This window comes from Dendrobates tinctorius, unplaced genomic scaffold (genome assembly GCF_039654945.1).
Source record: "Dendrobates tinctorius isolate UK_male_01 unplaced genomic scaffold, ASM3965494v1 ptg000079l, whole genome shotgun sequence".
NCBI classification, from domain to species: Eukaryota; Metazoa; Chordata; class Amphibia; order Anura; family Dendrobatidae; genus Dendrobates; species Dendrobates tinctorius.
Window position 1 is genome coordinate 18,995,212 of NW_027361747.1, and position 144,179 is coordinate 19,139,390.

Here is a 144,179-nt window from a genome sequence, read left to right on the forward strand (position 1 = left end):
GCTGTTTCTGGGCCTTCGATAGTGTCTCCGCTATGGTAATGGATCCAACCTCCCCTTCTACATTGCCCAGCAGGCACGGAGTTACCGCTGGCTCTCTATCTTGCCACGGCTTGATGAGGTTGACATGGTAAACCTGGTATGGCTTCCGTCTTCTGGGTTGGTGGATCTTGTAGATTACGTCTCCAAGCTTCTCCACCACCTCATATGGCCCTTGCCACTTGGCCAAGAACTTACTCTCCACCGTCGGGATTAGCACGAGAACTCTGTCTCCCGGATTGAACTGCCTCACTCTGGCTGACCGGTTGTAGACCCTGGCCTGAGCTTCTTGTGCCTGGCGGAGATGTTCTTTAACAATGGGCATCACCTTCGCAATCCGCTGTTGCATCAGTGCCACATGCTCAATGACGCTTCTGTGGGGCGTGACTTCGGCTTCCCAGGTTTCCTTAGCTATATCTAGGAGACCTCGCGGATGTCGGCCGTACAGAAGCTCGAAGGGCGAGAACCCTGTAGAGGCCTGGGGGACTTCACGGATACAAAACAGCAGATACGGTAAGAGACAATCCCAGTCTCTAGCATCTTTCTCTATGACTTTTCTTAGCATGCTCTTCAGTGTCTTGTTAAACCTCTCAACAAGGCCATCTGACTGCGGATGGTACACTGAAGTCCTCAACTGGGAGATTTGCAGGACTCTGCACAATTCCCTCATCACCTTGCTCATAAAAGGTGTCCCCTGGTCGGTCAGGATCTCCTTCGGCAGACCTGTCCGGGAAAACACATGGACCAGCTCGCAGGCTATACTCTTCGCAGAGGAGTTTCTCAGGGGAATTGCCTCAGGATAGCGTGTGGCATAGTCCAGGATGACTAATATATACTGATGGCCCCAAGCTGATTTAACTAAGGGACCGACCATGTCCATGGCAATTCTCTCAAATGGCACCTCAATAATGGGCAGTGGCACAAGGGGGTTCCGAAAATGAGATGTGGGAGCAGTTAACTGACATGTCGGGCAGGAGCTGCAATAGTTAGCTATTTCCTGGTGACACCCAGGCCAATAGAACCTCTGTACAATCCGTTCCTGCGTTTTTCTCACCCCCAGGTGTCCCCCCAAGATGTGTGAATGGGCCATGTCCAACACTTTCCGTCTATAGGGGCCTGGTACTATGTACTGCTCCACCACCTCCTCCCTTATTTTTGTGATCCGGTATAACAATTCCCCATCAACATAAAATAGGGAAACCTTGTGTCTGCTCCCGGCTCTTGTGCAACCCCATTAATGACGGTGACATTGTTGAAGGCCTCCCTCAGCATGGGGTCCCTATGTTGGGCCATCCCAAAATTCTCACCGGCCACCCCTAACTCCGGAATGTCAGGTACAGGGGACCCTTCCTCCTTATTCCTAACAAGGACACATAAAGGAAACCAGTCTGCCTCTGTTGGGGGTGATACCTTATTAGGGTTCATGGGTTCCCTGCTCGTTAGCAATCTCAGAACCCTTACCCCACAGATCCCAAAACAGACAGAAATCCCAGCCTATAATTATCGGATGCAACAAGTCCCGAACGACGCCAACTTCATGGGACTCTGTGCCATGCGCCGTTTCAATGTTCACCCTGGCCATAGGGTAGTCTTTTGCATCGCCTTGTATGCACCGAACGTCAACCCTTTTCCCCGGGAGCAGGTTGAGAGGAAAAATGGCCCTTACAAGGGTCACCAAGCTCCCGGAGTCCAGAAGCGCCATTGCTGCTCGACTGTTCACCTTTACGGGATAGGCTTGTGGCCCCTCGTTAGGTGGCGAGTTCACACTGCAACCTGGATATGCATAGTATAAACTACGGCGTCCCATGCTGCAGTCCATATGCTCGGTGGTCTGGGGACAACGGGCAGCTATATGTCTTGGCCTGTGGCACTTCCAGCAAATAATATCACCCGTGGGGACCTTGGGCACCGCCTCCCCTGCCCCTTTTGACCTTGGACGCACCACCTCTTTTTGGGACTCCGCCCCCTGCTGGGACCCCCAATACGGAATGGGCTGCTTCCCCCAAGGAACCTTCCATCCCCTGGTATCTCTCGACCAGCCCAACCAGTTAATCTGAATTTTGGGGATCACCCTGGGCAACCAAAGTCTGTAGGGGTCTCGGCAGAGAATGCACAAACCGATCCATGACCACTCGCTCTACCATCTGTGCCGGGGAAGACGACTCTGGCTGCAGCCATTTCTAGACCAGGTGCAACAGGACGAACATTTTGGAGCGCGGCGGTTTGTCCCGGTGATAGGCCCAGTGATGAACTCGCTGTGCCCTGGTAGTCATTGTCACCCCCAAACGTGCGAGAATTTCCGCTTTTAGTTTGGGATACTCCTTGGCGTCTTGTACAGTTAAGTCATCGTACGCCTTCTGGGGCTCCCCTGTCAGGTATGGGGCCAGTACATCTGCCCACTGCTCTGGCTGAAGTTTTTCCCTCTCAGCCACCCTCTCAAACACCGTCAGGAAGGCCTCAACATCATCCTCAGGGGTCATTTTTTGTAATGCGCGTCTTACCGTCTTCTCAACGGGGGTGGCATCAGCCAGACCTGGGGTTGGGGCACTCGTCCTGCCCTCCTGGATGGCGGTTGCCAGAAGCTGCATCTGCTGCTGTTGCTCCTGCTGGCTCTGCTGGAACTGCTGCAATTGCTCCTGCTGGCCCTGTTGGATCTGCTGTAATAACAGCCTGTTGGTCTCCTGTTTCTGTGCCTGGACCAGGTGTTTCAGCAGGTCCTCCATTTTCCCAGGCAATGCTTGCTGGCTTGTTGCAAACTTGACCCAGGACATGCAGTAACAGTTTCACGGCTCTGCCGGGAACGCTGCCCGCACGTCTAGCACCAATTGTAGGGATTCTACTCGCTCAGGTGTGGCAGGAGACAGTCAGGAGGCAGGTTCCTTTTAAAGTTCATGTGGTTTATTACATCATAAACCCTTCAGGTAGCAAGTAACAAAGCAAATAGCCTTCAGCGTAGGCAAAAACAAACAAAACGTCCGTTAACTCAGGCTCAGTCCTGGAGCTTCAGTACACATGGGAGGCTTAGCCCTCCCCACCTCTAGCCCCTGGTTCAGGAGCAGGCCACATTATAAGGGTAATTAAAAAGGAGATATAGTGGGAGACCAATCAAGATTGTAAAGTTGGTACATACACCACCCCAGACTATATTATAGCAAAAAAAGGACAGTCATAAACCTAATCTGACATAACACGAAAACACATGACCATAGTCCAATCAGTAAAAATGTATATATTTTATTAGATAATACAATAAATACAAGGTCAATTCAAAAATAGGCAAAGCATCAAGTATACATAATCATCTGGTTAGAAATTGAGGGGTCAGCTAACCATAATCTTGAAAGGAGGTTACGTATATGTGTAGGATCCCATACAACAAAAAATTATTAAAAATAATTAGTTTTTGTGACCACTAAAAATTAGTGTACAGAATCATGATATGCTCATGAAACAATGATATTGCATAAAAAATAATATATATATTAGTGTCGGGAAAAAAAGTGTGTTACCACAACAACATAACAATAAACACAAAAATAGTAATAATAATGATAATATAGTGCAATATGTGTACAACCAAAGAAGACAATAAAATAAAAATAACTAAAGTGCAGAGTGCAGTGATGTCCAGCAGGGGTTGCTACACATAGAAAAAATTATGATCTTGTGGCCATGACCATATACTCCTTATCAAGTGAGAGCATAAAAAGGCGTAATTAAGAGATAACACTACCACAGTACATGATAAAACAATCAGAAAACAACAAGGTTGCTGCCAACAACCCAACTATACTATTGAATAATAATACCTGTGGATGGTAAATGCTCCTACACGCCAGAGGTAGCTGCCCTTCCCCAACGCGCGTTTCGGCCAATTGCCTTCGTCAGGGGGTGGATACTGGCAGGAACCAATAGGTATTTATGTACCAACCAACCAATAATAGCTCATAGAGCAAGATTCGGACCAATCAAAGTCAAGAAGGCGTGGTGCTTCAGTTACCATCAAAGTGTGTGCATATAATTACACACAACCTGTGTTTATTGAAAAACTGCCACATCTAAAAAAAGGGGGGAAAAAAAGGGGGAGGGGGGGCTTCAGAACCGTCATGACATGAACCGCTGCACAGATCGCAATTTATATGATAGCGGTATTATACATCAAAGCTGCCAATCATAGCCCTTAAAACAGAAATTGGGCCAATCAACACCAAAGAGGCGTGGCGCTTCAGACAGTCACACAGTTTGTACAAAATTGCACCTATACCTGTTATCATACTAGGCACCCAATCATAGCCCTTAAAACAAAAAATGGGCCAATCATAGTCAAGAAGGCGTGGTGTATCCGTTATTATTAAAGTGTATGTGTATATTGCACATACCTATATTTAATGAAACTGCCACATCTGGCAGTAAAAAACTGCAACACCGTCATGACATAAAAAGCTGTACAGACCGCCGTTTATAAGATAGCTGACATTGTCTTATCAAAAATAGCCAATCATTGCCCTTAGAACAGAAATTGGGCCAATCAACGTCTGGGGGGCGTGTTGCTTAGACAGTCACACAATTTGTGCAAGATTGCACCTATAACTGGTATCATACCAGACACCCAATCATAGCCTTTAAGACAAAAAATGGGCCAATCATAGTCTAGAAGGCGTAGAACTTCGAACAATATCTCCATTTAGGTACAAGTGCGGATGCATACATCAATTAACATTGGTAATTGCAATGTACATATGACTAATGCGCATTTGTAGAAAACCGCACTGTCTGAATATTGCCAACCCAACTATATATTCAGCCACCTCATATACAAATATTAGTACCATAGTCCTTGATACACAAAAGGTAGTCAAAGAATATATATGGGCTGAAATACTGCGATACACAGCAGATGGCAGTAGTCGACGCACATGCCGCAAAGGACAGCGGGGCACTACACCGAGCCGCGTCAGTCTCCCCACTGAAAACATGTTGCAGAAGGGAGATGTGAGACGCGACACAGTGGAGGCCCACACATGCCCAATTGCAGCACGCGCGTACCTGACACAACTGATGTGTATACAGACAGAATTGTTGAAGATGCTCAGAAAACGGCGAAAAAAAAAAAAAAAAAAATTGGAAAAATAAAAAGTATAAATAATAAATAATTAATTTCATTCATCTTAATTTCATTCATCTTGAAAAACTTCAGGGATTGTTCAAAAGGTCCATGTTGACAGTTGTAGATATTCAGATCATATACAGTTCTTCTTATTGGATAGCATATATATAGTTCCAGCCTTCAGGCAAATATTTCATATCGAAACAACCACGTGCTAAAAGACTGTTAAAATAAAATAAAAAATGATAAAATGAAGAGAAAAACATATCATATATAATGTTGGTACAATAAAAAATATATAAAAGAAAAGAATAATTATTGTAAAAAATTACTGAACATAATAAATTCAGAGAAATGGAGCAAAACTGTTATACTCATTGAGACCAAATGGCTGGACTGTGTTAAGTGTCCATATCCATTTGGTCTCACACTGTGCAAGTCTTTGACTAATCTTCGAACCCCTGATGTTGGTAATCAGGGTATCTATACCACGAACTCTTAATTGTGTACTATCACAGTTGTGGTATACTTTAAAGTGTCGAGGAATGGTTTTTAAATTGTCCAAATTATCCTCCTTCTCAGCTGCCTTAATGCCAAGAACATGTTCTCGAACTCTGACTTTAAGCTGTCTCGTTGTCATCCCTACATATATTTTTTGACATGGACATACAGCAAAGTACACCACCGCTTTGGATGTACAGGTAATATGATGTCTAATCTTGAATATATGATCCCCCGCCTGATTAAAGAACCTATCTGTACGTTCAATATTGGTGCAGGCCACACATTCCCCACACGGAAAGCAACCAGTATTGTTTCTGGAGAAATTATCCAAAAATGTTTTCTTGGGAACAGGTACATAGTGGCTCTTAACCAATATATCACGTAAATTATCAGAGCGTCTAAATGTAATCTGTGGTTTTTCTTGTAAATAATTAGCTAAAATTGGATCAGCACACAGAATTGGCCATGACTTCTCCAAACACCTTCTAATTGCTTCATACTGGGCATTGAATTTTGTGAAGAATCTTACTTTGTTAGATGTATTCTCCTTTTTTTTTCCCCCCTTTTTTTAGATGTGGCAGTTTTTCAATAAACACAGGTTGTGTGTAATTATATGCACACACTTTGATGGTAACTGAAGCACCACGCCTTCTTGACTTTGATTGGTCCGAATCTTGCTCTATGAGCTATTATTGGTTGGTTGGTACATAAATACCTATTGGTTCCTGCCAGTATCCACCCCCTGACGAAGGCAATTGGCCGAAACGCGCGTTGGGGAAGGGCAGCTACCTCTGGCGTGTAGGAGCATTTACCATCCACAGGTATTATTATTCAATAGTATAGTTGGGTTGTTGGCAGCAACCTTGTTGTTTTCTGATTGTTTTATCATGTACTGTGGTAGTGTTATCTCTTAATTACGCCTTTTTATGCTCTCACTTGATAAGGAGTATATGGTCATGGCCAAAAGATCATAATTTTTTCTATGTGTAGCAACCCCTGCTGGACATCACTGCACTCTGCACTTTAGTTATTTTTATTTTATTGTCTTCTTTGGTTGTACACATATTGCACTATATTATCATTATTATTACTATTTTTGTGTTTATTGTTATGTTGTTGTGGTAACACACTTTTTTTCACGACACTAATATATATATTATTTTTTATGCAATATCATTGTTTCATGAGCATATCATGATTCTGTACACTAATTTTTAGTGGTCACAAAAACTAATTATTTTTAATAATTTTTTGTTGTATGGGATCCTACACATATACGTAACCTCCTTTCAAGATTATGGTTAGCTGACCCCTCAATTTCTAACCAGATGATTATGTATACTTGATGCTTTGCCTATTTTTGAATTGACCTTGTATTTATTGTATTATCTAATAAAATATATACATTTTTACTGATTGGACTATGGTCATGTGTTTTCGTGTTATGTCACATTATAAGGGTGTAGCCACACCCAAGAACCCAGCAGCTGACTGGTCACGTGACTGTGACCTCTCCACAGGTCCTTGCAAAACAGCAATAAAGCAATATCTATTATGCCTTACATTATGGAGACAAGCCATCTCTGAGACACATATCTCCCATCGATTACACAACCCTTTGCCACGCCACAAGAGGATGACTGACCATGTTGTCCTTCTGCTCCTCCTCCCCCCTGCCTTCAGGCCATCCACGCTGAATAGACGGTATGACAGTTGTGCTTGTAGTACCGTCTATAGCGCATGAAAGTAGCTCCTGTTCTTCCCCCTCCTCTTTCTCATTGTCAGCCAATCCACGCTGGGATGACATGAGACTGGGCTGTGTGCAATCACCCTGTATGGAACCTTGCTCCATCTCATCGTGCTACGCCTGCAATGCATCTTCTTTCATTGTGAGCAGAGAGCTTTTCAGAATGCAGAGAAGCAGGATGGTGACGCTAATTATGGCGTCATCGCCACTCACCATCTTGGTGGAGTACTCAAAGTATTGTAGGACGGTACATATCTCTGAAATCCATGTCCTCTCCTGAGGTCTTATGTGTGGGGTCTAAACTGAATACCGACGGCCTTGTTGATGCTGGTAGTCAACAACTGCCCTCCTCTGCTCATAAATCCTTTTCAACATCTGAAATGTAGAGTTTCAATGCGTGGGGACATCACACACCAGTTGGTGAGCCGGAAGATGCAAATGCTTCTGAAGCACGGCAAGGGCAGCTGAAGCTGTAGCTGACTTTCTAAAATGGGCACACAGGCGGCGTACTTTCACAAGCAGATCCGGCAGCTCCGTGTAGCTTTTGAGAAACCGTTGAACCACCAGGTTAAGCACATGGGCCAGGCATGGTACGTGTGTGCGCTCGCCTCGCCTCAGAGACGCCACCAGGTTCCGGTCATTGTCACACACCACCATGACTGGCTGTAGGTTCAGCGGTGTCAGCCACAGATCTGGCTGCTCTTTCAGAGCTGTCCACAACTCTTCAGCATTGTGCGGTTTGTAACCTAAGCATATTAGCTTCAGCACAGCCTGTTGCCGCTTTGCTGAGACAGTGCTGCAGTGTTTCCAGCTTGTGACTGATGTGCTCATTTTGGAGATTGAGGCTGAAGAGGAGGAGGAGGTGCAGGAGCTGTACACTGTGGGAGCAACCCTGATTGACGTATGGCCAGCAATCCTCGGCGTTGGGAGGACGTGTTCCATCCCAATGTCCGACTGGGTCCCGGCTTCCGCTACGTTAACCCAGTGTGCCGTCAGTGAGATGTACCGTCTCTTCCCACAAGCACTTGTCCACGTGTCTGTGGTTAGGTGGACTTTCCCAGTAACAGCATTGTTGCGGGCTCGGGTAATGTTGTGGGACATGTGCTTGTGAGCACACCAGGAGAAATAGTGGCGGCTGGGGAACAAGTACCTTGGGACAGTTGCCGCCATCAGGTTGCGGAAAGCTTCCATCTCCACGAGCCTAAAAGGCAACATTTGAAGTGCAATCAGATGAGAAATGTGTGAATTTAGTACTGTGGCCTGTGGGGCATTGGCTGCATATTTCCACTTGCGTTCCAATGGCTGGGTTATGGACAACTGAAGGCTGCGCTGGAACAAGGATGTGGACGTACTTGATGATGGTGCTAGTTGTGGGGAATGACAGGTGCAGGGCAGGAGGCATCTTCGCATGCACCGTGGACAGGGGAATGGCTTGCACGCACAACAGTGGAAGAAGCAGTGTTGTCACCTGCAGACAGTGTTCCTGGAGCCTGGTGTTTGGCCCAAAAAGTCGGGTGCTTTGCTGCCATGTGCCTAATCATGCTGGTGGGGGTCAGGCTGGTAGTTTTGCTACCCCTGCTGATGCGGGCATGGCAAGTGCTGCATATGGCCTGTTTGGGGTTATCAGCAGAGTCCTTAAAAAATAACCAGACTCTGGAAGATCTAACAGAAGGAATGGCAACTTCCGTCCTGATGGTGTTATGGAGAAAGGATGCACGCCTTCTGTCTGCGGCCACAACACTGCTTCTTCCTGCCTGCTGGGTTGATATGCCTCCTTCCCCTTGTGTGCTGCTTTGCTCACTCTGCATGTCCTCCTGCCAGAGCTGCCACTAGGAATTTTGGGGCCCCATACTGGCAAAATTTACGGGGCCCCCCTTATGCCCTTTCTTGGAAAAACTCCACTTCTGCACCATGCCCTCAGAAATCACACATTAACCATATCACATACATAGCCATCAGCTTTACTTTATTCCAAAAGATTTTTTGAATTCCCTTTATTTATATCACAAAACAAGTGACCTCCATACATATCACAATCCACTATACCAAGACCAATAATATGACATACAAGGAAAAATACCACCACACCATGACCAGATCACATATTACCACCACAGTGACCAAATAATACCACATACAAGGAATAAATACCACCACTTCATGAACAGATCATATATTACCACCACATAATACCACATTAAAGGGAGAGATATCACCATACCATGATCAAATCACATATTCCCACCACATAGTGGCCGAAAAATACCACATACAAGGGACAAATGCCATCACACCATGACTACACCAGATAGATAAATACCGTAACACCATGACCAGATCTAATCTATGAGAACATTGTTGAAACTCTCATATACTTGCATTGAGAGCTTATGACTAGAGATGAGCAAATTTGTTCAGGTCCCCACTTATTAGTCAAGCTATAGCGCTTACCGAATAAGCTACAGCCGGAACCTGGATACATGGAGCATGCTGGCTGATCGGCACAGCAGCTGCATGTGTCACGGCTGTGTCAGAGTCACAGCACATGCATGGAGAGAGAGCCCAACACACAGGCTCTCCATGCATGTGTTGTGACTGTCACACAGCCGCGACACATACAGCTGCGGCGCCAAACAGCTGATCATCGGGAGCGCTCCAGGTATCCGTGTTACCACTGTAGCTTAATCAGTAAGCGCTACAGCTTTCCGAATAAGCAGGGACCCGAAGAAATTCGCTTAACTCTACTTATGACATAGCTTCTGACTTCCAGCCAGTCAGAAGCTCCGCTTACAAGATGGCACCGAAATACCAGAGTGGTGCTGAAAATTGATGAATATGTCAGATGGTATGAGAGGGAACTTAGGTTTAAAGGGAATCTGTCAGCATAGAGGGACTGTTCAAAAAAAGTCCCTCCATTCTATTTCACATCGGGGTCAATCATTGAAATTCACCTTGCCACCTGCTTGTTTTCTCTCTATGTCCATCCCCTCTCCTTCAATAGACAGCTCTGGCTTCATATCAACAGAGAAGGTTGGAGATAGAGGGAAACCAAGCAGGTGGGAAGATGAATTTCAATGATTGCCCACTGTGAAGCACCAAGCACCTGGACTTAAAGCCCCGTCACACATAGCGAGATCACTGATGAGTCACCGATTTTGTGACGCAACAGCGATCTCTCCAGCGATCTCGCTGTGTGCGGCACGTATCAGCGACCGGGCCCCCCGCCGGGTATCGCTGATCGTGCAGGAATGTCCTGGGCCATTCTTTGATCGATGGTCTCCCGCTGGCCAGCACGCATCGCTGCGTGTGGCAGCGGGAGACCAACGATCAGCGCGCTCCAAGTGCTGTAAGCAGACGCTGGGAGCTGGTATCCAAGGTAAATATCGGGTAACGAAGCGCACGCGTTGCTTAATTCCCCGCTGTGTACCTTGGATACCAGCGTGCTCGCTAGGCATTAAGGCCACTGCTCTCTCCTGGTTCTCTTCCTATCTCTCTGATGGCTCCTTCAGTGTTTTGTTCTCTGGCTCCATGTCATCTCCTCTTCCTCTCGCTGTCGGGGTACCTCAGGGCTCAGTCCTTGGCCCCCTTCTTTTCTCTCTCTACAGGGCCCCAATTGGACAGACCATCAGCAGATTTGGCTTTCAGTACCATCTTTATGCTGATGACACACAACTATATACGTCTTCCCCCGACCTTACCCCCGCTGTACTACAGAATGCCAGTGACTGTCCGCAGTCTCCAACATCATGTCCGCTCTCTATCTGAAACTCAACCTCTCCAAAACTGAACTACTTCTGCTCCTGCCGTCTACTAACCTCCCTAAATCTGACATTTCCCTCTCCGTGGGTGGCACCACAATAAACCCCGGCAGCAGGCACGCTGTCTGGGTGTTATGTTTGACACCAATCTCTCCTTCACATTCCATATACAATTTCTTGCCCGCTCTTGCCGCTTACACCTAAAGAACATCTTTAGAATCCGCCTTTTCTCACCATGGAAACTACAAAAACCCTCACTGTAGCATTGATCCACTCCCGCCTGGATTACTGTAACGCTCTATTAATTGGCCTCCCCGTCACTCGACTATCCCCTCTCCAGTCCATACTTAATGCAGCAGCCAGGGTCATCTATCTGACTAATCGATACTCGGACATGTCTGCTCTTCGCCAGTCCTTACATTGGCTGCCCATTCATTATAGGATCCAATTCAAAGTACTTGTTCTCACCCACAAAGCGCTCCACAGTGCAGCACCCCCCTACATCTCCTCCCTCATTTCTGTCCATCGGCCTAACCGACCGCTGCGCTTTGCATATGACTTTAGACTAACCTCTGCACTAATCCGTACCTCCCACTCCAGACTCCAAGACTTCTCCCGTGCTGCGCCTATCCTCTGGAATGCTCTACCCCAAGAAATAAGGACTATCCACAATTTGCATAGTTTCAGGCGCTCCCTCAAAACACATTTGTTCAGAGCGGCATAACGTTCACTAATCAAAGTCATTCTATGTGTATTACCGCCCCACGATACTTACCGGTCCGCTCCCGCGACGCAGCCTGGTCTCTCCCGGCAGTCGCGGCGTCCTGTGACCCGGCCCGTGACCTGCGACGTCCCTGCATCCTCTGCGCATGCGCCGTAGGCCGCGGCCCTCTCTCTGTTCTTATGCTCCGGCGGTGCCCTGAACCGGAAGCACCGCCGGACCAATGGGGGCTGCGTCCTGGGTATTTCAGGCCACCCTCCTGTAACGGAGGCGCCTGATCATTGTTCTATCCGCACGTTAGTTCTCCGTGCCTCTGCCATGTGCACTGCGCCGGTTCTCATATCTTCCTCTGCTTCCATTGCAGTCCTACTCCAGTCCTGTGTGTTCCTGCTCCGTCCTGCCTGCCAGTGTCCTACTCCTACAGTCCTTCTCCGGTCCTGTGTGCTCCTGCTCCGTCCTGCCTGACCATGTCCTAATCCTGCAGTCCTACTCTGGTCCTGCCTGCCCGTGTCTTATTCCTGCAGGACTACTCCGGTCCTGCCTGCCCTTGTCTCACTCCTGCAGTTCTACTCCGGTCCTGTGTGTTCTTGCTCCATCCTGCCTGTTCCCTTTTGTCTCCTGCTGTCCTACTCCAGTCTCTCCACCCGAGCCCTACGCCGTCTCTGAGCTCGTGGTACCGGGTCTTCTGTCTTGCTCCAGTCCATTCCGAGCTGCCCCTCTTAGTACCGGCTGCCGTGGCATTAGAACCCCTGGGCCTGCTCCTAATGGTCCCTGTATAGGGGTCGGCTCCACCTAGTTGCCACGGTCCAGAGGGTCCACTCCTGGAATTCTGCCTTGCTTAGCGAAACTCTAGCAGTACGATCAGGCCATGGATTCTGCCGGTACTTCTTCCCCCGCTCAAAAGGAGTTGCTCTTTTTGTGGGAGAACCAGGGGCGCATCATGTCCATAATGAAATCCATGGAATCGCGTTTGTCAGCTCTTCAGGCCGCCAATTCGGGAAATGCCACTCAGCTGGCCAGTCTCCAACAGGAGCTGGGCCAGCAGCGTGACGCCCAGTCCCATATCTTGACTTATATGGCCTCTGTAGACAATCGCTTGGTGGCTCTCCAGTCCGCAGCTGCAGCATCTGCCTCTCCCCCCGGTCTTGTTTCCTTACCTTCTCCTCGCCTTGCCAAACCACCCCAGTTCAATGGCGACCCCAAACATTGCAGAGGGTTCTTAAACCAATGTAGCCTTCACTTTGAGCTACTACCTCACCAGTATCCCTCCGATAGGGCCAAAGTGGCCTTTATCATGTCCCATCTGGAGGGGGAGGCCCTGTCTTGGCTAAATCCTCTCTGGGAGAGGGACGATCCCATGGTCTCAAATCTTCCGGTCTTTTTGGATACATTCAGGAGGGTCTTTGACGAGCCAGGTCGGCTAGCCTCTCTTACGGAGCCCCTTTTCAACCTCCACCAGGGCGCTCTCACCGTCGGACAGTATGCTATCCGGTTCCGCACACTTTCCTCTGAGTTGGGATGGAATAATGCGGCACTGGTAGGGGCATTCTGGTGTGGCCTCTCGGGCAGGATAAAGGATGAGTTGGCAGGTCGAGATACCACCACTCTTGAGGACCTGATTTCCCTGGCTACCCGCATAGATCTCCGGTTTCAGGAGCGCACCCGGGAATCGGCTAGAGACAGGAGACTCACGAGACCAGCCCTTTCCTCCAACCAGTCCTCTAGTCCTTGTCCGGCCGGGGTTCCCCATATTCCCCAGTCTGAACCGATGCAGGTTGACCGCGTCAAGTTGGCCGAGGTCCGACAAAGAGAGAGACTGGCACAAGGTCTGTCTCTATTGTGATGGAGCGTTGCATTTAATCCGTTCCTATCCTGAGAGACCGGGAAACTCGTCCGCCTAGGCAAGGTAAGAGAGGCCTCCCTAGGTGTCTATGATTCCTCTCAACCACTTACAATCTCCGTTCTTTTGTTTTCGGGGCAGAGGCGTGGCTCCGAGGTGGCTTACGTGGATTCGGGTGCAGCAGGTAACTTCATACGGCGTGAAGAGGTGGAGAAGTACCAGATTCCCGTGGTCAGTCTGACGAATCCTCGGCTAATTGCGTCGGTGGACGGCTGACCGCTACCGGAATCCATCACCATGGTCACCGAGGAAGTTGGCTTGCAAGTCGGCGCCCTACACCATGAAAGAATAGCCTTCTATGTGCTCCCTGGCCTTTCCCACGCGATCCTCCTGGGACTTCCGTGGCTACGGACACATCAGCCAGTTCTCGACTGGTCATCTGGAGAGGTTCTTCGCTGGGGACACTCATGCCATGGTCGGTGCCTGAATCCTATTCGGCCGGCTGCTTCTTCACGTCCACCCTCTCCTGCAGAGACCTTGGCCATGGCCAAATACGTCTGGGAGAATCTCGCCAGGGGTTTCATTCGGAAATCCTCCTCTCCCGCAGGAGCCGGCTTCTTCGTCAAAAAGGAGGACGGCTCTCTGCATCCGTGCATTGATTATAGGGGCCTGAACAACATTACCATCAAGAACAGGTACCCCCTTCCTCTCATTCCGGAGCTGTTTGATCGCCTCAGAGGAGCACGAGTTTTCTCCAAGTTAGATCTCAGAGGAGCCTACAATATGATCCGCATCCGCGTGGGTGATGAATGGAAGACCGCTTTTAACACTCGAAACGGTCACTATGAGTACCTTGTCATGCCCTTTGGTCTGTGCAATGCTCCCGCTGTTTCAAGAATTCGTCAATGAGATCTTCCGGGAACTCTTGTACTCCTGTGTTGTAGTGTACTGGGACGACATTCTTCTTTTCTCGCCAGACCTTTCGTCTCATAGGAGGAGTGTCCGCGTGGTTCTCCAGCGCCTTCGAGAGAATCGCCTGTACGCTAAGATGGAGAAATGTGTCTTTGAGCAGACCTCGTTACCGTTTCTGGGCTACATAATCTCTGAAGCTGGGGTGAAGATGGATCCGGAGAAACTGTCTCCCATTCTTAAGTGGCCTCGTCCCGTCGACATAAAAGCTATCCAATGGTTTCTCGGATTTGCCAGCTATTACCGGCAATTTATTCCTCATTTTTCTTCAATTACCAAACCCATTTCCGCCCTCACCCGAAAGAGGACGAGCTCAAACTCTTGGACCACGGAGGCTGAAGAGGCCTTTCTGACATTAAAACGGGCATTCTCTACAGCTCCAGTCTTGTCCCGTCCCGAGAGCAGCAAACCCTTTGTGCAAGAGGTGGATGCCTCTTCAACAGGAGCCGGGGCTGTACTATCTCAGAAGACCATCTCTGGTCGCCTACACCCCTGTGGATTCTTCTCCAAGGTCTTTTCTCCGTCCGAGTGCAATTACTCAATTAGCGACCATGAACTCTTGGCCATAAAATTGGCCTTGGAGGAATGGCGTCCCCTTCTGGAGGGGGCGGTCCACCCTTTTGTGATTTACTCAGACCACAAGAACCTGGCCTATCTTCACTCCGCCCAGAGACTCAATCCTCGACAGGCTAGGTGGTCCTTGTTTTTTGCTCGCTTCAATTTTGAGCTCCATTTTCGCCCGGGTGACAAGAACACCAAAGCTGACGCCTTATCCAGTCTTCCAGCCGTCCGAGGATGGAGATGAACCCACTCACATTATTGAGCCCTCAAAGATAATCACCGGTTCCTCCGGTGAATCTGCTTTCTCCACCCCCAGGCAAGACTCTCATGCCCGAGGATGCCACGACAATCTCCATCCGGCTTGCTCCTCCCCCTGCCCGTCCCTACAGTACCTTGGGAACACATCGCCACTGATTTTGTCATCGACTTGCCCCACTCATCTGGCTGTATGGTGGTCCTAGTGGTGGTAGATAATTTTTCCAAGATGGCACATTTTATCCCGTTGACCGGACTTCCCTCTACGCCTGAACTAGCCAAGATCTTCATCCACCAGATTTTCAGGCTCCATGGTCTACCTCGACGCATTGTGTCCGACCGGGGGGTCCAGTTTACTTCCAAGTTCTGGAGGGCACTTTGCAAACGATTGGATATATCTTTAGATTTTTCCTCCGCCTACCATCCGCAGACTAACAGGCAAGTGGAGCGAACCAACCAGACGATGACCGGATATCTACGTCATTTTTCCAACGTCCACCAAAATGACTGGGTTGACCTGCTTCCCTGGGCGGAGTTTGCCTACAACAACCACACCGGCGAATCCTCGACCAAATCTCCGTTTTTTGTGGTGTTTGGCAGACATCCCGGTCTTCCTCTTTCAGTAGGTCCAGCTACCGAAGTACCTGCGGCCGACTCTGTGAACCTGGAATTCCCTGTGATCTGGGCCAAGACCAACACAGCCCTCAAGAAATCCAGCGAACAGATGAAGAATCACGCCGACAAAAGGAGATTGGATCCTCCGCCGTTCCATATCGGGGATAAAGTCTGGCTCTTATCCAAATATATCCGGCTAAAAGTACCCTTGTACAAGTTGGGTCCCCGATACATCGGTCCCTTTGAAATTCTTGATCAAGTCAATGAAGTCGCCTACAAGTTGAAGTTGCCTGCTTCGCTTCGAGTCCCGAACACCTTCCACGTTTCTCTCTTGAAACCTGTGGTACTAAGTCGGTTTCACTCATCACCTTGTTCCGTTCCTTGGCCGGTTGGTACCGACGACACCTTTGAGGTAAGAGATATCCTCGCCATGAAAAGAATCATGGGTAGGCGCTTTTTTCTTATTGAATGGAAGGGTTTTGGCCCTGAGGAAAGGTCCTGGGAGACCCGGGAGAACATCAACGCTCCCCGCCTTCTCAGGAGATTTTTTGCCAATCGCAGGAGGGGGCGGCTTAAGGAGGGGGGTACTGTTACCGCCCCCGTCGCCCGCCACGATACCGGTCCGCTCCGGCACCGCAGCCTGGTCTCTCCCGGCAGTCGCGGCATCCTGTGACCGGCTCGCGGCCTGCGACGTCCTTGCATGCTCTGCGCATGCGCCGTAGGCCCCGTCCCTCTCTCTGTTCTTATGCTCTGGTGGTGCCCTCAACCGGAAGCACCGCCGGACCAATGCATCCTGGGTATTTCAGGCCGCCCTCCTGTAATGGAGGCGCCTGATCGTTGTTCTATCTGGACGTTAGGTCCCCGTGCCTGTCCTGTGCACTGCGCCGGTTCTCATATCTTCCTCTGCTTCCATTGCAGTCCTACCCCGGTCCTGTGTGTTCCTGCTCTGTCCTGCCTGACCGTGTCTTGCTCCTGCAGTCCTACTCCGCTCCTGTGTGTTCCTGCTCCGTCCTGCCTGCCCGTGTCTTATTCCTGCAGTCCTACTCCGGTCCTGCCTGCCCTTGTCTCACTCCTGCAGTTCTACTCCGGTCCTGTGTGTTCTTGCTCCATCCTGCCTGTTCCCCTTTGTCTCCTGCTGTCCTACTCCAGTCTCTCCACCCGAGCCCTACGCCTTCTCTGAGCTCGTGGTACCGGGTCCTCTGTCTCGCTCCAGTCCATTCCGAGCCGTCCCTCTTGGTACCGGCTGCCGTGGCATTCGAACCCCTGGGCCTGCTCCTAACGGTCCCTGTATAGGGGTCGGCTCCACCTGGTTGCTCGCCCGGGGCCACTCGATGCCACGGTCCAGAGGGTCCACTCCTGGAATCCTGCCTTGCTTAGCAAAACCCTAACAATGTGTAAGTGTGCGTGAGTAGCCCATTCACTATCTCCATCCATTATAGGATCCAATTCAAAGTACTTGTTATCACCCACAAAGCTCTCCACAGTGCAGCACCCCCCTACATCTCCTCGCTCATTTCTGTCCATCAGCCTAACCGACCGCTGCGCTCTGCAAATGACTTTCAACTAACCTCTGCCCTAATCTGTACCTCCCACTCCCGACTCCAAGACTTCTCCCGTGCTGCGCCTATCCTCTGGAATGCTCTACCCCAAGAAATCAGGACTATCCACAATTTGCATAGTTTCAGGTGCTCCCTCAAAACACATTTGTTCAGAGCGGCCTATCACGTTCACTAATCAAAGTCATTCTATGTGCAAGTGTGCGAGAGTAGCCCATTCACTATCTCCATCCATCCCTCACTCCCTCAAGATGGCTGGACCATCATTGTAAATACGCCATTGTAAATACACCCCTGTACTTTGTATCTCCCTCACCTCATTGTAGATGGTAAGCTCTCACGAGCAGGGTCGTCTTATTTTGCTTTAATTGTATTGTTGTTACTTATGACTTGTGTTTTGAAACTGTTAAACTGTAAAGCGCTGCGGAATATGTTGGCGCTATATAAAGATTACTATTATTTTTATTACCTTGGATACCAGCGTCCTCGCTGGTCCTGATCGCTGGTTATATCTGCCTGTTTGACAGCTCACCAGCGATCATGTAGCGACGTACCAGCAATCCTGACCAGTTTGTATCGTTGTCGGGATCGCTGGTGCGTCGTTTAGTGTTACGGTACCCTTAGTTGAACAGTCTTTTTTTGCTGACAGAGTCCTTTTAAATCAACACTCCGGTGATGGAGAAAAAAAAGGAAGCATAGAGACACCGGCTCTAAACAAAATGTGTGCACCTTGATGGATCCACTGCAGGCTGGCAGCGCTTTGGCTTCACGGATACAGGTGCACCGCCCCAGACATGTAGTGTCTCTATGCAGCTCCCCAGACATGCAGACTAGAAGAATCATTGGTGAATATCGGTCTGCACTTGGCCCGCAGTGCATGGACTGGCCGCGGGTCTCCTGACCTGAACTTCCCAGCCTCACAGCATGTATGAGGATGCTGGTCAGGAGATTGGCGCCCAGTCCATGCACTGCTGTGTGAGCACAGACCGATTTCCCCCTTTCAAAAATTACATTGCCATAATGAAGATTTTTCCCAATCATATATACTCACTTGCATCAATAATTCCCCCACCCCCCTTGCAAACCACAAACAAAACTTATAAGCTATTGGATTATCCAGAGCACTGCTGCCTGATGTTCTTGGCCATTTGGTTTTCCAGCAGGTCAGGCTCATCCAGTAGCTTATATACACATTGCTTTTGGGGAGTCGAAGGGGGAGGGGGAAGGAATAATTATGCAATCATTCCTTCCCCCTCCCCTTTCAACTCCCCAATAGCAATGTATATTTAAGTACAATCACGTACTGCAATGGTAAACAAATGAATACATGGACTTGTTATTTACTCACACAGCCGATTTTGCCGCCACGCCCACCACCCAGTCAAGAAGAGTCTAATGGTCGTCTCAACCTGCCCACAGCTGCCGCCTCAGCCTGCCCACCAAATAAATAGAAAGTGTATATTATTGCATATATAATCACGGATTACACACTACAAAAAACTATCTTTATTGGTATTTATTAAAATCCGATAAATTATAGAACATGAATACACCTCGAAACCTAACTCTAAGTTATTATGTAAAAAAACAAAACTAAATAAAATAGGAGTCAAGAGTAAAGGGCTGATCACCCTATTTACTTACTTAGTTTACTAACTTTTATACAGTAATAATTACAAAACTCTTTAGGGTATGTTCCCACGGTTTGTAAATGCTACGGTAAAGAAGACCCCTTAAGGAACTTATTTAGATGTGTGGTGAGCACTTTGAACCCCCAAGTGCTTGACAGAAGTTTATAATGTAGAGCCATAAAAACTCTTATTATTTTCACAAAAATGACCTTTTCACTCCTAATCTTTATTTACCCAAGTGTAAAATGAGAAATTGGACCCTAACAGCTGTTGTACAATTTGTCCTGAGTAGGCTGATACCCCATATGTGGGGGTAAACCACTGTTTGGGCGCATAGCAGAGCTTGGAAGGGATGAAGTACCGTTTGACTTTTTCAACGCAGAATTGGCTGGAATTGAGATCAGACGCCATGTCATGTTTGGAGAGCTCCTGATGTGCCTAAACAGTGGAAACCCCCAATTCTAACTCCAACCCTAACCCCAACACAGTCAGCAGCATGCTGGTACTGGTCAGCACAGTCTGTGCTGACTGAAAGGATAGGACTACGGGCTGAGCTGCAGGTGGAGACAGTCAGCATGCTGGTACTGGTCAGCACAGTCTGTGCTCACTAAAAGGATAGGACTACGGGCTGAGCTGCAGGTGGAGACTGTGGAGTCAACAATGTGCCTAGTAATCATGGACGCTGGAGATTTGTCCCCTTGGCTCTCCCCTTCATTGATCAGCCCCCTGGCTCACCTTATCATCCATCAGCCCCCTGGCTCATCCCATCATACATCAGCCCCCTGGCTCACCCCATCATCCATCAGCCCCCTGGCTCACCCCATCATCCATCAGCCCCCTGGCTCACCTTATCATCCATCAGCCCCCTGGCTCAGCCCATCATACATCAGCCCCCTGGCTCACCCCATCATCCCTCTGGCTCACCCCATCATCCATCAGCCCCCTGGCTCACCCCATCATCAGCCAGGCTCCCTGGCTCACCCCATCATCAGCCGGGCCCCCTGGCTCACCCCATCATCAGCCGGGCCCCCTGGCTCACCCCATCAATAGCCCCCTGGCTCACCCCATCATCAGCCCAGCCGCCACGCCACCGGAGACGTCGGAGAGTGCGAGAGACAGAAGACAAAGACTACTTACCTTACCCTGCTCGCCGCCTCGTGACTCTGCCTGGCTGTTGTGTGCACCTCGCCATCCCGCCGGCGCCGCCATCTGTCTTCTGCCACTGCTACCAGTCCCACGTGGCGCACGCATACAGCTCTGCTCTGGAGTGAGGAAGTGGAGCAGAGCAGCGTGTGGTGTCATGTGAGGGGGCGGCGCTGGACCATGGTGCATGGGGGGGGGGAAGCCGGCAGGCCTGGGTCATGATTTAATAAGCGGCAAAAACAGAGAAACATGAACAAAATGTAAGGGGCCCAGGGCCCGAGCGCGAGCCGGGCTGCCAGCAACAGCGTGCTCGGGCGCTGGTTGGGCCCCCCTAATCACCGGGCCCCGTACACTTGTAAGGGCTGTCATGCCGATGGCAGCCCTGCCCTCACGTGACATCACACGCTGCTCTGCTCCACTTCCTCATTCCAGAGCAGAGCGGTGTGCGCACACCACGTGGGACTGGGAGCAGTGGCAGAAGACGTGGACGGCGGCACCAGTGGGATAGCAAGGTGCAGACTGCAGCTAGGCAGAGTCACGAGGCGGCGAGCGAGCAGGGTAGGGTAAGTAGTCTTTGTCTTTTGTCTCTCTCCGACGGCGTGGCGGCTGGGCTGATGATGGGGTGAGTCAGGGGGCCCTGCTGAGGAGGTGAGCCAAGGGGCCCGGCTGATGATGGGGTGAGCCAGGGGGCTGATAGATGATGAGGTGAGCCAGGGGGACAAATCTCCAGCGTACATGATTACTAGGCACATTGTTGACTGTCTCCACAGTCTCCACCTGCAGCTCAGCCCGTAGTCCTATCCTTTCAGTCAGCACAGACTGTGCTGACCAGTACCAGCATGCTGCTGACTGTGTTGGGGTTAGGGTTGGAGTTAGAATTGGGGGTTTCCACTGTTTAGGAACATCAGGGGCTCTCCAAACGAGACATGGCGTTTGATCTCAATTCCAGCCAATTCTGCACTGAAAAAGTCAAACGGTGCTTCTTCCCTTCCAAGCTCTGCCATGCGCCCAAACAGTGGTTTAACCCCACATATGGGGTATCAGCCTACTCAGGACAAATTGCACAACAACAGTTAGGGTCCAATTTCTCATGTTACACTTGGGAAAATAAAAGATTGGGGGTGAAAAGATCATTTTTGTGAAAAAAAACAAAATTTTTTATTTTTATGGCTCTACATTATAAATTTCTGTCAAGCACTTGGGGGTTCAAAGTGCTCACCACACATCTAAATAAGTTCCTTAAGGGGTCTACTTTACCGTAGCATTTACAGACCGTGGGAACATACCCTAAAAAGTTTTGGAATTATTACTGTATAAAAGTTAGTAAACTAAGTAAATGGGGTGATCTGCCCTTTACTCTTGACTCATATTTTATTTATTTTTGTTTTTTTACATAATCACTTAGAGTTAGGTTTTGAGGTGTATTTATGTTCTATAATTTATCGGATTTTAATAAATACCAATAAAGATAGTTTTTGTAGTGTGTAATCCGTGATTATATATGCAATAATATACACTTTCTATTTATTTGGTGGGCAGGCTGAGGCGGCAGCTGTGGGCAGGCTGAGACAACCATTAGACTCTTCTTGACTGGGTGGTGGGCGTGGCGGCAAAATCGGCTGTGTGAGTAAATAACAAGTCCATGTATTCGTTTGTTTACCATTGCAGTACGTGATTGTACTTAAATATACATTGCTATTGGGGAGTTGAAAGGGGAGGGGAAGGAATGATTACATAATTATTCCTTCCCCTCCCCCTTCGACTCCCCAAAAGCAATGTGTATATAAGCTACTGGATGAGCCTGACCTGCTGGAAAACCAAATGGCCAAGAACATCAGGCAGCAGTGCTCTGGATAATCCAATAGCTTATAAGTTTTGTTTGTGGTTTGCAAGGGGGGTGGGGGAATTATTGATGCAAGTGAGTATATATGATTGGGAAAAATCTTCATTATGGCAATGTAATTTTTGAAAGGGGGAAATCGGTCTGTGCTCACACAGCAGTGCATGGACTGGGCGCCAATCTCCTGACCAGCATCCTCATACATGCTGTGAGGCTGGGAAGTTCAGGTCAGGAGACCCGCGGCCAGTCCATGCACTGCGGTCCAAGTGCAGACCGATATTCACCAATGATTCTTCTAGTCTGCATGTCTGGGGAGCTGCATAGAGACACTACATGTCTGGGGCGGTGCACCTGTATCCGTGAAGCCAAAGCGCTGCCAGCCTGCAGTGGATCCATCAAGGTGCACACATTTTGTTTAGAGCCAGTGTCTCTATGCTTCCTTTTTTTTCTCCATCACTGGAGTGTTGCTTTAAAAGGACTCTGTCAGCAAAAAATGACTGTTCAACTAAGGGTACCGTAACACTAAACGACGCACCAGCGATCCCGACAACGATACGAACTGGTCAGGATTGCTGGTGCGTCACTACATGATTGCTGGTGAGCTGTCAAACAGGCAGATATAACCAGCGATCAGGACCAGCGAGGAAGCTGGTATCCAAGGTAATAAAAATAATAGCAATCTTTATTTATATAGCGCCAACATATTCCGCAGCGCTTTACAGTTTAATAGTTTCAAAACATAAGTCATAAGTAACAAACGTTAACAATACAATAATTAAAGCAAAATAAGACGACCCTGCTAGTGAGAGCTTACAATCTACAATGAGGTGAGGGAGATACAAAGTACAGGTGTGTATTTACAATGGCGTATTTACAATGATGGTCCAGCCATCTTGAGGGAGTGAGGGATGGATGGAGATAGTGAATGGGCTACTCATGCACACTTACACATAGAATTGTCAGGAACGCCGCACTGCATTTGCTCACTGAGCCAGAGCGCGTGTCCTGAGTACAAAAACTGTGCATAAAGATACCTGCGGAGCGGGCAGCAGTGGTGACAATGCATGCTCAAGGACCAGAATCACGTGACTGCTGGGGGCGTGGCCTAAGCTCCACGGAGCTAGGAGCTGCAAGGAAATTCCTAGAAAGGTAACTACAGGACAATGTTACCAAGGGGCATAGACAGAGACAGAAACCAGATCAAGCCGAGGTCAAAGCACGAGATAGCCGGACAGTACCAAAGGATAAGACAGAATGGATAGTCAGGATGTAGCAATAGATCAGAAAACCAGAACGGGCATTAGACGGTACAATAGAGGTAAACTGTAACGGAGTAACGATAGCCAAGCCAGGAGGTCAGAACCAGAAAAGACAATGGTACCAAAATGAGAGACTGAGTAGAGTGAAGGAACAAGCCGGGTCATACACGGGAAGCAAACAAACAACGCAGAATACACACACACCAGGGGTCAGACACACCAGAACAGCAGTATAACTGACAGAGAATGCTAGTTTGGAGTGAGTATAAATACCCCTCCCAGATCCAAAGAGAGGCCGGCAAAAGTTAACCCTGTGAGAACAGGACCTTAACCATGTCCTAACCATGACAAGAATGACTTTGATTAGTGAACGTGATAGGCCGCTCTGAACAAATGTGTTTTGAGGGAGGGCCTGAAACTATGCAAATTGTGGATAGTCCTGACTTCTTGGAGTAGAGCATTCCAGAGGATAGGCGCAGCACGGGAGAAGTCTTGGAGTCAGGAGGTACGGATTAGTGCAGAGGTTAGTCGAAAGTTGTATGCAGAGCGCATAGGTCGGTTAGGCCGATGGACAGAAATGAGGGAGGAGATGTAGGGGGGTGCTGCACCATGGAGAGCTTTGTGGGTGAGAACAAGTACTTTGAATTGGATCCTATAATGAATGGGCAGCCAATGTAAGGACTGGCGAAGAGCGGACGTGTCCGAGTACCGATTAGCCAGATAGATGACCCTGGCTGCTGCATTAAGTATGGACTGGAGAGGGGATAGTCGAGTGACGGGGAGGCCAATTAATAGAGCATTGCAGTAATCCAGGCGGGAGTGGATCAATGCTACAGTGAGGGTTTTTGTAGTTTCCATGGTGAGAAAAGGGCGGATTCTAGAGATGTTCTTTAGGTGTAAGCGGAAAGAGATTGTATATGGATTGTGAAGGAGAGATTGGTGTCAAACATAACACCCAGACAGCGCGCCTGCTGCCGGGGTGTTATTGTGGTGCCACCCATGGAGAGGGAAATGTCAGATTTAGGGAGGTTAGTAGACGGCAGGAGCAGAAGTTGTTCAGTTTCAGAGAGGTTGACTTTCAGATAGAGAGCGGATATGATGTTGGAGACTGCGGACAGTCACTGGCGTTCTGTAGTACAGCGGGGGTAAGGTCGGGGGAAGACGTATGTAGTTGTGTGTCATCAGCATAAAGATGGTACTGAAAGCCAAATCTGCTGATGATCTTTCCAATTGGGGCCATGTAGAGAGAGAAAAGAAGGGGGCCAAGGACTGAGCCCTGAGGTACCCCGACAGCGAGAGGAAGAGGAGATGACGTGGAGCCAGAGAACAAAACACTGAAGAAGCGGTCAGAAAGATAGGAAGAGAACCAGGAGAGAGCAGTGGCCTCAATGCCTAGCGAGCACGCTGGTATCCAAGGTACACAGTGGGTAACTAAGCGACGCGCGCACTTAGTCACCCGATATTTACCTTGGATACCAGCTCCCAGCGTCTGCTTACAGCACTGGGAGCTTGCTGATCGTTGGTCTCCCGCTGCCACACGCAGCGATGCGTGCTGGCCAGCGGGAGACCAACCATTAAAAAATGGCCCAGGACATTTCTGCACGATCAGTGATACCCGGCGGGGGGGCCCGGTCGATGACGCGTGCTACACACAGCGAGATCGCTGTTGCGCCACAAAATCGGTGACTCATCAGCGATCTCGCTATGTGTGACGGGGCCTTAAGTCCAGTTGCTTGGTGCTTCACAGTGGGCAATCATTGAAATACATCTTCCCACCTGCTTGGTTTCCCTCTATCTCCAATCTTCTCTGTTGATATGAAGCCAGAGCTGTCTATTGAAGGAGAGGGGATGGACATAGAGAAAAAACAAGCAGGTGGCAAGGTGAATTTAAATGACTGACCCCGATGTTAAACAGAATGGAGAGACTTTTTTTGAACAGTCCCTCTATGCTGACAGATTCCCTTTAAACCTAAGTTCCCTCTCTTACCATCTGACATATTCATCAATTTTCAGCACCACTATGGTATTTTGGTGCCATCTTGTAAGCGCAGCTTCTGACTGGCTGGAAGTCAGAAGCTATGCCATAAGTAGCGTTAAGCAAATTTCTTCGGGTCCCTGCTTATTCGGCAAGCTGTAGCACTTACTGATTAAGCTACAGCGGTAACCCGGATACCTTGAACGCTACCGATGATCAGTTGTTTGGCGCCGCAGCTGCATGTGTCGCAGCTGTGTGACAGTCACAACACATGCATGGAGAGCCTGTGCGTTGGGCTCTCCATGCATGTGCTGTAACTCTGACACAGCCGTGACACCTGCAGCTGCTGTGCCGATCAGCCAGCATGCTCCATGTATCCGGCTTCCCGCAGTAGCTTATTCGGTAAGCGCTATAGCTTGACTAATAAGTGGGGACCTGAACAAATTTGCTCTTCTCTAGTTATAAGCTCTCAATGCAAGTATATGAGAGCTTCAACAATGTTCTCATAGATTAGATCTGGTCATGGTGTTACGGTATTTATCTATGTAGTGTAGTCATGGTGTGATGGCATTTGTCCCTTGTATGTGGTATTTTTTGGCCACTATGTGGTGGGAATATGTGATCTGATCATGGTATGGTGATATCTCTCCCTTTAATGTGGTATTATGTGGTGGTAATATATGATCTGTTCATGAAGTGGTGGTATTTATTCCTTACATGTGGTATTATTTGGTCACTGTGGTGGTAATATGTGATCTGGTCATGGTGTGGTGGTATTTTTCCTTGTATGTCATATTATTGGTCTTAGTATAGTGGATTGTGATATGTATGGAGGTCACTTGTTTTGTGATATGAAGGGAATTAAAAAAATCTTTTGGTCAAAACAAAAGCTGATGGCTATGTATGTGATATGGTGTTAATGTGTGATTGCTGAGGGCGTGGTGCAGAAGTGGAGTTTTTCCAAGAAAGAGCATAGGAACTTTGGAAGGTTCGCATGGTGGAGGCAGAGCTAGGGTGAAGGCGGAACTGGGGGTGGAGCCTTGGTGGAGTCTCAAGGGGGGCCCTGTAAATTTTTCCAGTATGGGGCCCCGAAATTCCTAGTGGCAGCTCTGCTGACATCACACTAGCAGCAGGGCAGGCAAGCACCTCCAAGGCATAGAAGGAGAGGTCGGGCCAACTATGCAGCTTGGATACCCAGTAATTTAATGGTACAGAAGCGTCAGGAAGGATGCAGGTATGGTTACTTAGATAGTCGTTGACCATCTTGTTCAACTTCTCCCTCCTTGACATTGCTACTGTTCCAGCTCGTCCTTGGGGATGAGTCGGTTTATTGAAGATGGCCCAGTTTGTGGACATTTTACCAACACCTTTTTTGGACCTTCTTGGCATGTCTCTCCCCATTAATGCATGCTGTTGTACAGAGCTGGTATCTCTGCTAGCAGTGGTGTCTGAGGGTGCTGTTGCCATCAAATGATCGACAACGGCCTTCTTGAAGGATTCCATTGTGAAACCCCTTGGTGACTGCAACAATAGCGAAGGAAATTTGTCCTTGTACTGTGGGTCTAGAAAGGTGGCCAACCAGTATAGGTTGCTATTCAAAATGTGGATTACATGAGGGTCTTGGCACAGACAGTCAGATATGATGTGTACCATATGTGCCGAGCTGCGAAGAGGCAACTCTTCTGTGACCTCTGAAGGAGGAACAATACCCATCCTCTCCTCACACTGACTCTCCTCCTCCACCTCCTCTTCTCCAGCCCAGCCATGCTGGATAGACATAATGCTGTGGTTGGGATTCCCCTCTGTAGCATGAGGTGTCCCCTCGGTACCACTGAAAAAGAAGTCCTCTCCCTCCTCATTTTCATCATCTTCATCCCCCAATGTTACCTGATGATATTGGCTGGCCGAGGTAGGATCACCCATTGAGAAATCTTGCTCCATACCCAGCTGCTGGGCACGCAAAGATTCCATTTTTTGATTCTGCAGCGATTTTTTCAGCAGACATAGCATAGGGATGGTTACGCTGATAATAGCCTGATCACCGCTCACAAGCTTGGTGCAGTACTCAAAGTTATCAAGCACCTCACAAATATCAGCGATCCACACCCAATTGACAGTTGTTATGTGTCTTGGCTGAGTCTCAGTGCACCGGGCATGTTTAAGCTGGTATTCTGCTGCTCACTTACCCTTGCCAACACATATGCTGAGTTCCACTGTGTTGGCAGGTTGCAAATGAGTCTGTGGTTTGGCAAATTAAATTGCTTTTGAAGCGCTGCAAGACCGGCAACAGCGGTTGAGGAATAGCGGAAATGGGCGTAAAAACGGCGCACCTTCTCAAGTAGGTACGGCAAGTCAGGGTATGTTTTTATAAATTTCTGCACCACTAGGTTCAACACGTGAGCCATGCATGGCATGTGTGCCAGCTTCCCGAGCTTTAAAGCCGCCACCAGGTTACGCCCAGACCAGGTTGGAGTTGCAGTGGGGAGAGCCACTGATCGGTCTGTTGTTTTAGTCCTTGCCACAGCTCTGCTGCAGTGTGTGGTGTTTCACCTAAGCAGGTCAGCTTCAGCACAGCGTGTTGCCGCTTTGCCGATGTGCTGCTGCACAGCTCCCAACTTGGGAGTGATGTGGAGGGTAATTCAGCATAGGATGACGAGGAGGAGGAAGAGGGGAGACTGGACGTATATGATGAGGCGAAAACCCTGATTGAGGTTGGGCCCACTATTCGTGGTGTGGGTAGGATACGTGTTGATGGTCCAGTTTGAGACTTTGTCCCACCCTCCACCAGGTTGAGCCAGTGTGCCGTGACAGAGATGTATCATCCCTGGCCACAAGTACTTGTCCACGTGTCTGTTGTAAGATGGACCTTCCCAGTTACGGTGCTGGTGAGAGCACTCTTTAGATTGTTTAAGACGGGCTGGTGTAACGTGGGGACAGCACACCGAGAAAAATAGTGCCGGCTGGGAATCGAGTATCGTGGGGCAGCCACAGCTAAAAGATCATGGAAAGACTGTGTCCCCACAAGCCTAAACGGCAACATCTCCACAGCTAGCAACTTGGCAACGTGCGCGTTCAGTATTTGTACTTGTGGGTGCGTGGCTTGGTATTTACGCCTCCTTTCATACATCTGGGGCACGGACAATTGGACGCTTTCCTGGGACAAAAAGGTGAATGAGCTTGTTGTGGCCTGTGTCTGTGCAACCACAGCTTGTGAGCAAGAGGTATGATGATCACCTGCTTCCTGCCCAGCAGATTGGAAAGGACGTATTATGGCAGTGGTTTGATCTGCAGTTGCAGACACCGATTTGTTACCCTGCTTTTCAGCCCACCGACTAGGGTGCTTGGCTGCCATGTGCATCTGCTCTTGTTCTTCTGGCTTCCAGACCTGTTTATGTTCCAGACCGAGAAATTTCGCCAGGAACCTAGATGCATCAACCTTCTTCAGTCTTCCAGACTCTGTGCCTTGTTGGGCACCAATGACCCCACATCCCTGTCCCTTCACAACAGCCTTTTTAGGAATTTTGGATTTTTCTGCCATAGTTGCAGATGACCAGATGCAGATATTGGGGAACAAGGAGCAGTTAGTGCTTTGTGGAAGGTAGCACTACAGCTTAGTACTGCTTTGTGTTTTACAAACAGCACTGCAGCAGCACAAAAATATTGCCCTGAAGTTTAAGGTGATATTACACACCCCAGTAACCACACAAGACAGCGGGGCTGCCACTAAAAAATTGCCCTGAGTTTAAGGCGAGATTATGCACTACAGTCACCACACAAGACAGCGGTGCTGCCACGAAAAAATTGCCCTGAGGTTTAAGGCGAGATTACGCACCCCAGTCACCACACAAGAAAGCGGTGCTGGCTGCGTGTCAGTTGTGCAGTGCCGTGTGTGCGTCCTATTTGCTGAGAACACAGCAGCACCACAACAGCACAATAAAACTGCCCTGCAGGGGTAAATGAGACCCCAAAAATAGCTGGGAAAACTGTCACTACTCAGTCCCTGACCTTATACTTTCAGCTCCGAAAAAAGCTTTGGGGTTTTACAGAGGAATTCTGGATTATTTGCACAAAAAAACACAACTCTCACTAGCAGCTGCTCACACTCTCCCTACACTAGCTGTGTTCTGTATGCAATGTGCAGAAAATGGCGGGGGCAGGGCTTAGAGCCAGGCTATGATAACTCGTAGGCTATGATGACACTGGGTGGCTAGCCAATCATAGTAATGCCGCCCACAACCAAGAAGGCTGCGGCATTACTGTGATTGGCAACTGCTGGGCGGGAGATCCGAGTAGTGCAAGGCGAGTAGTGAAATAATCGCTATATTCCAAGTACCACGAGCACCGTGTTACTCGCTGAGTACCGAATACCCACAATCATGCTCGCTCATCCCTAGCCATGAGGTCTACATCCAGAGTTCCCCAGCGCTGACAAATCTGTTGAAAAACTTCCGGCAGAAGGAACCACTCTCCTGAGGCCAAGCCCTGACGGCTGAGAAAATCTGCCGCCCAATTCTCCACTCCCGGAATATGAACTACAGAGATGACTGAATGGTTTGTCTTGGCCCACTGCAGAATGTGTGCTACCTCGAGCATTGCACTTCTGCTTCGTGTGCCCCCCCTGACAATTGATGTACGCCACCTTCGTGGCATTGCCCGACTGGATCCGAATGGGAGGACCGGCCAGAAGTTGATGGGATCACTGAAGGGCTAGTCTGATTGCCCGGATCTCGAGAATATTGATAGGGAGACGCGATTCTTGAATGGACCACTGTCCCTGAGCCGTGTTGCGACAGAAGATCGCTCCCCAACCTAGAAGACTGGCGTCGGTGGTCACCACCAGCCAGTGGACTGGAAGAAAGAACCTTCCCTGACTCAATGAGGACGTTAACATCCACCACTTGAGAGACTGCCTGATCCGGAGGGACAGGCGAAACCGGCGGTCCAGAGAGGACGGATTTCTGTCCCAAGCTGACAGCAATTCCTGCTGTAAAGGATGGAGATGTAGTTGAGCGAACGGTACAGCATGCTGAACCACAGGGAGTGGGGGCGAGCAAGAGAAAGATTCCGGGCTCCCCGGATCAGTGCCGAGATCTTTTCTGGAGGGAGAATCACCAACCCTCGGGAAGTGTCCAGGATCATCCCCAAAAAGGAGATTCGCTGAGATGGGGCTTGGGAGGACTTGTCAACAGTGATGCTGACACTTTCTGTGTAGGCCTGACGAGATGACCCCTTGATGAGGTCGTCTAGGTAGGGCAGTATCACCACGCCCCGAAAGTGTAGAATAAACACGACGGCTGCCATGACCTTGGTGTACACTCTGGGGGCAGTGGCAAGACCAAAGGGCAAAGCAGTGAACTGAAAGTGCTCGTCTCCGATCGCGAAGCGTAGAAATCTTTGGTGACCTGAGAAAATTGGAATGTGAAGATATGCATCCTTGATGTCGACAGACGCAAGGTATTGTCCTTTGTCCAGTGAGGTGATAACAGAACGGAGAGATTCCATTCTGAAATGACGCACTTTGACAAACTTGTTCATCAGTTTTAAGTCTAGGATGGGACGCATTGTTCCATCTTTCTTTGGTACCACGAACAGGTTTGAGTAAAACCCTTTGAACCTGTGTGTGAGGTACTGGGACGATGACTCCGTTCTTGCAGAGTGCATAAATGGCCTGATAAAATGAGGCTGCCTGCGCCTTTGTCTTTGGAAGATGAGACCGGAAGAAGCATGATGGTGGCGAGGACACAAATTCTATTTTGTATCCGGAGGCCACCAGATCTCTGACCCATTGGTCGTGAAGGACCGCCAGCCAGACCTGACGAAACAGGAGTAGACAGCCGCCTACCCTGTCTGTGACCTCCGGATACTGCAATGAGTCATTGAGCAGAGAACTTGCGGGAAGAGGTACCCTTGGGTCCGGACTGTGAGGGTCTGATTCTCCAGGAATGAGGGGGTTTGAATGAAGGATATTAATCCATGTCCCTGCGCGGGGGATGGGCCGAGCTAGAGGAAGCGGTTGCAGATGACCAGCTTGCGGTACTGCAAGAAGGCCGGAAGCGGACCTGGTGTTGGTTCCGAAAGGGCCGACTGGGTCTTTGCTTAGGGAGGAATTTGTTCTTTCCTCAAGTAGCATCGAGATAATTTGGTCAAGTTTATCTCCGAACAAATGCCCGCTCTGGTAAGGGAGGGAAGTTAAGGATTTCTTGGAAGCGGAGTCCGCCTGCCACTCTCGGAGCCATAGGGCTCACCTGATGGTAACGGCGTTTGCAGCTGCAAGAGCGGCATAATTAGCCGCATCTAGGGAGGCATGCACAATGTAATCCCCGGGCCAGGCAATTTGGTAAGCGAGACTGACCGCCTCATTAGGTAGGTTATTGTCTCGACTGGTCTTAGCCAGAGCATCTGCCAAGGCTACCATAGCTCTGGCCACCCAAGTGGCAGTGAAGGAAGGGAAGAGTGCTGCTCCGGCAACCTCAAAGACTGACCGAGCAAGATTGTCAATTTGTCGATCAGTGGGGCTTTTGATGGATGAGCCGTCAGATAGAGACAGGAGAGTTTTGGAAGCGAGCCGTGATATGGGTGGATCTGCTGCAGGGGACTCAGTCTATTCCTTTCTTAGAGTAGATGCAAAGGGGTACCGTGCTTCCAGCGGTTTTTGCCCTTGTCCGGGCGACTCCTATGCCTCTGATCAATGTTGGTAAACTCAGGGTGGTTAGCAAAAACCCTGTGAGAACGTTTGGTCCTTTTGAAGGACACAGTGTGATCCGGACTAGCACCGGGTTCTTCGTCTCAGAGCCTTATTGACCGCTTCAATGAGAGAATCTAGAGACTCCTGGTACTCTAACGAGTCCGGGTCTACGGCCACGTCTGACTCGTATTCAGAGTCGTGTTCACTGCAAACCCATGGTGAGGGGGAGCGGGAAGCAGAGCTTGCAGACGCCGAAGCACCAGAGTGCCTGGGAGACGAGTCATGGGGACGTTTTCTAGATTGTACATCTTCTGCCGCAGTCTGGCCCCTGTCTGAGGAAGACTCCCGCTTGGCTGAGGGGCCCTCTACAGGGGGTAAAATGAGGCCCTGGCTTGAGGAGGAATCACGGCAGGATTTTATAGCTTTAGCCAGGGAAGCCATGGACTGTGCCAAGGACGTGGCCCACTCGGGTGGACTAGGTCCACTAGGGTCGGCATTAGCTGGGGGGCTCCTGTGGGCATGAGGGGTCGCAGGCCGCACATGTTGCAGTACGGTGTCTCCGTGATAGTGAGGCATTACATGCGGTACATAAGGCATACACCACTGTGTTTTATCCGCTTTCTTAGATGCCTTTGATTGAGACATTTTGCCTATACCTGTTGCTTAGAGGCTGCTGCAGGGAATGGGTTAAGCGCTGTGTATCAGCTTACCCAGGTCGTGTCCGTGCCCCCAGAGAAGTAGTCTGTGCTGCTGTAAGTGCCTGAAATCACACATGCGGTGATGCAGGAAGATGGCGTCCCCAGCCTGTAGGTTAGATGCACGGTGACCAGAAGTGGAGTCCGAGAGCAAGTGGGCGCTTCTCGTGAGGAATGAGAAGTGCCAGAGACAGTGGGCGGAGTTAGGGTTAGTGAGCCAGGATGCGGCCGCAGCGCTTCTCGCTCAGAGAGGCGCCTGAAAAGTGGGCGGCACTCCCCGGGTGGGCGGAGCTAGGCCTATCCCAGCCAGAAGCCGGGGACTAAATTTGCAGCTGTGGCGGCAGTGGCACAGAATATTGGGGGCCGGACATTTACACAGGACCACAGGGAAAGAGCCCCTCTGCTGGAAACAGACGCTGTGCTTACTCACGTCCAAATAAAGCAGCGCCAGACCTTGCCTCCTGCGCGGTGGCCACAGCTGGAAATTTTGTCAGCGGACATCATTCTCAATCCACCATACCTTTGATTGGGAGGTGGAAAGGGGTCATTTGCCTCCTGACACCAGCCGCTTTCTGACAGTGGTCGTGCAGTGGGGCCGCACGGACGCCTGGGAGCCTCTGCAGGGTACCTCAGGTAAATCCTTTGGGAAGGGCAGGGCAATTTGTCCGGCTGAAGGCTTGGCTCTGGAAGGGGGTAGGTGGGGGCGACACCAAATGTTCCCATTCATTGTCGGTGTGGGGAGAGCGGGCCCATTAAAGGGATCCGTCACCCCTAAGGAGAGCCCAGGCATGGCATAGAGATGGTGCAGGATGGGGTACAGGGAGACGACACTCCACTTTCCCGCCTGTTGATGGTTTCGGGAGATCAGAACCTTGATAGGAAAAAAGTAAAAAATTAAAAAATAAAATAAAGTTGGGGTTTGAAGCCAGTCCCTAGTGCCTCCTACAGACACTAAGCAAGAACTGGTTCAGGATAGAGCCAGCAGAGGGTGTATACTGCGGAGGAATTAATTTCTTTGTGTATTTGCTTAGTGTCCTCCTAGTGGCAGCAGCATAACACCCATGGTCCTGTATCCCCCAATGAGGCGAAGGAGAAACAGCTTTTTAGAAAAGGACTGGATGATTTCCTCAGTACACATAACATTGGGAGTTGTAGATAATTTAGTGACAAAAAATGTATAATTGGTGGAGAAAGGATGAACTTGATGGACCTAGGTCTTTTTCTATCTATGTAACTATGTCTCAGGTTGTGTTATTCTCCTGAAACTAAGTTCTGAATAATTCAATGGATACTATTGTTCACTTACCCAATATGACACTTTCACATGGATCCAGAAAAATGGATTGAGAAGATCTTATGGATAGGGTCTCTTAATAGAATACTGCTTCTGCCTAATGCATGATGGGATATATGTGAAATGTCTCAGATGGGAGAGGGAGCAATGAGGAGCAGCTGATACCACCGTGAATTACAAGTGTTATAAAGATAATAGAACTGCGCATCTTTATAGTTTATGAGGGCAGGGACAGTATAAAAATTTTTATCTCCCGCAGTACCTCTTTAGGCTTTTTTGTTGGACTTGCACAAGTTAAAGATCCAAGAACAGGCAGGCCTCTTACCGATGGCTATTTATTCATTGCAACCAGCCTGCTTCCCTTTCTAACTCTAGTACTTCAAGAAGGGGCTGTGTGAAGTGATCTTAACCCCTTCACCCCCAAGGGTGGTTTGCACGTTCATGACCGGGCCAATTTTTACAATTCTGACCACTGTACCTTTATGAGGTCATAACTCTGGAACGCTTCCATGGATCCCAGTGATTCTGACATTGTTTTCTCATGACATATTGTACTTCATGTTAGTGGTAAAATTTCATTCAAATAACTTGAGTTTATTTGTGAGAAAAACGGAAATTTGGCAAAAATTTTGAAAATTTCTTAATTTTCCAACTTTGAATTTTTATGTCCTTAAATCACAGAGCTATGGCACACAAAAAACTTGATAACTAACATTTCCCACATGTTTACTTTACATCAGCACAATTTTGGAACCAAAATTTTTTTTTGTTAGGAAGTTATAAGGGTTAAAAGTTGACCAGTGATTTCTCATTTTTACAACACCATTTTATTTTTAGGACCACATCACATTTGAAGCCACTTTGAGGGGTCTATATGATAGAAAATACCCAAAAGTGACACCATTCTAAAAACTGCACCCCTTAAGGTGCTCAAAACCACATTCAAGAAGTTTATGAACCCTTTAGGTGCATCACAGGAATTTTTTTGAATATTTAAAAAAAAATGAACATCTAACTTTTTTCACAAAAAAAATACTTCAGGTTCAATTTTTTTTATTTTACCAAGGGTAACAGGAGAAATTGGACTGCAAAAGTTATTGTGCAATTTGTCCTGAGTACGCTGATACCTGATATGTGGGGGGGAACGACTGTTTCGGCGCATGGCAGAGCTCAGAATGGAAGGAGTGCCGTTTGACTTTTTCAATGCAAAATTGGCTGGAATTCAGATCGGACGCCATGTCACATTTGGAGAGTCCCTGATGTACCTAAACAGTGGAAACCCCCTACAAGTGACCCCATTTTGGAAACTAGACCCCCCAAGGAACTTATCTAGATATGTGATGAGAACTTTGAACCCACAAGGGCTTTACAGAAGTTTATAACGTACAGCGGCACAATTAAAAAATCATATTTTTTCCACAAAAATGATCTTTTCACCCTCAATTCTTATTTTTCCAAGGGTAACAGGACCCTAAAAGTTATTGTGCAATTTGTCCTGAGTACGCTGATACCCCACATGTGGGGGTAAACCACTATTTGGGCGCATGGCAGAGCTCGGAAGGGAAGCAGCGCCATTTGACGTTTTTGGCTGGAATTGAGATCGGACACCATGTCGCGATTGGAAAACCCTTGATGTACCTAAACAGTGGAAACCCCCAACAAATGACACCATTTTGTAAACTAGACCCCCCAAGGAACTTATCTAGATGTGTGGTGAGCACTTTGAACTCCCCAGTGCTTCACAGAAGTTTATAACGCCCGGGCGTGAAAATAAAAAATTCGTATTTTTTCCATAAACATGATCTTTTAGTCACCATTTTTTTATTTTCACAAGGGTACCAGGAGAAATTGGACCCCAAAAGTTGTTGTCCAATTTGTCCTGAGTATGCCGATACCCCATATGTGGGAGAAAACTACTGTATGGGCACACGTCGGGGCTCGGAAGGGAAGTAGTGACGTTTTGGAATGCAGACTTTGATGGAATGGTCTGCGGGTGTCATGTTGCCTTTGGAGAGCCCATAATGTACCTAAACAGTGGAAACCCCCCACAAATGACCCCATTTTGAAAACTAGACCCCCTAAGGAACTTATCTAGATGTGTGGTGAGCACTTTGAACCCCCAAAGGCTTCACAGAAGTTTATAATGCCAGGGCATGAAAATAAAAAAAATCGTATTTTTTCCACAAACATGATCAGTTAGTCCCCAATTTTTTTTATTTTCCCAAGGGTAACAGGAGAAATTGAACCCCAAAAGTTGTTGTCCAATTTGTCCTGAGTACGCTGACGCCCCATATGTGGGAGAAAACTACTGTATGGACACACGTCGGGGCTCGGAAGGGAAGTAGTGACGTTTTGGAATGCAGACTTTGAGGGAATGTTCTGTGGGTGTCATGTTGCCTTTGGAGAGCCCCTAATGTACCTAAACAGTGGAAACCCCCCACAAATGACCCCATTTTGGAAACAAGACCCCCTAAGGAACTTATCTAGATGTGTGGTGAGCACTTTTAACCCCCAAGTGCTTCACAGAAGTTTATTACGCTCGGACGTGAAAATAAAAAAATCATTTTTTCCACAAAAATGATATTTTTGCCCCCAATTTTTTATTTTCCTAAGGGTAACAAGAGAAATTGGACCCCAAAATTGTTTTCAATTTGACCTGAGCAGGCTGATAAAAAAAACATGTGGGGGTAAAACACTGTTTGGGCGCATGGCAGAGCTTGGAAGGGAAGGAGCACCATTTGACTTTTTCAACTCAGAATTGGCTGGAATTGAGATCAGACGCCATGTTGCATTTGGAGAGCCCCTGATGTGCCCAAACAGTGGAAACCCCCAATTCTAACTCCAACCCAAACCCCAACACACCCCTAACCCTAATCTCAGCCCTAACCCTAGCCCTAACCCTACCCTAACCCTAGCCCTAACCCTAACCCTAACGGAAAAATGGAAATAAATACATTTTTTTAATTGTATTATTTTTCCCTAACCTAACTAAGGGGGTGATAACGGGGGGTTTGATTTACTATTTATGGCGGTTTTTATATTTGGCAGCTGTCGCACACTAAAAGACGCTTTTTATTGTAAAAATAGTTTTTGCATCACCACATATTGAGAGCTATAATTTTTTGCGTATTTTGACCCACCGAGTTATGTGAGGTCTTATTTTTTGCGGGACGAGTTGACGTTTTTATTGGTACCATTTTCGGGCACGTGGCATTTTTTGATCGCTTTTTATTCCGATTTTTGGGACGCAGAATGAACAAAAACCAGCGTTTCTTGAATTTCTTTTTGGGGGGTGCGTTTACACCGTTCCGCGTGCGATAAAATTGATAAAGCGGTTTTATTCTTCGGGTCAGTACGGTTACAGCGATACCTCATTTAGGTTTTTTTTTATGTTTTGTCGGTTTTATGCAATGAAAACTATTTTATATAAAAAATAATTATTTTTGCATCGCTTTATTCTGCGAGCTATAACTTTTTTATTTTTTTGCTGATGATGCTGTGTGGCGGCTCGTTTTTTGCGGGACAAGATGACGTTTTCAGCGGTACCATGGATATTTATATGCGTCTTTTTGATCGCGCGTTATTACACTTTTTGTTTGGTGGTATGATAATAAATAATTATTTTTTGCTTCGTTTTTTATTTTTATTTTTTAAGGGGTTCACTAAAGGGGTTAGCTAATGGTACAGTTTTATAGGTCGGGTCGTTATGGATGCGGCGATACCTAATATGTGTACTTTTATTGTTTTTTTTTCTTTTATTTCCAAAAAATGGATTTATTTGAGGGAATATTTTTTTTTTGTAATTTATTTGGCGATTTTTTTTAATTTATTTTAACACTTTTTTTTATTTTTTTAACTTTATTAAATAGTCCCAGGTGGGACATCACGGTCCTGTGACAGATCGCTGATCTGTCACATCACAGATCACTGTGACAGATCAGTGATCTGTCACAGGCAGTGCAGAAGGCTTCCTCATGCCTGCGCTTTGCAGGCACTGAGGAAGCCAGCTTCCTGCAGGCCCCCGAAGGCCCCCGTCGCCATCTTGGATTCGGGGGCCTGCAGGAAAGGAGCCCCCCGCAGCAGCACTGCACATTGCACTGCCGTGGGGGGCTCAGGGAAGCACGGAGGGAGCCCTAATCAGCTGACACCCGGCCGTGATCAGCGGCGCTCACACGTGGGCGCCGCTGATCGCGGTAGACGTACTATCCCGTCCATGGGCATAGGGGCCTGGGTCCCATGGACGGGATAGTAGGTCGGATGTCAGGAAGGGGTTAAAATTGCTTTTGGGAGAATGCATCCTTTAAATATTAGAAACTTGGAGCAGTTTGCAAAAGATGAGTGCTCCAAAATTCCAGTTGAGAGGTGTAATAAGCTTGTTGATGGTTATAGGAATCGATCGACTACAGTTATTTATTCAAAAGTATGTGCAACCAAATATTTAGTTGAGGGTGCCAAAAATTCTTTCTAACCCTTTTTCTCATTTTTTTGTGAAATTATGACCACCTTGCCTTTGTTTTTGTTTTTTTTTGTTTTGTTCTGTTCCAATACACACAAAGGAAATAAGCATGTGCATAACAAAAGATGTGTAATTACAATAGTTTTCAGGGGGACAAATACTTCATTTTCTAGAACAATTTAAAAGGGTGCCACCACCTTCCGCCATGACTGTATACCATGAAGGGTTCCAGGATGAAGGACATACTGTATATACCATGAATGGCCCAGGATGGGGGACGTTACTTTATAATGAAGCAGGGAAGGTGTGACAACACTTATGTCTTTATAGGATTTAGAACGCAACAAGGCCCAATACATCAGACCAACATGCAGGGGCCCATCGGACTCTGGTTATGGCACTGACTCCAAGGTGATTTTTGGTCAGCCACAATAAAGTTAGAACAAGAGCACCACTTAAGGGAATCTGTCACCCCCTGGACAATTTTTATCTATTACTATGGGCATACAGGTAATTGAATTGTTATACCAGTCTTACCTATATGCCTTACAGCTGTAGTGTAGACATTGAGAAATTGATTTAATGTTAATGATTTCTTCCAGGCTCTGGGGCGTGTGGTGCCTGGAAGAAATCACTTCCTGCTCAATTCGCAGGCGCCTACGCCGGAGATCAATTCAGACACTGCTCATACAAGGGTAGACAGGTTTGTGTAACCACGTGATTGTGCAGTGCATGCACGGGATTACAGCGCCAACCAGGTCAGTATGATGCTGATGGGAGTGATAGTATAATGAACCGAGGCGGTTCATAAATCAAATTCTCATTGTCTACACCACAGCTATGAGGCATAAAGGTAAGACTGGTTTAACCAATTACCTATATGCCCATAGTATCCGAAAAGGAACTATAATCAAATAGGAATCAACATACAGAGGTGAACATATAATCCTTTAAAAAAACTTTCAATGATCAATGTTAAAAAACACCTTCCCAGTGAAAAACACTGGCAAATGCCAAAACAAAGAAAATAAAGTTACAAATATGCTTTTTCCACCCAATCTGATTGGTATACACTGTGTTCCAAATTATTATGCAAAAAATATTTCCTCATATTTTCTCTAAATTGCCTATATGAATTGCAGTCATTGTTATTTTCCAGTCATCTAATATTCTAGTATAATTGCAATGTTTTTGAACAAACTGCCTATGAAAGCAGTATATTTTTAAAAATAAAAAAACACTCAAAATGCATGTTCCAAATTATTATGCACAGCAGAGTTTTCAACCTTTTTATTTTTATTTTGAACAAAAAAATGGTAAATTGTGAAATTATAAGCATTATCAGCTTATTACAAAATGAAATCAAACAGTTTTCAAGTCAAAACTTTATTCCAGGTGATGTTACATTTGCACATAGGACCCCTTGTTCGAAAGAAGCTTCTGAACTCTCTCGTCCATTGAATTTGTCAGTTTTTGAATGGTTTGTGCTTCAATTGTTTTGCATGTGGACAGAATACCCTCCCAGAGCTGTTGCTTAGATGTGAACTGCCTCCCGCCATCATAGACACTCCTTTTGATGATGCTCCAGAGGTTCTCAATGGGGTTGAGGTCAGGGGAAGATGGTGGCCACACCATAAGTTTGTCCTCTTTTATGCCCATAGCAGCCAGAGAGGCAGATGTGTTATTTGCAGCAGGAGACGGTGCATTATCATGCATGAAAATTATCTTGCTGCAGAAAGCACGGTTCTTCCTCTTGAACCATGGCAGGAAGTGCTGTTTTAGAAACTCCACATAGATTATGGAGTTCATCTTTACCCCTTCAGGGATCCTAAAGGGGCCGACAATCTCTCTCCCCATGATTCCAGACCAAAACATTACTCCACCTCCTCCTTGTTGGCGCCTTAACCGTGTTTTCATGGGGTGTCCATCAACTAGCCATCCTCCACTCCATCCATCTGGATCATCGAGCGTTGCACGGCACTCATCGGTGAACAAAACAGTTTGGAAGTCAGTCTTCATGTATCGTTTGGCCCACTGGAGCCGTTTCTGCTTGTGTGCAGTGGATAGAAGTGGTCGACAGGATGGCTTACGCACAGCTGAAAACCTCTGAAGGACCTTGCATCTTGTTGTTCGGGGGATGTTGGAGGCACCAGCAGCTTCAAAAACTTGTCTGCTGCTACGACAAGGCATTTTTGCAGCTGCTCTTTTAACCTGATGCAATTGCCTGTTGGAAAGAGTCCTCAATTTTTCCTTATCAGCACGCACACATGTGTGCTGGGAATCAGCTACATACTTCTTGATTGCGCGATGATCACGATGAAGTGTCTTGGCAATGTTGATTGTAGTCATGCCTTGACCTAAATACTCCACAATTTGTTGCTTCTCAGCAGCCGACACATCCTTTTTCTTTCCCATTTTGGCAAAAAATGTAGGCTGCTTAATATTGTGGAACAGCCTTCTTAAGTAGTCTTGCTTTTATTTGGACACACCTGTCAAACTAATTTGCACAGGTATCTGCAATTGCTTTCAGTGATATAAAGAGCCCTGACACACATCACCATCAATGAATTTAAATGACAAACAAAAAAATTCTAACCTTATCACTCCTAAACTCTTTTTGCATAATAATTTGGAACACAGTGTAGATGTGATGATGCATTAATTGGGCGCTGCGTGATATGGGACGCTGGTGGTAGGAATTGTTAGGCTAGTTTCACATTTGCGTTTTTTTGCGCAGCGCATCCATCATGCATACCTATGTTTAACATGGCATACGCATGGTCTTGCATGGTTTGCATGCGTTCGTCTGCGTTTTCGTGCGCATGCGTTTTTCAAGATGTTCGTCTAGACGTGCCAGACGCAACCTGTTGCATTTTTGGGTCCGTCCAAAGGTGTAAAAAAACCGCATGCGTACGCTTGCGCACGGAATGCGTCATAACGCATTACAGTCTATGGGAACGCAGGCGTGCATATGGACATGCGTACACCTGCGTTTGCGTACGCATGCGTTTTACAAGTAAACATGTGTAGAAACAGGTTTAACACATAGAGAATGAATGCGCATAAAAACGCAAACGCATGCAAAAACGCATGATGCGTTTCTACTTGCACACGACGCGCTGCGCACAAAGACGCAAATGTGAAACTAGCCTTATCGGTCTCTACCGGGTGTGACGTCTCCTGCGTTGCAGGGTGGAACGAGGTGCATCGGAAGTGACGTGCCTCATGTGTGTTTGTTTGCGTTCCACTTTGGAACGCAATATACCAGAAGTGAAGTGTTGGAGCGCCGGAAGGTCTATGGCTAGTATGTGTGCATTCCAGTATGGAGCGCACGCCGAGTCCTGGCTGCAGGAGCCATGAGGTTTACACTTCCGGCTTCATTCATGTGAGTTCATTGTACACCGGGGGATGATTTTTTGTATTGTTGCTATGGAGAAGGCTACTAATTAATCAACTATGTGAAAAAAACGCCCAGGACTGGGTAGGTGGAGCTTATTATAGTATGAGATCAACTGGTGGTTATTTAAGTCCAGCCAGAATAACCACCGGCACCATCATTCAACATTATGGCATCCGGCATTCTGGACATCTATGGCATCTCTAATACCTCCTGATGAACCGTTACGGCAGGGAAACGCGTTGGGGTGTATCTGCTCATGATAAGTGACCATACCTTAAGCCTTTCTCTTATTTATGTATCAATGGGCCCCTCTTTGGGACATGTGGCAAATATAATTACCAGGCATGTTTTTGGTCCTTACTAATTATGATGTGGATTTATGTGGTTTTTATTATATGAATATGTTTTTCTGGGATTGCATGCATTGGTTATAGGGCATTCTGATATTTTTTTTATCTCTGCATTATCATGAAATTGTTTTTCTGCCTATGAGAATAGGGATTGGTAGGGGAGCGAGGGACAGTCTCGTTGAGTGGGGGCACCAAAAAAAAAAAAATTGCTGTTTAGGGTGCCAACCTCCACAGAAAGGCAGAGATCAGATAGGCCTAGATTAGCTAGGACTGCTCCGAGAAGAGTATACCATGACGTTGGTGGAGTGGCTTGGTATACATTTTTTGCAAAAAACGTATCAACTAAATACCCTGTTTTTGTTATCATCTTTTACTAGCACTTGCTGCTTATTGTTACATATATTTTACAACAGAGTATTCATGCACATACTGTGTGTTTTTTCTGTGTCCTAGATTAGGGCAGCATGTCAGAATAGGTCTTTTCTTTATGTTTTTGCATTTGCCATTTTTTTCACTGGGAAGGTGTGTTTTTTAACATTGATCATTAAAAGGTTTTTTAAGGGACCATATGCCCAAAGCAATAGATCAAACTCATCCAGGGGGCAACAGATTCCCTTTAAAAAGAGACGCGATAAATGCAACTTGTGTTTAGGCGTGTAACAACCAGAAGGAAAAGAGATGGAATTATGGAAATCACTGGCTGAATAGACATGTTAATAAATAATATTCCAATGATGAAAAAATGGTAACTAAAATGTAAAAATATCTCAATTTCTTGAGCATCAAGTATGAGTGCTATGTGCAGAATTACACGCCGACATATGTCGCTCGGGCCAGGGACCTGCAGGCAATCGCTGTGGACGCGTTGGTTCTGCCATGGAACCAGTTTCGCCTCCCATATCTATTTCCCCCGCTGCCACTACTTCCGAGGGTCATCAAGAAGATCAAGGCGGAAGCGGTCCCGGCGATTCTGCTGGCCCCAGACTGGCCCCGTCGAGCGTGGTACACAGATCTAATGCAGCTGCTCGCCGACGTTCCTTGGCGCTTGCAGAGTGCCCAGATGTACTTTCTCAAGGGCCGATTTGCCACCCGAACTCAGGGGCCCTGTGTTTGACTGCATGGCCGTTGAATCTTGGATTCTAACCCAGGCAGGGTTCGGGAGGAAGGTGGTCGCTACAATGATTAGCGCCCGGAAGCCTGCTTCAGCACGAATTTACCACCACACCTGGAAGGTGTTCTTTGCTTGGTGTCGAGGCCGCGGTGTTTCTCCGCTGAGATTCCAACATCTTGAGTTTTCGCCAGTCGGGCCCCGTCTTTGCTCAGTCTATCTTTCTGTCTGTGTTAGTGTTTTCATCTTGCTTCACCGTCATTATATGTTGGGGGCTGCCTATTGCTTTGGGGTCTGCTCTGGGGCAGTTTAGTTTTCCCCTTTCTTTCTTTAGGCCTAGTTATTTCTCCGGCTGTGATCGAGGGGTCTAGGGCATCGTAGGAACCCCCCACGGCTACTGCTAGTTGTGTTGATAGGTTCAGGGGTCTGCAATCCGATAGCTGCCAACTTCTCTGGTTTTCTGGACTTAGCTAGCAGTTCTGTTTTTGCCTCCTACGGTGACTCAATCATAACACCCCAACATATAATGACGGTGAAGCAGATGAAAACACTAACACAGACAGAAAGATAGACTGAGCAAAGACGGGGCCCAAACTACCTAGATAGGAAAGGACAGGAAGGCTGCTGTCTGCAATCCGTAAAAAACCCTATGAAAATAAGAGCCAACAGACTGACAGTGAAAAAGGCCCTGAAGACGCTAGGCTTCAAAAAAGCAATGTCAGTACTCAGGAATATTCTGAAGACAGAGCTACAGGCAAAAGGAGATTCAGCTCATCCCAGCAGGGAATGGCAGAATAAAGAAAAGCAAGGAAAACAAAAACTAAACACTAATGCCAACAGGCAAAGCAGAAAAACTTAGCTTAGAGGAGCAGGAATCAGACTGGTGTCCTAGAAGTCCACAGAGAAATCACCTGCAGGGCAGGAGGGCGTCGGCAGCCTTATATCCAGTCCGTGACTCCACTCAGCCAGTCATCCTCATCAGGCTCAGGTGCCTGATAATCAGGCTCATTACCTTCCTTCACCAGAATAGGGAGTTCACCAGACCTCAGTGACGAAGGGGAAAATGAACTCACAACAGATTCTCCAAGCAGCGGTGGCGCACCTTTAAACAAGAGGTGCATGTAGCTTGGATCGGTGAGTCAATCTCCCACCCAGGGACTGCTTTAGGATGTCCCACAGTATCTGTGTCCCCCAATGAGGCGAAGGAGAAACATGGATTTTTGTGATAACTCTCCGTAAAATCCTTTTCTCCAAGACGCTCATTGGGGGACACAGCACCCACCCTATTAGCCAGTTGGCTCTTGTTTTGTTTAAATTTATATGCATTTACTAATTTAATGTAAGGGTGGTGTTTTGGACATGTTGTACCTGTATTAACGCCGATTTTGTTGTCCTCCTACTGCTTTGGCACTGAACTGATTTCCACCCGCAATAGCGGCGAGGGTGTATACGGCGGAGGAGGAGCTAACCTCTTTTTTTCACTTAGTGTCAGCCTCCTAGCGGCAGAAGCATACACCCACAGTATCTGTGTCCCCCAAAGAGACGAAGGAGAAAAAAATCATACAATATCTTGTGAAAGATGTTTGCAACTTTCTTTCGCAAAGGGAACTAGCCAAACATACACAGGCGATCCATGTGAAGCTCAAACCTAAATCTCTACAAATCATTTTGCATTTCTGATCAGATCAAAACAGTAAACATAATTGTCCCTGCATCCAATAACCAGCTGGCAGTCATACACCACCGGGGAAGAAAATATCTCTCCTGCCAGTGCATGCTGACTGATGAGAAGTCCAGAGTCAGCATCTAAAATCCACAAATTCCCATCTGTAGAAGCGACCGCCAGCAACTCAGTGTTTCCAGAGTGTGGGTTGGGAAATGTAAATGGTGTTGCATATACTCGGGAGCTGGTTTTGAATCTCCATAATATTTCAGCCTCAGCACTACAGCAATAGATGTAGCCATCATGCGAGCCAAATGTGATGTGCTCGGAGAGGGTGGAGACACAAGGAGAGGAGAAAATAGGCCCTTCAGTAGAGATCTTCCAAAGCTGAAAAAAAGATCATAGTACGAAATTAGCATTTTATTACAAATTACTTTTAATTTCATTTCTTCCTCTATAGATGGCACAAATTGATTAGCAGGTCCTGATCCAGTGGCCACGTCAGTAATGTGTAGCCACTGGACGGAATCCCTGAGAGCTGTCTCCTACCTCATCTCTAGCTCCTCTTATGATTTTCTGGCCTGGCATTACATCAATGCTGTGGCATGACCCATAGATGGTGTGATGACAGGCCAGCAGATTACTAATGTAATGGATGAAGGCCTCTTAAATTGATTCACATCATCTCTTAAGGAGAGCATATAGATTATCTGTCCAAAGCCTCTAATGGAGCCCTAGGTCTATTAAATCAAGCCTTTTGCCAGTCAAGACAAGTGGTTGCTCGATTGCCTTGGATATAAAGTAGGTATGTTGGTTTTTGGCAAAAGCGGAGTCTATGCCTCTATTTTAAAGAGGGGATCGCTACTCCCATAATGTTATTTCATTGGGAATGAAGGGGTTTACTAACATGGACACCTCAGGAAACCTATTCGAGGGGAGTGAATAGGACATGGAAAACTGGAATTCACTTTCTCAAATTCACTAACATCTTTTTTACAGTGTTTCAGAAATTAAAAACCACAATTTATTAAAAGGGCTGTCTTGTTAATCCCTGTCAAATTGCCCTATTGGAGGGTTATGGCTGCCATAGTGGCATCCCGCTACTCTATGAGATAGAACGGAGAGTCACTCGCGTTATCAATTGATTACCTCTTTTCCAGAGGTGCCAGATAATGCAGCAAAGTGGTTATCCATGGTAAAACAACTCCTTTAAAATAACATGGGGCGTACAGACACTGGGTATTATGAAAATTCTGCTACTGGAAAAAATACCTTTGCTTGGTATTAGCCAGTAGGTATATTTTTCCACGTAGTCATTGAAAGGTGCCACTACCGAGAATTCACAATTTTTATTTTATGAAAATTCTGGCAATTCCCTTTTTACAATAAAGGGATTTGTTTTTTGAGGGGGGTGTGGTTAACACTTGATGAATCCTTACTGTTTTCCCTACACAGACAAATACCTGATGATTCATGTTACATACATTCATTGTTGCCCTGTTGGCTTTCATTAGCATGCCTGGAATCCATATCTTCTCTTGTATCCCTCATCACTGTGTTTCTCACCTTTTCACCCATGTGACTGAAGCTGTAGAAATCTGCATCCACACAGCCAAGGAAAACCTGATTCTGGTTACATAATGGTGACGAAAACAAGGGTTTTCCTATGTCAGCCTTCCATACAGTTGTTCCTTTGACCTATAACAATACAATATACAGTAACTCAGGACAAGGAGAAATACTACAATTACTCTCAGTCTATACTCCATTACCAAATTGTGAATCATTGATGTAATTAGTAATATATTACAAAGGACTATGGAACTAAGTCAATCACAACTAAAATACAATGCGCGTATCCATGGGGGTATAATTTCTTACATCTTTCATGTCTTTGAGGGTTCACATTTATCTATGGTCCCATTCGATAATATTTAATTTTTACCAAGATACAATATAAACCTTATCAAGCAAAGAAAAAAGGGGGAGAGCAGCACTAGCAGAAAACCTAAATCACACGTGGAGATAATAGAACCTGTGTTTCTGAAGTATAGCAGTTCATCGACTGGTGGAGCCTTCATTGGGTGACACAGGTAACCATGGGTGTATGCTGCTGTTGCTAGGAGGCTGACACTAGGCAAAAAAAGGAATAGCCTCCCTCTCTGCAATACTTGGGAGATGTTCCAGCAACTTCGACCAAAGGATGGTTAAAATCAAAAGACTTTATTCCAAAAAAAATTGATTAAAAACAGAATAGATGCATAAAAAACATATGGTTCACCAATGTGACAGACGCTTACGCGTTTCGGACTAGAGGGTCCTTACTCATACTCCCTCTCTGCAGTATACACCCACCGACAGGCACAAAGTACCTCAGTTAGTGCTAAAGCAGTAGGAGAAGAAACCAAAACTCAACATATGGACCAACCCAAGAACAAAGACACTTAGGTCTAATAATGGTATAAGCAATTAGGGAGGGTGCTGTGTCCCCCAATGAAGGCTCCAAGAAAGAGATTTAACGATGAGTACAAAAAAATCCTTCTTTAGTTATCGCTTCAATGGGGGACACAGGTAACCATGGGACGTCCTAAAGCAGTTCCCAATGGTGGGAACAGAAAGAATGCAATTAAAGAAACAGACTTAGGTCGGCCGGTGCGTAACCGCTGCCTGCAGCACCTTACCTTCCTAGGCCTGCATCGGACAAGGCATGAGTATGAACTCCGTAAAACCTCCCGAAGGTGTGCAAAGATGACCAGGTCGCGGCCTTACAATCTGTAAAGCCGAGGCCTGGTGACAAACTGCCCAAGAAGGAAGGACAATGTCTGCATTAATGTGAAATGAAAAGACCACCTTAGGTACAAAGGAACGAACAGGTCTGATAACTACCTTGTCCTGATGTAGAATCAGGAAGGAGAACGGCAGAATAATGCCACCAACGCAGAAATTCCCCTGATGGCCGTAACGGTAACTAAGAAGATAAAATGGAATGTCCTGAATGGGCTCAAAAAAAGGAGCGCGCTGGAGTTAAGATCCCATGGATCTATAGGGGAATGATAAGGAGGTGCCAGGTGGGAGATTCCTTGAAGAAAGGTCTTTACCTGGGCACAAGACACCAGATCCCATTGGGAAAGAATTGACAGAGCGGAAAATTGCCCCTTAAGAGTACTGAGAGATAGACCCGAGTCAAGACCCGCTTGTCGAAAAACCAAGGATGGAAGGAAGGGAAAAGGACATAGGAACCAAATAGTTGTCCTCACACCACCGGAAGAAGGTCTTCCAGTATATGTGGTAGATACGCGAGGATGCCGGCTTTCTCGTCCAAATCATGGTCTGAATGACCTGATGGGAAAAAAAACAGCCTCTCTCAGAACTAGGCCTCAACAGCCATGTCGTTAAACTTAGAGACTATGACCTCTGGTGGAAGAGAGGGCCTTGCGAAAGAAGATCAGGATGGTCTGGAAGCCTCCAGGGAGCGTCCATGTTCGGGGGGGGGGAGGGTATTCCTTTTATAGGAGGGGAAGACAGTGCAGATAGAGACCTGGGCACAAATAATGACATTGACATTGGGGGTGGGGGTGGCATGGGGGGTGGGGTTAGAACAGTTAATAATTTAAGAAAAAATAGAGGTACAGAGAGATACATAAAGTGCATGTATACTAATGCCAGAAGCCTCGCCAACAAAATGGAGGAATTAGAATTAATTTTGTTGGAACATAATTATGACATGGTGGGGATATCTGAGACATGGCTGGACGAGAGCCATGACTGGGCGGTTAATTTACAGGGCTATAGCCTGTTCAGAAATGACCGAACAAATAAGCGAGGGGGAGGCGTGTGTTTATATGTAAAATCATCCTTAAAACCCATCCTTCGTGATAATATATATGAGTCTAATGAAAATGTAGAGTCCCTGTGGGTGGAGATAAGGGGAGGGGGGAAAAATAATAAATTACTGATAGGGGTTTGTTATAAGTCTCCAAAAATAATGGAAGCAACAGAGAATATCCTCATAAAGCAAATAGATGAAGCTGCGACTCAAGGAGAAGTCATTATTATGGGGGACTTCAACTACCCTGAAATACATTGGGGAACCGAAACCTGCAGTTCCAGCAAAGGTAATGGCTTCTTGACTACTATGAGAGACAATTACCTTTCACAACTGGTTCAGGATCCAACAAGAGGGGGGGCACTGCTAGACCTAATATTAACCAACAGGCCAGACCGCATATCAAATGTAAGGGTTGAGGGTCACTTGGGTAATAGTGATCACAAATTAATAAGTTTTCATGTATCCTTTAATAAATTGTGTAGTAGAGGGGTTACAAGGACACTAAACTTCAGGAAAGCAAATTTCCAACGGATGAGAGATGATCTTGGTGTAATTAACTGGGACGATATCCTGAGACATAAAAATACACAAAGAAAATGGGAGACGTTTATTAGCATTCTGAATAGGACCTGTGCACAGTATATACCGTATGGGAATAAACATGCTAGAAATAGGCGGAAACCACTATGGCTAAATAGAGCTGCAAGGGGCACAATAAGAGATAAAAATAAAGCATTTAGAGAATTAAAGCAAGTAGGTAGTGATGAGGCATTAAATAAATACAGAAAATTAAATAAATTCTGTAAAAAGCAAATCAAGACGGCAAAGATTGAGACAGAGAGACTCATTGCCAGAGAAAGTAAAAATAATCCCAAAATATTCTTTAACTACATAAATAGTAAGAAGCTAAAAAATGATAGTGTTGGTCCCCTTAAAAATTAGTCTGGGTGAAATGGTGGATGAGGATGAGGAAAAAGCCAATATGCTAAATTACTTTTTTTCAACAGTATTTACGCAAGAAAATCCCATGCCGGATAACGTGATCAGGGATAAAAATTCTCCGTTAAATGTCACCTGCTTAACCCAGCAGGAAGTACGGCGGCGTTTAAAAATCACTAAAATTGACAAATCCCCGGGCCCGGATGGGATTCACCCCCGAGTACTGCAGGAATTAAGCACAGTCATAGATAGACCATTATTTTTAATCTTTAAAGATTCCATAATAACAGGGTCTGTACCACAGGACTGGCGTATAGCAAATGTGGTGCCAATATTTAAAAAGGGGATAAAAACTGAACTTGGAAATTATAGGCCAGTAAGTTTAACCTCAACTGTGGGTAAAATCCTGGAGGGTTTTCTAAGAGATACTATACTGGAGTATCTGGAGAAGAATAACCTTATGACCCAATATCAACATGGGTTTACAAGGGACCGTTCCTGTCAGACTAATCTGATAAGCTTTTATGAAGGGGTAAGTTCCGGACTGGACCAAGGGAATGCAGTGGACGTGGTGTACATGGACTTTTCAAAAGCTTTTGATACGGTGCCACACAAAAGGTTGATACATAAAATGAGAACAATGGGGATAGGGGAAAATATGTGTAGGTGGGTTAAGAGCTGGCTCAGGGATAGGAAACAAAGGGTGGTTATTAATGGAGCACACTCGGAGAGGGTCACAGTTAGCAGTGGGGTACCACAGGGGTCAATTTTGGGCCCTCTTCTTTTTAACATATTTATTAATGACCTTGTAGGGGGCATAGAGAGTAGAATTTCAATATTTGCAGATGACACTAAACTCTGCAGGGTAATCAATACAGAGGAGGACAATTTTATATTACAGGAGGATTTATGTAAACTAGAAGCTTGGGCTGATAAATGGCAAATGAGCTTTAATGGGAATAAATGTAAGGTCATGCACTTGGGTAGAACGAACAAGATGTATAATTATGTGCTTAATTGTAAAACACTGGGCAAAACTGTCACTGAAAAAGACCTGGGTGTATGGGTGGACGACAAACTCACATTTAGCGGCCAGTGTCAGGCAGCTGCTGCAAAGGCAAATAAAATAATGGGATGCATAAAAAGAGGCATAGATGCTCATGAGGAGAACATTATTTTACCTATATATAAGTCACTAGTGCGACCACACTTAGAATATTGTGTACAGTTCTGGTCTCCGGCGTATAAGAAAGACATAGCTGAACTGGAGCGGGTGCAGAGAAGAGCGACCAAGGTTATTAGGGAACTAGGGGGTCTGCAATACCAAGACAGGTTATTACACTTGGGGTTATTTAGTTTGGAGAATCGAAGGCTTAGGGGTGATCTTATTACAATGTATAAATATATGCGGGGACAATACAAAGACCTTTCTAATGATCTTTTTACTCTTAGACCTGTGACGGGGACAAGGGGGCATCCTCTACGTCTGGAGGAAAGAAGGTTTAAGCATACTCACAGACGCGGATTCTTTACTGTAAGAGCAGTGAGACTATGGAACTCTCTGCCATATGATGTTGTAATGAGTGATTCCCTACTAAAATTTAAGAAGGGACTGGATGCCTTTCTTGGAAAGTGTAATATTACAGGGTATATACACTAGTTACCTTAATATTGCGTTGATCCAGGGAGCTAGTCTGATTGCCGTATGTGGAGTCGGGAAGGAATTTTTTTCCCCAATGTGAAGCTTACTGTTGCCACATGGTTTTTTTTTGCCTTCCTCTGGATCAACATGTTAGGGCAAGTTAGGATAGGATATGGGTTGAACTAGATGGACTTAAAGTCTCCCTTCAACCTTAATAACTATGTTACTATGTTACTATGAGCATGTTCACCAGCTCTGGGAACCAGGCCTGTCTTGGCCAGTTTGGAGCCATCAGGATTACTGGAATCCCTTCTCCCTTTAACTTTTTCACGATTCTCAGAATCAAGGGGAGGGACAGAAAAAGAAAAGGCAATTGGAAATGTAACTACGGGAGTACCAGAGCATCGCAACCAATGGCTAAGGATCCCAGGACATGGTTACGTACTGAGGAAGCATATGGCTCATCTGAGACGCCATTAGGACAACATCCGGTGTGCCCATTTCTGGCATATCTGGAGAAAGTGACAGGGCCGAATGACGGCTCAAAGAATTGGCTGCCCGTTGCAGAATCCTGGTTACCTGTACCATAATCTGCTTGCTGCAAGTCCCACCTTGACAGTTCATGAAAACCACGGCAGTGGCGTTGTCCGACTGTATGAGGACCGGCTGGCCTGCGAGGAGGGTCTACCAGCGGCAAAGGGCAAAGAAAAATTGCCCTGATCTCCAGGAGATTGATGGGGAGAGCGGCTACTTGGGCGCTCCAGCGACCCCACGCTGATGAAGAAAGACTGCTCCCCACCCGAGAAGACTGGCTTCAGAGGTGATGAACTGCCATCGGAGGGAAGGAAGGACTTGCCTCGTAGGACTGATGCTGATAGTGTTCACCAGGTAAAAACTGCATCACCTTGAGAGGCAGAAGCACAGGTCGGTCTAGAGAGACGAACCTCTTGTCCCAAGCCGACAAGAGAGCCAGCTGAAGAGGATAGGTATGGAACTGGTCAAAAGGCACCGGTTCCATGGTGGCAATCATCTTCCCCAGACCTCTCATGCAGGACCGCAGGGGCAGATAAGCCGGTCGCTTTAGAGTGCGGGTTTAGGCCGTGTCGAACCTCATGCCCAGAAACACTAGGTGCTGAGCTGGGGTCAGGGAGAACTTCTCTCTGCTGACAATCCAACCAAGGCAGACCAGAGAGTCCAAGGTGGTCTGAAGACTCAGGTCGCAGTCTTGGCAGGACGGCCTATTGATCAGAAGATCGTGCAAGTAAGGAATTCTTTGGAGCGAAGGATGGCCATGACCGCTGCCCTGATTTTAGAGAATATTCTGGTGTCTGAGGTCAGGCCGAAGGGAAGAGCTGAGAACTGATAGTGATCCTCCTGGGTTGCAAACTGTAAGAATCTCTGATGCTTTACACAAACAGGAATGTGAAGATAAGCATCCGGAACGTCTACAGAACAAAGAAACTCTCCCGATTCCATGGAGGTGATTACCAAATGTAGGGACTCCATCCTGAAAAGACAGATCTGAACGTGACAGTTGAATCGCTTGAGGTCCAAAAACAAACAGAGCAATCTAACTTTCTTCGGGACTAAGAAAAAAATTGGAGTAGAACCCTAAAACCCGTTCGTTCCGGGGAACAGGTATGATTACCCCTGTGTGTAACAGGGAAGGCCTGAAACGGATGGGTGTCACCGTCCGGTGCCTCCCATCTTCATACGATGCCATCCTCTTCTTTCCTTCCTGTCGCGGAGCCTGCGCAGGCGCACTGCTCTGCCCTGTTGAGGGCAGAGCAGAGTCCTGCAGTGCGCAGGCGCCGGGAGAGGTTAGGCACCTGCGCACTGCAGTATTCTGCTCTGCCCTCAACAGGGCAGAGCAGTGCGCCTGCGCAGGCTCCGCGACAGGAAGGAAAGAAGAGGACGGCATCGTATGAAGATGGGAGGCGCCGGACTGGACGCCGGGGTGAGTATAATCTAACTCTTTTTTCTTATCTTTCAGGTTACATCGGGGGCTTATCTACAGCATTACAGAATGCTGCAGATAAGCCCATGATGGCGGTGCCGGCAGCTCATAGGCCAAAAAAAGGTGACAGATTCCCTTTAAAGGCACCCGGTCCCTGTTAAGGAACGAAAAATTAAAGGGGTTCTGCCTGCGCTGCCAAGGAAGAAGGGGAATAGTTGAGAAAGGCCATGGTTGCTAAAAGCGCCCTGTCCCAGTTAAGGGACAAGAATGTAACGGGTACTGCCTGTGCTGCTGCGGGGGAGGATACATACATCACTGGCAGGTTGGTCCACGATTCCTCTTCACAAATGAGGATCACATCAGGAGCCCTCGGGTGTGAGAGGATCACTGGCATTGGGTATCCTCCTTCCCGCACCGTCTCTAGACGGTGCAGAAGACGGCATCAACCCCTTACAAGAAGGGGGGAGGATACCGCTGGTGACCACCGTCTTCCTCTTAGTTTTCTCCGAGGAAAGGGGTGAGGAGGGGAAAAGACAAGGACTGAACACCGAGAATCACCCTGAAACACCCGCAAGGGTGACAGGGGAAAAAGTCGTGCATGCGGGTCCGAGAGTGGGCAATGTGGGTGACACCACACTGCTCTCTCGGTCGCATACATATGGGAAAACAGGGTGAGAAATTACTCCCTGTTACCCTAGAAAGATGAATCTGAAAGACAAAAGGAAAAAGATTAATAAACACAAACAAGGAACCTGCAAGGGAAAATGCAGATCTGGCAGCAAATCCAAGTCCGCCTCCTACAGACACTAAGCTTAAACTGGGGTAATTTGTGCCTGTCGGTGGGTGTATACTGCAGAGGAGGAGATATTTTTCCTGTTTTTGCCTAGTGTCAGCCTCCAAGCGACAGCAGCATACACCCATGGTTACCTGTGTCCCCCAATGAAGCGATAAAGAAAAGACATTTGTCCATCCAGTTCAGCCTATATTCCATCAGTATAATTCCCCAGATCTACGTCCTTCTAAAGAACCTAATAACTGTAAGATACAATATTGTTACGCTCCAGGAAGACATCCAGGCCTCTCTTGAACCTCTCGACTGAGTTCGCCATCACCACCTCCTCAGGCTAGGAATTCCAGATTCTCACTACCCTAACAGTAAAATGCGGCACTCACCATATTGAAAAGAAATTCATAAGTCCTTTATTCCACAATTCGGAATATGGATGGCAAATCGAACGTGCAGGTTATGGAGGCATGAGGGGAGAAAGAGTGGACTACGGCCATTTCGCATGTAATCACTTCAACGGGTCTAGGTAATTTCCTTTATAAGGATTTGACCATACAAAAAATGCATAATTAAACACGTGATAAATACTGTAAAACATTAATTTTGTGCATACAACATTATTTTAGTAATTACAGTGGACCGTTAACCACTTCAAAACCCGCAAATCGCAAGGTCTTGGGATCAGAATTATGTTTTTCTTGCACATGTCTAAGGGTCTGTGCACACGTTGCGGATCCGCAGCAGATTCTCCTGTGGTATACAGCACCATTATAGTCAATGTAAAATAAAAAACACTATGCACATGATTTTTCCGCCCAGATTTGCTGCGGTTTTGAATCCGCAGCATGTCAATTCTTTGTGCGGATTCCGAAGCGTTATTACACCTCTTCCATTATAGGAATCCGCAGGTGAAATCCACACAAAAACTGCAGAAAATTCGCAGTAAATCTGCACTAAATCCGCAGGTAAAACAAGTCATTTTACCTGCGGATTTCGCAAAATCCCAGCGGAAAAATCCGCAGCAGAATCCACAACATGTGCACATACACTTATAAGTCTTAGTGGACCAATTCCTGAGATGATTGACCGATAATGCTCTCGAAATCTAGTTTTTAAAGGTCTTCTTGTTTTTTCTATGTAGAAAAAAAGGACAGAATAAATCATATGCTAGAAATTTGGTTTTGCAAGATATAAAATCTGAGATTTGATGTAAAATAAATCCAATACGTAATGGGTTGGTAGTAATATGTAGATGGGAACTTGGACAATATCCACACTTAAAATTCCCTTTTGAACCGTTTACTTCTAGCCAATGATTTTCAATGGGCAGTAGTCAGTTGTGGACTAATATATTTCCTATATTCTGGTTTCTCCGATACGAGAATTGAGGCTCTAAGGAACCAATTCTTTGCAAAAATTTCAGTTTTTTTGATTAACAGAATGGATATTTTTTTCTATTGGACTGTGTTTTAAGTTGAAAATGAACTTATGTGGTTCTTTTGCAGATTAATTTTTAATTTTATTATTTTTTTGATTTTTATAAAAAAAATTCCACTTGGGATAACTTAGCCTCTCGATTATGTGCTTCATTCAACACAGATAACGGATAACCTCTTTGCGGGTCTTGAAGTGTTTAACTGTCCATCTCAAGGTGGTGACCACAATAAAAGTTTACTTAGGCATGAAGCTAAGTGGATCACGAAAACCAATGCGCAAGGTCCCATTAAATTAAATGACAGATTAGATCTATTTTTCTATAATAATAATTTTGTTGGCATCTGCAATAGAATGTAAATATAAATAATGTTGCATGCACAAAACTAATGTTGTTTCACAGTATTTATCACATGTGCTTCATTATGCATATTTTATAAGTTCAAACCCTCACGAAGGAAATTACTCACCTGGACCCGTTGAAGCGATTACACGGGAAACGACCGTAGTCCACTCTTTCTCCCCACATGCCTTTATAACCCGCATGTCCAACTTGCCATCCATGTCCTGAATTGTGGAATAAAGGACTAATGAATTTATTTTCAACTTGGTGAGTGCCGCATTTTCTTTAAATATTTTACAATAGAAATCTTAATGACTCCCAACATTTTTTTCTGCTAACCATCAGCTGGACTCTCATATATACATTAATGTGCAATGTTTTAGGCAAATGTGGGGAAAAAAAGCTACAACGTAAAAAATGATATAAACAAATATAGCATTAACAGTTTTTTTTATCAATTACCAAAAAGCAAAGTGAATAAACAGATAAATCTAAATCAAATCAATATTTGGTGTGACTACCCTTCAAAACAGCATCAATTCTTCTAGATACACTTACACATAGATTTTGAAGGAATTCGGTAGGGAAGTTGTTAAAAACATCATGGAGAACTAACCACTGATCTTCTCTGGATGTAGGCTTGCATACATCTTCCTGTAATCCCACACAAACTTGTTGATGTTGAGATCAGAGCTCTGTGGGGGCCATATTATCACTTCCATGACTCCTTATTTTTTTGATCCTGAAAATAGTTCTTAATGGCATTGGATGTATGTTAGGGGTCGATGTCTTGCCGTAGAATAAATTTGGAGCCATTCAGATGCCTCCTGGATTGTATTCCATGATGGAGAGGTATCTGTATTTCTCAGGATTGAGGACACCATTAAAAGGGGTTGTCCACTACTAGGACATCCCCTTCTCACTCCCAATGTTTGACCCACGATAAAATAAAACACCATGGTCATAGAAAAAAGTTTAAATTGATAAGGGCTCTCCAGTGAGGGGGCATTTACCCCCTATCTCACACAATGTCCAGTAGGAGAAAGAGCTTACAATCCACGACACTACTTGAAGTAGAATTACACAGTTGAAAAATGGGGTAAAAGAAAATGGTAGCTACTGTAAGAAGTAGTAAAACTATTTAAAACTTCGTTTGAAGCCCAGATTCCCTGGTGTGGATAGGTAATTAAGACTGGTATATTTTTGGGGGGTGTGGCCTGGCTGAGGATGTGAGCAGATGCAGGGAGGGAGCGCTCTTGGACCTATAATTCATCCTGAACTCCACTGGGCCATAACGGAGTTAATTTACAGCCACATTACCTCCGGAGTTTATCCCGCTCGCATCGGTACCCACAGAAGGCGGTCTCATGGCGGGGGGAGCAAGCAAAAAGTCAAAAGTGGCAGCGGTGGGAAAACAAGGAGACTTCCAAGATGGCGTTGCGGCGTCCACTCCAGGTACCCAGAAAGGGAGGGCGGTGGCCATACACGCAACAGGGAAGCTGGCAGAGTACGCCAGGGGATCAGATAAGATCTTCCAGGCCCCATACAAACAGCTGCAGGAGATATCCGACTCCACACAGATTAACTCCCAAGATGCCATAAGGGAGAATGAGGGGAGTAGTGCTAGCTCCCATCCACTGCATTCTTGTACACAGGTCAATCCTGCAATCTCAACCACATTCCAACAGAGTACAGAGCATACACTGAAGGACATCCTAACTGCTGTAAATCATTATGGCACAGTCATGTCATCCTTCAGTACTCAAATGGGCCAAATTAAAGAGGAAATCTCTGGCATGAGGCAGGGCCTCCAGAAAGGTAATGATCACATGACAGCCTCAGAAGGGAGGATTAGTGACCTTGAAGATAAAATGCCACAGATATCGCAAGTTTCCCGAGCAGCAACTGTCAGCTCTATTTAACAAGGCTGATGACCTAGAAAACAAGCTAAGAAGAAATAATGTAAGAGTCATCGGGGTGCCAGAGAAAACAGAAGGAACTAATCCGACTGAATTCTTTGTGAAATACATTCACCAAATTTTTGGTGCTGAGGTCCTGTCCTCTCTTTATGCTGTGGAATGAGCCCATAGGGTTCCTACCAGATCCCTCCCGCCGGGAGCTCCCCCACGACCAGTTTTAATGAAATTACTCCACTACAAAGACCGGGATGCCATCCTGAGGGCGACCAGAAATAAAGATTCTATAATGGTAGCTGGCCACAGAATATCATTTTTTCCTGATTAGTCCGTTGAAATATCCAAAAGGAGAGCTCAATTTATGTATGTGAAAAGGCACCGGAGGAATTTGCAAGTTTCATACGCTATGCTGTATCCGGCTAGGCTCAGAGTGGCAGCTTGGAATAAAACATTCTTTTTTGAAAAGCCTAAAGATACTTTACATTGGCTGGACATGAATCAACAACGGCTTAGACAAGAACAGCGACGCTGAAATATATTTGTTATGGCATATGTCATCTACGATCATCAGTTTGGCCATTGACATTATGACATAACCACTATGGTCCAGTGGACTGTCTACTTTGCTATTCATTACTTGGTCCCGGTGGATCTCTTTAAATTCATATTGCTTCATTTCCTGTTTTCAGAACTGTAGGCTCGGCTCCGTTCTGCGGCTTCAGGATGGACTGGTGCTCTCACTTTGACTTTTTTGTCATGTTGCGGTTGCAGTTTGTAGGGTGGGTAGGGGTGGGAAGGGGTATGGTGGTTGTTGTTCCAACTGGGTTTTTCTTTTATAACTTCTATGTGCTGCTGATCTTAGTGCTGCTCTCAGATGACAGGAACAGGTGGGATCCACCTAATAGTTATATTTTCTTACATCATTTATATGTCTCACAGTAATGACGGGCAAAATCAACTTTCTTTCATAGAACGTTCGTGGTCTGGGGGATGCTACTAAAAGGGCGGCAGTTATGGATTATATTAGACCCCATTTTCCTGCAATTGTGTGCCTACAGGAGACTCATCTAGAACAAGATAAAATATCATTCATGAATCGTGCAGGGATGAGCTATGGGTATCACTCAACATATATGCGGTATTCTAGAGGAGTCAGTATTTTGGTCCATAGGTCTCTCCCTTTTGAATTGATTGCATCGACAAAAGACCAAGAGGGTAGATATATATGTATTCATTGTAAAGTTTTCAATAAGGAATTGTTATTGATAATAGTATATATTCCTCCCACTTTCAACAATACTATCATGAATATAATAGCCGGTATTATTGGGAAAACTCCTGGGGTCCCGGTGATGTGAATGGGGGATTTCAATAATATCATTCACCCATACCTGGATAAGCACAATGCGGATGCAAGCTTAGAATATCACCCTATTTCTAAATTTGAGGAGATGGTGGTTGAACTCTTGTTAGATCTGTGTTGAATTAAAAATCCTAAGTCTAAGCAGTTCTCATGCTATTCAAAAATGCATAATACTTTATCTAGAATAGACTTGGCCCTGGGCTCGGAAGAAATATTGCACATGATGGACATAATTGTATACTTACCCAGAGTACTATCTAATCACTCTCCCATACTAACTAGTCTTAACCTCCTAACGGGTTTGGGTCTCTCTTGTAATTTATGGTCGTTCAACCCATTTTGGTTACAGATTGTAGACATAGAGCCGATCTCGCTTGCCCTCAAACACTGTTTTCAAGAAAATAGTACTGGTGAAGTATCGCTTAATATGATATGGGATGCTATGAAAGACTGTTCGAGAGGGACTTTAATTCAGGTGGTCAGCAGATCCAGACTAAGTCTAATCAGTTTGGAGTATTTTTTAGGGAATGAGTCCAGGCGACAGAGCATAAATACATATCTACAGGGGAATCACGAGATTTGCTGGAGTGGAAGGAGGCACAAAAGGCGTATGACTCTCACATTAAAGAAAGGGCTAATAACAAGAGACTATTATCACAGCACAGATTTTTTGAAGGGGAGAAGGCAGGCCACCTCTTAGCAGTAATTTCTAGGGCACAGAGGGGGAATACATTTATTGGAGTACTCAAGGATCAAAATGGAGCACTAGTTAATAGTCCAGACAAAATTTTAACAATTTTCTCAGAATTTTATAAAAAGCTTTACAGCTCTAAGTTACAGTGTAATAAAGAACAAATAATGTCATACATAGATGGTATTTCACTGCCCACACTTTCAGACACGGACAGGATTTATTTAAATAGTCCATTACAGTTGGAAAAATTACAAGGCGCGGTCGCCTCTATGCCCAATAATCATAGAATCATAGAATCATAGAATCATAGAATTGTAGAGTTGGAAGGGACCTCCTGGGCCATCTGGTCCAACCCCCTGCTCAAAGCAGGATTCGCTAAATCATCCCAGTCAGATGTCTGTCCAGCCTCTGTTTGAAGACTTCCATTGAAGGAGAACTCACCACTTCTCGTGGTAGCCTGTTCCACTCATTGATCACTCTAACTGTCAAAAAGTTTTTTCTAATATCTAATCTGTGTCTCCTCCCATTCAGTTTCATCCCATTGCTTCTAATAAATCACCGGGTTCAGATGGCATACCTGCGAAAATTTATAAAAAGTTTGGAAATTTCTTACTTCCCCAGCTCCTTAAGACCTTTCAGGGGGGCTCTAGTTGTAGTTATCCTTAAACCAGACAAAGATCCTTTATTGCCTGATTCTTACAGACCTATCTCTCTATTGCCTACAGATATTAAAATTATAGCCAAGGTATTAGCCACCAGACTGAACAGAGTAATATCTTCCCTAATCCATACAGATCAAACAGGATTTATGCCCTCCAGATCAACAGCAGTAAATATTCGACAGTTATATCTTAATATACAATTACCGGCCGACAACTCAGGAGATAGAGTAGTTTGCTCTCTTGATGCCGCTAAGGCCTTTGATTCTATTGAGTGGGAGTTTCTTTGGGCTGTGCTACATAAATTTGGGCTGGGGGATTCATTTATTTCTTGGGTAAAGCTCCTTTATTGCTCTCCTAAAGCAAGAATTAAAGTTCATGGCCGTCTCACTACACTGTTTCACTTGGGCAGAGGTACCCGACAGGGATGCCCCTTATCCCCACTATTATTCGCTATGGCCATTGAACCCATGGCAGCAATGATTAGATCCAATCCAAAAATAACTGGGTTTCAACGAGGGGGACTAGAAGAAAAGATTGCCTTATATGCCGACGACACACTGCTTTTTCTGGCTAATGCATTTAATGCACTGCTAGAGGCCATGAGGAATTTGGGCAATATTCAGGGTTGAGAATCAATTGGGACAAATCAGCACTTCTACCGGTGGAGAATACGGCTAATACATCCAATTGTGATTTTTCAGGTCTACGGGTGGTCTCACAATTTAAATATTTGGGGGTACAGATTACCCGACGGGTCAGTGACTGAGAGCCTCAATCTCCTCCACATTCTTTCTAAGTTTAAACTTAAGAAAGATATCTGGCTACGTTTGCCTTTATCGGTGGTGGGATGAACTAACCTAGTCAAAATGATTTGGATGCCTCAATTACTATATATGCTACACAATTCACCACAATGGATTTCGCAGAGATTTTTCCATAAGATAAACTCATTATTTAGAAAGCTAATATGGGGTAAAGGACCTCCACGGATCATATTGGAACTTCTGCAAAGAGAAAAATGCAATGGGGGTTTGGCTGTCCCTAACCCATGGGTTTACTACACGGCAGCACAGTTACAACACATACGCGGTTGGGATGATCCAGGGGGAGGGGGAGCCCAGCGACAACTCTTGCAACAATACTTCGACTCAGATAGTCTGTACGAAGTGTTAGAGTCGGGGGTTTTGGTACAAAAACACATGGATTCCCTACTCTGCTATTAATACATAAATTATGGGAGAAAGTTAAAAAATGCAGGATATTTATGGGGTGTCTCAGTATACTTCTACAGTTGTGGCCAAAAGTATTGACACCCCTGCAATTTTGTCAGATAATACTCAGTTTCTTCCTGAAAATAATTGCAAACACAAATTCTTTGGTATTATTATCTTCATTTAATTTGTCTTAAATGAAAAAAACACAAAAAGAATTGTCCTAAAGCCAAATTGGATATAATTCCACACCAAACATAAAAAAGAGGGTGGACAAAAGCATTGGCACTGTTCGAAAAATCGTGATGCTTCTCTAATTTGTGTAATTAACAGTACCTGTAACTTACCTGTGGCACCTAACAGGTGTTGGCAATAACTAAATCACACTTGCAGCCAGTTGACATGGATTAAAGTTGACTCAACCCCTGTCCTGTGTCCTTGTGTGTACCACATTGAGCAGAAAAAAAAGAAAAGAAAGAAGACCAAAGAACTGTCTGAGGATTTGAGAAACCAAATTGTGAGGAAGCATGAGCAATCTCAAGTGTTATGATTGAGTCACCGTAGGAGGCAAAAACAGAAATGCTAGCTAAGTCCAGAAAACCAGAGAGGTTGGCAGCTATCGGATTGCAGACCCCTGAACCTATCAACACAACTAGCAGTAGCCGTGGGGGGTTCCTACGATGCTCTAGACCCCTCGATCACAGCCGGAGAATTAAATAGCCTAAAGACAGAAAGGGAAATCTAAACTGCCCCAGAGCAGACCCCAAAGCAAAAGGCAGCCCCCCACATATAATGACGGTGAAGCAAGAAGAAAGAACACAACACAGACAGAAAGATAGACTGAGCAAAGATGGGGCCCAAGCTAACTAGATAGGAAAGGACAGGAAGGCTGCTGTCTGCAATCCGTGAAAAACCCTATGAAAATAAGAGCCAACAGACTGACAGTGAAAAAGGCCCTGAAGACGCTAGGCTTCAAAAAGACTATGTCAGTACTCAGGAATATTCTGAAGACCGAGCAACAGGCAAAAGGAGAATCAGCTCACCCCAGCAGGGAATGGCAGAATCCAGAAAAGCAAGGCAAACAAAAACAAAACACAAATGCTAAAAGGCAAAGCAGAAAACTTAGCTTTAGAGGAGCAGGAATCAGACTGGTTTCCTAGAAGTCCACAGAGAAATCACCCGCAGGGCAGAAGGGCGTCGGCAGCCTTATATCCAGTCCGTGACTCCACTCAGCCAGTCATCATCATTAGTCTCAGGTGCCTGATAATCAGGCTCATTACCTTCCTTTACCAGAATAGGGAGTTCACCAGACCTCAGTGACGATGGGGAAAATGAACTCACCACAGTACCTCCCCCTTGAGGAGGGGTCACCGAACCCTCAACCACGCCACCAGGGCGATCAGGGTGAGCCCGATGAAAGGCACGCACCAATCTTTTGGCATGAATATCAGAGGCAGAGACCCAGGAATTATCCTCCTGACCATAACCCTTCCACTTAACCAAATACTGGAGTCTCCGTCTAGCCAGACGGGAATCCAGTATTTTCTCTACCTCATATTCCATGTTACCTTCAACCAATACAGGGTCCGGAGGTGCCACCCCAGGAACAACTGGTTCAACAAACCTCTTCAACAAGGACTTATGGAACACATTATGGATTTTAAATGTGACAGGGAGAGCCAAACGAAAAGAGACCGGATTAATAATCTCCAAAATCTTGTAAGGTCCAATAAATCTAGGCTTAAACTTAGGAGAAGCCACCTTCATATCAATATTTTTTGATGATAACCACACCATATCACCAATCTTAAACTGGGGACCAATGGTCCTATGTCGATTGGAAAACCGCTGGGCCTTTTCCTGGGAGAGAGATAACTTATCCACCACTTGGTCCCAGATTTGGTGCATTCTCTCCACCACAGTGTCAACACCTGGGCAGGCAGAAGGCTCCACCTGCCCTGAAGAAAATCGAGGATGAAACCCAAAGTTACAAAAAAAAGGTGACATCAAAGTGGCAGAACTAGCTCTATTATTTAAAGCAAATTCGGCCAAGGGCAAAAATGAAACCCAATCATCCTGATCAGCGGAAATAAAACATCTCAAATACGACTCCAAGGTCTGGTTTGTTCTCTCTGTCTGCCCATTGGTCTGAGGGTGAAAAGCAGAGAAGGACAACTGAATTCCCAGCTTGGAACAGAAAGTCCTCCAAAATCTAGACATAAACTGAACTCCTCTGTCAGATACAATGTTCTCAGGAATCCCGTGCAAGCGAACCACCTGTTGCAAAAACAGGGGCACCAACTCAGAGGAAGACGGCAACGTAGGGAGTGGTACAAGATGAACCATCTTAGAGAACCTATCACAAATCACCCAAATAACAGTCATTCTTTGAGAGACCGGCATATCAGAGATGAAATCCATTGAATCATAGAATCATAGAATCGTAGAGTTGGAAGGGACCTCCTGGGCCATCTGGTCCAACCCCCTGCTCAAAGCAGGATTCGCTAAATCATCCCAGTCAGATGTCTGTCCAGCCTCTGTTTGAAGACTTCCATTGAAGGAGAACTCACCACTTCTCGTGGCAGCCTGTTCCACTCATTGATCACTCTAACTGTCAAAAAGTTTTTTCTAATATCTAATCTGTGTCTCTTCCCATTCAGTTTCATCCCATTGCTTCTAGTCTTTCCTTGTGCAAATGAGAATAAAGTTGATCCTTCTACAATGTGACAGCCCTTTAGATATTTGTAGACAGCTATTAAGTCTCCTCTCAGTCTTCTCTTTTGCAAACTAAACATTCCCAAATCCTGCAACCTTTCCTCATAAGACAGGGTTTGCAGACCGGTCACCATTCTGGTCGCTCTTTTCTGAACTTGCTCCAGTTTGTTGATATCTTTTTTAAAATGTGGTGCCCAAAACTGGACACAATATTCCAGATGAGGTCTGACCAAAGAGGAGTAGAGGGAAATAATGACTTCACGTGATCTAGACTGTATGCTTCTGTTAATACATCCTAGAATTGCATTTGCCTTTTTTGCTGCTGCATCACACTGTTGACTCATATTCAGTCTGTGATCTATTAGTATACCCAAGTCTTTTTCACATGTGCTGTCACTTAGCCCTATTCCTCCCATTCTATATATGCTTTTTTCATTTTTATTGCCCAGATGTAGTACTTTGCATTTCTCCCTGTTAAAAACCATTCTGTTAGTTGCTGCCCACTTCTCCAGTTTATTTAAATCTTTTTGAATCCTCTCTCTCTCTTCTCTAGTATTAGCTATCCCTCCTAGCTTTGTGTCATCAGCAAATTTAATCAGTTTACCCTCAATTCCTTCATCTAAATCGTTGATAAAGATGTTGAACAATACAGGGCCCAGGACAGAGCCCTGTGGTACCCCACTTGAGACATTCTTCCAACTGGATGTGCAGCCATTTACGACCACTCTTTGGGTCCGATCACTAAGCCAGTTATGAATCCACCTAACAGTTGCCTTGTCCATTCCATACTTAGTCATTTTTTCAATAAGGATTGTATGAGAGACTTTGTCAAATGCTTTGCTGAAGTCAAGATATACTATATCTACAGCATTTCCTTGATCCACCCAATCATTGATACCGTCATAGAAGGAAATTAAGTTAGTCTGACATGACTTATTAGTTAGAAACCCATGCTGACTCTGTTTAATCACTTCATTCTTATCCAGGTATTGACATACATGTTGTTTAATAATTTGTTCAAAGATCTTTCCTGGTATAGAAGTCAGACTCACCGGCCTATAGTTGCCTGGGTCCACCTTCTTCCCCTTTTTGAAGATAGGAACAACATTTGCTCTTCTCCAGTCTTCTGGCACTTCTCCTGTTCTCCAAGAATTTTCAAAGATTATGGAGAGGGGTTCAAAAATTTCTTCTGCTATCTCCTTCAGTACTCTGGGGTGTAATTCATCTGGACCTGGAGACTTGAATTAATTTAGGTTAGCTAAGTGTTTCCTCACTATCTTTCTGTTTATAGATATCCTGGATTCTTCTATTCCCTTAATAGGACAGTGAATAACAGTTGATGTTGCATTTCCTTTCTGAGAGAAAACAGATGCAAAATAGGAATTTAAAAGTTCAGCCTTCTCAACATCCTGTCTTACCATTTCATCATTTTCATCCTGTAAAAATCCTATAGCATCTTTGACTTTTCTTTTACTTTTGACATATCCCCAAAATCCTTTATTATTGCTTTTGACATCTCTTGCAAGCCTCAGTTCATTTTCAGCTTTAGCTAATCTGATTTGTGCCCTGCAGGTTCTGCAGACAGCATTATATTCTTCTTTAGATATGCCTCCCTCTTTCCATTTTATAAACATTTTTTTCTTCCTTTTTAGCATGTGCTTAAGTTCTGTGTTCATCCATCCTGGTTTCCTTAAATGCTTCCTATTCTTCCCTCTTTTCGGAATTGTTAACAACTGTACTTTGAGAATTTCATTTTTCAAGATTTCCCATCCTTCCTGGACATTTTTGTCTTTAAGGATATCCAGCCATTGGATCCCTCCAATTCTCTTTCTGAATCCCTTAAAATCTGCCTTTCTGAAATCTAACCTTGACGTCTGAGTCTTCACAGGTCTTCCACCTCTAGTAATCCAAAATTCTAAAATAGCATGGTCGCTACCTCCTAGGGTCCCAGCCACTTTTACCTCCTCAACCATTTCCTCCCTGTTTATAAGGATTAGATCCAAGGTAGCAGTTCCCCTTGTTTTCTCCCTTACCTTTTGGAAGATAAAGTTGTCAGCAAGAGAGGATAAGAATTTCCGTGACCTGTTAGTTTTGCCTGAGAGAGATTTCCAACAAATGTCTGGATAGTTGAAATCTCCCATGACAACTATGTCATATTTTTTGGAGAACTTGGCCATCTGATGCATAAAGAGTTCATCTATATCTTCGGCTTGCACAGGCGGCCTGTAGTAAATACCTACAATGGTGTCCTTTCCATTGTTCTGTCCTTGTATTCTTACCCAAACAGTTTCCACAGAACTCCCAGTCTCTGAAGCTTCAATCTCTGTGCAGATATACGTGTTTCTAACATACAATGCGACACCCCCTCCTCGTTTATCAAGTCTGTTTCTTGCAAATAAGTTGTATCCTTCTAGTCTTGTATTCCAATCATGTGTATTGTCCCACCAAGTTTCAGTGATTCCAATTACATCATATTTCTGTTCCTGTGTTAGTAGTTCCAATTCTCCTTGTTTGTTGCCCATGCTTTGTGCATTAGTATAGAAACATTTTAGTTTGTGATTGGTTTCTCTTTCTCCAATATTTTTATTAATTAGATTCTTTCGTCTTTGTTCTTCCTTTCCACTTCTAATAGCAGAGTTCTCAATAGCATTTGTCAGGTGTATGGCTTTTTCTGGTCTTTTGCTTCCCTTCCCATGTTGTTCTAGTTTAAAGCTCTCCTTACAAGTGTAGCAAGGCGACTTCCAAATACATGCTTTCCAGTCTTCGTAAGGTGCACCCCATCTCTAGCAAGTAGTCCATCGTATAAGTAGTTCACTCCGTGATCCAGAAATCCAAATCGTTGCTGACGGCACCATCGACGTAGCCAGTTGTTCACCTGCAGAATCTTATTCCACCTCCTTGTTCCATGGCCATCCACTGGGAGGATGGAAGAGAAGACCACCTGCGCTCCCAGTTCTTTCACTTTCTTGCCTAAGTCTTCAAAGTCTCTGCAGATGGTTTCCAGGTCGTTTCTTGCGGTGTCATTTGTCCCCACATGTAGTAGCAGGAATGGGTAGTCATCTGTAGGTCTGAAGAGTCCTGATATCCTGTCAGACACATCTTTAATTTTTGCAATATGGGTCCATCGCCTCCTGGGGACCGGCAAAGGCATCAACAACCCACTAGAGCGAGAACAAGATTTAGACCGGGAGCAAGTCCCACAGGACTGCACAAAATTCCTGACATCATGAGACAAGGTGGGCCACCAAAAAGAGCGACTCACCAGATCTCTAGTACCAAAAATACCTGGATGACCAGCCAATGCAGAGCAATGAACTTCAGACATCACTCTCTTCTTCCACTGGTCAGGAACATACAACTTTCCACTGGGACAACGCTCAGGTTTGTCCTCCTGGAACTCTTGCAGAGCAAGACTCAAATCGGGCGAGATGGCAGAAAGAACTACCCCTTCGCCTAAGATGGTAGCAGGCTTGGTCACCACAGGAGAATCAGCAAAGAAGCTCCTAGAGAGGGCATCTGCCTTGACATTCTTAGTTCCAGGAAGAAAAGAGACCACAAAATCAAAACGTGTAAAAAACAAGGCCCACCTAGCCTGTCTAGGGTTCAAGCGTTTAGCCGACTCTAGGTAAATCAAATTCTTGTGGTCAGTGAGGACCACAACTTGATGTTTAGCTCCCTCCAACCAATGTCTCCACTCCTCAAATGCCCATTTCATCCCCACATCATAGTTACGTTCAGATGGAGAGAACTTTCGGGAAAAGAAAGCACAGGGATTCATTTTAGATGTTACAGGATCCTTTTGGGACAAAACAGCTCCTGCACCAATCTGAGAAGCATCCACCTCTACCTGGAATGTGAGTGAGACATCAGGTTGCCGCAAAACCGGGGCGGAGGTAAATCTTCGATTCAGCTCCTGAAAGGAAGCAACAGCCTCCGGAGACCAATTCAACACATCAGCACCCTTCTTAGTCAGATCAGTCAATGGCTTGGCAATACTAGAAAATTTTGCTATAAATTTCCGATAAAAATTAGCAAAACCCAAAAACTTCTGGAGGGCCTTCAAAGAAGTGGGCTGAACCCAATCATAAATGGCCTGTACCTTGGCCGGGTCCATTTCAATAGTTAATGGAGACAAAATAAATCCCAAAAATGAAATCCTCTGTACTCCAAAAAGGCATTTCGATCCTTTGACATACAGGGAATTCTCCCTCAAGATCTGGAACACAGTCCGAATATGTTCCACATGAGAATCCCAATCCTTAGAGAAGATCAAAATATCATCCAGATAGATAATCAAAAATTTATCAACAAAGTCTCGGAAAATATCGTTCATGAAGCACTGTGTCACGGCCCCCGGTCCTACCATCACGGCCTCCGATCCCCCTGTCACGCTCCCAGCCCAGCGCCCCCGTGCGCGCAGCTATACTTACCTCGCCCGGCAGCCGCGCTCCCTCCAGCAGCCTCGCTCCCTCCAGCCCCGGCGTCGGCCTCTCTCTTCCTCCGGCCCGCGGCTGGTGACGTCACCGCGGGTCTCGCGCATGCGCTGTAGGTCGCGGCCGGCTCTCCACAGCTGAGCTGGTCTCCGGCGGTGCCCTGCCCCGATTGCACCGCTGGACCAATGAGGGCACAGCGGCAGCCATATCAGGCCGCCCTCCCCTAGTGGAGGCGCCTGACCGTGGTTGTTTCTTACAGTACCTCAGGCCCTGTGTTCTCGCTTGGAATCAGGCTCCCTGCCTAATCTCTGTGTTTGCTTCCAGCCCTGCTCCAAGTCCTGTGTCCGTACCTGCTCCAGTCCTGTGTCCATGCCTGCTCAAGTCCTGTGTCCGTGCCTGCTCCAAGTCCTGTGTCCGTACCTGCTCCAGTCCTGTGTCCGTGTCTGCGCAAGTCCTGTGTCCGTACCTGCTCCAAGTCCTGTGTCCGTACCTGCTCCAGTCCTGTGTCCGTGCCTGTTCAAGTCCTGTCTCCGTACCTGCTCCAAGTCCTGTGTCCGTACCTGCTTCAGTCCTGTGTCCGTGCCTGCTCAAGTCCTGTGTCTGTACCTGCTCCAAGTCCTGTGTCCGTACCTGCTCCTGCTCTGCCTACCCGAGTCCGCACCTGCCGTCAGTCTCAAGCCCTGCCTGCACGGGCCTCAACCGGCTGTCCTGTTCTATTTTAGGTTACCGGTGTCTGTTCCAGTCGTCCTTACGCAGTCCTTCTTCCCATCTTCAGCCCTGTGATCCATTCCGAACCGCCCCTCTTGGTTCCGGCTGCCGTGGCATTCGAGTCTCTGGTCTTGCGCCAAACGGTCCCTGTATAGGGGTCGGTCACACCTGGTTGCTCGTCCGGGGCCCCTCGGTGCCACGGTCCAGAGGGTCCACTCCAGGGAAATTCCGCCTTGCCGTGTGCGGTACTAACAGTACGGTCAGGCCATGGATCCCGCCGGTGTTTCTGCTCCCGGTCAAAAGGAGCTCCTCTTTTTACGGGAGAACCAGGGGCGCATCATGTTAGTCATGAAGGCCATGGAGTCCTGCCTGTCCACTCTTCAGGCGGCCGATCCGGGGAATGCCGCTCAGCTGGCCGGCCTCCAGCAGGAGTTGAGCCAGCAGCGGGACGCTCAGTCCCATATTTTGTCTTATATGGCCTTGGTAGATAGCCGTCTGGGAGATCTCCAGTCCGCCGCCGCGGCCTTGGCCGCCATCCCCAGTCCCGCTCCGTTTCCCTCTCCTCGCCTTGCCAAACCACCCCGATACGGTGGGGACCCCAAACAGTGTAGAGGGTTCCTAAACCAGTGTGGCTTGCATTTTGAGCTTCAACCTCATCAGTATCCCTCCGATAAGGCCAAGGTGGCCTTTATCATGTCCCATATGGAGGGAGAGGCCTTATATTGGTTAAATCCGCTCTGGGAGAGGGACGATCCTATAGTCTCTAACATCCCGGTTTTCTTGGACACCTTTCGTAAGGTGCTCGATGAGCCTGGATGGGTAGTCTCGCTTACTGAATCACTTTTCAACCTCCACCAGGGCACCCTGACAGTTGGTCAATACGCCATTCGGTTCCGCACCATGTCTTCCGAATTGGTTTGGAATAACGCGGCATTGGTCGGGGCCTTTTGGCGTGGGTTGTCGGGCAGAATTAAGGATGAGTTGGCGGGGCGGGATACTCCCACCACCCTCGAGGACCTCATCTCCCTGGCCACTCGTATAGACCTCCGGTTCCAGGAGCGCGCCCGAGAAACGGCGAGGGATAGGAGGCCCATTAGGCCTGCTCCGATCGCTAACCGGTCCTTTAATCCACGCCCGCCTGGTCCTGTACATACTCCGCCCCATGAGCCCATGCAGGTGGATCGGGTCCGGATGGCTGAGAGACATCAGAGGGAGAGACGGGAGCAAGGTCTTTTTCTTTATTGTGGAGGGGCATCCCACTTCATCCGCTCTTGTCCTGAGAGACCGGGAAACTCTTCCACCTAGGCCAGGTAAGAGAGGCCTTCCTAGGTGATTATGACTCCTCTCAGGCCCTCACACTTTCTGTTCTTCTACTTTCAGGGGAGAGGCGTGGGTCCGAGGTGGCCTATGTGGATTCGGGCTCAGCAGGCAACTTCATCCGGCATGAAGTTGTGGACAAATATCGTATTCCCGTGGTCACCCTGAAGAACCCCCGGATTATCGCTTCCGTTGATGGCCAACCGCTATTGGAATCCATCACCGCGGTCACAGAAGAGGTAATCTTGCAAGTCGGCGTCCTCCACCGTGAAAAAGTAGCCTTCTACGTGTTGCCCGACTTGTCTCATGCCATTCTACTCGGTCTCCCGTGGTTACGGACACACCAGCCGGTACTCAACTGGTCGTCCGGGGAGGTCTTGCGCTGGGGAGACCCGTGTCATGGTCGCTGTCTGAACCCCATTCATCCAGTGGTTCCCGTCCGCCCACCTCAGGATCTCTCTGGGCTTCCTTCAGCCTATTGGGCTTATGCAGACGTTTTCGACAAGAAGGAGTCGGAGGTCCTCCCACCGCATCGGTCCTTCGACTGCCCGATTGAGCTAATCCCAGGTTCTACTTCTCCCAGGGGCAGGATCTACCCGCTGTCCCCTGCAGAATCCGCAGCCATGTCCGAATACGTCACGGAGAACCTCGCCAAAGGATTCATTCGGAAGTCTTCATCTCCTGCCGGCGCCGGGTTCTTCTTCGTTAAAAAGAAAGACGGTTCGCTGCGCCCATGTATCGATTATAGAGGATTGAACAACATCACTATCAAAAACCGGTACCCACTCCCTCTTATCCCGAGTTGTTTGACCATCTCAGAGGGGCACGCATCTTCTCCAAATTGTACCTCAGGGGGGCGTACAACCTCATCCGCATCCGTGCCGGCGATGAATGGAAGACCGCCTTTAACACCCGTGACGGTCATTATGAGTACTTAGTGATGCCATTCGGTCTGTGCAATGCCCCGGCAGTGTTCCAGGAGTTCGTCAATGAAATCTTCCGGGATCTCCTGTACTCCTGTGTCGTAGTATACCTGGATGACATCCTGGTCTTCTCCCCAGATCTTCCATCCCACAGGTGGACTGTCCGCCTTGTTCTTTGGTGTCTTCGAGAGAATCGTCTATATGCCAAGATGGAGAAGTGCCTGTTCGAGCAGACCTCACTGCCTTTTCTGGGCTACATCGTTTCCGATGCTGGGCTACAGATGGATTCCGAGAAACTGTCCGCCATTTTCAAGTGGCCTCGCCCCGTTGGCTTAAGAGCCATTCAACGTTTCTTGGGGTTCGCCAACTACTATCGGCAGTTCATTCCGCACTTTTCCTCACTCTCCAGGCCGATCTCGGCCCTTACCCGAAAGGGGATCTCTGCTAACTCTTGGACACCCGAAGCCGAAGAGGCCTTCCAGTCGCTAAAACAAGCTTTTTCCACGGCTCCCTTATTGATCCGTCCTGAGAGCAGCAAGCCTTTCGTGCTGGAGGTGGATGCTTCCTCGACTGGCGCCGGGGCTGTCTTATCCCAGAGGACCGGTTCGGGCCGCCTACGCCCTTGTGGGTTCTTCTCCAGAGCCTTCTCGCCTGCTGAGTGTAACTATTCGATTGGCGACCGTGAGCTTTTGGCCATAAAATTGGCATTGGAGGAGTGGCGTCACCTTCTGGAAGGAGCAGTTCACCCATTTGTTGTTTACTCTGACCACAAAAATCTAGCCTACCTCCAGACCGCCCAGAGACTCAATCCTCGACAGGCTTGATGGTCCCTGTTTTTTGCTCGCTTTGATTTCGAGCTGCACTTCCGCCCTGGAGACAAGAACGCTAAAGCCGATGCTCTATCCAGAGTCCTTCAACCAACTGAATCTGGGGAGGAACCTTCCCATGTTATCGAGCCTACGAGGATAATCACAGTGGCTCCGTTGTCTCTGCTTTCTCCACCTCCGGGCAAGACTCTCGTACCAGAGGACGTCAAGAGGAGAGTTCTTCTGTGGGGGCATTCCTCCAAACTGGCTGGTCATGCCAGAATTGGGAAGACCCTGGCTCTCATAACGCGGTATTATTGGTGGCCCACTCTTCGTCAAGATGTGGCAGACTTCGTCGCCTCCTGTTCCTCCTGTGCTAGGAATAAGACACCCCGTCGTCCTCCATTTGGCCTGCTGCTTCCCTTGCCGGTACCGAAGTCGCTTTGGGAGAATATCGCCATGGACTTTATCACGGATCTGCCCCGCTCGTCTGGCTGTATGGTGATTCTTGTGGTAGTGGACCGCTTTTCTAAAATGGCACATTTCATTCCGTTAAGCAGCCTTCCTTCCGCACCCGGATTAGCCAAGATCTTCGTCCATCAGATTTTCAGACTACATGGTCTACCTGAACGAATTGTCTCTGATCGTGGGGTACAGTTTAAGGCTAAATTTTGGAGAGCGCTTTGCAAACTTCTGGATATTTCCTTGGATTTTTCATCTGCCTATCATCCACAGACCAATGGGCAAGCGGAACGAACTAACCAGACCCTGACTGCATACCTTCGGCATTTTTCCAACGGCCACCAGGATAATTGGGTTGATCTGCTTCCTTGGGCGGAATTCGCCTACAACAACCATGCCGGCGAACCCTCTACTAAATCGCCCTTTTTTGTGGTATTCGGCAAACATCCTAACATACCTCTTCCTGTCGCTCCAACCTCCGAAGTACCGGCAGCCAACTCCTTGTTCCAGGAATTCTCTGAAATCTGGTCTGAGACCAACTCCGCTCTCAAAAGGGCCAGTGAGCGAATGAAGAACCACGCAGACAAGAGGAGGCTGGATCCTCCACCGTTTCACATTGGGGATAAGGTCTGGCTTTCATCCAAGTACATCCGACTAAAACTACCCTCTTACAAGCTGGGCCCCCGGTACATAAGTCTTTTTGAGATCCTGGATCGAGTCAACGAAGTCGCCTACAAGTTGAGGTTGCCTACTTCGCTCCGTATCCCGAACACCTTCCACGTCTCTCTCCTGAAACCTGTGGTCCTGAATCAATTCCATCCTTCACCTACTCCAGCCCCTCAGCCGGTGGGCTCGGATGACACTTTCGAGGTAAGGGATATTCTCGCCATGAGGAGAGTTAGAGGGAGGACCTTTTTCCTTGTTGACTGGGAGGGGTTTGGTCCTGAGGAGAGATCCTGGGAGCCCCGGGAGAACATCAACGCCCCCCACATTCTCAGGAAATTTTTTGCCAACCGCAGCAGGGGGTGGCTTAAGGGGGAGGGTACTGTCACGGCCCCCGGTCCTACCATCATGGCCCCCGATCCCCCTGTCACGCTCCCACCCCAGCGCCCCCGTGCGCGCAGCTATACTTACCTCGCCCGGCAGCCGCGCTCCCTCCAGCAGCCTCGCTCCCTCCAGCCCCGGCGTCGGCCTCTCTCTTCCTCCGGCCCGCGGCTGGTGACGTCACCGCGGGTCTCGCGCATGCGCTGTAGGTCGCGGCCGGCTCTCCACAGCTGAGCTGGTCTCCGGCGGTGCCCTGCCCCGATTGCACCGCTGGACCAATGAGGGCACAGCGGCAGCCATATCAGGCCGCCCTCCCCTAGTGGAGGCGCCTGACCGTGGTTGTTTCTTACAGTACCTCAGGCCCTGTGTTCTCGCTTGGAATCAGGCTCCCTGCCTAATCTCTGTGTTTGCTTCCAGCCCTGCTCCAAGTCCTGTGTCCGTACCTGCTCCAGTCCTGTGTCCGTGCCTGCTCAAGTCCTGTGTCCGTGCCTGCTCCAAGTCCTGTGTCCGTACCTGCGCAAGTCCTGTGTCCGTACCTGCTCCAAGTCCTGTGTCCGTACCTGCTCCAAGTCCTGTGTCCGTACCTGCTCCAAGTCCTGTGTCCGTACCTGCTCCAGTCCTGTGTCCATGCCTGTTCAAGTCCTGTCTCCGTACCTGCTCCAAGTCCTGTGTCTGTACCTGCTTCAGTCCTGTGTCCGTACCTGCTCCTGCTCTGCCTACCCGAGTCCGCACCTGCCGTCAGTCTCAATTTTAGGTTACCGGTGTCTGTTCCAGTCGTCCTTACGCAGTCCTTCTTCCCATCTTCAGCCCTGTGATCCATTCCGAGCCGCCCCTCTTGGTTCCGGCTGCCGTGGCATTCGAGTCTCTGGTCTTGTGCCAAACGGTCCCTGTATAGGGGTCGGTCACACCTGGTTGCTCGTCCGGGGCCCCCTCGGTGCCACGGTCCAGAGGGTCCACTCCAGGGAAATTCCGCCTTGCCGTGTGCGGTGCTAACACACTGGAAGACAGAAGGGGCATTAGTGAGCCCAAAAGGCATCACCAGGTACTCAAAATGTCCCTCCGGAGTATTAAACGCCGTCTTCCATTCATCCCCCTGCTTAATGCGGATAAGATTATACGCCCCCCTGAGGTCAAGCTTGGTAAACCAGCAAGCACCTCTAACTCTAGAGAATAGATCCGAAATCAGGGGTAACGGATACTGATATTTAATAGTAATTTTGTTGAAGGCACGATAATCAATACAAGGCCTTAAAGAACCATCCTTTTTGGCCCCAAAAAAAAAACGGTACCTAAGGGTGAAGAGGATGGTCTAATATGACCCTTCTCCAACGCCTCCTTAATATAGGACCGCATAGCCTCGTGCTCGGGTACAGATAAATTGAAGAGCCGACCCTTGGGAAATTTACACCCCGGGCTCAGTTCAATTGCACAGTCATAACTCCTATGAGGAGGCAAGGACGCAGACTCATTCTCACTAAATACATCATAAAAGTCCGCCAAATAGTCAGGAACATCATGCGACTGAGGAGAGGTGGAAAAAACCGGAGCCTCACTACAGGCACACCGACAACCCCAACTCACCACAGACACAGATTTCCAATCCAAGACTGGATTATGAATTTGCAACCAGGGAAACCCCAGAACAACGGCATCATGCAGACCATGTAACACCAAAAATCTGCAATTTTCTTGATGGTCTGGGGCGACCCGCATGACCACCTGGGTCCAAAACTGAGGTTTATTTTTCGCCAAAGGAGTAGCATCAATCCCCCTCAAAGGGATAGGCATCTGCAGAGGTGTCATCGGAAATCCACAACGTTTAGCAAAATCCAAGTCCATTAGGTTTAGCGCTGCTCCCGAATCCACAAAAGCCTTGGCGGAAAATGTGGACAGGGAGCAGATCAGAGTAATTGCCAGAAGAAACTTAGGTTGAACACCACAAACAGAAAACATGTGTGCAAAACGTTTCTCTCGTTTAGGACAAACAGAAATAATATGCGAGGCATCTCCACAGAAAAAACACAGCTTACTACGCCTTCTGAACTCCTGACGTTGCGCCTTAGACAAAACTCTATCACATTGCATAGGTTCAGACGTCTGTTCTACCAGTGGCAACACCTCTCATGCAATCCTGCTTTCACGTAAACGCCGATCAACCTGAATGGCTAATGACATAGAATCGTCCAGACCAGAGGGAACAGGAAACCCACCGTAGTATCTTTTACGGCTTCTGACAAACCCTTCCGAAAGAGAGCAGCCAAGGCATTATCATTCCAGGTAGTAAGGACCGCCCACTTTTGGAACTTTTGACAGTACAACTCTGCAGAATCTTGACCCTGGTTCAATGCCAACAGGGTCTTTTCAGCCTGATCAATAGCATTAGGTTCGTCATACAACAACCCCAAGGCTTGAAAGAATGCGTTCACATTAGTCAGAATAGGATCATCTGGTTTCAAAGAAAACGCCCAATCCTGGGGATCGCCACGCAGCAAAGAGATGACAATTTTAACCTGCTGCGCGGAGCTCCCTGACGAGTTAGGCTTCAAGGCAAAAAATAATTTACAATTATTTTTGAAACTCAAAAATTTAGATCGATCCCCAAAAAATACATCAGGTGTAGGGATCTTTGGTTCAACAGCATGCGAACGAGCAAGGTAGGCGGAAATTCCCCGCACTTCCACAGCGAGCTGCTCCACACAATCAGACACTTGCTTTATCTCCATTGAGAGAAAAAAAAAATTCCCCCTACGGCCTCAGAGATATAGAGGGAAGAATATACACACTTTTTTTTTTTTTTAAACACAATTCTTTCCTGCTATTGACTACCCTAGGATCTGCGGTATGGCGGGTGATTCTGTTATGATTGAGTCACCGTAGGAGGCAAAAACAGAAATGCTAGCTAAGTCCAGAAAACCAGAGAGGTTGGCAGCTATCGGATTGCAGACCCCTGAACCTATCAACACAACTAGCAGTAGCCGTGGGGGGTTCCTACGATGCCCTAGACCCCTCGATCACAGCCGGAGAATTAAATAGCCTAAAGACGGAAAGGGAAATCTAAACTGCCCCAGAGCAGACCCCAAAGCATAAGGCAGCCCCCCACATATAATGACGGTGAAGCAAGAAGAAAGAACACAACACAGACAGAAAGATAGACTGAGCAAAGACGGGGCCCAAGCTAACTAGATAGGAAAGGACAGGAAGGCTGCTGTCTGCAATCCGTGAAAAACCCTATGAAAATAAGAGCCAACAGACTGACAGTGAAAAAGGCCCTGAAGACGCTAGGCTTCAAAAAGACTATGTCAGTACTCAGGAATATTCTGAAGACCGAGCAACAGGCAAAAGGAGAATCAGCTCACCCCAGCAGGGAATGGCAGAATCCAGAAAAGCAAGGCAAACAAAAACAAAACACAAATGCTAAAAGGCAAAGCAGAAAACTTAGCTTTAGAGGAGCAGGAATCAGACTGGTTTCCTAGAAGTCCACAGAGAAATCACCCGCAGGGCAGAAGGGCGTCGGCAGCCTTATATCCAGTCCGTGACTCCACTCAGCCAGTCATCATCATTAGTCTCAGGTGCCTGATAATCAGGCTCATTACCTTCCTTTACCAGAATAGGGAGTTCACCAGACCTCAGTGACGAAGGGGAAAATGAACTCACAACACTCAAGGCTACAAGTCCATCTCCAAAGACCAGAATGTCCCTGTGTCTACAGTGCGCAGTGTCATCAAGAAGTTTAAAGCTCATGGCACTGTGGCTAACCTTCCTAGAAGTGGACGGAAAAGAAAAATTGACAAGAGATTTCAACGCAAGATTGTGCGGATGTTGGATAAAGAACCTCGACTAACATCCAAACAAGTTCAAGCTGCCCTGCAGTCCGAGGGTACAACAGTGTCAACCCGTACTATCCGTCGGCGTCTGAATGAAAAGGGACTGTATGGTAGGAGACCCAGGAAGACCCCACTTCTTACCCCGAGACATAAAAAAGCCAGGCTGGAGTTTGCCAAAACTTACCTGAAAAAGCCTAAAATGTTTTGGAAGAATGTTCTCTGGTCAGATGAGACAAAAGTAGAGCTTTTTGGGCAAAGGCATCAACATAGAGTTTACAGGAGAAAAAAAGAGGCATACAAAGAAAAGAATACGGTCCCTACAGTCAAACATGGCGGAGGTTCCCTTATGTTTTGGGGTTGCTTTGCTGCTTCTGGCACTGGACTGCTTGACCGTGTGCATGGCATTATGAAGTCTGAAGACTACCAACAAATTTTGCAGCATAATTTAGGGCCCAGTGTGAGAAAGCTGGGTCTCCCTCATAGTTCATGGGTCTTCCAGCAGGACAATGACCCAAAACACACTTCAAAAAGCACTAGAAAATGCTTTGAGAGAAAGCACTGGAGACTTCTAAGGTGGCCAGCAATGAGTCCAGACATGAATCCCATAGAACACCTGTGGAGAGATCTAAAAATGGCAGTTTGGAGAAGGCACCCTTCAAATATCAGGGACCTGGAGCAGTTTGCCAAAGAAGAATGGTCTAAAATTCCAGGAGAGCATTGTAAGAAACTCATTGATGGTTACCGGAAGCGGTTGTTCGCAGTTATTTTGGCTAAAGGTTGTGCAACCAAGTATTAGGCTGAGGGTGCCAATACTTTTGTCTGGCCCATTTTTGGAGTTTTGTGTGAAATGATCAATGTTTTGCTTTTTGCTTCATTCTCTTTTGTGTTTTTTCATTTAAGACAAATTAAATGAAGATAATACCAAAGAATTTGTGTTTGCAATCATTTTCAGGAAGAAACTGAGTATTATCCGCCAGAATTGCAGGGGTGTCAATACTTTTGGCCACAACTGTATGTTACCAAAATTAACTGGCTAGTCAATTTAGAAAAAGGTATATATCGCAAGAGAAATTCTATTCTCAAATTTGAAAAAATATGGGCATGTTGGATTGATCATTCTGGTCTTGCATCAAGAGAACTCACCAGGTTCAGGTTGGGTCTATCTTAACCCCTTAGTGACGGAGCCAAATTTTTTAAATCTGACCAGTCTCAATTTATCTGGTAATAACTCTGGAACGCTTCAACAAATCCCAGTGATTGAGGGTTTTTTTTCGTGACACATTATACTCTATGATAATGGTAAATTTAGGTTGATATGTTTTTGTGTTTATTTATAAAAAATATCAGAAATTTGAGAAAAATGTTAAAAAATTAGCCATTTTCAAACTTTGAATGATTATCCCATCAATCAAGATAGTCATACCATAGAAAAACATTAATAAATAACATATGTAAAATGTTATTTTATTTGCCTTTTAAAAGGTTTAAAAATGTAGCAGTAATTTTTCATTTTTTCAAGGAAATTTACAAAAAATTTTTTTTTGAAGGGACCTATCCATGTTTGAAGTGACTTTAGGGGTCCTATATATTGGAAAACCCCAAAAGTGATACCATTTTAAAAACAGCACCTCCTGACATATTGAAAACTGCAGTCAGGTAGTTTATTAACCCTTCTGGTGATTTTCAGGAATTAATGCAAAGTTGCATGTCAGGAATGAAAATGTGTATTTTTACCACCAAAATGACGCTAACTTCTGAACAGGTTACAACAGCCATCGGACTCGAAGGCCACTATTTGGTCATAAATTGCCATAGCAAACATTAGGACCACACAATCATGATCTCAGGGTGCCGATGGGGATAAAGAGGGAGAAGCCACACTCTGTTAACCATTTATATGATGTAGTCACTATTGACAGCAGCATCTAAGGGGTTAAACAGATTTGGATGTTGAAAACACTGATAGTGGCTGATGGAGCAAGTTGTCAGCTAGAGTGTACAGCCAACAGCTGCTGGATAGTCCTCTGTATGGGGATGCTATTCTCTTATATCTCAGGTCAGTTACAAGACGTATTGGTGGTCATTAAGGGGTTAATACGATGGCATAGGGGTGGAACAGGATTCGACTCCGACAGAGATTATTATATTGTAATTTGATCTGGCATACAACAAGGAGACTTCAGATATGCAGCTCTTTAACTGAGACTTATATTACCTGTTTTTGTAATCTTCCATTGTACTATTGTAACAATTTTGGGAGCGGCACTATATGTAATCAGCCATACCATTTTATCATATAAATATTGTTTGCATGGGGATTGTAAATTGTGGGGAAGGGGAGAGTGGGGTTAGAAGTTTATGTACCTCTATTGCAGGTGGTTGTTTTCTTTTTTTTCCTTTTGTATTGAAAATCTCAATAAAAATTACTTTAAAAAAAAAAAAAAAAAAAGACTGGTATATTTTCTGGGAAAATACATGAAGTCTGGGGTTTGTTTGATAAAAGGAGGGGAAACAGGCTTTTTTACGGGATAAGCTGGTATGATGAAAGAACTTCCCCAGACTTTGTCTCCAATGTACAGTTATGACAGTTGGGGTTAGTATTGACTCGATATTGATGGGACATTTTCAACTTCAGGACAAATAGGGGAAGAACATGCATATTTTTCATAACTGTGAGACATGCCAATCAGCCCCAAATAGTGTCCAGATAGGCAACATAGCATGGCTGTTGTCAGCTATGAAAAGGTAAATCATGATAAGGTAGGACGTTGATATTGAATGCTTGTGAGTGTCAGGAGTGAAGATATCGTGAATGTTTGGAATCGCATAATTTTCTGAAACTGGAGCCACATCTCATGACCAGTGTAGGCCTGATGCACGTTAACCAGACGTTTTTCAATTGGATTGTGTCCATCCACTAAGCTGAGCCATCTGTGTGACCAGCGTTTCGTAAGTCTTTTGTTAATCCTGTCTATTTCATGTAATTGTGTATGCTGTATTGTTTTGTCACCTTCGTCAAATCTTTTATTTTTCTATTTTTTTTAATAAAAACTGACTTTCACAGGATTAAAATATAATATTTAAGCCAGAAAGCCATACGTAACCTGGAACAATGCTTCCAATCGGCCTAAACGATTGATGGCAGCAGCTAATAAATCTTTCTTGGGTTAAGGGGGCTTTACACATAGCGATATCGCTAGCGATATTGCTAAAGCGTCACCGATTTTGTGATGCAGCAGTGATATTGCTAGCGATATCGCTAAGTGTGATACTTACCACCGACCGGCTCCCCCTCTGGTTATCTCTGGTCGCGCGAGATCGGCCTGGTCCATTTCTCATCGTCGGCTTCCTGCTGGCGCCGACGAGCGAGACATGGACGCGGGCGGAAGACGGTGATCATCGCCGTGTCTGAAAGGTAAGTACGACCACCGAGCATCTCTACATCGCTAGTGAGATCTGCCTGTTTGGCAGCTCACTAGCGACCATTTAGCGATGCACCAGCGATCCTGAACGGGTCGTATTGTGGTCAGGATCGCTGATGCATCGCTAAATGTAAAGGGGCCTTTATTGTGGAGTTAGTGACTGTAATGGGGGTATATACATATATTACATGCATTGGAATAAGAGATGTATATACAATACGCAAACTGTTCGTATCCCAATAACAAGTCTATTAGTGGAAACAGCCTGCGGCCTCCTCAGTTAATCGTCAGTCAATTGAGTAATTATCCTAACAACTGAGTGCAGCAGAGAGTTGTTAGTGACAAAAAGGTAACAGCGTGGTGGTTCAGCCTGACCCCGACAGCTGTGATCTTTGATAAAGCTATGCTCACTTCTCGTGCCAATGCCGTTCCTGCACTTGTGTTCCCAGGTCTCGCTGTCTCTTCCTTCGAACGTATACCTAATCATGAGGGATGAGAGCCGGCCACTAACTCACTTCTTCTTGATTACGAATACATCGGAAGGCGGGGACAGGGATGCCAGCACTGATTGGGCGTCGGGCTCACGTGTCAAAACAGCAGCATTTGAGCCCCAGAAAGATGAGTGCAGACATCGCTGTAATGGCAAGGCACAGAAAGTGAGTACAGGTGTTTTTATTTTATTGGGGACCAAACATGGGGAATGAGAAGAGGTTGTCAAAGTAGTGGACAGCTCATTTATTCCTGACCAAATTCCCAACTCCATTTGCTGAAAAGTAGCCAAAAATGTGCAAGGATTCTCAACCATGCTTCACTGTGGCATGCAGACCCCCATTATTGAGCCAGTCTCAAGCTCACTGCTGAACAAATGCCTTTTGTTACAGCCAGATAGTTCAGATTTTGACTCAATGGTCTAGAGCACCTGCAGCCATTTTTCTCCACTTCATTTCTTATGTTTTCATGCATAACTGAGCCTTAATTCCATGTGCAATTCTTCCATGAAGACCACTTCTGGACAGATTTCTCTGAACAGTAGATGGGTGTAGCCGATTTCCACTGGTTATTGGTAGTTCTGACCTGATGGCACTGGTGGACATCTTTCAATATCAAAAGGTAGTAAGTATAATGTGTCTTTCAAAAAATTCCCTTGACAGAGAAATGGGTCTACAATCCTCACTGTTATCCATTTATTGATGCTTCATCAAGCGAGCAAGAACAGCCCATTGAAACCCCAGTCTGCTTTACAATCTTTGCCTGGGAGAGAACTTGCTGGTGCGGTATAACCACCTTTGTCTTGTGTGATTTTCATATTGCCCACACCTGTTACTTGCCACAGGTGAGTTTGAATGAGCATCACATGCTTGAAACAAAGTTTTTTACCCACATTTTTGGAAAGGTGCCAACCAGGGGAAGAGTCTTGAGGAGATCATTTGCATATTCCCAGTGCCTTCTGGGATAAGTGAAGAGTCTCCACGAGCTCAACGATCACTGGGTTTTGGCCGTTGCAGCTGAAAAGAGGAAATCAGAAAAACCGCGCGCCGACATTTGGCTCATCTTTCATCATTTTTAAGAAATCTCAAGATGGAAGAGGCCATTTGGTGAGCTGCATTTCTTGCTACATGTTCACAGATTTACCAGTGGAAAAGCCAAACTTCACATGCCACAAATGCAAGCTTGTGTCCCTGTTGGAGGAAAAGTTGCAAAATCTCGAAGAGAGGTTAGCTACGTTGAAGATCATTAAGGAAGGTGAAGAGTTCTTGGACAGAGCAGAATTATCTCTTCATGTTACAGAAAGAGAAGAAATTCGAAGTGCACCTGAAGAAACAGAGGAATGGAGACATGTGACCCAGAGAAGCAGGAGGATCAGGAGGCAGTCAGCACCCATACTGCTCAGAAACCAGTACCAGGCTCTCACGCAGGAAAACGATGAAGAAATACATCAGGATAAGACTTTGCCAACAAACAGCAACCTTGTACGCCTTCAGAGTCCTCTTGGATGGAGAAAGAAAAATGTTGTGAAGAAGAAACGGAGAGTGGTGGTCATGGGGGATTCCCTGTTGAGAGGAACAGAGGCCGCTATCTGCAGACCGGATATAACTGCAAGAGAAATGTGCTGTCTTCCAGGTGCAAAAATTAAAGATGTGTTTGACAGGATATCAGGACTCTTCAGACCTACAGATGACTACCCATTCCTGCTACTACATGTGGGGACAAATGACACCGCAAGAAACGACCTGGAAACCATCTGCAGAGACTTTGAAGACTTAGGCAAGAAAGTGAAAGAACTGGGAGCGCAGGTGGTCTTCTCTTCCATCCTCCCAGTGGATGGCCATGGAACAAGGAGGTGGAATAAGATTCTGCAGGCGAACAACTGGCTACGTCGATGGTGCCGTCAGCAACGATTTGGATTTCTGGATCACGGAGTGAACTACTTATACAATGGACTACTTGCTAGAGATGGGGTGCACCTTACGAAGACTGGAAAGCATGTATTTGGAAGTCGCCTTGCTACACTTGTAAGGAGAGCTTTAAACTAGAACAACATGGGAAGGGAAGCAAAAGACCAGAAAGAGCCATACACCTGACAAATGCTATTGAGAACTTTGCTATTAGAAGTGGAAAGGAAGAACAAAGACGAAAGAATCTAATTAATAAAAATATTGGAGAAAGAGAAACCAATCACAAACTAAAATGTTTCTATACTAATGCACAAAGCATGGGCAACAAACAAGGAGAATTGGAACTACTAACACAGGAAAAGAAATATGATGTCATTGGAATCACTGAAACTTGGTGGGACAATACACATGATTGGAATACAAGACTAGAAGGATACAACTTATTTGCAAGAAACAGACTTGAGAAACGAGGAGGGGTGTCGCATTGTATGTTAGAAACGCGTATATCTGCACAGAGATTGAAGCTTCAGAGACTGGGAGTTCTGTGGAAACTGTTTGGGTAAGAATACAAGGACAGAACAATGGAAAGGACACCATTGTAGGAATTTACTACAGGCCGCCTGTGCAAGCTGAAGATATGGATGAACTCTTTATGCATCAAATGGCCAAGTTCTCCAAAAAATATGACATAGTTGTCATGGGAGATTTCAACTATCCAGACATTTGTTGGGAATCTCTGTCAGGCAAAACTAACAGGTCAAGGAAATTCTTATCCTCTCTTGCTGACAACTTTATCTTCCAAAAGGTAAGGGAGAAAACAAGGGGAACTGCTACCTTGGATCTAATCCTTATAAACAGGGAGGAAATGGTTGAGGAGGTAAAAGTGGCTGGGACCCTAGGAGGTAGCGACCATGCTATTTTAGAATTTTGGATAACTAGAGGCGGAAGACCTGTGAAGACTCAGACGTCAAGGTTAGATTTCAGAAAGGCAGATTTTAAGGGATTCAGAAAGAGAATTGGAGGGATCCAATGGCTGGATATCCTTAAAGACAAAAATGTCCAGGAAGGATGGGAAATCTTGAAAAATGAAATTCTCAAAGCACAGTTGTTAACAATTCCGAAAAGAGGGAAGAATAGGAAGTATTTAAGGAAACCAGGATGGATGAACACAGAACTTAAGCACATGCTAAAAAGGAAGAAAAAAATGTTTATAAAATGGAAAGAGGGAGGCATATCTAAAGAAGAATATAATGCTGTCTGCAGAACCTGCAGGGCACAAATCAGATTATCTAAAGCTGAAAATGAATTGAGGCTTGCAAGAGATGTCAAAAGCAATAATAAAGGATTTTGGGGATATGTCAAAAGTAACAGAAAAGTCAAAGATGCTATAGGATTTTAACAGGATGAAAATGATGAAATGGTAAGACAGGATGTTGAGAAGGCTGAACTTTTAAATTCCTATTTTGCATCTGTTTTCTCTCAGAAAGGAAATGTAACATCAACTGTTATTCACTGTCCTATTAAGGGAATAGAAGAATCCAGGATATCTATAAACAGAAAGATAGTGAGGAAACACTTAGCTAACCTAAATGAATTCAAGTCTCCAGGTCCAGATGAATTACACCCCAGAGTACTGAAGGAGATAGCAGAAGAAATTTTTGAACCCCTCTCCATAATCTTTGAAAATTCTTGGAGAACAGGAGAAGTGCCAGAAGACTGGAGAAGAGCAAATGTTGTTCCTATCTTCAAAAAGGGGAAGAAGGTGGACCCAGGCAACTATAGGCCGGTGAGTCTGACTTCTATACCAGGAAAGATCTTTGAACAAATTATTAAACAACATGTATGTCAATACCTGGATAAGAATGAAGTGATTAAACAGAGTCAGCATGGGTTTGTAACTAATAAGTCATGTCAGACTAACTTAATTTCCTTCTATGACGGAATCACCGATTGGGTGGATCAAGGAAATGCTGTAGATATAGTATATCTTGACTTCAGCAAAGCATTTGACAAAGTCTCTCATACAATCCTTATTGAAAAAATGACTAAGTATGGAATGGACAAGGCAACTGTTAGGTGGATTCATAACTGGCTTAGTGATCGGACCCAAAGAGTGGTCGTAAATGGCTGCACATCCAGTTGGAAGAATGTCTCAAGTGGGGTACCACAGGGCTCTGTCCTGGGCCCTGTATTGTTCAACATCTTTATCAACGATTTAGATGAAGGAATTGAGGGTAAACTGATTAAATTTGCTGATGACACAAAGCTAGGAGGGATAACTAATACTAGAGAAGAGAGAGAGAGGATTCAAAAAGATTTAAATAAACTGGAGAAGTGGGCAGCAACTAACAGAATGGTTTTTAACAGGGAGAAATGCAAAGTACTACATCTGGGCAATAAAAATGAAAAAAGCATATGTAGAATGGGAGGAATAGGGCTAAGTGACAGCACATGTGAAAAAGACTTGGGTATACTAATAGATCACAGACTGAATATGAGTCAACAGTGTGATGCAGCAGAAAAAAAGGCAAATGCAATTCTAGGATGTATTAACAGAAGCATACAGTCTAGATCACGTGAAGTCATTATTTCCCTCTACTCCTCTTTGGTCAGACCTCATCTGGAATATTGTGTCCAGTTTTGGGCACCACATTTTAAAAAAGACATCAACAAACTGGAGCAAGTTCAGAAAAGAGCGACCAGAATGGTGACCGGTCTGCAAACCCTGTCTTATGAGGAAAGGTTGCAGGATTTGGGAATAATAATAATAATAATAATTTTTATTTATATAGCGCCAACATATTCCGCAGCACTTTACAATTAAGCGGGGACATGTACAGACAATAAATTCAATACAAGTTAAGACAATTCAAACAATAACATTAGGAGTGAGGTCCCTGCTCGCAAGCTTACAATCTACAAGGAAATGGGGGGACACAGTAGGTGAGAAATGCTTGTTAATTCAGGTCTGGCAATTATAATAGGGATTTTCATATAAAGCTGCATGATCCGGTCATCAGCCCGTGTGTTTAAGTGCAATAGACAAGTATCAAGTGCAGTTATCATGTGCATGAAGGGTGTGGAGACAGATGAATAGTAGGGTGCAGATTCAGAATAATATTTGGAAGGAGGGAACAGGGCAAAGTTAGCTTGCTGAGTTGTTGATGTGATAGGCTTCTTTGAAGAGATGGGTTTTCAAAGCGCGCTTGAATAGGTCAGGGCTAGGCATCAGTCTGATCGTCTGGGGAAGTGCATTCCAGAGAGCTGGAGCAGCACGAGAGAAGTCTTGGAGACGGAGGTGCGAGGTTCGGATTACGGGGGATGTTAGTCTTAGGTCATTTGTAGAACGGAGGGCACGTGTAGGGCGATAGACAGAGATGAGAGAGGAGATATAAGGCGGTGCAGAACAGTGGAGAGCTTTGTGGGTGAGAGAGATGAGTTTATACTGGACCCTGTAGCGAATAGGTAGCCAGTGTAATGACTGGCACAAGATGGAGGCATCGGTGAAGCGGCTGGACAGAAATATGACCCTGGCTGCCGCATTCAAGATGGATTGGAGAGGAGAAAGTTTGGTAAGAGGGAGACCGATCAGAAGAGAGTTGCAGTAGTCCAGACGAGAATGAATAAGAGCGACAGTAAGAGTCTTAGCAGTTTCAAAGGTGAGAAAAGGTCGGATTCTGGAGATGTTTTTAAGATGCAGGTGACAAGAGCGACTGAGTGATCGGATGTACGGAGTAAAGGAAAGTTCAGTGTCGAATATGACCCCAAGACAGCGGGCATGCTGCTTGGGAGTTATGGTTGAACCCTCCAGGGTTATTTCGATGTTAGGTAGAGTGAGGTTAGTAGAGGGGAGAAACACAAGAAGTTCAGTTTTAGAGAGATTTAGTTTCAGATAGAGGGAGGACATGATGCTAGAGACAGCAGACAGACAATCCTTGGTATTTTGAATTAGGGTAGGGGTGATGTCAGGGGAAGAAGTGTATAATTGGGTGTCATCAGCATAGAGATGATACTGGAACCCAAATCTGCTGATTGTTTGTCCAATAGGGGCAGTGTATAAAGAGAAGAGGAGGGGGCCTAGGACTGAGCCCTGCGGGACCCCGATAGTAAGGGGACGAGAAGAGGAAGAGGAGCCGGAAAAAGATACAGTGAAGGAGCGGTCAGAGAGGTAGGAGGAGAACCAGGAGAGGGCTGTGTCCTTGAGGCCTATAGAGCGGAGCATAGTGAGGAGGAGCTGGTGATCCACAGTGTCAAATGCGGCAGAGAGACCCAGGAGAATCAGCAGGGAGCAATGACCTTTCGATTTAGCTGTTATTAAATCATTAGAGACTTTAGTGAGGGCAGTTTCAGTAGAGTGTAAAGAGCGGAAACCAGATTGTAAGGGGTCGAGAAGAGAGTTATCCGAGAGATAGCGGATTAGACGGGAGTGGACCAGGCGTTCCAGGAGTTTAGAGATGAAGGGAAGGTTAGAGACAGGTCTGTAGTTAGCAGTGCAGTTCTGGTCCAGGGATGGCTTTTTAAGTAAAGGGGTTATGATGGCATGTTTAAATGAGGAGGGAAATATACCTGAAGAAAGAGAGAGGTTAAATATTTTAGTCAGGTGAGTGGTGACCACTGGTGAGAGAGACTGCAGGAGCTGTGAAGGAATAGGGTCACTGTTGCAGGTTGTAGGCCGAGCAGAAGCGAGGAGCTTGGAAACTTCTTCTTCTGAAACAGGCTCAAAGATGTCTAGTGAGCTTGAGGTGCGGCAGGGAAGGGGATCCAGGCACTGAGGAGATAGGGCAGAGATATCCTGATGGATGTGGTTGATTTTTTCTAGGAAATAAGTGGCCAGATCCTCACCGCTGAGGTTGGTGATGGGGGCCTGTACTTTAGGTTTCAGGAGGGAGTTTAAGGTTTCAAAAAGTCGTCTTGGGTTGTTGGATAGTGAGGTGATGAGGGTGGTGAAGTAGGATTGTTTGGCCAGATGAAGGGCAGAGTTATAGGTTTTGAGCATGAACTTATAGTGGATGAAGTCTTCTGCTAAGAGAGATTTTCTCCACTGCCGCTCTGCACACCTCGAGCAGCACTGAAGAGAGCGTGTTTGCGTTGTGTGCCAGGGCTGCCTTTGTCTGTGTCGGGTCTTTCTGCGTATAGAAGGTGCTGCTTCATCTAGGGCATTCTTCAGTGTATTATTGAAGTGTGACAATGCTATGTCTGGACAGGAGAGGGTGGAGATGGGGGCTAAAGATGTGTGGAGATTGTCCCTAAGCTGTTGGGTATTAATGGTACGTGTATTCCGATAAGTGTGGTAAGTGGGGGTGTCCCGGGTGAGGAGACAATTCTTGACAGAGAAGGAAAGAAGGTTGTGGTCCGAGAGCGGGAGAGGTGAATTAGTAAAGTCGTGCAGCGAGCCGGGACGGGAGAAAACCAGGTCCAGAGTATTCCCGTCCTCATGTGTAGGAGAATTAGTAAACTGTGAGAGGCCGAATGAAGAAGTTAGAGAAAGAAGATGAGAGGCAGACTGGGAGAGCGGATCATTGATGGGGATGTTAAAGTCTCCCATGATGAGGGTGGGGATGTCACAGGATAGAAAGTGAGTAAGCCAGGTGGTGAAGTGGTCTAGAAACTGGCGGGAGGAGCCTGGAGGGCGATAAATGACCGCCACTCGTAAGGAGAAGGGCTTAAAGAGTCTGACGGCGAGGACTTCAAAGGAAGGAAATGTAAGTGAGGGAACCGGGGGGATGACCTGGAAAGCACATTGTGATGAAAGGAGCAAACGAAGACTGAGAGGAGACTTAATAGCTGTCTACAAATATCTAAAGGGCTGTCACATTGTAGAAGGATCAACTTTATTCTCATTTGCACAAGGAAAGACTAGAAGCAATGGGTTGAAACTGAAAGGGAGGAGACACAGATTAGATATTAGAAAAAACTTTTTGACAGTTAGAGTGATCAATGAGTGGAACAGGCTGACACGAGAAGTGGTGAGTTCTCCTTCAATGGAAGTCTTCAAACAGAGGCTGGACAGACATCTGACTGGGAAGATTTAGCGAATCCTGCTTTGAGCAGGGGGTTGGACCAGATGGCCCAGGAGGTCCCTTCCAACTCTACGATTCTATGATTCTATGATTCTATAATTTTGTAGGGTCGATTTTGGGGGTTTTGCATGAAATTATGTCCAATTTGCCATTTATTCTGTTTCTTTTTGTGTTGTTCCAATGCACACAAAGGAAATAAACGTGTGTGTAACATGAATCGTGTAACTGTAATAATTTTCTAGGAGAAATATAAGGAATTTTATGTACTGAAATTGTACCAGAAAATGAATTTTCTCCTTCGCCTCATTGGGGTACACAGACCATGGGGTGTTATGCTGCTGCCACCAGAAGGCTGACACTAAGTAATACAAAAGAAAGTTAGCTCCTCCTCTGCAGTATACACCCTCAGGCTGGCTCCCAGAGAACCAGTTTAGTGCAAAAGCAGCAGGAGATAATTAACAACATATAAGAGTATAACATGTCAAATTACAGAACAAGCACAAAGCCATTAACAGGGTGGATGCTGTGCCCCCCAATGATTGGCTCAGAGAAAAGGATTTTACGATGAGTACACAAAAATTCCTATTTCTCCTTCGCCTCATTGGGGGACACAGACCAAAGGACGTCCCAAAGCAGTGCCTTGGTGGGGAGCCACATAAAAGATTGAACCCCATGTACCAACTGACTAAGGTTGGTTTCCACCGCTTGCAGAATACGTCTGTGAAGGGCCGCATGTGCAGAAGTCTGAGAGCGTAGGCTGTACAAAGTTGCAGTCTTAGAGACCTGTTCTGCCGATGCCCGATGCCGAATGGCCCAAGAAGCGTCCACTGCCTGAGTAGAGTGTGCCTTAATCCCCGCTGGGATAGGCGTGCCTCTGATGTGGTAGGAATTCTGAATAGCCGAGTGAATCCATTGGCTATTGTGGCCCTAAAGCGGATAAACCTTGCCAGAGACCCGCAGGAAAAACGAATAGGGTGTCCGACCTACGAAAGAGTGCCATCTTCGAGACGTACTTTCTGAGAGTCTTCACTACATCCAGAGTGTAAAGAGCTCATTCTTCCCGATGTCCTGGTGCTGGACAAAAGGAGAGAAGAGGACAAATGTCCTCGTTAAGGCGGAAAGACAAGACCACCTTGAACAAAAAAGAATGGACATGGTTCAATTACCACCGTGTCCTGGTGGAAAATCAGAAAAGGAACTCGACAGGACAGAGTGGCCAGCTCCGAGACTTGGCTTGCTAGACGACACTGTGACGTCACAGCGACAAGAAAGGCGACTTTCTGAGACAGAACTGGCAATGAGACGTCCTGCAACGGTTTGAAAGGCATCTGATGAAGAGCACCAAGGACCAAAATAAGGTCCCCAGGCCTCTGACCGCATTCTATAGGGGGATACCACATGGGAGACCCCCTGAAGGAAAGTCCTCACTCGCAGACTGGAAGCAATACTGGGATAAAACAGAAAAGGCCGAGATCTGGCCTTTGAGAGAGATGAGAGAACCCAGCTTTAGATAGCACCCAGGCTTCAACGGCCAAGCCGTTAAACACAGGGCCCCTGAGATTCCATGACAAATCAGACGTTGGCAGAGCAGAACTGGACGATCCGGCAGTCAGAACGGGAGATAAGCGACGATCTGCACGAACTCTGCATACCACACCCAGCGTGGCCAAACCGGGGTGACTAGGATAACTGGAGTCCCTTCCGCCTTGATCTTCCTGATGACCGTCGGATGGAAAGAAAACACATACGGAAGACAAAACTGATGACACGGAGAGACCCGTACATCCACCTCGATGGTCTTGGGATCCCGAGATAGAGCTCTGAAGTGAAATATCTTGGCGTTCAATCTTGAAACCAACAGAACCCATCCTGAGTCCTTAAACGAATACAGATCTAACTGTTGAAAATACCGAGAGGTTCCTCTCTCTGCCCAACTGAGAATATGGGCTACCTTGCGCATGGCTGACCTGCTGCGGGTACCCCTTTGATGACTAATATATACCACGGCCGTGGCTTTGTCAGATTGAAATCGGATGGAGTGACCTGCTAGGAATAATGGAACTGCTGCAGAGGTAGCCGGTCATCAGGGGGCTCGACACCCTAGTTGACCAACACCCCTGAGCAGTGTGGCGACGAAGGAGTGCTCCCCACTAAACATTGAACCGGGAGAACGGATGTCTTCCCTCATCCAGGGGAAAAATGTCCCCACCTGAGAGGCTGCCTGACTCGCAGGGGCAAGAGCACCGGCGGTCGAGAGAGAACGGGTTCCTATCCCAAGCTGCCAGAAAAGTCTGCTGCAGGGGACGGAGATGCAGCTGAGCGAAGGGAACTGCTTCCATTGCTTTCACCATTCTTCTTAGTACTGTCCTGGCAAACTGGATGGAAGGATAGGATGAGTGTCAAAGTGCGCGGCCTCTCTGATGAACGGCTAGGACGTTGTCTCAAGGCAGCAATACCCCGTCGGAAGGTGTCCAGGGTCATTTCTAGAAAGGACATCCGCTGGGCTGGAACGGGGGAAGACTTGCTTTACGATTTTTCAGGCAGCCCAGGAAAGAAACAATATTGCAAGTGATACAAACACACTCCACGTAGTCCTGGAAAGTCGGACCCTTGATTAGAAGGTCGTCCAAGTAGGAAGTGTAAAATCGTGAAATGAAAATGCTGTTCGCTAATGGCGAAGTGCAGGAATTTCTAGTAAAGGGGGAAAATCTGAAAATGGAGGTAAGGATCGGGCGTCGATGGATACTAGAAACTCCCCTTTTTTTTTTTTTTTTTTAAGTAATGACCAAACGAAAAAACACCAATCCAGTATGATTCTAACAGTTGCGTCCTTTTTTAGGACCACAAACGTGTTCGAGTAGAACCCCTCGAACCCTTATTTTTCTGGGAACAGAACAATGATTCCGTTTTGAAGCAGTGAATGTATGTCTCTGGAAAAAAACCTTGCTCTTGCCTGTGATTTTTTTTTTTTGAGGTCTCTAACCCATTCTATGTAAATGGCAGAAAAAAAAAAAAAAAACAGTCCTGAGGTAACAGAAATAGGTGGCCACCTACTATATTGGTGTCCACCAGGTAACGCCAGAAGACACTGAGCGGAAAATCTCTGGTACCTAGATCTCTTAGATCCAGACTGATTGGGGTGACACTTCCAATGCTGGCTGGGTCTACAGGAGACCTGGAATCCTTCGACCCTACGAGGGGAATGCCCTGATCCGGAATGATAGTGGACCAGCCCGGATAGGTGCGCAAGGATCAAAAACAGATTTTGCCGAAAAAAGGATGCTGGTGAAGAAATTTGCTCCTTCTTCCCATAGCAACCAAGATGAGCTGATTCAGCTTTTCTCCAAATAAATGGCCATTCTGGTAAGGGAGAGATATCAAAGTTTTTTGTTTTTTTTTGGACGCAGAGTCCGTTTTCCACTCTCTAAGCCATAATGCCCCTTGATAGCATTTACTTCTGATAGCGCAGTGCAGCTAGCCGCATCCAAAGAGGGGTGCAGGAGACCATTGCTTTAGCTTGGATGGATAGAGTGCTGAACTCGAGGTCTCTGCAAGGCGATATATTAGTGGGTCTACAGCAGGAAATTCAGCCCTATCTTTCTGCAGATCAGCTGAAAAAAAGGCGTGCCTCGCCTCAAGAGGATTCTGACCTGTAAGGCGTTTATCCGACTGTTCCCTGTGCCGCTTAACTATAACCCGGATCTCTGGGTGGATGGCAAACGCTGTATGAGGGCGTCCAGTCCTTTTGAAGGACACTGCATGATCCAGGACAGAACCGGGACTCTCGTCAACCTTCAGAGTCTGGTTGACAGTCTCAATAATCCATCGTTTCCTGAAACTCTGCGATTCCAAATCCAAGAAACACATAGCTCATGGACTCCACGTCACATGATTGCTTTGGGAATCTACTACGGATCCTATTTCTAGATGCCTGTACGTTTCTAGAATACTTGCGGCCCCTGCTAGCCGATGACTCCCGTGTAGGAGAGGATCCGTTTATATCAGTCCTGCTAACGCTCCGATTCACAGAGGGATCACAGAGGGATTCAATCTCTTTGGCCAGAGAAGCCATGTATTACTACAGTGATGAAGCCCACTCAGGGGAATTAGGTACACTGGGACTGGTGGCGGCAGAGGGCTCATGAGCGCATTTGGGGTCACGGGCATTGCAAAGTAAAGAAGACTAATAGTCTTATTAGACCCTTTGGGAGCTTGGACCGGGACATGGTGTCATGGCGCCTTTAAGACCGGGGAATACTACAGGGGGATACTGTAGGGGGAAGGGAGCAGAACTTCCTTACCCGGACCCTGAGGTTCCTGGAGGCCGCATTGTATTATCGCTATCTTTATGTAGCAGCCGCTTCTGCAGATTCGTTGTGTCCCTTTAAAAAAACGCCACCGGTACTGCCTGGTGCCGCGTCATGTGCAAGGCCGTCGCCCCTGTGTAAGCCGGCCGGGTGGACCAAGATGGCCACCGGGAGGGCTGGGGCGGCGAAGTCTCGCAATGAGTGAGAGGCGCCAGTTCAGGGGGGGCCACGGCCATGATGTCATCTAGTGGGCAAAGCCTCTTGGATTGTTCCATGAATAGGCCCAAGCCGGGGCCTAAATCTTTGCAGCCAGTGGGAGCGTTACCCAGGGGAGGGGGACCGAGAAGCGCCAGAAAAGTGGGCGGAGCCGCCATAGTGTGGGTGCGGCTTCTGGGTTGCAGCCTACACAGTGGGCGAAGTTGGGGGCTAAATTTTTTCGGCGTCGATGCAAAAAGATTCCAAACGTGCGCCCTCGCTGTCCGCCTCCTTGCATCATCGGCTTTAACAGTGGTGGTGCAGTTTCCTGTGGATTTTATCAAGTCTTCAGTGCCGGATCTTCCTTCTCTTCTTACATTTGCTACACATGGTGGTCAGCCATTTGATCCATCGGCACGACCGGCTTACAGGACTATTTTTGGTGAGCACAAATCCATTCCCCTTTCCCATTTTTGCAGTGGACGCCAAAAGGGGGTCTCTGTACATCCAAGGGGTTTGTTAAATCCCCTAGGATGGGACAGGGCTGATTGTCCGGCATTAGGCCTGGCTGCGGAAGAGGTTACGTGGAGGCGACACTCCATGTGCTCGTCCATTAAGGGTGTGGGGAGATTGGTGCCCTTTAAGGGACCCGTCACCCCTAAAAAGAAGCCCAGGCATGGCATCCCACGTCGCAGGAAAGATTACGGGAAGGTGACACTCCCCGTGCTCGCCTGTTGATGGTTCAGGGAGATCGAACCCTTGAAAACATCCATCGCCCCATTCGTCTGATGGAAAAAATCAAAAGCAAAATGTAAACGGTTGAAAACTGAAAAATGATGTTAAAAAGAGCTTTTGGTCTGAAGACCAGACCCGTGTGCCTCCTACGGACACTAAGCAAGAACTGGTTCTCTGGGAGCCAGCATGAGGGTGTATACTGCAGAGGAGGAGCTAACTTTCTTTGCATTACTTAGTGTCAGCCTCCTGGTGGCAGCAGCCTAACACCACATGGTCTGTGTCCCCCAATGAGGCGAAGGAGAAAATTAATCTTCTGGAACAATTTCAAGGGTGCCAACACTTTCGGACATGACTGTATATACATATACACCCTCATACAAATATGAGAGTGTGTATTACTGAACTAACATCATTGTGAATATTTTTGGAACAGTTCTTCTTGTGAGTGAAGCATCATCTGTGCCTTAGTAGAGTGAGTAATAACCAGTGGATGACACGTGAAGCTTTATATATGCTCCCCTGCATGGTTCACCCACATTAATGTAAGTGCCATAGAAATAAAAATAATATTCTTATTAAAATTTGTACAGTATTTCTACAGCCAGCTGAACGCATATGTGCTGCTTTGTTACGGGAAGACCTAGATTTGTCAGTGCACTTCAGAGGGTCAAGTTATAACATGCTATTGGTGAGTTTCTTAAGTGCTTTTTTATTTTATCGTACTTGCATCTATAGAGCCATCATATTCCACAGCGCTTTACATTATTTTCACTGTCATGTCTTTGCAGTGTGGGAGGAAACCCACGAAAACACAGGAAGAACATACAAATTCCTTTCAGATGTTTTCCTTGGTGGGATTTGAACCCAGGACCCAGTGGTCGCTACAACGCAACAGTGCTGACCATTGATCCATTCCTTTTACGACCTGCTTGTAATGCTGAAAATGCAGAGCACAGTAGGGTCCACAAAACCATGTTCCCCTCTCTTACAGTGATTTATGGGGGAAGATGCAGCGGAGAATGATAAAACATGCTGTGTGAAGAGTAGTGCACTAGTGAAAGGACAGATGCCTCTGCGGTGCTCCGGGGTAGCTGGGCGGGTGAGGAGGAGGACAGAAAGTAGAATCTGTATTTGCATCAAATACTTACAGTGAGAAAAAGTAGTATTTGATACACTGCAGATTTTGCCAGTTTTCCCACCTACAAAGAATGGAGAGGTCAGTAATTGTTATCACAGGTACACTTGAACTGTGAGAGACAGAATCTTAAAAAAATCCAGAAAATTACATTGTATGATTTTTTATAGAATTAATTTGCATTTTATTGCATGAAATAAGTATTTGATACAATAGAAAAATAGAACTTAATATTTGGCACAGAAACCTTTGTTTGAAATTAGAGATCAGACTTTTCTGTAGTTCTTGAGCAAGTTTGCACACTCTGCAGCAGGGATTTTGGCCCCCTCCTCCATACAGATCTTTTCCAGACCTTTCAGGGTTCTGGACTGTCACTGGGCAACATTGAGTTTCAGCTCCCTCCAAAGATTTTCTATTGGGTTCAGGTCTGGAGACTGGCTAGGCCACTCCAGGACCTCGCAATGTTTTTTATGGAGCCACTCCTTAGTTATCCTGGCTGTGTTTTTAGTCATTGTCCTGCTGGACGACCCAACCACGACCCATCTTCAATGCTCTTACTGAGGGAAGGAGGTTGCTTGACAGAATCTCACAATGCATGACCTCACCTGTTATGATTGGGTCACCGAGGAGGAAAACAAGACCAAGCTAAGCCACAGAAAACCAGAGAGGTTGGTAACTAAGCGGATTGCAGACCCCTGATCCTATCCACACAACTATCAGTAGCCGTGGAGTGTACCTACGATGATTCTAGACGCCTCGACACAGCCGGAGGACTAAATAAGCCTAAAGCAAGAAAAGGGGAAATCTAAACTGCCCAAGAGCAGACCCCAAAGGAATAGACAGCCCCCAAACATATATTGTCGGTGAGACAACATGAAAACACGAACACATGTAGGAAAATAGGCCGAGCAAACGATGGGGCCCACACTAACTAGAAAGGACAGGAAAGGAAAGATGCTGTCTGCAATCACGCGAAAAAACCCTGCAAAAATATCCAACACTTCTGATAGCAAAAAAAACCCTGAAGTCACTAGACTTCACCCACTTTATCAGCACTCTGGCATATTCTGAAAACAGAGCAAAAAGAAGCCAATCTAATAAGGGACAAAAAGCAACCTGGCACAAACAGTAACATAAAGACGGAAATTCAGCACAGCCCCAGCCGGGGCTGGCTGAGCACACAAAACTGAATAGACAAAACCAAATCAAATGTGAACAATAGCAAAGAACACTTAGCTTGAGAATGCAGTGACTGAACTGGAAACTAAGACCTCAGGAGGCAGGAAAAATCACCAGCATGGACAGAGGGAGTCGGCTGTCTTAAATCCAGTCAGAGACTCCAGATGTCCATTCGTCGTCCTCATTATCAGGTGGCAGGTCTCTGTTAATTAGATCAGCTTCATTACCTCCTGCAACCACCAGAGGGAGCCCGGAAAGAGAACTCGCGACTCCTCTGTCAATACAACCAGCTCCACCACCCTCACCAGCATCAAGAGGTAGACCAGAAAGTGAATTCACAACAGTACCCCCCCTTGAGGAGGGGTCACCGAACCCTCATCCACGCCACCAGGCAGATCAGGATGGGCCCGGTGAAAAGCACAAACCAATCTATCGGCATGAATGTCAGAAGCAGAGACCCAAGAATTATCTTCCTGGCCATAACCCTTCCATTTGACCAAGTACTGGAGTCTCCGTCTAGCCAAACGAGAATCCAATATTTTCTCTACCTCATATTCCACATTGCCTTTAACCAATACAGGGTCAGGAGGTGCCGCCATAGGAACTACTGGCTCAACAAACCTCTTCAACAGAGATTTCTGAAACACGTTATGGATCTTAAATGTAACTGGAAGAGCCAATCGAAAAGAAAAAGGATTAAGAATCTCCAAAATCTTATAAGGTCCAATAAATCTTGGCTTGAACTTTGGAGACGCCACCTTCATAGAAATATTCTTTGACGACAACCAAACCATATCACCCACTTTAAACTGGGGACCAATGGTCCTATGCCGGTTGGAAAACCGCTGGGCCTTTTCCTGAGAGAGGGACAACTTATCCACCACTTGGTCCCAAATCTGCTGCATTCTCTCTACCACAGTGTCCACACCTGGGCAGGCTGAAGATTCCACTTGCCCTGAAGAAAATCGAGGATGAAACCCAAAGTTACAGAAAAAGAGCGACATCAAAGTGGCAGAACTAGCTCTATTGTTTAGCGCGAATTCGGCCAAGTCTGCCCATTGGTCTGAGGATGAAACGCAGAGGAGAAAGATAACTGAATTCCCAGATTGGAACAAAAAGCTTTCCAGAATCTGGAAACAAACTGGACTCCTCTGTCCGACACAATGTTCTCAAGAATCCCAAGCAACCGAACCACCTGTTGTAAAAACAAGGACACCAACTCTGAAGAAGATGGCAACTTTGGGAGTGGTACAAGATGGACCATCTTAGAAAATCTATCACAAATCACCCAGATAACAGTCATTCTCTGAGAGACAGGAAGATCAGAAATAAAATCCATTGAGATATGGGTCCATGGCCTCTTGAGCACCGGCAGGGGCATCAACAACCCACTAGAAGAACAGGGTTTAGACCGAGAACAAGTCCCACAGGACTGCACAAAATTCCTGACATCACGAGATAAGGCAGGCCACCAAAAAGACAGACTCACCAAATCTCTGGTACCAAAAATACCTGGATGATTAGCCAATGCGGAGCAATGAACTTCAGACATCACTCTCTTCCTCCACTGGTCAGGAACATACAACTTTCCCATAGGACAACGCTCAGGTTTGTCCTCCTGAAATTCCTCCAGGGCGCGTCTCAAATCGGGCGAGATGGCAGAAAGAACTACCCCCTCACCTAGGATGGCAGTAGGCTCGGTCACAATAAGAGAATCAGCAAAGAAACTCCTAGAAAGAGCGTCTGCCTTAACATTCTTAGTGCCCGGAAGAAAAGAGACCACAAAATTAAAAAGCGTGAAAAACAAGGTCCACCTAGCCTGTCTACTATTCAAGCGTTTGGCCGATTCAAGATAATCAAATTCTTGTGGTCGGTGAGGACCACAACTTGATGTCTAGCTCCCGCCAACCAGTGTCTCCACTCTTCAAATGCCCATTTCATGGCCAACAATTCCCGATTCCCCACGTCATAGTTACGTTCAGATGGGGAGAATTTTCCAGAAAAGAAGGCACAGGGATTCATTTTAGAAGTCACCGGATCTTTTTGGGGCAAAACAGCTCCTGCACCAATCACAGAAGCATCTACCTCCACCTGAAATGGAAGTGAGACATCAGGCTGCCGCAGAATCGGAGCAGAAGTGAATCTCCGCTTAAGCTCCTGAAATGCTGAGACAGCATCTGGAGACCAATTCAGCACATCAGCGCCCTTCTTGGTCAGATCAGTCAGTGGTTTGACAATACTAGAAAAATTACCTATAAATTTATGATAAAAATTAGCAAAACCCAAAAACTTCTGGAGAGCCTTCAAAGAAGTGGGCTGAACCCAATCATAAATGGCCTGTACCTTGCATGGGTCCATTTCAATAGCCGACGGAGACAAAATAAATCCCAAAAATGAAATCCTCTGTACACTAAAGAGGCATTTCGATCCCTTTACAGGGAATTTTCCCTCAAAATCCGGAACACAGTCCGGACATGTTCCACATGAGAATCCCAATCACTGGAAAAGATCAAAATATCATCCTGATAGATGATCAAAAACTTATCCACAAAGTCCTGGAAAATATTCATAAAGGATTGAAAGACAGAAGGGGCATTAGTGAGCCCAAAAGGCATCACCAGGTACTCAAAATGTCCCTCCGGAGTATTAAACGCCGTCTTCCATTCATCCGCGTGCTTGATGTGAATAAGATTATACGCCCCCGAGGTCAAGCTTGGTAAACCAGCAGGCACTTTTACCTCTGGAAAATTAATCAGAAATCAGGGGTAACAGGTACTGATATTTAACCGTAATTTTGTTAAGGGAACAATAGTTAATACAAGGCCTTAATGAACCATCATTCTTGGTCACAAAAAAAAAAACAGCACCTAAGGGTGAAGAGGATGGTCTAATATGACCCTTCTCCAACGACTCCTTGATATAAGATCGCATAGCATCATGTTCGGGTACCGATTGAAGTTGAAAAGCCGACCCTTGGGAAATTTACACCCGGGCATCAACTCAATTGCACAGTCATAACTCCTATGAGGAGGCAAAGACGCAGACTTACTCTCACTAAATACATCAGAAAAATCAGTCAAATAATCAGGAATATCATGAGACTGAGGAGAGGTGGAGAAAACAGGAGTGTCACTAAGAACACACTGACAACCCTAACTCACCACAGACACAGATTTCCAATCCAAAACTGGATTATGAGTTTGCAACCAGGGAAAACCCAGAACATTAGTATCATGCAAATTGTGCAGCACCAAAAATTTACAATTTTCTTGGTGGTCTGGGGCGACCCGCATTATCACCTGGGTCCAAAACTGAGGTTTATTCTCCGCCAAAGGAGTAGCATCAATACTCCTCAAAGGAATAGGCTTCCGCAGAGATATCATGGAAAAACCACAATGTTTAGCAAAATCCAAATCCATCAGATTCAAAGCTGCTCCTGAATCTACAAAAGCCTTAGCGGAAAATGTGGATAAGGAGCAGATCAGAGTAATTGCCAAAAGGAACTTAGGTTATACACTGCCCACAGCAAATGTGTGTGCAAAACGTTTCTCTTGGTTAGGGCAGACAGAAATAATATGAGAAGCGTCTCCACAGAAAAAACACAGCTTATTACGCCTTCTAAACTCCTGATGTTGCGCCCTAGACAAAACCCTATCACATTGCATGGGTTCAGATGTTTGTTTAAAAGGCGGCAACACCTCTCGTGTAGTTTTACGTTCACGTAAACGCCTATCAACTTGAATGGCTAATGACATAGAATCATCAAGACCAGAGGGAACAGGAAATCCCACCATAACATCTTTTACGGTTTCTGAAAAACCCTTCCGAAAGAGAGCTGCCAAGGCACCATCAATTCCATGTAGTAAGGACTGCCTACTTTCGGAATTTTTGACAGTGTACCTCTGCAGAATCCTGACCCTGGTTCAATGCCAATAGGGTTTTCTCAGCTTGATCAATAGCATTAGGTTCATCATACAACAACCCCAAGGCTTGAAAAAATGCGTCCACATTAGTCAGACTAAGATTTTCAGGTGTCAGAGAAAAAGCCTAATCCTGGGGATCGCCGCGCAGCAAGGAGATGACAATTTTAACCTGCTGCACAGAGCTCCCCGATGTGTTAGGCTTCAAGGCAAGAAATAATTTACAATTATTCTTAAAATTCAAAAATTTAGACCGATCCCCAGAAAACACATCAGGAGTAGGGATTTTTGGTTCAACAGCAGATGATTGCGCGAGATAGGCGGAAATTCCCCGCACTTCAGCAGCAAGCTGCTCAACACGATCAGACAATTGCTTAATCTCCATTAAAGAAAAAATCCTCTTACGGCCCCAGAGAAAAAGAGGAAAAAATACATATATATAAAAAAAATAAAAATTCTGACACTTTTTGTTTTTTTTTTACAATTCTTTCTTGCTTTTGAGTACCCTAGAGTCTGCAGTTTAGATTGGTGATTCTGTTATGATTGGGTCACCGAGGAGGAAAACAAGACCAAGCTAAGCCACAGAAAGCCAGAGAGGTTGGTAACTAAGCGGATTGCAGACCCCTGATCCTATCCACACAACTAGCAGTAGCCGTGGAGCGTACCTACGATGATTCTAGACACCTCGACACAGCCGGAAGACTAAATAAGCCTAAAGCAAGAAAAGGGGAAATCTAAACTGCCCAAGAGCAGACCCCAAAGGAATAGACAGCCCCCAAACATATATTGTCGGTGAGACAACATGAAAACACGAACACAGGTAGGAAAATAGGCTGAGCAAACGATGGGGCCCACACTAACTAGAAAGGACAGGAAAAGAAAGATGCTGTTTGCAATCATGCCAAAAAACCCTGCAAAAATGTCCAACACTTCTGATAGCAAAAAAAACCCTGAAGTCACTAGACTTCACCCACTATATCAGCACTCTGGCATATTCTGAAAACAGAGCAAAAAGAGGCCAATCTAATAAGGGACAAAAAGCAACCTGGCACAAACAGTAACATAAAGATGGAAATTCAGCACAGCCCCAGCCGGGGCTGGCTGAGCGCACAAAACTGAATAGACAAAACCAAATCAAATGTGAACAATAGCAAAGAACACTTAGCTTGAGAATGCAGGGACTGAACTGTAAACTAAAACCTCAGGAGGCAGGAACTATCACCAGCATGGACAGAGGGAGTCGGCTGTCTTAAATCCAGTCAGAGACTCCAGATGTCCAGTCGTCGTCCTCATTATCAGGTGGCAGGTCTCTGTTAATTAGATCAGCTTCATTACCTCCTGCAACCACCAGAGGGAGCCTGGAAAGAGAACTCATGACTCCTCTGTCAATAAAACCAGCACCACCACCCTCACCAGCAACCAGAGGTAGACCAGAAAGTGAATTCACAACACTCACCCATCCTCCCTTCAATTCGGTGCAGTATTCCTGTCTCCTTTGCAGAAAAGCACCCCCAAAGTATGATGTTTGTCCCATCATGCTTCACAGTTGGGATGGAGTTCTTGGAGTTGTACGCATTCTTCATCTTCCTCAAAACACGGCATGAGGAGTTAATACCAAAAAGTTTTATTTTGGTCTCTTTTGACCACATAACCTTCTCCCATGCCTTCTCTGGATCATTCAGATAGTCAATGGTGAACTTCAAACAGACCTGGCCATGTGCTGGCATGAGCAAGGGGGACCTTGCGTGCCCTGCAGGATTTAATCCATGACAGCATAATATCTTAGTAACGGTAAACTTTGAGACTGTGGTCTCTCTTTTCAAGTCGTTGACCAGGTCCTTGTGTGTAGTTCGGGGCTGATTCCTGGCCTTTATCAGAATCATTCTTACCCCACAAGGCGAGATCTTGTATGGAGCCCCAGACTGAGGAAAATTGACAGTCATCTTGTGTATCTTCAATTATGTAATAATTGTGTCAACAGTTGTTGCCCTCTCACCAAGCTGCTATTGTCCCATAGCCCATCCCAGCTTTGTGCAAGTCTACAAAGAGACAGCTCTTTGGTCTTGGCCACAGCAGGCTTCTTAAAGAAAAACTAACAGGTCTGAGAGACCCAGAATTCTTGCTGGTTGTAGGTGATCAAATACTTATTTCATGCAATAAAATGCAATTTAATTATTAAAAAATCATTCTATGTGATTTTCTGATTTTTAGATTCGGTCTCTTACAGATCTCTCCATTCTCTGCAGGTGGGAAAACTTGCAAAATCGGCAGAGTTTCAAATACTTATTTTCCCCACTGTATCTGGGCGCTCTCATTCTAGTTGGCCACAACTAAGATTACTTTTATAACTGGGTTTGAACAAAATTAAACACAATTTTCCAGGTAAGGGAATTTGTCTACCCACACCTACCAGAAAACCAGAAGAAAATGTTAGATACAATCATGTACTCACTGCGTTAAGTGCCAGCAGTCGTCCTCCGAGTGTTGCTACGTATAAGTGATGTGGCTTGGTACTCAGACAAGGAGAAGAAAACACGGCTCCCCCCTCACAATGAACTTTCCAGGCACACTGCTTTACCTGCAATAAAACAACTCATAGTCATCACTTTCAGGAGTTTTCTCATCATTGATCTTCCAGATTCCACCGCTGCTCTGCCTCCTGCTTGTTCCAGAAGATTGACGGTTCGGACCGGCAGTATAGTTGAGCCACTGGTCTGAGCTACATACTCTCCATGCTTCTAGGAGGGCACAGTTGCCTCTGAAGCATCGGAGGAGTGAAGGGGGCACTTAAGCTGGGGAGATCCAGGGGTCAGGGCAGGTTGAGAGCTCCACTTACAAGGCTTATAGCAAAGATCTTGCAAGCGCTGTGCTCCTTTCCTTGGAGTCTGTCCACTGATGATAGAATGCAGTAGTGGCCAGAATCCCAGGCACTGAGCCACAAACAAAAAAAGGACATTTTTTTTAAGCGTATTAATTTTTAATAACTAATAAAGTACAAAGTAGTATTGATAATATTTACACATACTGACAAAATTGTTGGCACCCTTCTGTTAAAGCAAGAAAAACCCACATATTGATATTCAGAAAACTGAAAATTAAATTTGGCAGCAGCAAGTTATTTCACTGACATTTGTGGGGTTTTCTTAAACCCAAAACAAAGCAGCCCTGTTTCAACGCAACCGGGCTAACCACTGAGCCATCATGTTTCAACGCAACCGGGCTAACCACTGAGCTAGCATGCTGCAAAGCGGCAGGGCTAACCACTGAGCCAGCATGCTGCAAAACAACAGGGCTAACCACCGAGCCACCATGCTGCCCTATCTAGAGTTCACTGCTATCCTGCGAGTCACCGTGGTGCAAAACAACAGTGCTATCCACTGTATACAACACATACGAATAAAAACCAGTAAATCTACAGATCCCTTACAGGACAGCTCTTGTGTCATCATGACAATAATTAAACTTAAATAAAACTATTTCAGAAGAACTATTCATCAATCCCTACCTCAACGTCCAGGGCATACAAGTACTGATCATGGGACCCGATAAATGCCAGCCCGGACGTGGGATCTACGGCAGGGGAGCTCTTCACAGCATTGCCGGTGGTAAAGATCCAGTGCATGTCCCCAGTTCTCCTCCTCAGCACATAGAAACGGCCGTCATAGCAGCCTGCAAAGAGACCACAGCTACTTACTAATAACCAACACTTCATCTCTTCCTTAAAAATAAAAACGCGTAATATTATCATGAAAAGACCAGTAGGAAAAAAACTGTACATTTTAGGTGCGGTCCCCTACTCAAAGTATCAGCAGCCATTATTTCCTATATAGTCACAGCTGGGAATATTAGTCTATGTGCAGACAGAGACCTCTGCGTATCAAGACCGGCAGTAGTTGGTCAGTCAGGCGCTCCGGATTCATTAAGAGGCGGCTTGTCTAATTCATGATGAGCTGTAGCGTAAATTATGTCAGAAATCCTACTCCAGTCCCTGACTGTAAGACCTCCGGCATATCACATGGAGGTACACGCCATTTGTCAAACACTCTTGATTACTGTAATTAAGAAGCATGCGGCTCCGTTCACCATGGCAGAAGTCTTACTCCTGTCAGGAACCTGTCATGAATTAGACAAGCCGTGGAGTCACATCCTCATCCAACTCCAGCTCCGCTGGGAGCAGCCAGTGTGAAAAAGTCAAAACTTGCAATTTTTTTCCACGAGTTGTTTCAGATTTTCAAAGCAATTTCTTGTGAAATTGCTTTATAAACTGGCCATTTTTTAAGATTTTCATAAATTGTGGGTTTTTTTTGCAGCCTTCTGATTGAACAGTGCCTTGCTTGAAGAAGATTACATCAGGATTTGCTTCAAAGAAGGGATATGCACTTTCTTTGTCTCTACCAGGAGTTTGTGTTTCTGAAGACCTATAGTGGAAAACGCCAAGTGTTTTAGAGGACTATTGTGACTTTTTTTTTTTTTTTTTTTTAAGCGGATCTGCCCTAAAAATATATATATTATTTTAAAATAGCTGTTGTTTCAATTCAAACGCGAATAAGACTTAACTGCTCTGGGAATATAAAAGCACCTCCCAAGCCTCTGCCTCATTAGCTCTATTCCCCACATAGCCCCACCTCCTTCCTCTGATTGACTGACAGCCCACGAGCTTGACTACAGAGCTATATGAGCCGTAAGTCAGCAGAGGAAGGTGGGCCTGGGTGGGAAATACATAACAGGGAGGCAGGACCTTGGGAAGTGCTTTCATACTCCCAGGGCACTTAAGCCTCATTTACAAATAAATTAAAACAATGATTTTGCAGCCAGGGAGCAACAGATTTCATCAGTGAATGAAACTAAATTTTCAGAAAGAAACATGACCATATGAACAGTTTGGGGGAGGGGTTATTACACAGAGATACTCCCTTCAAAGGGGTATTCACATCTCACACATTAACGATATGTCCACAGGTTAGGACATGAATGTGTAATAGATGTGGAGCTCACCATCAGGACCTTCTCCTGTCTTTCTTGAGTAGGTGGCCCGTGACATGCTTCAACTGAATGGGAACCAGACCACCTGATAGCACCCCTCAATAGGGGAAGGTCCTGAAGATAGGAGAAGGTCCTTGTGGTGAAGCATCTATTACACTCACGGCATATCCTATGGAGAAGTGATTAATGTATAAGATGGGAATGCCCCTTTAAAGATGGACATGACAGAAAAAACATACAACGTTATGGCTTCATTGGGGGCACATCAGAGTCTTGATTTTTGGAGTTCAGACAGAACCCACAATGGAGGCATGAATGTGTGGCTAAAACGTGATGTGAACATACCTTTAGTTTATTTCCCATCAAAACAAGAGGACAACCAATGTGGATTTTACTAAATATCACTCCTCTTTCCTAGAATGTCAAATGGAAACAAGAGATATTTCTGTATAACTGAAGGAATATGGAGGCGTATCACCAGGGGGAGCTGGACTACAACCCCTAAGGGAGTGTCTAATGGTTCCCATTTTGGCTGCTCCATGACTTCCTTAGAAACAGATAGCCCTTTTTATTGTATCACATTAAGACCACCTGTGTCCATATCGCCTATTAATCCATACAGAAGTGGGTCCTCAGCACTGGACCCCTTTAAAAGCCAGTCCAAAATCTAAAGACAAATGGCCGCCATGTAACCTTTACTGTGCTCTTTTTGGCCATCATGGGAAAACAGACTTTCCTTCTAGACAGTGTAATATATATTCCTCTATTAGCCCATGTTCTGTGTTGGATGAGGGCAATACTCATTGTGAGTGCTTCTGCCCCTTAGCTTTAGCGACTAGCAGGGGTCTCAGCAACCAATCCTCCACCGATCACGACTTCTGACAAGTGAAAAGTTTTCTGAAGCTGCAGATGCCCTTTAAATTCTATACAATTAAATAAATGGCTTTATACACTACAGACATTCAATTCCAGAGCTGTGAATATAATAAAGTACCCTGCCGGTGTTGACTAATCTTAATGGCAAGCTTCATCCTATTCTCACCTACAAGGATAAAATTTCCACATTTAGACACAGCGGCCGAAGATTCAATACGATCTCCAAGGATTCTCTCCCACACAATTGCCCCAGTGTCCAGCTGAAGAGCTTGCAGTCTATGTGAATGGGAGCCAATGTACACAGTCCTTGCCGAGTCTTTGTCAGATGATACAACAAGGAGAGGTGATGCGTCTACACATTTACCCGTGTCTGATGCCCATCTTTCCTGTAGGGTCATTAGCTTCTCAGAAGATGGAGTTTGCTTTGTCCGTTTAGACCCTTGTAAATTCCACACCGGATCTGTACTTAACCCATGTGTTACTTTACACTGCTGATTGACTACTCCAGAGCCATCATTTATGAACAGCCTGTTGCCTTGGCTCAAGGATACAAAAGAAGCAGCATCCATCTGTGATCTCGGAGCTTCAGATCTTCGCTTTGTTGGGTGCTTCTCGCTCATATCTACACTGTGATGTTCATGCCTTTCTATGTCTGTTACACTGGTGTAATCCTGTAATTTTTCCAGAACAGGAGAGGTACATTTAAGAAGGCATCTGTGAATGTCCAGGAACGTATCACTGAGGACAACTTCTAAAAGTCCCGGCACAGATCCACCAACCAAATTCTCCATTTCTTCATGGAACCGGATTGCCTTTAAAAAGTCACCACTAGAGTTGAGCGAAACGGGTCGAACAATTTCAAAAGTCGCCGACTTTTGGCAAAGTCGGGTTTCATGAAACGAAACACGACCCTAGGATGAGGTCGGCCACGAGGTCGGCGAGTTACGCGCCAAAGTCGCGTTTCAAAAGTTTGTTTAGCGCTCTTTTTCAGCCAATCAGGATCCACGAACACTGTGGGCAATGTGATGACATAGGCAGGGGTCACCACCATCTTTCAGAAGGGCATGCAAGTGATTGGCTTGCTTTGGTGGGCGTCACAGGGGTTATAAAAGGGCGTGCACGCCGACCGCCATCTTACTTCTGCCGATCTTAGCATAGGGAGAGGTTGCTGATTCTGTAGGGAGAGCGTTAGGCAGGGAAGAAGACAAAAAAACTGCTTCTGCTGCTAGCGATTTTGCCTGTACAACACACCAGTCACTGTGTGTGCAGTGCAAGGGGAGGCTATATTGTGGTGGATCAGCGGTGTTGGTTGTTAGGCTGCCTTCTAAGGCTTCCTGACAGCTGCATTGCTGTTTCCCCACTGCTCTGCAAACTGCTTTTTTAAAAGCAATCCCAATTTTTTTTTTTGTCCTGCTAAGGTACTGAGCGTGCATTTATTCACACCATACAGCAGTGTACGCTCCTCACACAGTACCGTGTAACGGCTGTTATCACAGCCACAGTGAAGCTATCTGTGTGTCACTGTGGAAGGATAAGTGGAGGACTTGTTCCGTTCTTACAGACCTACACTCTAGGGAGATTCCTATTCTGCCCAATTCTACAATTCACTTTTTTCACACCTGTGCCATCGAGCCTGTGACATAGCGCTGTGATATTCAGTGGGCCTCACACAATCCAAGTGTCCAGTGTCCACAAGTGTCTGCAGAAATTCAAAATCTCCCTTATCCTGTAGTCACTTTTTTCACACCTGTGCCATCGAGCCTGTGACATAGCGCTGTGATATTCAGTGGGCCTCACACAATCCAAAAGTGTCCAGTGTCCACAAGTGTCTGCAGAAATTCAAAATCTCCCTTATCCTGTAGTCACTTTTTTCACACCTGTGCCATCGAGCCTGTGACATAGCGCTGTGATATTCAGTGGGCCTCACACAATCCAAAAGTGTCCAGTGTCCACAAGTGTCTGCAGAAATTCAAAATCTCCCTTATCCTGTAGTCACTTTTTTCACACCTGTGCCATTGAGCCTGTGACATAGCGCTGTGATATTCAGTGGGCCTCACACAATCCAAGTGTCCAGTGTCCACAAGTGTCTGCAGAAAATCTAAATCTCCCCTGTCCTATAGACACCTTGTACCTTGTTTTACATTACTATATAGTTTGTTGGATTTTGTCTACATTTCTACCAAAAATGAGGAAGGCTGGTGGAAGAGGCCGTGGAATTGGGCGGGGGTTTGCAGCTGGTAATGATCTTGTTGGTGGTGGATCTGATGGAAGTGGCAAAAGCAAAATAGGACCGAATGCAGGAGGTGTTGAGCCTGCGTCATCGTCTGGCTCCATAAGGCTTCGAAGGCTTAGTTTTCTAGGAGTTGGCAAACCGCTTTTAACGCCAGAGCATCAGGAAAAAGTTTTGTCTTACATTGCTGACTCAGCCTCCAGCTCTATCGCCTCCTCTTCTGAAGTTGTAAAAAGTAAAAGCACTGAGTCATCATTGGAGGCTCATGTTCATGAACCACACCTTTCCTTGTGTCCTTCACCCCAACCAAGATTGAAGGATGACGCAGGCCATACTACTGATTACTCCATGGAGCTGTTTTCACATACCATGCCTGGATTATCAAGTGAAATGGTGAATTACCCAGGCCAAGATGAATCTGACATGGAGTGCACTGATGCACAGCCGCTGATAGATGATTCTGCTGGTACATTCACTCAGAGCACTACATTGTCCTCGCAGTGTACAGAGCCAGATTCTGACCCTGATGAGACTCAGGTGCCCCTTCCCGCACACTATACCACCATACACGGTGACACAGAGGAAGGTGCACATGACATTGAAGAGGAGGTGATGGATGACCCAGTTGTTGACCCAGATTGGCATCCATTGGGGGAGAGGGTGCTGCTTCCAATAGCTCAGATGAGGAGCATCCACAGCAGACATCAACATCGCAACAGCTGTTATCTGGCAGGCCCGGAGCACTCCAAAGACAGGTTCCAAAAATCAAAAGAGTTGCTGGACAGCTTGTCCAGAGGGTCAAAACATCACAGCGTGCTAGGCCGCAAAATGTCTGCCAAAGTAGGAAGAGTGCAGTGTGGCACTTTTTTGAACAAAATCCTCATGATCAGGCCAAGGTTATCTGTAAGGGTGGTTTCACATTAGCGCTTTTTAAGCGCACGCACGGCCGGGGGTAGCTCTGCCCCCGAGCCGGCTCTCTGCCCGGCGTGCCCGCCCCTTGCTTGTAGCGCCGCCTCCTAGCGCACAGCGGCGCCTGCGATCGGCGCACCCTATCTTTAGCATAGGGTGCGCAGATCGTGCGCAGGCCGTGCGCTAGTTGCGCTTTGACCTGCGCTGCGCACTTTTGACGGTGCGCCGTGCGCGCCAAAATCAAACTTTTCGGATTTTGGCGCGCACGGCGCACCGTCAAAAGTGCGCAGCGCAGGTCAAAGCGCAACTAGCGCACGGCCTGCGCACGATCTGCGCACCCTGTGCTAAAGATAGGGTGCGCCGATCGCAGGCGCCGCTGTGCGCTAGGAGGCGGCGCTACAAGCAAGGGGCGGGCACGCCGGGCAGAGAGCCGACTCGGGGGCGGAGCTACCCCGGCCGTGCGTGCGCTTAAAAAGCGCTAATGCGAAACCACCCTTAGAAGTGCGCAAAGACCTTTAGCCGAGGGAAAAATCTGAAAAATTTGAATACCAGTTGCATGCTTAGACATTTAACCAGCATGCACTTGCAAGCATGGACACAACACCAAACCTCAAGTGCCACATGTGCAACTGATCACAAAGAAGGTAGTCAGCAACGCTACATTGTTTCCCCCACTGTAAGCCCACCGGTTAGCACAGCAGCAAATGTTGAGGTGTCGTTGCAAGGCCACAGCAGTCAGGGAATCCCACTGTTATATCAACGAAATACTGAATCTAGGCCATCAGAAAGAACACCAACTCAATCACCATCATCAACCCTCTCTCAGTCCGCCCTGTCCACCGCTACTTCCACCATATGCAGCTCTCAAGTCCAGCTCACCCTCCCAGACACTATGAGTAGGTCAAGAAAGTACTCAGTCTCTCATCCGCGTACACTGGGTTTGAACGCCCACATTGCCAAACTAATCTCGTTTGAGATGATGCCCTATCGGTTGGTGGAAAGCGCAGCTTTCCGCGAACTCATGGCCTATGCAGTACCACGCTATGACCTACCCAGTCGCCACTTCTTCTCTCGCAAAGCCATCCCAGCCCTCCAACATCATGTGAAAGACCGCATTGTCCATGCACTCAAGCAGTCAGTGAGTGGAAAGGTGCACCTCACAACTGATGCATGGTCCAGTCGGCATGGCCAGGGCAGTTACGTGTCCATCACTGCGCACTGGGTTAATGTGGTGGATGCAGGGTCCACAGACAGCGGTGGTGGGACAGTGCTGCCTAGCCCACGGTATAGGAAACAGTTGGCTGTAGGCGTTCCACCCTCCTCCTCCTCCTCCTCCTCCAGAAGCGAAAGCTCGTCCACAGAGCGCAGTCGTACGAGCAATCCATCTGCAGCTGCCACTGTTGCACACGAGGTGTCCCCCTATCGAGCAGCTAGTGGAAAGCGTCAACAGGATGTGTTGCAGATGATGTGTTTGGGCGACAGACACACCGCCGAGGTGCTGGCCGAGTACTTGAAGCGACAAACTGAGTCATGGCTGGGCAGTGTACATCTTGAGGCAGGCAAGGTAGTTAGTGATAACGGCCGTAATTTTGTGGCAGCCATAGCCCTTTCAAAACTCAGCCACATACCTTGCTTGGCTCACACCTTGAACCTGGTGGTGCAGTGCTTCCTCAAAAATTATCCAGAGTTAACAGCCCTGCTCCATAAGGTGCGAAGACTGTGCGCGCACATCCGCCGGTCGCCTGTACACTCCGTTCGTATGCAGAAGCTGCAGCGATTGCTCCACCTTCCCAACCACCGCCTCATTATCGACATTGCAACAAGGTGGAACTCCACCCTGCACATGGTGGAGCGGCTGTGCGAGCAGAGGCAGGCCATAATGCATTTGTGGGAGGATACACGGCCAGGCACTTTGAGAGCAGACATGGAGTTGACAGGTGTGCAGTGGTCGAAGCTGAAAGACCTCTGTAAAGTCCTTCAGTGTTTTGAGGAATGCACACGGCTGGTAAGCGCAGACGACGCCATCCTAAGCATGAGCATCCCACTTATGCGTCTGCTCATGCAAACTTTGACGCACCTTAAGGAGCAGGCGTCTGCAGCCAATGTTGACGAGGAGGAAGAGGTGGAGGGAATCCTTGATGACATTCAGCCATTGTCTGCTCAGGGACCTCTCCTGGACGAGTTGGAGGAAGAAGAGGAGGAGGAGGATGATGATGGGGATGATTACTTAGGGGAGGAGGATGCATCTTGTGGGGCAAGTGAAAATGTTGGCGTGGCAAGGTCTGGTACAGGGTTTGTGCGTGACTGGAGGGATGTGGATTTGCCAGAAAGTGCTCCTCCAACCAGCACTCGCAGTGCATCATTGACTCCGGGAACATTGGCCCACATGTCAGATTATGCCTTGCGGATCCTAAAAAGGGACCCCCGCATTGCCAAAATGATGAACGATGACGACTACTGGTTGGCCAGCATCCTGGATCCACGCTATAAAGGCAAATTACAAAACATCATGCCACAGGAGAACCTTGACCTAATATTGGCTAATAAACAAGCAACTCTGGTAAATCGGTTGCTTGAGGCATTCCCAGCACACAGCAGCGGTGATGGTTCTCACACGAGCCGTACGGGCCAGGGGCAGCTTGGCAGAGGTGTTCATGGTGCACACAGCAGAAGTGGCGTTGGAGACAGGGGTTTCATGACAATGTTGTGGACTGATTTTTCAAGTACCGCTCACACAACTGGTAATACAGCATCGATGGAAAGTGACAGGAGACAGCAGTTGTCAACTATGGTTACAAACTACTTTTCCTCCCATATCGATGTTCTCCCACACAGGTCATTCCCCTTTGACTATTGGGCCGCTAAACTGGACACCTGGCCTGAATTGGCACAATATGCCTTACAGGAGCTCGCTTGCCCAGCTGCAAGTGTGCTATCGGAAAGAGTCTTCAGTGCAGCTGGATCAATCCTGACAGAAAAAAGGACCCGTCTGTCAACCCAAAATGTGGATGATCTAACCTTCATTAAAATGAACCATGCATGGGTTTCCAAGGATTTTGTCCCACCTTCCCCTGATGACACATAGGGTGACAGAAAAATGGCTTGCTTTGGTCCACCTCTTCCTGGGACTTGACCTATTTCGCCTTTTGCATCAGCTGAATGTCCAACATCAACATATGCCACTTTCTAAAACTCCCTAACTGTGCAGCCTCCCCCCCCCCATGGCCGGGGGTCACCACCTAGCGCACGACACTGTGCGAGTGCCGTTGCCCTGGACAGGTGGGTAGGCCGACTCTTGGGCGCAGGCACTGGCACAGGGTCCCTCATAGTGCAATCAAGTGTCTCTGACGGTGGTGGTGCACACCCGCCGTCAGACACACCGCCGTACTATGAGGGGCCCAGTGCCAGTACCGACGCCCACGAGTGGGCCCCCCTTGCTTGGGCAGGGCCCCAGCATTTGCAATCTTTACCTCTCCCTGCTCCTCCGCTGTGTAGTCTGGGCCGTCAAATCCATACTGTGCCTGACACCGTCTGAGCCTGCCTCCTGATGTATAGACATATCTTTTGAATGTGTACGCTATCCATACATGTTATCCAGGGATACGGTACCCTTTCTCACCTTTGTGCAATCACTTGCAAGCCATACTGGGCCTAACACCGTCTGAGCCTGCCTCCTGATGTATAGACATATCTTTTGAATGTGTACGCTATCCATACATGTTATCCGGGGATACGGTACCCTTTCTCACCTTTGTGCAATCACGTGCAATCCATACTGGGCCTAACACCGTCTGAGCCTGCCTCCTGATGTATAGACATATCTTTTGAATCTGTACGCTATCCATACATGTTATCCGGGGATACGGTACCCTTTCTCACCTTTGTGCAATCACGTGCAAGCCATACAGTGCCTGACACCGTCTGAGCCTGCCTCCGGATGTATAGACATATATTTTGAATGTGTACGCTATCCATACATGTTATCCGGGGATACGGTACCCTTTCTCACCTTTGTGCAATCACGTGTAATCCATACTGGGCCTGAGAACGGCTGGCAAGCTGTTAAGCAAGCTACAGCACCTGTGGTTTGCACACGTAAGTTTTTCATTTTTTCAGGAATGTCGGTTAGGCCTAATTCCGGAACTGCGGTTGACCTGCACTTACTGGGAAATCATCGTTCGCGAGTAACGTTGTTCAGCGGGTTATCTGCACCTGTAAGCGACAAACGCTGGCCTTTTCAGTGTAGCGCACATGCAGCCACGGACATGTAAGGGCATGACACACCAGTTATTGGCCAATCTCATGTGCCAGAGCCTCACGTGTCCCTCTAGTAAACCGGACTCGGACCGCGGGGCATGACGGAGTCTCGTTCGTTAACGGAATTAAGCTTGCAATGTGTGCATCTGTTCTGTAGCTGGCATGGTTGAGGTTGCCCGTGTTGAGTCAAATTACGCCGTAGGCTCCACTCCTGGTGGTGCCCTTCTGGACATTCCTTTAAGGTTCAGCTTTGCAACCATACTGCCCACGTAAAACAAACACTTTGCCTTCATGAACGCTGTTTGGAGGGTCATGACTCGTGGGAATAACGCCGCCCAATCAGTTAACCTGCTAGAGAGATCCTTCGTTGCTCCCAAGCATGACATCACACTCCCTAGGAGGAAGGTAATGCCACTGTGGCGACCGTACTCCTGGGGGCGACACAAGTGCACTGATGCCCAGCCACTGCTCGATGAATCTGCTGGTACATTGACCCAGACCACTACATTCCCCTCGACACACACACGCAGGGGGCGGGGCCGGGGGCTACACGACTCATACACACAGGGGGCGGGGCCGGGGCCACACGACACGCAGGGGCAAGGCCGGGGGCCACACACACACATATGCAGGGGGCGGGGCCTGGGGGGCCACACACACAGGGGGTGGGGCCGGGGGCCACACGACACACACACACGGGGTGGCGGCGGGGGCGGGGGCCACACGACACACACACGGGGCGGGGCCGGGGGTCACACAACACACACGACATGCAGGGGGCGGGGCCGGGGGCCACACGACACACACAGGGGGTGGGGCCGGGAGCCACACGACACACACAGGGGGAGGGGCCGGGGGCCACACACACACACAGGGGGCGGGGCCGGGCCACACAACACACACACACGCAGGGGGCGGGGCCATGGGCCACGGGCCACACGACACACGCAGGGGGCGGGGCCGGGGGCCACACGTCACACACGCAGGAGGCAGGGCCGGGGGCCACAAGAAACACACACACACGCAGGGGGCGGGGCTGGGGGCCACACGATACACACAGGGGGCGGGGCCGGGGTACACAGACACACGACACACACAGGGGCGGGGCCAGGGGCCACACAACACACATGCAGGGGGCGGGGCCGGGGGCCACACACGACACATGCAGGGGGTGGGGCTTGGGGCCACACGACACACACAGGGGGTGGGGCCGGGGGCCACACGACACACACAAGGGGCGGGGCCGGGGGACACCATACACACACGGGGGCGGGGTCGGGGGCCACACGACATACACACACGCAGTGAGCGGGGCCGAGGGCCACACGACACACACACAAATGCAGGGGGCGGGGCCAAGGGCCACATGATACACACACACGCAGGGAGCGGGGCCGAGGGGCACACGACACACACACACAAAAGGAGGGGGCAGGGCCGAGGGCCACAAGACACACACACGCAGGGGGCGGGGGCCACATGACACACACAGGGGGCGGGGCCGGGTGCAACACAACACACACGACACACACAGGGGGCGGGGCTGGGGGCCACACGACACACGACACACACACAAACGGAGGGGGCGTGGCTGGGGGCCACACACAAATGTAGGGGGCGGGGTCGGGGACCACAAGCCACACACGCAGCGGGCGGGGCCGGGGGCCACACATGACACACACAGGGGGCGGGGCCTGGGGGACACACACACAAACGCAGGGGGCGGGGCCGGTGGCCACAAGCTACACATGCAGGGGTCGGGGCCGGGGGCCACACACGTCACACGCAGGGGGTGGGGCTGGGGGCCACATGACACACATAGGGGGCGGGGCCGGGGGCCACACGACACACACACACAAATGCAGGGGGCGTTGCCGGGGGCCACACAACACACACACATGCAGGGGGCGTGGCCGGGGACCACACGACACACACGCAGGGGGTGGGGCCGGGGGCCACACAACACACAGACACGCAGGGGGCGGGGCCAGGGGCCACACGACACACACAGGGGGCGGGGCCGGGGGCCACACGACACATACACACACGCAGGGGGTGGGGCCGGGGGCCACACGACACACACACAAACGCAGGGGGCGGGACCGGGGGCCACACGACACACACACACAAGCACAGGGGGCGGGGGCGACACGACACACACTCACGCAGGGGGCGGGGCTGGGGGCACACGACACACACGCAGGGGGCGGGGTCGGGTGCCACACACACACAGGGGGTGGGGCCGGGGGCCAGACGACATACACACACGCAGGGGGCGGGGCCGGGGGCGACACGACACACACACACACGCAGGGGGCGGGGCCGGGGGCCACACACACACAGGGGGCGGGGCTGGGTGCCACACGACATACACACATGCAGGGGGCGGGGCCGGGGGCCACACGACACACACACACAAACGCAGGGGGCGTGGCTGGGGGCCACACGACACATACAGGGGGCGGGGCCAGGGGCCACACGACATACACACATGCAGGGGGCGGGGCCGGGGGACACACGACACACACACACACACAGGGGGCGGGGCCACACGACACACACACACAAACGCAGGGGGCGGTGCCGGGGGCCACGCAACACACACACACATGCAGAGGGCGGTGCCAGGGGCCACACAACACACACACAAACGCAGGGGGCGGTGCCGGGGGCCACGCAACACACACGCAGGGGGCGGGGCCGGGGGCCACACGACACACACACACAAATGCAGGGGGCGGGGCCGAGGACCACACGAAACACACGCGCAGGGGGAGGGTCCGGGGGCCACGCGACACACACACTCGCAGGGGGCGGGGCCGGGGGCCACACAACACGCACGACACACGCAGGGGGCGTGGCTGGGGTCCACACGACACAAACAGGGGGCGGGGCTGGGGTCCACACGACACACACACAAACGCAGGGGGCGGGACCGGGGGCCACTCAACACACACACAAACGCAGGGGGCGGGACCGGGGGCCACACGACACACACACACAAGCACAGGGGGCGGGGCCGGGGGCAACACGACACACACTCACGCAGGGGGCGGGGCTGGGGGCACACGACACACGCAGGGGGCGGGGTCGGGTGCCACACACACACACACAGGGGGTGGGGCCGGGGGCCAGACGACATACACACACGAAGGGGGCGGGGCCGGGGGCGACACGACCCACACACACAAATGCAGGGGGCGGGGCCGAGGGCCACACGAAACACACGCGCAGGGGGCGGGTCCGAGGGCCACATGACACACACACACAAACGCAGAGGGCGGGGCCGGGGGCCACACGACACACACGACACACGCAGGGGGCCGGGGGCCACACGACACACACACACAAACGCAGGGGGCGGGGCTGGGGGCCACACGGCACACACGACACATACAGGGGGAGGGGCGGGGGCCACACGACATACACATATGCAGGGGGAGGGGCCGGGGGCCACACGACACACACACACACGCAGGGGGCGGGGCCGGGGGCCACACGACACACAGACACGCAGGGGGCAGGGCCGGGGCCACACGACACACACACACACACACGCAGGGGGCGGGGCCGTTTGCCACACGGCACACATGACACACGCAGGGGGCAGGGGCCGAGGGCCACACGACACACACACACGCAGGGGGCGTGGATGGGGGCCACACGACACACACGACACATACAGGGGGCGGGTCCGAGGGTCACACGACACACACACACGCAGGGGTTGGGGCCGGGGGCCACACACACAAATGCAGGGGGCGGGGCCGGGGGCCACACGACACACACACACAAACGCAGGGGGCGGGGCCAGGGACCACACACACACAGGGGGCGGGGCCGGGGGCCACACAACATACACACACGCAGGGGGCGGGGGCCACACGACACACACAAACGCAGGGGGCGTGGCTGGGGGCCACACGACACACACGACACATACAGGGGGCGGGGCTGGGGGCCACACGACACACACACAAATGCAGGGGGCGTGGCTGGGGGCCACACACACAAATTTAGGGGGCAGGGGCGGGGGCCACAAGCCACACAGGCAGTGGGCGGGGCCAGGGGCCACACACGACACACACACACGCAGGGGGCGGGGCCGGGTGCCACACAACACACACATATGCAGGGGGAGGGGCCGGGGGCCACACGACACACACACGCAGGGGGCGGGGCCGTGGGCACACGACACACATGCAGGGGGCGGGGTCGCGTGCCACACACACACAGGGGGCGGGGCTGGGGGCCAGACAATATACACACATGCAGGGGGCGGGGCCGGGGGCCACACGACACACACACACACACAAACGCAGGGGGCGGGGCCGAGGGCCACATGAAACACACGCGCAGGGGGCGGGGACGGGGGCCACACGACACACACACACAAACGCAGGGGACGGGGACGGGGGCCACACGACATACACACACAAATGAAGGGGGCGGGGCTGGAGGCCACACGCACAAATGTATGGGGCGGGGCCGGGTGCCACACAACACACACGACACACACAGGGGGCGGGGCCGGGGGCCACACGACACACACAGGGGGCGGGGCCGGGGGCCACACGACATACACATATGCAAGGGGAGGGGCCGGGGGCCACACGACACACACACACGCGCAGGGGGCGGGGCCGGGGGCACACGACAGACACGCAGGGGGCGGGGTCGGGAGCCACACACACACACACAGGGGGTGGGGCCAGGAGCCAGACGACATACACATGCAGGGGGCGGGGCTGGGGGCCACACAACACACACAAAGGCAGGGGCGGAGCTGGGGGCCATACGACACACACGGCACACGCAGAGGGCGGGGCCGGGGGCCACACACACACACACAGGGGGCGGGGCCGGGGGCCACACGACATACACACACATGCAGGGGGCGGGGCCGGGGGCCACACGACACACACACACAGGGGGCGGGGCCGGGGGCCACACGACATACACACACATGCAGGGGGCGGGGCCGGGTGCCACACGACATACACACACGCAGGGGGCGGGGTCGGGGGCCACACGACACACACACACAAACGCAGGGGGCGGGGCCGAGGGCCACACGAAACACACGCGCAGGGAGCGTGGCCGGGGGCCACACGACATACACACATGCAGGGGGAGGGGCCGGGGGCCACATAACACACACACACGCAGGGGGCGGGGCCGGGGGACACACGACACACAGACACGCATGGGGCAGGGCCGGGGGCCACACAACACACACACACGCAGGGGGCGGGGCCGGGGCCACACAACACACGACACACATGCAGGGGGCGGGGGCGGGTGCCACACACATACGCAGGGGGCGGGGCCGGGGGCCAGACGACACACACACAAACGCAGGTGGCGGGGCCGGGGGCCACACGACACACACAGAGGGCGGGGCCGGAGGCCACACGACATACACACATGCAGGGGGCGGGGCTGGGGGCCACACAAGACACACAGGGGGCAGGGCTGGGGGCTACACGACATACACACATGCAGGGGGAGGGGCCGGGGGCCACATAACACACACACACAGTGGGCGGGGGCGGGGGCCACACGACACACAGACACGCAGGGGGCAGGGCCGGGGCCACACGACACACACACACACGCAGGGGGCGGGGCCGTTTGCCTCACAGCACACATGACACACGCAGGGGGCAGGGCCGGGGGCCACACAACACACACACGCAGGGGGCGGGGCTGGGGGCCACACGACACACTCGACACACGCAGGGAGCGGGGCCAGGGGCCACACACACACACAGGGGGCGGGTCCGGGGGCCACACGACATACACACACGCAGGGGGCGGGGCCGGGGGCCACACGACATACACACACGCAGGGGGCGTGGCTGGGGGCCACACGACACACACGATACATACAGGGGGCGGGGCCGAGATCCACACGACACACACACGCAGGGGGCGGGGCCGAGGGCCACACAAAACACACGCGCATGGGGCGGGTCCAGGGGCTACAAAACACACACACACTCATGCAGGGGGCGGGGCCGGGGGCCACACGACACACAAGACACACGCAAAGGGCGGGGCTGAGGGCCACACGACACACACACGCAGGGGGCGGGGCCGGGAGCCACACGACACAAAAGCAGGGGGCGGGGCCGAGGGCCACACGACACACACACACAAACGCAGGGGCCACACAACACACACGCAGGGGGCGGGGCCGAGGGCCACACGAAACACACGCGCAGGGGGCGGGTCCGGGGGCCACACAACACACACACACACATGCAGGGGGCGGGGCCGGGGGCCACACGACACACAAGACACACGCAAAGGGCGGGGCTGAGGGCCACACGACACACACACGCAGGGGGCGGGGCCGGGAGCCACACGTCACACAAGCAGGGGGCGGGGCCGAGGGCCACACGACACACACACACAAACGCAGGGGACGGGGCCGGGGGCCACACGAAACACACGACACACGCAGGGGGCGGGGCCGGGGGCCACACACACACAGGGGGCGGGGCCGGGTGCCACACGACATACAAACATGCAGGGGGTGGGGCCGGGGGCCACACACACACACAAACGCAGGGGGCGGGGCCGAGGGCCACACGAAACACACTCGCAGGGGGCGGGGCCGGGGGCCACACGACACACGCAGGGGGCGGGGCCGGGGGGCCACACACACACACAAACGCAGGGGGCGTGGCTAGGGCCCACACGACACACACGACACATACAGGGGGCGGGGCCGGGGGCCACACGACATACACATAAGCAGGGGATGAGGCCGGGTGCCACACGACACACACACACAGAAACGCAGGGGGCGGGCCGGGGGCCACACGACCCACACGACACACGCAGGGGGCGGGGCCAGGGGCCACACACACAGGGGGCGGGGCCGGGTGCCACACGACATACACACATGCAGGGGGCGGGGCCGGGGGCCACACGACACACACACACACAAACGCAGGGTGCGTGGCTGGGGGCCACACGACACATACAGGGGCAGGGCCGAGGGCCACACGACACACACACACAAACGCAGGAGGCATGGCTGGGGGCCACATGACACACACGACACATACAGAAGGCGGGGCCGAGGGCCACACGACACACACACACAAACGCAGGGGGCGGGGCTGGGGGCCACACGAGACACACAGGGGGCGGGGCCGGGGGCCACACGACACACAGACACGCAGGGGGCCGGGGCCACACGACACACACACACATGCAGGGGGCGGGGCCGTTTGCCACACAGCACACATGACACACGCAGGGGGCAGGGCCGGGTGCCACACGACACACACACACAAACGCAGGGGGCGGGGCCGGGGGCCACACGACATACACATATGCAGGGGGAGGGGCCGGGGGCCGAACGACACACACACACATGCAGGGGCGGGGCCGTTTGCCACACAGCACACATGACACACGCAGGGGGCAGGGCCGGGGGCCAGATGACATACACACACGCAGGGGGCGGGGCCGGGGGCCACAAGACACACACACAAACGCAGGGGGCGGGGCCGGGGGCCACACGACACACACGACACACGCAGGGGGTGGGGCCAGAGGCCATAAACACACACAGGGGGCGGCGCCGGGCGCCACACGACATACACACATGCAGGGGGCGGGGCCGGGGGCCACACGACACACACACACGCAGGGGGCGGGGCCGGGGGCCACACGACACACACACAAACGCAGGGGGCGGGGCCGGTGGCCACACGACACACGCAGAGGGTGGGGCCGAGGGGCCAAACATATGCAGGGGGAGGGGCCGGGGGCCAAACGACACACACACACACGCAGGGGGCGTGGCCGGGGGCACACGACACAAACACAGGGGGCGGGGCCGGGGGCCAGACGACACACACGACACACGCAGGGGGCGGGGCCGGGGGCCACACACACAGGGGGCGGGGCCGGGGGCCACACGACATACACACACAAATGCAGGGGGCGGGGCCGGGGGCCACACGACACACACACACGCAGGGGGTGGGGCCGGGGGCCACACGACACACACACAAACGCAGGGGGCGTGGCTGGGGGCCACACGACAAAGGCAGGGGCCGGGGGCCACACGACACACACGACACACGCACAGGGCGGGGCCGAGGGCCACACGACACACACACACAAACGCAGGGGGCGGGTCCGGGGGCCACACGACACACACGACACATGCAGGGGGCGGGGCCAGGGGCCACACACACACATGCAGGGGGCGGGGCCGGGGGGCCACACAAACACACAGGGGGCGGGGCCGGGGGCCAGATGACATACACACACGCAGGGGGCGGGGCCGGGTGCCACACGACACACACACACGCAGGGGGCGGGGCCGGGGGCCACACGACACACACACAAACGCAGGGGGCGGGGACGGGGGCCACACGACACACACACACAAACGCAGGGGGCGGGGCCGGGGGCCAGACGACACACACACACAAACGCAGGGGGCGGAGCCGGGGGCCACACAACACACACACACAGGCAGGGGGCGTGGCCGGGGGCACACGACACACACGCAGGGGGAGGGGGCGGGTGCCACACACACACACAGGGGGCAGGGCCGGGGGCCAGACGACACACACACACAAACGCAGGGGGCGGGGCCGGGGGCCACACAACACACACACACAGAGGCAGGGGGCGGGGCCGGGGGCCACACGACACACACGACACATGCAGGGGGCGGGGCCGGGGGCCACACACACACACACACAGGGGGCTGGGCCGGGGGCCACACGACATACACACACAAACGTAGGGGGCGGGGCCGGGGGCCACACGACACACTCGACACAAGCAGGGGGAGGGGCCAGGGGCCACACACACACAGGGCGCGGGGCCGGGCGCCACACGACATACACACATGCAGGGGGCGGGGCCGGGGGCCACACACACACAGGGGGCGGGGCCGGGGGCCAGATGACATACACACACATGCAGGGGGCGGGGCCGGGGGCCACACGACACACACGCAGGGGGCGGGGGTGGGTGCCACACACACACAGGGGGCGGGGCCGGGGGCCAGACGACACACACACACAAACGCAGGGGGCGGGGCCGGGGGCCACACAACACACACACACAAACGCAGGGGGCGGGGCCGGGGGCCACACGACACACACATATGCAGGGGGAGGGGCCGGGGGCCAAACGACACACACACACACGCAGGGGGCGTGGCCGGGGGCACACGACACACACGCAGGGGGCGGGGGCCACACACACACACAGGCCGGGGGCCACACGACACACACACAAACGCAGGGGGTGGGGTCGGGGGCCACACGACACACACACAAACGCAGGGGGCGGGGCCGGGGGTCAGACGACACACACACACAAACGCAGGGGGCGGGGCCGGGGGCCACACGACACACACGACACACGCAGGGGGCCGGGCCGGGGGCCACACACACAAACAGGGGGCGGGGCTGGGGGCCAGATGACATACACACACGCAGGGGGCGGGGCCGGGGGCCAGATGACATACACACACGCAGGGGGCGGGGCCGGGGGCCACACGACACACACGCAGGGGGCGGGGGTGGGTGCCACACACACACAGGGGGCGGGGCCGGGGGCCAGACGACACACACACACAAACGCAGGGGGAGGGGCCGGGGGCCACACAACACACACACACAAACGCAGGGGGCGGGGCCGTGTGCCACACGACACACACACAAACGCAGGGGGCGGGGCCGGGGGCCACACGACACACACATATGCAGGGGGAGGGGCCGGGGGCCAAACGACACACACACACACAGGGGGCGGGGCCAGGGGCCAGACAACACACACAAACGCAGGGGGCGGGGCCGGGGGCCACACGACACACACACACAAACACAGGGGGCGGGGCCGGGGGCCAGACGACACTCTCAAACGCAGGGGGCGGGGTCGGGGGCCACACAGCACACACACTCAGGGGGCGGGGCCGGGGGCCAGACGACACACACACACAAACGCAGGGGGCGGGGCCGGGGGCCACACGACACACACGCAGGGGGCGGGGGCGGGTGCCACACACACACACAGGGGGCGGGGCCGGGGGCCAGACGACACACACACAAACGCAGGGGGCGGGGCCGGGGGCCACACGACATACACACACAAACACAGGGGGCGGGGCCGGGGGCCAGACGACACACTCAAACGCAGGGGGCGGGGCTGGGGGCCACACAACACACACACACACAGGCAAGGGGCGGGGGCGGGTGCCACACACACACGCAGAGGGCGGGGCCGGGGGCCAGACGACACACACACAAACGCAGGGGGCGGGGCCGGGGGCCACACGACACACACACACAAACACAGGGGGCGGGGCCGGGGGCCAGACGACACACTCAAACGCAGGGGGTGGGGCTGGGGGCCACACAACACACACACACACAGGCAATTGGCGGGGCCGGGAGCCACACGACACACACGACACACACAGGGGGCGGGGCCGGGGGCCACACGACATACACACACAAATGCAGGGGGCGGGGCCGGGGGCCACACGACACACACACACGCAGGGGGCGGGGCCGGGGGCCACACGACACACACACACAAACGCAGGGAGCGTGGCTGGGTGCCACACGACACAGGCAGTGGGCGGGGCCGGGAGCCACACGACACACACGACACACGCAGGGGGCGGGGCCGGAGGCCACACGACACACACGACACACGCAGGGGGCGGGGCCGGGGGCCAGACGACACACACACACAAACGCAGGGGGCGGGGCCGGGGACAACACAACACACACACACAGAGGCAGGGGCGGGGCCGGGGGCCACACGACACACACGACACACGCAGGGGGCGGGGCCGGGGGCCACACGACATACACACATGCAGGGGGCGGGGCCGGGGGCCACACACACACACAGGGGGCGGGGCCGGGGGCCACACAACATACACACAAATGCAGGGGGCGGGGCCGGGGGCCACACAACACACACACAAACGCAGGGGGCGTGGCTGGGGCCACACGACAAAGGCAGGGGGCGGGGCCGGGGGGCACACGACACACACGACACACGCAGAGGGCGGGGCCGAGGGCCACACGACACACACACACAAACGCAGGGGGCGGGTCCGGGGGCCACACGACACACACGACACACGCAGGGGGCAGGGCCAGGGGCCACACGACATACACACACAAATGCAGGGGGCGGGGCCGGGGGCCACACGACACACACACACGCAGGGGGCGGGGCCGGGGGCCACACGACACACACACAAACGCAGGGGGCGTGGCTGGGGGCCACACGACAAAGGCAGGGGGCGGGGCCGGGGGCCACACGACACACATGACACACGCAGAGGGCGGGGCCGAGGGCCACACGACACACACACACAAACGCAGGGGGCGGGTCCGGGGGCCACACGACACACACGACACACGCAGGGGGCGGGGCTAGGGGCCACACATACACACAGGGGGCGGGGCCGGGCGCCACACGACATACACACATGCAGGGGGCGGGGCCGGGGGCCACACACACACACAGGGGGCGGGGCCGGGGGCCAGATGACATACACACACGCAGGGGGCGGGGCCGGGGGCCACACGACACACACACACAAACGTAGGGGGCGTGGCTGGGGGCCACACGACAAAGGCAGGGGGCGGGGCCGGGGGCCACACGACACACACGACACACGCACAGGGCGGGGCCGAGGGCCACACGACACACACACACAAACGCAGGGGGCGGGGCCGGGGGCCACACAACACACACACACAAACGTAGGGGGCGGGGCCGGGGGCCACACGACACACTCGACACAAGCAGGGGGCGGGGCCGGGGGCCACACACACAGGGGGCGGGGCCGGGGGCCACACGACACACACGACACACGCAGAGGGCGGGGCCGAGGGCCACACGACACACAGACACGCAGGGGGCGGGGCCGGGGGCCACACGACACACACGACACACGCAGGGGGCGGGGCCGGGGGCCACACGACACACACACACAAACGCAGGGGGCGGGGCCGGGGGCCACACGACACACTCGACACAAGCAGGGGGCGGGGCCGGGGGCCACACACACCCAGGGGGCGGGGCCGGGGGCCACACGACACACACGACACACGCAGAGGGCGGGGCCGAGGACCACACGACACACAGACACGCAGGGGGCGGGGCCGGGGGCCACACGACACACACGACACACGCAGGGGGCGGGGCCGGGGGCCACACACACACACAGGGGGCGGAGCCGGGGGCCACACAACATACACACAAATGCAGGGGGCGGGGCCGGGGGCCACACGACACACACACAAACGCAGGGGGCGTGGCTGGGGGCCACACGACAAAGGCAGGGGGCGGGGCCGGGGGCCACACGACACACACGACACACGCAGAGGGCGGGGCCGAGGGCCACACGACACACACACAAACGCAGGGGGGCGGGTCCGGGGGCCACACGACACACACGACACATGCAGGGGGCGGGGCTAGGGGCCACACATACACACAGGGGGCGGGGCCGGGCGCCACACGACATACACACATGCAGGGGGCGGGGCCGGGGGGCCACACAAACACACAGGGGGCGGGGCCGGGGGGTCACACGACACACACACATGCAGGGGGCGTGGCTGGGGGCACACGACACACACGCAGGTTGCGGGGGCGGGTGCCACACACAAACACAGGGGGCGGGGCCGGGGGCCAGACGACACACACACACAAACGCAGGGGGCGGGGCCGGGGGCCACACAACACACACACACAGAGGCAGGGGCGGGGCCGGGGGCCACACGACACACGCAGGGGGCGGGGCCGGGGGCCACACACACACACAGGCCGGGGGCCACACGACACACACACAAACGCAGGGGGTGGGGTCGGGGGCCACACGACACACACGACACACGCAGGGGGCGGGGCTAGGGGCCACACATACACACAGGGGGCGGGGCCGGGCGCCACACGACATACACACATGCAGGGGGCGGGGCCGGGGGCCACACACACACACAGGGGGCGGGGCCGGGGGCCAGATGACATACACACACGCAGGGGGCGGGGCCGGGGGCCACACGACACACACACACAAACGTAGGGGGCGTGGCTGGGGGCCACACGACAAAGGCAGGGGGCGGGGCCGGGGGCCACACGACACACACGACACACGCACAGGGCGGGGCCGAGGGCCACACGACACACACACACAAACGCAGGGGGCGGGTCCGGGGGCCACACGACAAACACGACACACGCAGGGGGCAGGGCCAGGGGCCACACGACATACACACACAAATGAAGGGGGCGGGGCCGGGGGCCACACGACACACACATGCAGGGGCGGGGCCGGGGGCCACACGACACACACACAAATGCAGGGGGCGTGGCTGGGGGCCACACGACAAAGGCAGGGGGCGGGGCCGGGGGCCACACGACACACATGACACACGCAGAGGGCAGGGCCGAGGGCCACACGACACACACACAAACGCAGGGGGCGGGTCCGGGGGCCACACGACACACACGACACACGCAGGGGGCGGGGCTAGGGGCCACACATACACACAGGGGGCGGGGCCGGGCGCCACACGACATACACACATGCAGGGGGCGGGGCCGGGGGCCACACACACACACAGGGGGCGGGGCCGGGGGCCAGATGACATACACACACGCAGGGGGCGGGGCCGGGGGCCACACAACACACACACAAACGTAGGGGGCGGGGCCGGGGGCCACACGACACACTCGACACAAGCAGGGGGCGGGGCCAGGGGCCACACACACAGGGGGCGGGGCCGGGGGCCACACAACACACACGACACACGCAGAGGGCGGGGCCGAGGGCCACACGACACACAGACACGCAGGGGGCGGGGCCGGGGGCCACACGACACACACGACACACGCAGGGGGCGGGGCCGGGGGCCACACACACACACAGGGGGCGGGGCCGGGGGCCACACAACATACACACAAATGCAGGAGGCGGGGCCGGGAGCAACACGACACACACACAAACGCAGGGGGCGTGGCTGGGGGCCACACGACAAAGGCAGGGGGCGGGGCCGGGGGCCACACGACACACACGACACACGTAGAGGGCGGGGCCGAGGGCCACACGACACACACACACAAACGCAGGGGGGCGGGTCCGGGGGCCACACGACACACACGACACATGCAGGGGGCGGGGCTAGGGGCCACACATACACACAGGGGGCGGGGCCGGGCGCCACACGACATACACACATGCAGGGGGCGGGGCCGGGGGGCCACACAAACACACAGGGGGCGGGGCCGGGGGGTCACACGACACACACACATGCAGGGGGCGTGGCTGGGGGCACACGACACACACGCAGGTTGCGGGGGCGGGTGCCACACACAAACACAGGGGGCGGGGCCGGGGGCCAGACGACACACACACACAAACGCAGGGGGCGGGGCCGGGGGCCACACAACACACACACACAGAGGCAGGGGCGGGGCCGGGGGCCACACGACACACGCAGGGGGCGGGGCCGGGGGCCACACACACACACAGGCCGGGGGCCACACGACACACACACAAACGCAGGGGGTGGGGTCGGGGGCCACACGACACACACGACACACGCAGGGGGCGGGGCTAGGGGCCACACATACACACAGGGGGCGGGGCCGGGCGCCACACGACATACACACATGCAGGGGGCGGGGCCGGGGGCCACACACACACACAGGGGGCGGGGCCGGGGGCCAGATGACATACACACACGCAGGGGGCGGGGCCGGGGGCCACACGACACACACACACAAACGTAGGGGGCGTGGCTGGGGGCCACACGACAAAGGCAGGGGGCGGGGCCGGGGGCCACACGACACACACGACACACGCACAGGGCGGGGCCGAGGGCCACACGACACACACACACAAACGCAGGGGGCGGGTCCGGGGGCCACACGACAAACACGACACACGCAGGGGGCAGGGCCAGGGGCCACACGACATACACACACAAATGAAGGGGGCGGGGCCGGGGGCCACACGACACACACATGCAGGGGCGGGGCCGGGGGCCACACGACACACACACAAACGCAGGGGGCGTGGCTGGGGGCCACACGACAAAGGCAGGGGGCGGGGCCGGGGGCCACACGACACACATGACACACGCAGAGGGCAGGGCCGAGGGCCACACGACACACACACAAACGCAGGGGGCGGGTCCGGGGGCCACACGACACACACGACACACGCAGGGGGCGGGGCTAGGGGCCACACATACACACAGGGGGCGGGGCCGGGCGCCACACGACATACACACATGCAGGGGGCGGGGCCGGGGGCCACACACACACACAGGGGGCGGGGCCGGGGGCCAGATGACATACACACACGCAGGGGGCGGGGCCGGGGGCCACACAACACACACACAAACGTAGGGGGCGGGGCCGGGGGCCACACGACACACTCGACACAAGCAGGGGGCGGGGCCGGGGGCCACACACACAGGGGGCGGGGCCGGGGGCCACACAACACACACGACACACGCAGAGGGCGGGGCCGAGGGCCACACGACACACAGACACGCAGGGGGCGGGGCCGGGGGCCACACGACACACACGACACACGCAGGGGGCGGGGCTAGGGGCCACACATACACACAGGGGGCGGGGCCGGGCGCCACACGACATACACACATGCAGGGGGCGGGGCCGGGGGCCACACACACACACAGGGGGCGGGGCCGGGGGCCAGATGACATACACACACGCAGGGGGCGGGGCCGGGGGCCACACAACACACACACACAAACGTAGGGGGCGGGGCCGGGGGCCACACGACACACTCGACACAAGCAGGGGGCGGGGCCGGGGGCCACACACACAGGGGGCGGGGCCGGGGGCCACACGACACACACGACACACGCAGAGGGCGGGGCCGAGGGCCACACGACACACAGACACGCAGGGGGCGGGGCCGGGGGCCACACGACACACACGACACACGCAGGGGGCGGGGCCGGGGGCCACACGACACACACACACAAACGCAGGGGGCGGGGCCGGGGGCCACACGACACACTCGACACAAGCAGGGGGCGGGGCCGGGGGCCACACACACCCAGGGGGCGGGGCCGGGGGCCACACGACACACACGACACACGCAGAGGGCGGGGCCGAGGGCCACACGACACACAGACACGCAGGGGGCGGGGCCGGGGGCCACACGACACACACGACACACGCAGGGGGCGGGGCCGGGGGCCACACACACACACAGGGGGCGGGGCCGGGGGCCACACAACATACACACAAATGCAGGAGGCGGGGCCGGGGGCCACACGACACACACACAAACGCAGGGGGCGTGGCTGGGGGCCACACGACAAAGGCAGGGGGCGGGGCCGGGGGCCACACGACACACACGACACACGCAGAGGGCGGGGCCGAGGGCCACACGACACACACACACAAACGCAGGGGGGCGGGTCCGGGGGCCACACGACACACACGACACATGCAGGGGGCGGGGCTAGGGGCCACACATACACACAGGGGGCGGGGCCGGGCGCCACACGACATACACACATGCAGGGGGCGGGGCCGGGGGGCCACACAAACACACAGGGGGCGGGGCCGGGGGGTCACACGACACACACACATGCAGGGGGCGTGGCTGGGGGCACACGACACACACGCAGGTTGCGGGGGCGGGTGCCACACACAAACACAGGGGGCGGGGCCGGGGGCCAGACGACACACACACACAAACGCAGGGGGCGGGGCCGGGGGCCACACAACACACACACACAGAGGCAGGGGCGGGGCCGGGGGCCACACGACACACGCAGGGGGCGGGGCCGGGGGCCACACACACACACAGGCCGGGGGCCACACGACACACACACAAACGCAGGGGGTGGGGTCGGGGGCCACACGACACACACGACACACGCAGGGGGCGGGGCTAGGGGCCACACATACACACAGGGGGCGGGGCCGGGCGCCACACGACATACACACATGCAGGGGGCGGGGCCGGGGGCCACACACACACACAGGGGGCGGGGCCGGGGGCCAGATGACATACACACACGCAGGGGGCGGGGCCGGGGGCCACACGACACACACGACACACGCACAGGGCGGGGCCGAGGGCCACACGACACACACACACAAACGCAGGGGGCGGGTCCGGGGGCCACACGACAAACACGACACACGCAGGGGGCAGGGCCAGGGGCCACACGACATACACACACAAATGAAGGGGGCGGGGCCGGGGGCCACACGACACACACATGCAGGGGCGGGGCCGGGGGCCACACGACACACACACAAATGCAGGGGGCGTGGCTGGGGGCCACACGACAAAGGCAGGGGGCGGGGCCGGGGGCCACACGACACACATGACACACGCAGAGGGCAGGGCCGAGGGCCACACGACACACACACAAACGCAGGGGGCGGGTCCGGGGGCCACACGACACACACGACACACGCAGGGGGCGGGGCTAGGGGCCACACATACACACAGGGGGCGGGGCCGGGCGCCACACGACATACACACATGCAGGGGGCGGGGCCGGGGGCCACACACACACACAGGGGGCGGGGCCGGGGGCCAGATGACATACACACACGCAGGGGGCGGGGCCGGGGGCCACACAACACACACACAAACGTAGGGGGCGGGGCCGGGGGCCACACGACACACTCGACACAAGCAGGGGGCGGGGCCAGGGGCCACACACACAGGGGGCGGGGCCGGGGGCCACACAACACACACGACACACGCAGAGGGCGGGGCCGAGGGCCACACGACACACAGACACGCAGGGGGCGGGGCCGGGGGCCACACGACACACACGACACACGCAGGGGGCGGGGCCGGGGGCCACACACACACACAGGGGGCGGGGCCGGGGGCCACACAACATACACACAAATGCAGGAGGCGGGGCCGGGGGCCACACGACACACACACAAACGCAGGGGGCGTGGCTGGGGGCCACACGACAAAGGCAGGGGGCGGGGCCGGGGGCCACACGACACACACGACACACGCAGAGGGCGGGGCCGAGGGCCACACGACACACACACACAAACGCAGGGGGGCGGGTCCGGGGGCCACACGACACACACGACACATGCAGGGGGCGGGGCTAGGGGCCACACATACACACAGGGGGCGGGGCCGGGCGCCACACGACATACACACATGCAGGGGGCGGGGCCGGGGGGCCACACAAACACACAGGGGGCGGGGCCGGGGGGTCACACGACACACACACATGCAGGGGGCGTGGCTGGGGGCACACGACACACACGCAGGTTGCGGGGGCGGGTGCCACACACAAACACAGGGGGCGGGGCCGGGGGCCAGACGACACACACACACAAACGCAGGGGGCGGGGCCGGGGGCCACACAACACACACACACAGAGGCAGGGGCGGGGCCGGGGGCCACACGACACACGCAGGGGGCGGGGCCGGGGGCCACACACACACACAGGCCGGGGGCCACACGACACACACACAAACGCAGGGGGTGGGGTCGGGGGCCACACGACACACACGACACACGCAGGGGGCGGGGCTAGGGGCCACACATACACACAGGGGGCGGGGCCGGGCGCCACACGACATACACACATGCAGGGGGCGGGGCCGGGGGCCACACACACACACAGGGGGCGGGGCCGGGGGCCAGATGACATACACACACGCAGGGGGCGGGGCCGGGGGCCACACGACACACACACACAAACGTAGGGGGCGTGGCTGGGGGCCACACGACAAAGGCAGGGGGCGGGGCCGGGGGCCACACGACACACACGACACACGCACAGGGCGGGGCCGAGGGCCACACGACACACACACACAAACGCAGGGGGCGGGTCCGGGGGCCACACGACAAACACGACACACGCAGGGGGCAGGGCCAGGGGCCACACGACATACACACACAAATGAAGGGGGCGGGGCCGGGGGCCACACGACACACACATGCAGGGGCGGGGCCGGGGGCCACACGACACACACACAAACGCAGGGGGCGTGGCTGGGGGCCACACGACAAAGGCAGGGGGCGGGGCCGGGGGCCACACGACACACATGACACACGCAGAGGGCAGGGCCGAGGGCCACACGACACACACACAAACGCAGGGGGCGGGTCCGGGGGCCACACGACACACACGACACACGCAGGGGGCGGGGCTAGGGGCCACACATACACACAGGGGGCGGGGCCGGGCGCCACACGACATACACACATGCAGGGGGCGGGGCCGGGGGCCACACACACACACAGGGGGCGGGGCCGGGGGCCAGATGACATACACACACGCAGGGGGCGGGGCCGGGGGCCACACAACACACACACAAACGTAGGGGGCGGGGCCGGGGGCCACACGACACACTCGACACAAGCAGGGGGCGGGGCCGGGGGCCACACACACAGGGGGCGGGGCCGGGGGCCACACAACACACACGACACACGCAGAGGGCGGGGCCGAGGGCCACACGACACACAGACACGCAGGGGGCGGGGCCGGGGGCCACACGACACACACGACACACGCAGGGGGCGGGGCCGGGGGCCACACGACACACACACACAAACGCAGGGGGCGGGGCCGGGGGCCACACGACACACTCGACACAAGCAGGGGGCGGGGCCGGGGGCCACACACACCCAGGGGGCGGGGCCGGGGGCCACACGACACACACGACACACGCAGAGGGCGGGGCCGAGGACCACACGACACACAGACACGCAGGGGGCGGGGCCGGGGGCCACACGACACACACGACACACGCAGGGGGCGGGGCCGGGGGCCACACACACACACAGGGGGCGGGGCCGGGGGCCACACAACATACACACAAATGCAGGGGGCGGGGCCGGGGGCCACACGACACACACACAAACGCAGGGTGCGTGGCTGGGAGCCACACGACAAAGGCAGGGGGCGGGGCCGGGGGCCACACGACACACACGACACACGCAGAGGGCGGGGCCGAGGGCCACACGACACACACACACAAATGCAGGGGGGCGGGTCCGGGGGCCACACGACACACACGACACATGCAGGGGGCGGGGCTAGGGGCCACACATACACACAGGGGGCGGGGCCGGGCGCCACACGACATACACACATGCAGGGGGCGGGGCCGGGGGCCACACGACACACACGACACACGCAGGGGGCGGGGCCGGGGGCCACACACACACACAGGCCGGGGGCCACACGACACACACACAAACGCAGGGGGTGGGGTCGGGGGCCACACGACACACACACAAACGCAGGGGGCGGGGCCGGGGGTCAGACGACACACACACACAAACGCAGGGGGCGGGGCCGGGGGCCACACGACACACACGACACACGCAGGGGGCCGGGCCGGGGGCCACACACACAAACAGGGGGCGGGGCTGGGGGCCACACGACATACACACACAAATGCAGGGGGCGGGGCCGGGGGCCACACGACACACGCAGAGGGCAGGGCCGAGGGCCACACGACACACACACAAACGCAGGGGGCGGGTCCGGGGGCCACACGACACACACGACACACGCAGGGGGCGGGGCTAGGGGCCACACATACACACAGGGGGCGGGGCCGGGCGCCACACGACATACACACATGCAGGGGGCGGGGCCGGGGGCCACACACACACACAGGGGGCGGGGCCGGGGGCCAGATGACATACACACACGCAGGGGGCGGGGCCGGGGGCCACACAACACACACACACAAACGTAGGGGGCGGGGCCGGGGGCCACACGGCACACTCGACACAAGCAGGGGGCGGGGCCGGGGGCCACACACACACAGGGGGCGGGGCCGGGGGCCACACGACACACACGACACACGCAGAGGGAGGGGCCGAGGGCCACACGACACACAGACACGCAGGGGGCGGGGCCGGGGGCCACACGACACACACGACACACGCAGGGGGCGGGGCCGGGGGCCACACACACACACAGGGGGCGGGGCCGGGGGCCACACAACATACACACAAATGCAGGGGGCGGGGCCGGGGGCCACACGACACACACACAAACGCAGGGGGCGTGGCTGGGGCCACACGACAAAGGCAGGGGGCGGGGCCGGGGGGCACACGACACACACGACACACGCAGAGGGCGGGGCCGAGGGCCACACGACACACACACACAAACACAGGGGGCGGGTCCGGGGGCCACACGACACACACGACTCACGCAGGGGGCAGGGCCAGGGGCCACACGACATACACACACAAATGCAGGGGGCGGGGCCGGGGGCCACACGACACACACACACGCAGGGGGCGGGGCCACACAACACACACACAACACACACACACGACACACGCAGAGGGCGGGGCCGAGGGCCACACGACACACAGACACGCAGGGGGCGGGGCCGGGGGCCACACGACACGCACGACACACGCAGGGGGCGGGGCCGGGGGCCACACGACACACACACACAAACGCAGGGGGCGGGGCCGGGGGCCACACACACCCAGGGGGCGGGGCCGGGGGCCACACGACACACACGACACACGCAGAGGGCGGGGCCGAGGACCACACGACACACAGACACGCAGGGGGCGGGGCCGGGGGCCACACGACACACACGACACACGCAGGGGGCGGGGCCGGGGGCCACACACACACACAGGGGGCGGGGCCGGGGGCCACACAACATACACACAAATGCAGGGGGCGGGGCCGGGGGCCACACGACACACACACAAACGCAGGGGGCGGGGCCGGGGGCCACACACACCCAGGGGGCGGGGCCGGGGGCCACACGACACACACGACACACGCAGAGGGCGGGGCCGAGGGCCACACGACACACACACACAAACGCAGGGGGGCGGGTCCGGGGGCCACACGACACACACGACACATGCAGGGGGCGGGGCTAGGGGCCACACATACACACAGGGGGTGGGGCCGGGCGCCACACGACATACACACATGCAGGGGGCGTGGCCGGGGGCCACACGACACACACGACACACGCAGGGGGCGGGGCCGGGGGCCACACACACACACAGGCCGGGGGCCACACGACACACACACAAACGCAGGGGGTGGGGTCGGGGGCCACACGACACACACACAAACGCAGGGGGCGGGGCCGGGGGTCAGACGACACACACACACAAACGCAGGGGGCGGGGCCGGGGGCCACACGACACACACGACACACGCAGGGGGCCGGGCCGGGGGCCACACACACAAACAGGGGGCGGGGCTGGGGGCCACACGACATACACACACAAATGCAGGGGGCGGGGCCGTGGGCCACACGACACACGCAGGGGGCGGGGCCAGGGGCCACACACACACAGGGGGCGGGGCCGGGCGCCACACGACATACACACATGCAGGGGGCGGGGCCGGGGGGCCACACACACACAGGGGGCGGGGCCGGGGGCCAGATGACATACACACGCAGGGGGCGGGGCCGGGGGCCACACGACACACACGCAGGGGGCGGGGGTGGGTGCCACACACACACAGGGGGCGGGGCCGGGGGCCAGACGACACACACACACAAACGCAGGGGGCGGGGCCGGGGGCCACACAACACACACACACAAACGCAGGGGGCGGGGCCGGGTGCCACACGACACACACACAAACGCAGGGGGCGGGGCCGGGGGCCACACGACACACACATATGCAGGGGGAGGGGCCGGGGGCCAAACGACACACACACACACGCAGGGGGCGTGGCCGGGGGCACACGACACACACGCAGGGGGCGGGGGCGGGTGCCACACACACACACAGGGGGCGGGGCCGGAGGCCAGATGACATACACACAAGCAGGGGGCGGGGCCGGGGGCCACACGACACACACACACAAATGCAGGGGGCGGGGCCAGGGGCCACACACACACACAGGGGGCGGGGCCGGGCGCCACATGACATACACACATGCAGGGGGCGGGGCCGGGGGCCACACACACACACAGGGGGCGGGGGCGGGGGCCAGATGACATACACACACGCAGGGGGAGGGGCCGGGGGCCACACGACACACACACACAAACGCAGGGGGCGGGTCTGGGGGCCAAACGACACACTCGACATAAGCAGGGGGCGGGGCCGGGGGCCACACACACACACAGGGGGCGGGGCTGGGTGCCACACGACACACACACACGCAGGGGGCGGGGCCGGGGGCCACACGACACACACACACAAACGCAGGGGGCGGGGCCGGGGGCCACACGACACACACACACGCAGGGGGTGGGGCCGGGGGCCACACGACACACACACAAACGCAGGGGGCGTGGCTGGGGGCCACACGACAAAGGCAGGGGCCGGGGCCGGGGGCCACACGACACACACGACACACGCACAGGGCGGGGCCGAGGGCCACACGACACACACACACAAACGCAGGGGGCGGGTCCGGGGGCCACACGACACACACGACACATGCAGGGGGCGGGGCCAGGGGCCACACACACACACAGGGGGCGGGGCCGGGCACCACACGACATACACACATGCAGGGGGCGGGGCCGGGGGCCACACAAACACACAGGGGGCGGGGCCGGGGGCCAGATGACATACACACACGCAGGGGGCGGGGCCGGGTGCCACACGACACACACACACGCAGGGGGCGGGGCCGGGGGCTACACGACACACACACAAACGCAGGGGGCGGGGACGGGGGCCACACGACACACACACACAAACGCAGGGGGCGGGGCCGGGGGCCAGACGACACACACACACAAACGCAGGGGGCGGAGCCGGGGGCCACACGACACACACACACATGCAGGGGGCGTGGCCGGGGGCACACGACACACACGCAGGGGGAGGGGGCGGGTGCCACACACACACACAGGGGGCAGGGCCGGGGGCCAGACGACACACACACACAAACGCAGGGGGCGGGGCCGGGGGCCACACAACACACACACACAGAGGCAGGGGGCGGGGCCGGGGGCCACACGACACACACGACACATGCAGGGGGCGGGGCCGGGGGCCACACACACACACACACAGGGGGCTGGGCCGGGGGCCACACGACATACACACACAAATGCAGGGGGCGGGGACGGGGGCCACACGACACACACGACACACGCAGGGGGAGGGGCCAGGGGCCACACACACACAGGGCGCGGGGCCGGGCGCCACACGACATACACACATGCAGGGGGCGGGGCCGGGGGCCACACACACACAGGGGGCGGGGCCGGGGGCCAGATGACATACACACACGCAGGGGGCGGGGCCGGGGGCCACACGACACACACACACAAACGCAGGGGGCGGGGCCGGGTGCCACACGACACACACACAAACGCAGGGGGCGGGGCCGGGGGCCACACGACACACACATATGCAGGGGGAGGGGCCGGGGGCCAAACGACACACACACACACGCAGGGGGCGTGGCCGGGGGCACACGACACACACGCAGGGGGCGGGGGCCACACACACACACAGGCCGGGGGCCACACGACACACACACAAACGCAGGGGGTGGGGTCGGGGGCCACACGACACACACACAAACGCAGGGGGCGGGGCCGGGGGTCAGACGACACACACACACAAACGCAGGGGGCGGGGCCGGGGGCCACACGACACACACGACACACGCAGGGGGCCGGGCCGGGGGCCACACACACAAACAGGGGGCGGGGCTGGGGGCCAGATGACATACACACACGCAGGGGGCGGGGCCGGGGGCCAGATGACATACACACACGCAGGGGGCGGGGCCGGGGGCCACACGACACACACGCAGGGGGCGGGGGTGGGTGCCACACACACACAGGGGGCGGGGCCGGGGGCCAGACGACACACACACACAAACGCAGGGGGAGGGGCCGGGGGCCACACAACACACACACACAAACGCAGGGGGCGGGGCCGTGTGCCACACGACACACACACAAACGCAGGGGGCGGGGCCGGGGGCCACACGACACACACATATGCAGGGGGAGGGGCCGGGGGCCAAACGACACACACACACACAGGGGGCGGGGCCAGGGGCCAGACAACACACACAAACGCAGGGGGCGGGGCCGGGGGCCACACGACACACACACACAAACACAGGGGGCGGGGCCGGGGGCCAGACGACACACTCAAACGCAGGGGGCGGGGGCGGGGGCCACACAGCACACACACTCAGGGGGCGGGGCCGGGGGCCAGACGACACACACACACAAACGCAGGGGGCGGGGCCGGGGGCCACACGACACACACGCAGGGGGCGGGGGCGGGTGCCACACACACACACAGGGGGCGGGGCCGGGGGCCAGACGACACACACACAAACGCAGGGGGCGGGGCCGGGGGCAACACGACATACACACACAAACACAGGGGGCGGGGCCGGGGGCCAGACGACACACTCAAACGCAGGGGGCGGGGCTGGGGGCCACACAACACACACACACACAGGCAAGGGGCGGGGGCGGGTGCCACACACACACGCAGAGGGCGGGGCCGGGGGCCAGACGACACACACACACAAACGCAGGGGGCGGGGCCGGGGGCCACACGACACACACACACAAACACAGGGGGCGGGGCCGGGGGCCAGACGACACACTCAAACGCAGGGGGTGGGGCTGGGGGCCACACAACACACACACACACAGGCAATTGGCGGGGCCGGGAGCCACACGACACACACGACACACACAGGGGGCGGGGCCGGGGGCCACACGACATACACACACAAATGCAGGGGGCGGGGCCGGGGGCCACACGACACACACACGCAGGGGGCGGGGCCGGGGGCCACACGACACACACACAAACGCAGGGAGCGTGGCTGGGTGCCACACGACACAGGCAGTGGGCGGGGCCGGGAGCCACACGCCACACACGACACACGCAGGGGGCGGGGCCGGGGGCCACACACACACACGACACACGCAGGGGGCGGGGCCGGGGGCCACACGACATACAGGGGGTGGGGCCGGGCGCCACACGACATACACATACGCAGGGGGCGGGGCCGGGGGCCACACGACACACACACAAACGAAGGGGGCGGGGCCGGGTGCCACACGACACACACACACAAACGCAGGGGGCGGGGCCGGGGGCCACACGACACACACACACAAACGCAGGGGGCGGGGCCGGGGGCCACACAACACACACACACACAGGCAGGGGGCGGGGCAGGGGGCCACACGACATACACACACAAATGCAGGGGGCGGGGCCGGGGGCCACACGACACACACACGCAGGGGGCGGGGCCGGGGGCCACACGACACACACACAAACGCAGGGGGCGTGGCTGGGGGCCACACGACAAAGGCAGGGGGCGGGGACGGGGGCCACACGACAAAGGCAGGGGGCGGGGACGGGGGCCACACGACACACACACACAAACGCTGGGGGCGGGGGCGGGTGCCACACAGCACACACACTCAGGTAGCGGGGCCGGGGGCCAGACGACACACACACACAAACGCAGGGGGCGGGGCCGGGGGCCACACGACACACACGCAGGGGGCGGGGGCGGGTGCCACACACACACACACAGGGGGCGGGGCCGGGGGCCAGACGACACACACACACAAACGCAGGGGGCGGGGCCGGGGGCCACACGACATACACACACAAATGCAGGGGGCGGGGCCGGGGGCCACACACACAAACAGGGGGCGGGGTCGGGGGCCACACGACATACACACACAAACGCAGGGGGCGGGGCCGGGGGCCACACGACACACACACACAAACGTAGGGGGCGGGGGCCACACAGCACACACACTCAGGGGGCGGGGCCGGGGGCCAGACGACACACACACACAAACGCAGGGGGCTGGGCCAAGGGCCACACGACACACACGCAGGGGGCGGGGGCGGGTGCCACACACACACACACACAATCGCAGGGGGCGGGACCGGGGGCCACACAACACACACACACACAGGCAGGGGGCGGGGCCGAGGGCCACACGACACACACACACAAACGCAGCGGGCGGGTCCGGGGGCCACACGACACACTCGACACAAGCAGGGGGCGGGGCCGGGGGCCACACACACACACAGGGGGCGGGGGCGGGTGCCACACACACACACAGGGGGCGGGGCCGGGGGCCAGACGACACACACACACAAACGCAGGGGGCGGGGCCGGGGACAACACAACACACACACACAGAGGCAGGGGCGGGGCTGGGGGCCACACGACACACACGACACACGCAGGGGGCGGGGCCGGGGGCCACACGACATACACACATGCAGGGGGCGGGGACGGGGGCCACACACACACAGGGGGCGGGGCCGGGGGCCACACGACACACACACACATGCAGGGGGCGTGGCCGGGGGCACACGACACACACGCAGGGGGCGGGGGCGGGTGCCACACGACACACACGACACACGCAGGGGGCGGGGCCAGGGGCCACACACACACACAGGGGGCGGGGCCGGGTGCCACACGACATACACACATGCAGGGGGCGGGGCCGGGGGCCAGACGACACACACGACACACGCAGGGGGCGGGGCCGGGTGCCACACAACACACACAAACGCAGGGGGCGGGGTCGGGGGCCACACAGCACACACACTCAGGGGGCGGGGCGGGTGCCACACACACAGGGGGCGGGGCCGGGGGCCAGACAACACACACAAACGCAGGGGGCGGGGCCGGGGGCCACACGACACACACACACAAACACAGGGGGCGGGGCCGGGGGCCAGTCGACACACTCAAACGCAGGGGGCGGGGTCGGGGGCCACACAGCACACACACTCAGGGGGCGGGGCCGGGGGCCAGACGACACACACACACAAACGCAGGGGGCGGGGCCAGGGGCCACACACACACACACAGGGGGCGGGGCCGGGTGCCACACGACATACACACATGCAGGGGGCGGGGCCGGGGGCCAGACGACACACACACACAAACGCAGGGGGCGGGGCCGGGGGCCACACAACACACACACACAGAGGCAGGTGGCGTTGCCGGGGGCCACACGACACACACGACACACGCAGGGGGCGGGGCCGGGTGCCACACAACACACACAAACGCAGGGGGCGGGGTCGGGGGCCACACAGCACACACACTCAGGGGGCGGGGGCGGGTGCCACACACACAGGGGGCGGGGCCGGGGGCCAGACGACATACACACACAAATGCAGGGGGCGGGGCCGGGGGCCACACGACACACACACACGCAGGGGGCGGGGCCGGGGGCCACACGACAAAGGCAGGGGGCGGGGGCCACACGACACACACGACACACGCAGAGGGCGGGGCCGAGGGCCACACGACACACATACACGCAGGGGGCGGGGCCGGGGGCCACACGACACACACGACACACGCAGGGGGCAGGGCCAGGGGCCACATGACATACACACACAACTGCAGGGGGCGGGGCCGGGGGGCCACACGACACACACACACGCAGGGGGCGGGGCCGGGGGCCACACGACACACACACAAATGCAGGGGGCGTGGCTGGGGGCCACACGACACACATGACACACGCAGAGGGCAGGGCCGAGGGCCACACGACACACACACACAAACGCAGGGGGCGGGTCCGGGGGCCACACGACACACACGACACACGCAGGGGGCGGGGCTAGGGGCCACACATACACACAGGGGGCGGGGGCGGGCGCCACACGACATACACACATGCAGGGGGCGGGGCCGGGGGCCACACACACACACAGGGGGCGGGGCCGGGGGCCAGATGACATACACACACGCAGGGGGCGGGGCCGGGGGCCACACGACACACACACACAAACGTAGGGGGCGGGGCCGGGGGCCACACGACACACTCGACACAAGCAGGGGGCGGGGCCGGGGGCCACACACACACAGGGGGCGGGGCCGGGGGCCACACGACACACACGACACACGCAGAGGGCGCTGCCGAGGGCCACACGACACACAGACATGCAGGGGGCGGGGCCGGGGGCCACACGACACACACGACACACGCAGGGGGCGGGGCCGGGGGCCACACGACACACACACACAAACGCAGGGGGCGGGGCCAGGGGCCACACGACACACTCGACACAAGCAGGGGGCGGGGCCGGGGGCCACACACACACACAGGGGGCGGGGCCGGGGGCCACACGACACACACGACACACGCAGAGGGCGGGGCCGAGGGCCACACGACACACAGACACGCAGGGGGCGGGGCCGGGGGCCACACGACACACACGACACATGCAGGGAGCGGGGCCGGGGGCCACACACACACACAGGGGGCGGGGCCGGGGGCCACACAACATACACACAAATACAGGGGGCGTGGCTGGGGGGCCACACGACAAAGGCAGGGGGCGGGGCTGGGGGGCACACGACACACACGACACACGCAGAGGGCGGGGCCGAGGGCCACACGACACACACA

The 144,179-nt window shown here is 51.5% G+C and overlaps 1 protein-coding gene across 1 annotated transcript; it reads right to left on the reverse strand.

Annotated features, from left to right (window-relative positions):
* Window positions 1-45,168: 45,168 nt before the first annotated feature.
* Window positions 45,169-108,153, reverse strand: LOC141096816 (beta-alanine-activating enzyme-like). The gene is made up of 5 exons (XM_073583662.1): window positions 107,512-108,153; window positions 104,992-105,155; window positions 103,939-104,064; window positions 46,735-46,866; window positions 45,169-45,555 (listed from the first exon to the last, which is right to left on the reverse strand). Exons 1-5 carry the CDS (start codon window positions 108,134-108,136, stop codon window positions 45,169-45,171), a joined length of 1,434 nt encoding a protein of 477 aa, XP_073439763.1. The 5' UTR covers window positions 108,137-108,153.
* Window positions 108,154-144,179: the final 36,026 nt, after the last annotated feature.

Coding starts and splice junctions, on each gene's coding strand:
- LOC141096816 (XM_073583662.1), bottom strand. CDS start 108,136: ATGGAGAATTTGGTTGGTGGATCTGTGCCGGGACTTTTAGAAGTTGTC. Junction 104,065..104,991: donor TGTATGCCCTGGACGTTGAG/GTAGGGATTGAT, acceptor GTTTTATTGCAG/GTAAAGCAGTGTGCCTGGAA. Junction 46,867..103,938: donor GACTGCTGGCACTTAACGCA/GTGAGTACATGA, acceptor GTATTGTTATAG/GTCAAAGGAACAACTGTATG.